The 144179-nt window shown below is 41.8% G+C and overlaps 5 protein-coding genes across 6 annotated transcripts; all 5 read left to right on the forward strand.

Moving 5' to 3' along the window:
* The first annotated feature begins 10288 nt into the window (after window positions 1-10288).
* Window positions 10289-20030, forward strand: LOC146059155 (keratin, type II cytoskeletal cochleal-like). The gene is made up of 9 exons (XM_083171274.1): window positions 10289-10768; window positions 10908-11128; window positions 11336-11396; window positions 12243-12338; window positions 14296-14460; window positions 15643-15768; window positions 16151-16371; window positions 19050-19084; window positions 19632-20030. Exons 1-9 carry the CDS (start codon window positions 10316-10318, stop codon window positions 19805-19807), a joined length of 1554 nt encoding a protein of 517 aa, XP_083027400.1. The 5' UTR covers window positions 10289-10315; the 3' UTR covers window positions 19808-20030.
* Window positions 20031-34212: 14182 nt separating this feature from the next.
* Window positions 34213-43054, forward strand: LOC146058538 (keratin, type II cytoskeletal cochleal-like). The gene is made up of 10 exons (XM_083170824.1): window positions 34213-34542; window positions 35542-35688; window positions 35836-36056; window positions 36244-36304; window positions 37272-37367; window positions 39269-39433; window positions 40627-40752; window positions 41302-41522; window positions 42446-42480; window positions 42876-43054. Exons 1-10 carry the CDS (start codon window positions 34213-34215, stop codon window positions 43052-43054), a joined length of 1581 nt encoding a protein of 526 aa, XP_083026950.1.
* A 15069-nt stretch (window positions 43055-58123) lies between these two features.
* On the forward strand, window positions 58124-71331 carry LOC146058540 (keratin, type II cytoskeletal cochleal-like). The gene is made up of 9 exons (XM_083170825.1): window positions 58124-58576; window positions 58724-58944; window positions 59411-59471; window positions 62748-62843; window positions 65208-65372; window positions 65913-66038; window positions 67900-68120; window positions 68953-68987; window positions 71156-71331. The coding sequence occupies exons 1-9, from the start codon at window positions 58124-58126 to the stop codon at window positions 71329-71331; spliced, it is 1554 nt and encodes a 517-aa protein (XP_083026951.1).
* An 11973-nt stretch (window positions 71332-83304) lies between these two features.
* On the forward strand, window positions 83305-95427 carry LOC146059156 (keratin, type II cytoskeletal cochleal-like). Of its 2 annotated transcripts, XM_083171277.1 has the most exons (10): window positions 83305-83949; window positions 84053-84273; window positions 85309-85369; window positions 85848-85943; window positions 88828-88992; window positions 89682-89807; window positions 91818-92038; window positions 94864-94898; window positions 95009-95161; window positions 95213-95427. In XM_083171277.1, the coding sequence occupies exons 1-10, from the start codon at window positions 83305-83307 to the stop codon at window positions 95425-95427; spliced, it is 1938 nt and encodes a 645-aa protein (XP_083027403.1). The 2 variants fall into 2 exon arrangements, with proteins under 2 accessions (XP_083027403.1, XP_083027401.1); XM_083171275.1 differs by having other exon boundaries at window positions 95009-95427.
* Window positions 95428-117089: 21662 nt separating this feature from the next.
* On the forward strand, window positions 117090-135456 carry LOC146058541 (keratin, type II cytoskeletal 3-like). The gene is made up of 9 exons (XM_083170826.1): window positions 117090-117419; window positions 117936-118147; window positions 122665-122725; window positions 126292-126387; window positions 128358-128519; window positions 130486-130596; window positions 132154-132374; window positions 133949-133989; window positions 135401-135456. Exons 1-9 carry the CDS (start codon window positions 117090-117092, stop codon window positions 135454-135456), a joined length of 1290 nt encoding a protein of 429 aa, XP_083026952.1.
* The last annotated feature ends 8723 nt before the right edge of the window (window positions 135457-144179 follow it).

Raw genomic sequence — 144179 nt, forward strand, 5'->3', positions numbered from 1 at the left:
GAACACAGCAGTAGCCACTGATTTGAGCTTATGGACACAGTACAATGGAGAAGCCATAGACCAGCAGCCTCTAACTGCAATTAATGGACAGTGGACACAGAACAACACAGCAGTGGCCGCTGACTGAAGTGTATGGACACAGTACAATGGAGAAGGCACAGTTTAGCAGTGAGCACAGCAGAGTGGACATCAAGAAATGGTGCCTAGGTCACTACCGTAGGGTCCTAAATAGGATGATTCAATTTTGCCTTGTTTTGGATGTGATACTATGCAAATGGTAGATTCAGCCATACTCCTTTGTGTACTAGCAGGCTCATGAATGTGCATGCTTTAATATACCCACTTTCAGCACCCATGCATGGTGTAACAGTGTGAGTGGTTCTAGACACTGCTCCATCCACATTTGTGTCTGCTGTATAGCAGGTGCAGTATCTCCATCTGAACATGTGGAAGAGGCTATATGAGTGACACACCCCTGCAACATTCCAATAGCACACCATTGAAATGAATATTTTTGCATTCACTTCATTCTATCTCCCAGTTACTGCCCATGACCATCCTTTGCTTTGTCTGTAGAATTCTGATACCATCTGCCTTGTATGCAATAGCTCCTTTGTGCATACACTAATGGTAACACATGCACCGTAGTAACAATTGTACGTAATAACTATTCAACTGCATGAATGTCAACACCGCGTGTGGTTTGCGTGTGACTCAAAATCAGGCTTCCTAAACAGAAAATTGGTGATTTGCTTTGCGTAGTAGAAGAGTTATGCCCTTTTGAAAACTTCTGGCTTTGCATCTGAAAGTTAAGACAGCCGGAAGGTAAGTAAATCGGTTTATGTGAGGTGACAGTCAAATAGTTGCTTAAAAAGTAATTAAAATTGTTGTGCAACACCCCTATGAAGGGAATTACAAGAGTGTATGCCATTTGTATAAGCACTGATCAAGCTATTGGTAATCCTTCACTGGCTGACTTCTCTTTGCTTTTCACTGCTTGATACAAAATCCAAATTTACTTTACCTGGATTAAGAGTAGTAACTGATTTTAACCGCTTTGGTGGTATGCCCAAAAGTTTTTCTGGGCTGAACTGCGCTGCATTAGCAGACTCTCCTGGAAAATTTCCGGGCATGCCACTGACAAGCAGGTGTGCACCGCTGGTCCACGATTGTACGCCCCCCCCCCCAATGCTAGTCCTCCCCCCAGCCACGATCTTCCCCCCACTGCTCAGGGAAGTTCAGTGCCGCTCAGGAGTGCTCAAACACACGAATGCCCCAATGGCTTAGCATCCTGAGTGCACCTGAGTGCCTGCAGCTTGAGTGGTGAGTTTTTCTGGGGCAGGACAAATTTTGTCCTGCCCTGGTAGGTTTGTCCTGCCCCAGGAAAACTCACCACTCAAGGGGTTAATGCCATTGAACAGGAGCAACATCTTCTGTCAAAGGTAATTCTGTCTAATTCAGTACAGATTGCATATGATAAGCTCATCGTGACCATCAACTGCAGCTTAAGTAAGTTTACCCTACCCAGGCTGCAGTGGTGTAACAATGGCCCTGCAGCCCAAGCAGTGGCTTGGGGGAGCTGGTGCTGTGGGGGTGCATGGACTCTGCAGATTTCAATGGGTCTGGTCATCTGTATAAAAATCTTCTGAAAATGTCCCTCCAAAAATGGCCACTGCCTTGGAAGAGACAGAGGCCTACTGGACAGATGGATTGATGCTAGAGGTCCTACTGGGTAGTGTATATCCCTACCAAGTAGTAGTAAATATATTGCCCCTGGAATAAATAAATATTATATATATTGCCCCTGGCAACAAGTAGGTAACTCCCCAACAATGGGCATGTTACTCCCTTGCAATGAGCTTGTAACCCATTGGTAATGAGCAAAAATACCCTGCCAAAACCCCTGGAAGAGAGCATGAAACCCCTAGAACAAGAATGTAACTCTTGTCAATGAGCATGTATCCCCTGGAAACGAGGTTGTGAGGCCAAGGAAACTGTGCCTCGCGGTGCAGTACTTGGCCTGGCTACACCTGGAAAATGGGGACATCATGCCCCCATTTCCGTAACACCGGCAGCCCCCGCCCCCAGCCCTTCTTGCGAATGCCACCGCCTCTTCCTCACATTCCTCTTTCTTAACAATTCTCAACAAAAAAGTCAGAAACTGTCAACTTCACCAGCATGCAATAGTCCCCAAAGTTATCTTGGAGACTCAAGATGAGTGTATCTCACCGTAAACATGCAGTTGTTCTCAGGCCAATGAACGGGATAGCTATGTATGTGACCAACATAATATCATCATCTTATCATCATCTTTATAGTATACATAAGCAAAGTGGCTGGCAGATAACGGCACATCCGCAGCGGAATGTCTTCCAGCATATTCATAATATATTGCAGTGTATAATTAATGTATACAGGTATGTGCTTAATCAGATACAAACACATTTTGGCAGATTGATATAAATCACTTGTGTTTGCTATGCATACCTAACCTGAATTAATGAAGGGAGAGGCCCATACATGGTTCTCTCATTATCAGCGCTCTCTTGCTCTACCCAATGTACTGTTGTACTCCCTCTAGCTGCAGCTCAGTTATTGCACCACTGGAATGTTTCATCTGTAACATGTCACGCTGACTAGATGTCTGAACAGTACTGTAAAAATTAAAAAAGATTGTGTTTACCAAAACCTTAATGATTATTACTATTATTATATTAAATTCAAATAGAACTTAAATAATGGTGTAACCAGATATTAAATGAAGAAGTAATTGATCTTCAGCACCCTGACCCTACCAAATGGGCCAACCCTCAGGGATCTTCCAGTCAGCAAGGCTATCCGATCGATAGGTCGACAGTGCATTGGTCATGTGGTCAACATCCACATGGTCAACTTGCAAATGGCAGTTGCTCGGCTCCTGGCACATATCAAGGGGACAAGGCACACTAGCCCATGTGATGAAATCTTCAAATTGACATAAAAAAAACATGAAAAACCTATGTTGACCTCTTCATATGTTGACTTTTTGCACATGTTGACCTTTTCTGTATTTCAACCTAGACACTGTTGATACTTTATAACAGGGATTGAGAACCTTTGGCCCTCCAGCTGTTGTTGAACTACATATCCCAGCATGCCCTGCAACAGATTTAGCAAGGCCAAATAGCAAAACTGTAGCAGGGCATGCTGTGATGTGTAGTTCAACAACAGCTGGAGGAAGGTTCCCCGTTTCTGCTTTATACCATAATTGTCAGCAAGTGTGACTAGACTTAAGTTTAATCACAATTTCCACACAATTATTGTTACACTGTTATAATTGGGTTTTGAAACATACCATGGCAGTGATCATTTTGGCCAGGATTTTCAATAAAGTTTTGGTCGCTTGGGTAAGGTGCCCATCCATGCAATCTGCTTTGTCAGGGGTCTGCACACAGGGCCGCCGAGAGGTATGCCGGGTCCAGGTAAATTTTTGGGTGCTTGGGCTAATCGTGGGAGGTGTGGCCACCTCCCGTGATTAGGCCACACCCCAAAAATATTTAGAAGGGGTGAAAAAAAAACACTGTAAAGTTGAAGGGGGTGGGGGTGTTATTGTCCCCCCTCTCCCTCACCAACAGCACACATCTACAGCATGTGCTGTGCTGAAATCATGCTCAACATGAGCTCTCATGCTGTCAGTGAGATGCTCACGCTGAGCCTGCTGTCAGCACAGCACATGCTGTACATGCGTGCTGCTGCTGCCCGTGAGGGATGGAGGTGGAAGGGGGGGGTTGGACCAGAGCCCTCATGGGCCCCTCCAGCAAGCCTGGGCCCAGGTAATTAGTACCTGCCCCCCCTCTCAACGGCCCTGCCTACACATGTACAGTTAGCGCTGACCCCTGGCTAACCACACTGCTTCATTGGCAATGTATATTAAATGTTTGTTAAAATGTTACACTAAATTTAATTTGCCCGTAAAATGTATATTTATTAGTTAAACATACAGCTACCAATACTACCATATTAATAGTGAGGTACAGATGGAACCTTCTTCAACTAGCCTTCTCTGGATAGCCATGGTGTGCCAAGCCTGTACCCCACAAGGCACTTTTGGGTGCATCCATGCTATAGAGTTGCCTCACAGCTGGTTCAGCCTGCTGGTTACAGAAAAACAGCAGGAGCCCCACAACATTTTTACTACCTATCTTCCCACAAAAGCCCAGCATCAAAGGTCTGGTGCCTGTTATTTGGGCAGGTTTCCTATAATTTTAAACCCAACCATAAGTAAACCTGCAGTTTAGTTTAGTATGGTTGGTTATAAAACCATTACAAAAACATCTAAAAATACAAAGCCAATTTTAACTAAATTTACCCCAGAGTATCCCACTGAAAAGACACCCATATTCACGTCCAGACCAGCTTTTGACAGAAGGGGAAGTGAAGATGAGAAAATGTGCTTAAGCTATCTGAGGAGACTGCAGCCTATCCTGCTGGACCCTGTCAAGTGTTTGAGATGAGCCAATACTGCTCCTGTTAATTAGGAAGAATTGTGGTCCATCAGACCCGTACACAGCTGAGTGAGATTTTATTTGGCAGGTCCATCTTAAAGTATAGGCATGACTGGCAGCTGCCCTGGCCCCCACAATTCTTGGGGCCTACGAACATCGATGGATGGTGGTTACACAATCAGAACAGCGAAGCATCTTTCTCTACCTGCCTCCCAGCCTGTAGCCAGAAAATGAATGGCTGTCAGCGTGCTGAATGGTTTCTATCTATAGCTATCTATATATCAGAGTGATAAAATATATTAATTTCTATGGAAGCATGTAGAGAGATGGTGTGGCACAGCAGGCTAGTGGGAGGGATGAGATTTGTTTAATTGGTTCCTGTAAATGTGGATTCAGAAATGAAAAGCCCTAGTGCAGGGGCAGCCAACTCCAGTCCTCGAGAGCTACCAACAGTTAACATTTTCCAGGTCTCCTCACAGAATCATAAGTTAAGTAATTATCTCTACCTGTGATCTTTTGTAATTTGGCAGTGAGTAATGAGTGTGCACTTGCTAGGTGGCCTGGAAAACATGAACTGTTGGTAACTCTCGATGACTGAAGTTGGCTACCCCTGCCCTAATGGATTGCTTTTGCACAGGAGCGACAATAATGTTCAGGGCTAGTAATAATGCTTATGCTGTATAACTGTTATGGCACCTGTTACTCTACCAAGCTTAAGAAATCAGCCGTTGCATCTCTGCAGATATCAATTATAATTGTAAAGAAAATCACCTGCAATGTTACGCATTGTGCCTGCTCATCTGAGTTATAGAGCAGTAAAGAAAGCGATGATGGGGAATGTACAGACATACATTCAATAGCTCCTGTAGGCTATGAGACAATAGAAGGAATGGGATATCTGCACTCTGAGATTGTTTACTACTAATGTCACACTTACTTACTAATACATTTATTACATATTTTCATATAAATAAATAAATATATATATTCCATAAAAAAATCACAGAAAAATATTCTACTTTCCCTCTTTGAGGAGATCCTGTTCCTATATGCACCCATTATAGATACACCACTCTGTGATAGTATGCAAACTTTTCATATTTCATCCCTGTTGGATATTCAAATGGTCAACTGTAAACTAAGCCAGGAAGTGGAAGACCACTTAAAATCACAGAGGGGGTCAAGAACTGCTAAAGGGCACGTGCGTAAAAGTCACCAATGCTTTGCTGAGTCCAAAGCTGAAGAGTTCTGAAATTCCACTGGCATTAATGTAAGCACAAACACCATGCGGATGGAGCATAATGGAATGGTTTTCCATGGCGGAGCAGTTGCATGCAAAAGTCACATCACAAAGACCAATGCAAATCTACAAAAATAGTGGTGCAAAGCACACCAACACTGGACTGTGGAGAAGTTGAAATGTATTCGTTGATCTTGGTCTGGCAGATGCCAGAGCAATGTTACCTGCCTGAATACATTATAAGATCCGCAGTTTGGTGGAGGAAGTACAGGGTATAATGGTACAGTATGTGGCTGTTTTTCAGGGTTTGGGCTTTACCATTTATCTCCATTACAGGGCAATCTTAATGCTTCAGCATACCAAGACATATTAAAAAGTGCTATGCTTCCAACTTTGTGCCAACAGTTTAGGGAAAGCCCTTTTCTATTCCAACATGACTGTGCCCCAGTGCCCAAAGCAAGGACTCTAAAGACATGGTTTCATGAGTTCAGTTTAAAAGAACTGCACAGAGCCCTCACCTCCACCCCATCAAGCACCTTTGCTGGAATGGTGATTGCAAGCCAGGCCTTCTCGTCCAATGTCAGACCTCATAAATGCTCTACAGCACAGGTTCCCAAACTCGGTCCTTGGGACCCCACACAGTGCATATTTTGCAGGTCTCCTCTCAGAATCACAAGTGAAATAATTAGCTCCACCTGTGAATCTTTTAAAATGTGACAATAAGTAATGAATGCACCTGCTGGGTGACCTGGAAAACGTGAACTGTGTGGGGTTCTGAGGACCAAGTTTGAGAACACCTGCTCTACAGCAAAATTCCCACAGAAACAATCCAAAATCTTGTGGAAAGTCTCCCAAGAAGAGTGGAAGCTGTTTTACTGTAGCTGAACAAAGGTGGACCAACTCCATATGAAAGTATATGTATTTGAATACAATGTACTTACAGTCCCTGTTGGTGTAATGGTCAGGCATCCAAATAGTTTTGCCCATATAGTGTCTATAAAGCCTTAGAAAGAGAAATTGGAAAAGTGGAGAAGTTGTCCAAAGTAACCAATCAGCTTCTAATTATTGTTTATCAAGCACAGTCCATGAAATGACATTTAGAAGCTAATTGGTTTCTTTGGGCAACTTCTCTATGTTTCCATCCCTTGATACAGTAGGCCAGGGGTTCCCAAACTTTTTTGAATTACGACGCTCTAGAGCATCAAAATATTTTCAAGGCACCCCTAAGCCAAATTAAAAAAATGGGTATTCCTCTTAAAGGGGGGAAGAAGGGAAGGTAGCACTTTGACGTGGGCTGGATCACTGGCAGCTGCTAAACCAAACAGAAAGAAAGTAGCGCTAACTGATATATAAAGTTGATACATAATTAAAACCAATAAAAACCTTTGATAAAGCCGCTGAGATGGTGAAACGCATCAGGTTCCCTGCCCACTTTGGACTTTACAGACTGATCCGGACCAGCCTCAAACACCACTTGGACCTTACCATTTGCACCAAAGGACTCCAGAACCACTTTGTTTGACCTCAGCTGCAGTGTACTCCCTTATTTCAGGATGGTGACTCAGCCTAGCTCATTTAGGCCTTGAGTCCCTGGGAGAAACAAGATACACCACGGTCTTCAACTAGAGTGGACAGTAACACCAACCCTTACTTATTGCATTTGCACGTTATGTGGTCCTCTGAGTCATACTAGGAACGGAAAGCTACTCCATTTTCCATATGTGAGGCTCTATTTTGCATCGTATTACCAGCATTTCCCCAAAAACGGTCACTCTTAATAAAATGTATTTATTTTAATGTAACATCAGTCCAATCTCCATATTGTTTTTTATTGGTTTTAATTGTGTATCAACTTTATATATCAGTCAGCGCTGCTTTCTTTCTTTTTGGTTGTATCCCTAGGTCAAATGCTTCTTCGAGAAATTCAGAAAAAAAAATATTAAATTAAGTGGATTGTGTTTATATGTCACAGTTATCTGGTGAGGGATATGATTGCTTCAGTTTGTCCACATATATTATGATTGGCAGCCACAAGCACTGGTTTTGCCTGGTACATTGACCATAAATAATATGAATTGATCCTGGTCCACCAACCCAAGGCACCCCTGCAAGTGTCCTGATGCACCCCAGGGTGTCTAGGCACACAGTTTGGGAACCACTGCAGTCTGCTATTTTTAACAGATTTTAAGCAGAGGAAGGAGTAACTCCCCTTGCATGATAACTGGCTATACAATTCTGCAAATTTTCTGCATTTATGCTTTGTGATTAATAAAGTACCTGCACACAGGACTGGTCATAGTTTTTTTTTATAGAATGTTATATATTTGCCAGTTCTGTGAGTTCTTGAGCAAGTACCTCCAGTATTTATGCTGCCCCTGGGAGGGCAGTTCCAAGAGCCGTTCCAATCTTTGTTAAATATTGTCTCCTATTATATAAACAACAAAATGTGACAATCTGTAGAGTACACTAATGAGGAAGCAAGGAAATCATTATGACATATAAACTCCCCACAGGGTAGTTCTTAAGATGGGCGAGGTATAGATTTCAGCTTGTTGTAATTACAGCCTTTAATTTATAGTTTAGTTTCTAATTAAAAATGATCATTTCAATTTTAATTTCCATCACAACAAAGCTAATGGTTTTTGATGCAAACAAAAGTACAATAAATCCCTTGGGCAATGTGATAAGAACGGGATGCAGTTAAAATCCTGGCGGTCGGGATCCCGGCGTTCAGAATCCCGACGCGGGAATCCCGACCGCCGAAATGCCGACACATTCTCCCTCCTGGGGTGTCCACGACACCCCTGGAGGGAGAATAAATTAGCGTGCCGAGCGTAGCGAGGCACCGGGCCCGCTGCGTGGCGAGCGCAGCGCGCCCGCAAGGGGGGGGGGGCGATCCACGTCCCCCCTTGTCGGCATTTCGGCTGTCGGGATTCCGGCGTCGGGATTCTGAACGCCGGGATCCCGACCGCCGGGATTCAATACTGAATCCGATAAGAACAAACACACAGGGATATTAGGGATATATGCCATAGTCCAAAGAACCTATGAAAATGAATAAATAACAAAGTGGAAGCCATTTATGCAGAAGCATAATATCTATCAGGATGGGGGGGGGGGGCATATTTTGTTGAGGGGGGTTAGAATAGAATGTAAGTTGACCCGGCCTTTTTGGCCGTATATGAGACATCGTCATAATTTTACAGATGTTGGATATAGCAGAACAATTAAACCCAATAGACTATCCATCAAGGCAATTTTTATTGGATGTGGGTGTTTTATGTTATGGGAAAAAATCATAATAACTTATTTTAAAGGACTTTTTGATTATAAAGTAAAGGTACCCATACATGGTGCAAGGGTGCTGCGCAATGCGTACACACGTGGGCATCCCATCGCACAGCACATAAAGTCTCTGCAGCCCGTGCTTTTTGAACTAGGTCCCCATCGCATCGTAAGCAAATCGCTTGCGATGGGATCTAGCGCAAAACGCACAGGAATATTGTACCGTGCATTGGCACCTTAAGTTATTGAAATGGTTAATTTGCACTTTTTATATATCTGCTGAATCATATCAAATACTGTATTGGACAGCTTATTGGGTTATTTATCTAATTATAACTTTTATCAAATAAATATACAAAAAATTCAGCCCTAATAGAGGAACATTTAATCATAGTAAAATTGAAGACATAGGTCCTGATTTAAACCTGATCGCTGCTGTGCAAATTTGAAGAGCCGTGCAATCAGATAGTTGCCAACCAGAGTAAAAATCCACTCTGTGCAAGTCTGCGAATGACTTGGACCTGCCAGCTGCAAATCCACATGCAACTCCCTCACCATCTAAGGATTTTCCCGGTCTGTCCAAGTGTGCGTAACTTTGACCTTTCCACATCTCTGTGACAGAAACCGTATGTTCAAGGCCGGAGCTGATGTCACAGACCATCCCTGAAAACACTTGCTCATGACTGAGTTTTTCCGGACAGTCCCAGAAAACGGCAGGTAACCACCTCCAAGCGGGGGCATTCTTTCAGTCAAGTTGCGAGGGGATTGTAAAATAAGTAATCACTGATTTTTTTACATTTTTGACTTCGCACATGCATGCTACAATCCCGATGTATGCGCAGTCATCCCATAATCGATCGGTTTGCAAATTCACACAACAGCAAATAGCTCTGTATAACCCCCATAGATGGCACATTGTAACAAACAGGATGACTGATGGGTTTTACCTTCTGTTGTAGAGATCTCTTAGTTATGAGGACAAACTTGTTCTGTGATAACGCTGCCTATAAAACATTTTTAATTTAAATTGCTTTTAAGTTCATCATGTAAACAGAGTAATTTATATTTTCATAGATGAATTAGGGCAATCTAATTTACGCCTATATTTAGTAAATGCTAAAAGATAGTTAGTGCCTTAGATCTGCCTTGCCCAAGAACAAGCCCATTACTACATTCAAATAATGGTTTTCCCATAAAACCAAGCCCTTATCTCAAAGCATATAAAAGGCTTGCGCCCTCAATGTGGTCAAATCTATCCTTTTATCTGCTTCAGCACTCTGTGTAACCACATCTATAGGAAGCTACAATGAGTAGGCAAGCTGGCAAGTGCAGCGTTGGAGGATCCTGTGGCAAGAACTTTAGCAGTCACTCAACTGGTGGTGGACATGGTGGAAAAGGCCACAGTTTCTCTTCTTCTTCAGTAGTACAACCTGGAGTCTCTGGAGGTCACCATGCCCATCACAGTGGTGGAAATGGTGGATTTGGCTCATCAAGTCTATATTGCTTAGGCGGGAACAAAAGGATTTCCATCAGTCCAAGCAGTCATCGCGGTTTCAGCATGGGTGGCAATAAAAGCTTGGGCAAAAGCAGTGAAAGTTTCCCTGTATGTCCTCCAGGAGGTATACAAAATGTCACTGTCAACCATATGCTTCTCCAACCAGTCAAAAGTGATATTGATCCAAATCTCCAGAAGGTCAGGAGTGAAGAACGGGAGAAGATTAAGTCTCTTAACAACAAGTTTGCATGCTTCATAGACAAGGTACAACATGACTCCTTCAACCGTTTTCCAAATGTTCTATTCCTTTATGTACCAGGCAATACTGTATATCATGAATTATTTATTTGTTCAAACATCTAACCATGCTGCATTGTGTTTCTTTTTCTATCTGTGGATTTAGGTCAGATTCCTGGAGCAACAAAATCAAATTCTGGAAACAAAATGGTGCTTTTTGCAAGAGCAAAGTCAAAAGAATGCCTCTAAGAAAGACAATATCAAGCCACTGTTTGAAGCATATATTAGCAGTCTTCATAGACAGTTGGATACCACCAAAAATGAAAAAAGCCGCCTAGATGGGGAACTAAAAAATATGCAAGATGTGGTGGAGGAGCTTAAAGCCAAGTACGTACAAAACATATTTTAGACTTTGTGTTGTTACTGTATGTGTCCTTTTTTTTTAAAAGGTCTTTATTAAAATTTCCTGATTTGTTTACACAGTGGGATGTTCTGTAAACGTTCACAGTTCAATCACTATGAGTTTCGTACTGTATAACATTTTTTATATAAAGTAGTGGTCAACTACATGGTTCTAATTATATTTGTTTCTAGATATGAAGAAGAGATTAATAAGCGTACATGTGCTGAAAATGAGTTTGTATCCCTGAAAAAGGTAAGCATCAGTGCGGAAGTCCAATTAGAGTCATTTATTGTGAGTCTTCATATCCTGTGCATTAATGAAGCGCACACTAACATGCAATATATTTCTTCCAGGTGAACATAAAATATATTCATTTTGAAATACCGTATGGAGCAAATGTTAAAACATTCTATAGCATTTTTAATGTATCTTAGGTGTATATTACCACAGTGTTTCAGAAAATGTGTAGTGGCTACGTTATACCTATCATAGTTTCTCTAGTAAAATACATGTTTACTGTGACCATGGCCGCCAAGAGGAGCAGTAATAATGCACTTTGGTCCAGGCCTCCCTGGGGCCCAGGCTTGCTGGCTAGTTTTTTCGATGCTTAGCAAGATGGTGTGGTACTGTATGTATCCTTCAGCATTTACTGTATTGCTTATTCAGCTGGGCATGGTCATGTGGGTTTCTGTTGCATTTATACTGTTCATGTGATTTAAATATACATCAGCATCATATATTTTTTTAATTCTAATTCTTCTTATTATTATTATTATTTGTAATAAGAAGGTGCCAACTCCAGGCTTTGATTTTGAAGTTGATGACGTCTTTACCAAGCTTTTGTCTGGTCAATCCCATATGGTTCATTCAATACAAATTGAATTCTGATTTATTGACTGTGATGCATTGTTGTTGAATCCTATGATACCAATCCAGAAATAATGCAATCATTTTAGATCTATATTTCTTTTTATAGGTTTTTTTTATATAAAATACTGATTCAAGTGACCAAATGTGTATGTAGTGGCTAGAAACTTGCGAGATATACTCCACAAAAACTTCTATGTGACCTCTCTGACAGGCTTTTATCTTTTTAAGGAAGTGGATGTTTTGTATATGCAAAAGGCTGAGTTGGAGACCAAGGAAGAGGCCTTAACTGATGAGATCCACTTCCTGAAGACCCTCTATGATGCGGTACTGATAATATTATTTCTTATCAATGTCTAGGCTGGAGTTATCTAAGATATGAGATCAAAGCATTATATAATTAACAATTGCAGAGCAATTGTCATGCAAAGATTATGTTGTCTAACACATTTTATGATATAAGTTAATTGCAGGGTGGATAAAACTTTGAAATGTAATCCTACAACTGATTTACTTTAATCACATCACAGATACAACATCTAGGTATGCATTTGTGCAATAATAATTTTTTTCATTTTAATATCAACTTCATGAGAAATCTTTTATTTGTTTATCTAGACTATCATTGATGGGAAGAATACAGAGCAACATCTTAAATAACTTCCGCTCTTGCACTTACAATGTAGTTTGGTTAGGGACTAGGGGGGTGTATCAAACCTTGGAATTAGATAAAGAGGAGCGTGGGAAAGTACCAACAAAGCAGCTCAGATGCATTTGAAAAATAAGTTGTTGTTGTTATTATTATTATTATAATTTTATTTATAAGTTAGTAAATGACTGGGTGGTACTTTTCTCCACTTTATCTCTCGTTAACTTTCACCACGATTTGACAAATCTCCCCCCTTGCTCTCTTCTTATGTACAACAGAGTCCTACAATGCCATGCTCTCTATATTATATATGTTTCCATGTTCTCTGTGGTTTCTTTATGCCACAATCCACATACCTACACTATTTAGGAGTTACCTAAATACCATGTGGCTTATGCATGATGAAATCATGTGAGGGTTATAAGTGGTGACATTTGTCATCTGACTCAGCACCTTATCCAGTTCCTTATCTTGATGTTTTTGTAAAGGTGGATTTGCAATATGGCTGATTGTTGTGATTAGCTTTTTCTCTAAGTTTGCAATAAGTAAGTAGCCTTAACCAATAAATAAGTTTCCTTAACCATGAAAAGGGAATTGTGCAACATTCACAGTTGCTTATGCTATAGTACAAATACAATGATCCAGTATCGTCTTCTCCCAGCTGGACTACTGCAAAATTCCCATAAATGGCATTGCCCTTACTCTTGTTTCATCACTTCTGGCTTTAATGCAGCAACAATGCTGTTTCCTCTATTTAAGATTATGTAACAACATTTCTCTGCATATCCCTACACTGGCTGCCAATATGTCCGTTCAGCAACACTATCCCCTAATATACCTCAAATCTCTCTAAGATCCACTACTGACCTTACCCATAACCGGCACTAGAGCAGTGCCCCCAGCAGAAGTATTGAAGAAGAGCTGCCTGGTGAATCTACACAATGTAGGGGGTGTACTTTGGATGCTTCGAGTACAACTGAAGCAGCACCACTGGCCAAAGGGTACTATTAGAGACACCCTACTAGCAATATGCTGGTTCTTTGGGGCAGCAACAATGATGAACACAATGGCACCACTCGCACACCCCTCCCTACAGCCCAATCTATAACTCAGTTATATCCCGCAGTCTTCAAGTCTTTAAATGCTCTTGAAAAAGTCATATGAAAATATTACAATACTACCATTTATACCATTCAAGCTATTGTACCCTCACAACTGCGCCAATCTTCACTCTGAACCACTCTTCTTGTCTTACATGTGGCAATTTCCCATTATAATATATATAATCTCATAAATCATATTTTGTCTACCTTATATGACCCTGTTTTTAAAATGCCATATTTCCCCATTATCAATAGAGCACTGCAGTATCTTCTGAATCACAAATTATAACAGTAATATTTATTATTTGCCTAATGCACCCTACACACAGAGTGAGACAGGAGATGAGTGTTCTGAGCGATTCTAGATCATGCAGGATGCTCCAATCGCTCAGCCCACAGCGATCTGTCAGAGTTCTCCAGTGTTCACTGGTCCTGACCAATTAATAACCAGTGTCCTGGATATTTATTGGCGGCATGAAAGCATGCAGGTATTGTTATTCTGGCTAATAGAGACAACATTGCTATGTTACAGGAAATGGCGGACATGCAAGCACAAAGTTCTGACACTAATGTTGTCTTGACAATGAACAACAACCGAGACCTGGATCTGGACGGGATTATTGCTGAAGTTAAGGCTCAGTATGAGGACATTGCAGCCAGAAGCAGAGCTGAGGCTAAAGCCGTTTATGATAAAAAAGTAAGTGGTATTGTCTGCTTAGATTAGTGCTTTAAGGTATAACATGTTGTTACATCTCCTAACTGTCCAAACCTTCATGTTTAAAATCCAATGAAGTACTTCTTGCCCTATTTTTCTTGGCTCTGTCGACAGCTGGTCTTGCAATAGACCAATCAGATTATGAAATCACACATGAACTTTTATTAGCTCTAAGTCCAACTGTTATGGACATAGACATTCTAATTGTAGAACAAAGCGTCACTGCATATGCGTGTGAACAATGCCTGAGACCAGAGCTGTACATAGGAATTCAAGCCCACCTGGCAAAGTGGATGACTTGATACCCCCAACATTTAAATAATAATTATAGCTCATAAATTCTCCAACAGTATTATTGATGACCCTGAAGTTATAGGCTTCTAAATATTCATGGCTGGTGCCACTGCCATATATATCAACAGTGTCTGAACTCTATGGGATGTACTGTGTAGCCACCAGTCCTGCCCACTAAAATGCTGGGGCTGCAGCCTAGTACTAAGCATTGGATTCTGCATTCACTCTGAAGCACCCCATCCTCTAGTGTGAGGTATCGCATCCGAACCTTGCATGCAATAACCCGCCAAACTCCCCGGACAGCTCCCGGTCGGCAGGATCGCATATGATACACCAGAAGTGGTACTTTTGCATACACCGTATCACATGCAATCCCAGGCATAGTTGTAAGATCTGAAAAATCCTTGTGGCAGCCATGATGATTTCTGGATCTGATCCAATGCGCACAGGACCGTGCATTGGATCAGATACAGAGAAAAAACAAATACGATGCAACTCTAACATGATTAATCAGACAGATTGGTCAACATCTTGTGAAAAAGTGCTATATCACACTAATGGATGGGCACTTTGAGTAATTGCCAAGAATCTGGCTATCGCTGGACAGAGCAAATGAAGCTCATTTTAATGAATAATAATAAAGGTTTAGAATGTGTCATGTGGGTACCAGATGGGACCACTAACAGTTAGCAGATGCAGTCAGGTGGTCCTTTCTGCAGTTGACACTGGTAAGTGCCATCTTGGCCAACCCCTAGTTACAGATTACAGATTACAGAGATGCAATTTGATTTCTTTTAAAATCCTACAGTATTTATTATTGATCTTAAGCTACCTTCATGAATATGTGTTTTTCCATTCTGGTCTTATTAGTATCAGCAGCTGAAGGATACAGCCGGCCAACATGGGGACCACCTACGGAACAGCAAGAATGAGATTATGGACCTAAAAAGCATGATCAAGAGACTGCAGGGAGAAATTGAATGTGTAAAGAAACAGGTACAGTAGGGCATAGTTCTTTGTCCTTCTCTTCTCTGGGAGATCTGAGCATGTCCAGGTGGGACGGGAAAATTACATCATTGTAGTAATGATCGGAAGAAACAAGGCAGACTGGTGGCAATGGCGATGTACCTCATATGCTGCTGGAGGGTTAGACAAAGGCACTCTGCGATCAGCATCATCGCTCATTTTACCTCACCCCCTAGAGTTACACAGGAAAATGACTGTTAATTGCCTCAGCAACACACGCAGTAGGACATACAGTAGCGGCAATCACCAACACACATTGTTCAGAATTTTTACGGAGGATGTAATTAATAGATTTGTTTATTTTTAAAACTTGACTGAGTATCCGTGTATTAATGTAAGAGATGTCTTAAAGGTCGCTGCTTTAGAGAAAGCCATTGCTGATGCCGAAGGTCGCGGGGAGCATACAGTGAAAGATGCCAAATCCAAATTATGTGAACTGGAGGCTGCACTGCAGAAAGTTAAAGAGGATTTAGCTTCACAGCTTCGTGACTACCAGGCTCTACTCAACGTGAAGCTGGCCCTGGATATTGAAATTGCCACATACAGGACTCTCTTGGAGGGAGAGGAAAGCAGGTGGGTGATCCTCTGTGTGCTAATCATAGAGACTTTAGGTGACATTAAAATCGTTTAACGATCCTGTGCTGTGAGATATAAATAACCAATTATAAAGATACATAGCCACTAAAAGGGCCTTGGTTTGAGCAGGTAAGTATGCAATGAAAATCAAGCAAAACTTGTATTCAAGGATGCTAGATGGTGAGATGTACTAAGCCTTGAAACGTGATAAAATGGAGAGTGATATACCACCAACCAATCAGCTCCTAACTCTCCCTTTTATTATTCAAACTCAGCCTAGTCACGAGCTGATTGGCTGGTACTTTATCACTCTTCATTTTATCACTTAATTTGATCACATCTGGCCATCAATCCATAAGAATACCTCTATCCACTCAGGACAACAGGCATCACTTTAAGGAATATGTTTCATTCAAGATTAAGGGGGTAATTCTGACCTCTTCACTGCTGTCTGAATTCGAAAATTGTGCATGGGTCTGGGCCGGAGCCCACCTGGACTGCAGCCCACCTGCAACAAAAATCATTATATTTTTTATTTGCAATCTGCCCACAGTTTAACTGACAGGAAATAGTAATTTGTTGGTGGTAACCGGCCATTATCGGGGAGTAACAGAAAAAACACAGTTGTGCCCATGCGTTTTCGGGAAGTGTGTGTAATTTAAGCTTCGGCCTCGATCAAAAATCCATTGATGGTAAGTTGCAATAGGATTCGCAGCTGTGCAATGAACAGAGATATTTTCGCAAGTCATTTGCATACTCGTACGGGTTGGGATTTCACTCTTTGGAGGTAGCGGCAACCTGATCCCAGGACTCTGCAGTGTTGCACAGCAGTGATCATTGGCATAACCATTGCCAATGGGCTCCTCAGTACATGCTAACTATTAAGGTGCATACACACAGAGAGATATGTCTGTCCAGTCTCTCCGGTGGGATCACAAATCTGGCAATGTATGGGAGAAAAGGACAGTCAACCATTTGCTCCCAAATGCTGAAAATGGATAAAAACGATTGTTTGGAAACATTTGTTAAATCAAAAGTATCATTAATTGTAACATAGATGGTGTTAATTTGCCTTTCAGTGACACCATAAAGTTGATAATGGCACCCAAACACCTTTTATTCATGCCCTGAAATATCTATATGCCAAAATCTTCCTAATGTACAATGATAAGACACCATGACATCGCTCACCTGAAAGGAAATAAGTTGCTAGTATTTATATATTTAATTAGCTTTATGTAATGATACATATTATACAGTAAATATATTTTCTAAAAATTTGGAATTTATTATATATTGTTTTGCATTTTATAGTTTGATTCATTTTAAATGCTTTTTGCATTAGTTTCAAATTTGAAATTTATCAATATGTTTTTGCGACGGAGAAATAGGCACAATGTGGCACCTCATATGGGAATGTGTGGCTCTGAGATCGTTTTGGAGTAAAGTGGTCAGGGCGATTAACAATACTGGGATAGCTATAAGTCTCCTGGGACCAAAGTGCTGTGTACTGGGAATATGTAATGGGGGTAGCTATAATAAATTTGACAAAGTCTATATTAATAATGTTTGTGCACTTGCCAAGGTTCAAATAGCTAGACAATGGATGGCAAAGGAAGGCCCAGAGTACGGTGCGTGGGTAAAATTAGTTAATTACACAATGGCACAAGAGAAATTTATTTACACAAATAGAGGCAATATAAGCACTTTTTTTAAAATTTGGCACAGATGGATTAACTCTCGCTATGCGAGTCTAAACACGTAGCACACAAAACGGAAATGACAGATTATGTTGTAACAACACAAGACAAAGTAAAACTGTAGTATAGAATTAATAATAAAAACCACAAAGGAGGGGAAAAAAAAAAAAAAAAAAAAAAAAAAAAAATTTACATAAAGGTTCACAATCCACTGGTTAAAATGGTGATAATATAACAAAATGGTGATAACACAACAAAATAAATGGGGGAAAGAGAAAAGGGGGTGGACCTAGACATCTTAGTACCTAAGAACCATGCTTAAAGTATATCTGGAACATATGTTGTAAAGCCAAAAATTTTTTTTTTTTTCTATCAGTATATGTATGCAACAAAAATTTTAATGAAATGGACAAAGGTCACCGTATCAACCGCTTATTGTATTGTTTTGTATTGTCTAGTGATGTAATGTTTATTAAATGTACAATAGGCAATATTGAGTACAGAAAAGCCCCAAGCAATATTGGCACGGTATGACAGCAGCAGAATAGTAACACATAACAATCTCGCTGTTATAAAACTGCGTAGTACGCAGACAAGCTAGCTAGCTAAGGTAAAATCAGTAAGACTGTGCGGGGGATGTCCCATAGATGCTAAAGTAAACCAATAATGTCTATTGTCTGTCTGTATGTCAACTGTTATATAAATGGTATGTATATGTTTTTTTTGAATAAAAAAAAAAAAAAAAAAAAAAAAAAAAAAAAATATGTTTTTGCGACCAAAGATGATATTTTAGTAAGTAACGTAGTTCACTAAACCTTTTGTAATACTTAGTTTTTCTGCGGGGATATGTAGCTCACAGGACAATGTAACTATGATGGAGGATGACATTTGCTTTTCAAAGTGTTCAAATTCCTTTTGTTTCCCTTAATTTTCTTAAACATTTAATTTATTTCATCAAACATCATTATTTTACAGGATGCATGGAGAAGTTGACAACCATGTTAAAATATGTAAGTATGCCTTTTATTAGTACTGATATATACACAGGAGTAGGCTGTAAGGGTACAATTGGTGAAGAGTATGTTACATGTAGACTCTATACGGAACACATGTCTTTTAATAATTAAGGACACACTTTACTATAGTGTACTTTATTTGATTGATTTATTGATAATGTGCTGGCCATACACTAGACCAACTTTCATCCAACCATCCAACTAGATGGTTGGTTGGACTGAAAATCTGGTACTGTATGGGGGCAAATGCCAAAAAGCAATTTGCTCACAAACTCAGGACAATGGACAAAAACATTCAGTGAAATCAAATAGGTCCAACTACAGTACATTGTCTGAGTGACAGTTGTTGTCCATTTTCCGATTTGGGAAACAAATGACTTAATTACAAATTACATTTGCTTCTATCCAGTACCAGATTTTATTCCATCTAACCAACTAGTTGGATGGTAGAAGGAAAGTTGGTCTGATGTATGGGCCAGCAGCTGTATAGGCTCAATAATTTGGGTTGAGCATCCTAATTACTATCTGTATATCTTTACAGCTGTGCACAGCAGTGCTGGGAAGACCCCTAGCCATGGTGCAGCTGACTGCGGAACAGGCTCCTGCAACACCCGGAGTACCGCGGGCAGTACTGCAGGACAACATAGCAGGAGTGGGACAGCATCACATCGCGCTGCGGCCTCTACCACTAGCAGTAGTTGCAGGAAGTGCAACTAATGAAAAACTGTCAACTCAAATTAATTTTACAATTATATCCAACTTCTGACTAGGTGGTCAAGTATGCCAATATATATATGGATGTGATCATTTATAATTATTCACAAATATAAATATTGCTTGTTAGTCTGCATACAGCTTTGTCACTACTCATAGTTTCTTTGTATTGTAGTCTTTGCTTTGGTATTTAGCAGGCCTTGCCCTGTCTTTTCTGCTACTTCTGTACTCGTGCACATTATTCTAAAATAAACTGCATTTTAAATCTACGGCACCATTGCATTTTATTTATACAGAGCAGCTGCCAATGTATTTAATCCCAACTCCAATTATTGAGGAACTCAGATAAATGGGGTTGGTCTGGAAATGGGGAATCTTATTTCATCAGTATGTAGTGGTAACACAAATGTGCGGTACCATGAATTATTGATCATTTGAATATGGTATCCAGTTCAGTGGTGACATATCCTAATGGACCTGGGTGCCCTCCCAGACTGCTAGAGTTTCCAATACACTCCCACGATGGTGGCACTCCCTGGGTTGCAAATAAATTAATGAAACAATTGAACTAGATGTGCCTGTGTTAGGCTGTTCATTATTTACAATCGTGGGAGTGTATATATATACATATATATAGAAAGAGATGGTCCGGCACTCCAAATAACAATATACAATACGGTCGGTGCCTCCGCAGCTCAGAAAAGGCAGTATAGCAGGCTGGATGGTGCGGCACTCACGACTCTCAGAAGAACTTCACAAGTTGCCTTATCATCAACGTTTCTAAATTTAATTTGTCATCAGGATAAGAAACATTAGACAATACTGACCTTAAATAGATGCCACCATGTGCAGGTAGAAGCGGGGGGGACGGGACCAAACACACACCCCCCTGTTCTGAATGGCTGACGTCATTAACACAGGACGTGCCAGACCGTGACAGAGAACCATCACCAAGACAACAAGAATGCTAAAACCAGGAAGTGGCATCAATATGGTTGTAGATAGTAACTAGCAAAAAAGCCATATAAACAATACAATGTAAGCAATGCACATGAGGAATATACGCTAGGCGGGTGGGCAAGAACAATACATATGATGCCAATTTTTTGCGAAAAACAGATAATGAAAACTGTTCGTTCAGGCCCCGTGGTGAGATGCAATCCAACTGGTGGATCCACCACATCTCTTTCTGAAGTAGTAAACGAGACCTGTCCCCACCCATTTTGGATGGTGGGATACAGTCAATGATACGGTATCTTAAACTGGAGAGGGAATGTTTGTGTATGATGAAATGTCTAGCAACCGGTTGGTCGCTCCTACCACTTTCTAGGGCATTGCATATGGAGCTCCTATGCATAGCCATTCTCTCTTTCAGTTTCCGCTCCGTCTTGCCCACATAGACTAGACTGCACGGACAAATGATGGTGTATATCACAAAACTAGAGTAAAATGATAACGGATGTTGTAGGATTTGCCAGTATGGGGGTGGTTGAACGAGTCCGAAGGCAGCAAAAACTGGCAAGTGACACAGGTACAGCGGAAGTTCCCTAGTGGCTTGTTAGGTAACCAAGATGTAATCACTTTTTCTGGCTTGTATACAATATCCGTTTTGACCAACAGTTGTTTTAGATTGGGGCATTGCACGTGTCTCTCTGAACGGGAGAGATTTATCTGATTGCAAGATGGGCCACTTTGATTTAACACTTGACATCATAGCCTCGTAGGCTACATTAAATCTGGAAACAATAGGAAGTACATTGGCTGGATTATCTTTGGATTTCACAGGATTCAGCAATTTGTTCCAAAAGTTCCAAAACATCGCTATTATGCAGAGCTATATATTATAGTAATTTAATATAGCTAGTATTCGCATGCTTCCTATGCAGGAGAAAATAGCTCAATCAGTATGGTATCTGCTTCTAGTGGAACAGGTCATGGGTGTAGTACATGGTGTAGTACTTGCAAAAATTATATTTAGAATAAAGAGAGTGTGACGTCTGTTGCCCTACTGGGAGGGGGGAGACATCCACAGAAGCAATATCGATGGCTTTCAATTCACTGATTCAAAAAGGAGTAGCGGTGCCCCCTTGATAGAAGGAGCCAGGCTCCAGATGACTCCATTGCCTTCCCGAGTTACACCTCTGATCCATTTACAAATCCAATGTCTAGGATGTAAACACATTGGGTTCTTTTGGAATAGAGGGACTGTCAAACGCAAGTCCTTTTAATTGCTCCAATTGGAATAGAACATTGTGCAGCCGCTACTGTATGTCCTTCTTTTCTCAGCATTCCCTTGATTCCCATTTTCCTATTTTAGTAATGGTTTAAAGAAGGTTGATGACAGATGCAGCAGTTCTAGAAAGAATGTTGTTTACTGTCGTGAGACAAACAGTGTGGTTCATCCCAGTTTTTTATGAGAGAGATTAACAAATTATATGGAGACTCATGTAAAATTCAGGGTTAATTCCTCACATATCCCCACACACTCAGGTCCGCTCCACAGTGGGATCACGTGGCTACGACTGGTTAGCTAGTTAGTGCCTGGGTAAGGGGTAGCAGGGACTCTCCTAACTTATTTGTTTTGGTAAGCAAATAAAGATTTTGGCACCCCTTGATGGGATAAAGATTTAAATGCCTACAGTAGTACCCTTATACACAATGTCTACAGTAGTGCCCCTTTACACAATGTCTACAGTAGTGCCCTTATACACAATGTCTACAGTAGTGCCCTTATACACAATGTCTACAGTAGTGCCCTTATACACAATGTCTACAGTAGTGCCCTTATACACAATGTCTACAGTAGTGCCCTTATACACAATGTCTACAGTAGTGCCCTTATACACAATGTCTACAGTAGTGCCCTTATACACAATGTCTACACTAGTGCCCTTATACACAATGTCTACAGTAGTGCCCTTGTACACAATGTCTACAGTAGTGCCCTTATACACAATGTCTACAGTAGTGCCCTTATACACAATGTCTACAGTAGTGCCCTTATACACAATGTCTACAGTAGTACCCTTATACACAATGTATACAGTAAGTGCCCTTATACACAATGTCTAAAGTAGTGCCCTTATACACAATGCCTACAGTAGTGTCCTTATACACAATGCCTACAGTAATGCCTTTATACACAATGTCTACAGTAGTGCCCTTATACACAGTGCCTACAGTAATGCCCTTGTACACAATGTATACAGTAGTGGCCTTATACACAATGCCTACAGTAGTGCCCTTATACACAATGTCTACAGTAGTGCCCTTATACACAATGTCTACAGTAGTACCCTTATACACAATGTCTACAGTAGTGCCCTTATACACAATGCCTACAGTAGTGCCCTTATATATAGTCTACAGTAGTGCCCTTATACACAATGTCTACAGTAGTACCCTTATACACAATGTCTACAGTAGTGCCCTTATACACAATGCCTACAGTAGTGCCCTTATATACAGTCTACAGTAGTACCCTTATACACAATTCCCAAACATAAACACAAAATTAATATAATATAAAGGAATAATTCCTGATTGACCTGGATTAAGATAGTTGATCAATACTCAGTAGAACAGTGATTTTCAACTCGCAGCACACTGAACAAGACATTCACATTGCCAAGGCACCACGAAAATGAAACAAACACATTGGATCCTACAGTAACACAATCACATTGGCCCCCATAGTCAGGGCCGGAATAAGTGCCTTATGGGCCTGGAGCTAAAAATGTTTAAGGGCCTATAATGAGACATAGAGGAAGTGAGGCTTATGACATGTAGGTATGTAGAACCTATACTCTATAAGCCCCAATGTCTCCCTAAAGATATATCAGTAGAAACATGTACTAATTGTGTGTAAAATAGAAACACAATTTTATTGCTAATGATATATAGCTAACCTTGTGGCCAGCTGGTGTCTGGTGATTATCATGATGTCATGATGAGGGGCCTATTTTCTGTTAAGACCTAGAACTGCAGCTTCATCTGCTCCATTGTTAATCTGGCCCTGCCCAAAGTTATCAAACAAATTGACTCCCATATCAATACAAATACATTGGCCCTCACTTTAATTAATCAATGCCATTAGCACCCATAGTAAGCAAACAAATACATTGGATAGGGCAATCTGTTATCAGGACAGTCTGTTGTCTCCCGGGTGCTCGTGTACATCATATTCCGAACCGGGTGGACAGATTATTAGGAGGGGCAGGGGAAGATCCAGTGGGCTTTGTGCATGTTGGCACCAACAACAAAGTCTGTGGTAGATGAGATTTCATTAAAATTGACTTTCGGGATCTAAGCAATAAATTTAGGGTGAGGACATCTAAGGTAATAATCTCAGAACTATCGCCTGTGCCACGAGCTAGCTCAGGGAGACAGAGGGAGATAAGAAAGGGTAACGTGTGGCACAAAGATTGGTGCAGAAGGAAGGGATTTTAGTTCCTAGAAAACTGGGTGGACTTATCAGTCAGGGGCCATCTCTTTTGCTGTGATGGATTGCACCTTAATGAGAAGAGGGCAGCGGTGCTCAGAGGTAGAGTGGTGTGAAGGCTGGTGGAGATTTAAAACTAGGGGAAGGAAATAGTAAGAAACCATTGAGCAATAAATTAGTGCAGGGTAGAGGGCAAAGACTGTTACATTGTGGAGAAAGCAAGGGGAAGGGAGGAAGAAGGGAAGAAGGTATACGAAAAGTGTATGAGAGACACACAGCCAAATACAAATATTGATACAGATACTGATTTATCATTTCAGGAACCTTCTGCAACTGTAACAGGTAACACAACAAGTGCGAAGGAAAAAATAGATCTGAAATGCCTTTATCTGAATTATGAGATTCCCTAGATTTGGAAGAAGATTTGGTACTTGTGTATTTTGGCGGCGCCCCATCTCCATCGCGCAATGTTTTAATCGCATTGCATCGCATGCCATGCAACCGATGGCATGCGATGCAATGCGACGCGATTTTTGCCCCCTAGGCGATGAAAGATTGTATAAGCACCCTAAAGGGTGCTTTTAAGCACCCTAATGGGTGCTTACAATGTTAAATGCACCCCTACGCCACCCCCCCACTATAAACGTGAACCCGAAGCGTGGCAAGCGCAGCGAGCCCGCGAGGGTCAGCGGTACGCGTCCTCCGACCTTTTCATACCCCCACTATCCACGTCGGCGTGGAGTTGAGAATAGAAAGTGTGGCGAGCGCAGCGAGCCACCGAGCCCGAAGCGTGGCGAGGGGACGCGGATACCTTCACAGGTATCGGAGTCCCCTCGCGGCCTTCACAGGTATCTGCGTCCCCTCACGGGGCTCGCTGCGCTCGCCACGCTTCGGGCTCGGTGGCTCGCAGCACTCGCCACACTTTCTATTCTCAACTCCACGCCGACGTGGATAGTGGGGGTATGAAAAGGTCGGAGGACGCGTACCGCCGCCCCTCGCCACGCTTCGGGTTCACGTTTATAGTGGGGGGGTGGCAGGGGGGTGCATTTAACATTGTAAGCACCCATTAGGGTGCTTATACAATGTTTAATCGCATCGCATCGCATTGTATGGCATTGTATGCCATATACAATGTCATACAATTTTAAAATTGTATGGCATTGTACAATATCGCCTTATGGTATGCGATGGGCGCCGCCAAACTACACAAGTACCGAAGATTTTAATCTCATAGGTATTACCAAAATTTGGTAAGAAGAATAACATGAGTGGGAGGCTAACATAGAAGGTCATATTCTGTTTAGAAAAATAGATTAGGTGGAAGGGGATGGGGGTATGTTTATATGTTAAACCATTCTTAAAAACTTACATAAGGCAAGACATAAATGAGAGCATAATGGAGTCACTAGAATCTGTATTGGTAGAAACCACAAGTAATATTAAAGGGGCTAACAAACTTATAGTAGGAATGTGTTATAAACCATCCAACATTTTATGGGGGAACAGTTTTATTGGATGCCCGGAATGACCACTATTTGTACCAATTTATTAAAAATCCAACCAGAAATAATAATTTCCTACATCTCTTGATAAGCAACAATGGGGACATTCTTACTAACATAACCATAAGGGAAACATTGAAGAACAGTGATCACAATATGATCACGTTTGATTTAAATTTAAACAAAAATAATTATATTTGAGCAACTACTGTAGGTTCTTACATTTCAGAAAAGCAAACTTTGGTAAGTGTGAGGAGTCCTGAAAGGATATTAACTGGAAATAATTTTTTAGAGGTATGGATACTACTAAAAGGTGGCAAACGTAATAAAAAAAATACTGCAGGAGTGCACTGATATAGTTATTCCTAGGGTAAATAAAATAAACATGTCAAAAGGAAACTGATTTAGATTAACAGCAAAGTTAAATTTGAAATGGCTAAAAAAAGGAGGGCATTCAAAGTTTGAAAAAAAAGATGGGACACTCGAATCATTTGCCGCATATAAAGAATGTAATAAGAAATGTAAAAATACAATCAAGATGGCTAATTAGAGACTGAATGAAAATTAGCCGCAGATAGCAAATCTAATCCCAAAAAAATCTAGTTACTGTATATAAATGGGAAACGGTTAAGGAAGGAAAAAATTGGCCCACTAAAACATAAGCAGGGTATCCTTGTAATAGAAGAAAAGCAAAAGCGAAATTATTCAATTCATTTTTTGCTTCAGTATTTACAAGGGAGGAATCTTCAGAGAATCTCCCACACCCATTACTCGCTCCCACTTACACTTGCAGGATTTTTGTCGGGCAGCACCCACCTTATGGAATGCCCTTCCACGCACACTAAGACTCTCCTCTAGCCTCCAACATTTCAAGCCTTCCCTGAAAACTCACCTCTTCAGGCAGCTTATCATATTCAGCAACCTCCACACAGCCTCCAGTAGCAGTCATATCTAATTGCATCCCATCAGGACTGTCCTGTAATCTTGTGGGACTGCCATGCTATGGAATTCTGTCTTTATGTATCCCTCCTATTATCCCTATAGATTGTAAGATTGCGAGCAGGGCACTCCTACCTCCATGTCGGTTTGTATCTACCCAGTTTGTTTAATCACTGTTGTTTCCAATTGTAAAGCACAATGGAATATGCTGCGCTATATAATACCCCTTTCACATCGCACTTTTAAAACGGTATATTGCCGTTTTTTTTCCATTTTAAAACGTTTAAGGCTGCAATGTGAAAGTGCTAGAGTTGATTTACTGGTTAAAGTTAACCGGTATTTAAACACGGTTAAAAAGCAGAGTCCTACACGTTTTAAAGCAGTTTTTTGGCAGTTTGAACAGCTCTATTTCAATGGCTTGAAACGTGTCCCTTGGGGGTTAAACGGGTTGAATGTTTGAATGGTATTAAATGATTTTTAAAACGGTTTTCACCTGCAATGTAAAAGGTCTCAAGGCTCAGACCCGTTTTAAAGTCCCATTTAAGAATACCGTGTCATTACCCAATTCTGCAATGTGAAAGCAGTATAAGAAACTGTAAATAAATAATAAATAATAAATATTGAATGCTCGGCTTTTGAGTGCTTGCAAACTGTATGTTTGAGTGAGAAAACAGTATAAAATACCTAAATAGTAACAAATCTCCTGGCCTGGAGGAAATAAACCCTAGGATACAAAAATAATTGAGTTCTGTCATAGCACCAACATTATAACTGATATTCGATTAACCAATAATCTCGGGACGGTACATAGCTGGCGTATAGCTAATGTAGTACCAATATGGAAGAAAGGTAGCAAAACTAACCCTAAAAATTATAGGCCGGTCAGCCTTACATCCATTGTGGGCAAAATATTAGAAGGAATAATAAGAAATAAATATTAAAAATTTCTTAGAACAGAAGATGATAAGTATGGCTCGGCATTGGTTCGTCAAAAATAGATCATGTCAGATTTTATGAGGGAGTCAGTAGGGGGTGGACTTAGGGAAACCTGTTGATGTCATACTTTTTGATTTCGCTAAAGCTTTTGACATGGTTTAGGGTTAGGAGATAAAATTTGTAATTGGATTAAAAACTGGTTGTACAATTGGGGACAGAGAGTCGTGGTAAATGGCATACATTCCAGCTGGGACAAGGTCCAAAGTGGAGTCCCGCAAGGTTCAATATTGGGACACACCTTTCTTAATATATTCATTAAGGATATAGGTACTGACATAGTGAGTAAGATTGCAATATTTGCAGAGAACACAAAATTGAGTAAGGAAATTAACTCAGGAAAGGATGAGGATACACTACAAAGTGGCTTAATTAAACTGAAAAGGTGGGCGGAAATGTGGAAAATGGGGTTTAACATTGATAAATGTAAAGTAATTCATTATGGAAACAAAAATGAACAAGCTACTTATAGGCTAAATGGAGTTATTATAGGAAATGCTGCTGTAGAGAAGGACTTTGGGTAATAGTGCACACTACTCAAGTGCAGCACCAAAACAATCAGGACACTGGCATGCATTAAAAGGGGAATGATGAGACAACACTCTGAACACTGTGTTCAGTTCTGGGCACCACACCTTAAAAGGGCATAAATTAATTGGAACAGGTACAGAGAAGTGCGACTAAGCTAGTAAAAGATCTTGAATCACTAGAATACAAAGATAGGGTTACCCGGGGTGAATATGTTTCACTGGAGAAACAGAGGTTGAGAGGAGAGAGGAGATATGATTAGTATGTTCAAATACAGAATTGGAAATCATATGGACCTACAGTAGGAGATGATTTGTTCACTAACAGGCCTATACTTTGGACATGCAGACATGTACTGAGGATGGAGGAAAATAAATTCCCTACTGAATTAAGAAGAGGATTCTTCACCATTAGAGCAGTACAATTCTGGAACTCATTGGGGGCGGTTACAGCAACTACTGTTATTGAATTTAAATAAATACTGGATACATTTTTGGGCACTAAGGAAATCATTAAAATATGACTTACTCAGCCAGTAGTTGAAAGACAAATATATTGAACTCGATGGACTAACGTTTTTTTTCAGCCTTAATTACTATGTTACTATATACATTGGTCCCCACTTTAATACAAACACACTGGCCCCCACAGTAATAAGAATACACTAGCCCCCGCAGTAATACAAATTCACTGACCAAAACAGTATTAAAACAAACACATTATTCCCCCACTATAACTAAAGACAGTGCCCACCTCCCTTACACGGGAAAAAATAAATAAAACACACTAGTTCCCATTGCCTCAAACACAGGTATGGGAGAAGCCTGTCACTAATGGTGAAAGGGAAGCAGCATGGAGCAGGCGGCTGGTTGGCAAACAGGCTGGCAGACTGCTGGTCTAGTGGGGATAAAGGGATGGCAAAATCTGAGCCACCAGGATCCGAAATTATAAGTTAATTAATTAGTAAAAATAATGTTAGTAAATTGGGCCCTAATGAGGCGTATGTATGTGCAGCATATTATATGTGTCTTTTAGGTAAAATATATAATTTGCTGCAAAAAAATAGCACCTCAGCAAAATGCATTTAGCTCTACACCAGTCTCGGCTGTGCCAATTGTTCAGTAGTGTTCAGTTTAATTAGTCTCATGATAGGGACTAATAATTATTATAATTAATATTTATTTAAAAGCTCTGATAATCTCAGGCCTTTAGAATTGTTTATTGTAATACTAAATAATGACTGTACCTTACTATGTATCAATGTGGTGTAGCGGACACAGCTCTTTTTAAAAACTAGCTGCCTCCATGAAGAAGTCAATTGTTGTTGTTGTTTTGTGTGTGTGTGGGTGGTTGGGGGTAAGCTATGGTTACTCACCAAAATACTGATATAGTACAGATACAGTATGTCCTCATTTACTACTGTCACACCAAAGAGCCCCTCTTTTCATGCAATGGGGAAGGGCATAACCAGCCCCAGGATCAAAGAACCTGTCCTGGTTTTAGAAATTCAGGAAACAAAAACAGCACCAGGCTCAAGGGCCGTTCCTGGTTCCCAAAATACGGGGGACAAAATTCAGGAAACAAAAACAGCACCAGGCTCAAGGGCCGTTCCTGGTTCCCAAAATACGGGGGACAAAATGAGTAGGGGTCCCCCGCTCCCGAGTTAAACCTGCCCAGGCTGAAGTCCGATGCTGTCCCTGGTGCCCTGGGACAGTGGGCACTGGGCTGATGATGACATAGTTAATATAAGAATAAAACTATTGTGTAATGTTGTGGGACTACAAGTCCCAGCAAGCCACACTGCAGGGACTTGGAGAATCATGGGGGGCATTAAAGGGCCCGCTGGTACTTGTAGTTCCACTTGACAAATAGTGAAATATACAAGTATATTATCTATCTATCTATCTATCTATCTATCTATCTATCTATCTATCTATCTATCTATCTATCTATCGCCAGACAGATCGTAAGGCACTCCATAGCATTATAAAACAAGACTTTCATCAATGTTTCAATGCTGCCTATGGCATTCTCATCAGGTGCTGTCCCTCCATGGAACATCCATGCAATGTCTTCAATTACCACATTGCAGATGAGGGTGGGTTTATCAGCTCATACCTGTATCTGGCTGGGCATTGACATCTGTGTCTCACAATAAATAGTGAGATTGTTTTACCATCACCTGGTCATTCATTGAGGTACATTTACCAAGATGGGAAATCTATCTGAAGATGGGATGTTGCCCATAGCAACCAATCAGATTATATCTATTATCTTCTAGAAGGGACTAAATAAATAAGAAGTAGATGTGATTGGTTGCTATAGGTAACTCCCCATCTTCAATAGAACTTCCGTCTTACATTTTTTTACCCCAATGGAGAGATATATTAATGATTGGAGTGGGTTACAGTGGAAATATTTCCCAAATTAGCCAATCAGCTTCTAAGTATTGTTAATCATGCACAGTCTATGAAATGGCAGAAACCTGCCTCTCTTCAAGCTTTCATAAATTTCTCCTTAAAGGATTCAGCCACAAAATACTGTTTTATTCAATCATAAATACAAAAATATTAATTTTTTTTACACAAGATTCTGCAAATTTTCTGCATTTCTGCATTGGAGCAACAGTGTACAACCCCACATGACGCACTGCACTGGTCACCCCAATATTACTTTTTACAATAAGCCCTTTATAATTTTCAGCACCAGGAAGTGATATCACAAGGTGATTGTGGGAGGTGCAGGCCACACCCAGGTGTCATCCTCTGAGGGATGACAACAAAGCGCCGGCTCCTGCTCAGTGGCAGGAGCTGGTTGTTTCTATTAGGAGCTGGATGTTTCACTGTGCAGCACCTGGCTTTTTTCATAGGCCCTTATTCTGGTTCACTCACAAAGACAAATTCCTTCTCAAATGGACAAAACCATGTCCACTGCAGGGGGGGGGGGGGGGGGGGTGTAACACGTGTAGAGAGATTTAGATTTGGGTGTTATTTTGTTTCTGTGCAGGGTAAATAATAACTGATTTATTTTTACACTGCAAATAGATCTCACTTTGAAGTAAATCCTCACCCATATCTAAATCTCTCTGCACAAGTTACATCTGCCCCACCTGCAGTGCACATGGTTTTGTCCATTTGAGAAGGAATTTGCCTTTGTGAGTGAACCAGAATAAGGGCCATAATGTAGAAGCTGACAGTCGACATCTCCTGGACCCCCAAATTCACAGAAATGAGGGTTGAGATAGTTGGCCACGCCCCTTCGGGTAAAGCCACACCCACATCATAAAGTCATGCCTCCTTTTCAGTGATGATCACAGTGGATGTGGACACTGGCATTGGGCCCATGTGACCCATAATCTAGCCGGGCCTTGTGATATGGTACTGTTCTATTAAGAATAGACTGTAATGCATCTGTGGGTGCTTGAGCAATATTTCTGCTATGGTCTCCATATTATTATTTTTTCATTCATACGGGAAGGGTGGTAACAATCCTTGTTAAAATTCATCTCCTATAATTTATATGACAAAACCTGCAGAGTATACTAATGAGGAATTCATTACAATATAAACTCCCCACGAGGTATTTATGAAAATAAGCAAGGTCTAGATTGCCGCTTGTGTATTTATAGCCTCTAATTTATACTTTAGTTTCTAATAAAAAAATTCTAATTCCAACTTTAATTAACTCTAGAGAGCTAACGTTTTATTAAAACAAAAATACAGTATGAGGGGTGTTCAGCAAGGTTATGGAAGAATAATCAGAACGTATTACATTTACAAAGAAGAAGGGAACATTACTTTTTTTCATACTATTCGACAGAAGTATTTGTGAAAAGTTGCATGAAATCAAGCCACTTGGGGAAACTGCTGGTCCGGTTTCCTAGGCAGGCCCAGGGGTGTGCAGGAGTGCAAGTTTTGGTAGGCCTAGGCCACCTAGAAGATGTCGTTGGATGAATGTCTCCACGACATCTTCCAGATTCTCAAACTGTACAGTATCTCATTTTGCGCTTGATTTGTGGGAACACAAAGAAGTTGCAGGGGGCAAGGTCTGGGCTTGCCAGAAAATGCACCACATGTGGGCATTGCATTACAGCTATTGAGAAGGGCACCATGACCGCAAGTTCTTTTACGCAAACATTGGTTGGTATACCAGTCTACAGTGATGGGGTGTTTCTGCACGAGTGGTATGATATTTACATGATCGATTTTGACCACTAAAACAGCCACCATGTGCGTGGATATGCTGTGCTCACATTGGAACTCTTGTGGTGGCACACCTCCTTTTGGGGTCCACTGGACTGACTGACTGTAGATCAAATATTTATCACCACAGATGTACTTACAGACAGAGGTAGGGTGACTGCCAGAGGCGTAACTAGATATTCGTGGGCCCCATAGCAAAAGTTTGTAAGGGCCCTCTATTTTCCAACTGATGGGATAAATGTATGCAAAATATATTACTTAGACAGGAAAGATGGGCCCCCTTCAGCTCTGGGCCCCATAGCAGCTGCACCCCCTGCACCTATGGTAGTTACGCCTTTGGTAACTACCATCAAACCTGACCAGCATGTTCCCCAGCATATAGAAACCTTCCTCAGTGATGGATGTTAGTTGATAACCTAAATTTTGAAATCTGGCATGACCTCTTTCGGTCATGAATGAGACAAAGGGGCAGATGTATGAAGTGTTGTTATAGGGGAGAAAGGGTATCGGTTCACTTTATGTGTGCAGATACCACATCTCCCCCATCTATGAAGGGGCCAATGAGTGGTAAATGTCCATACGCGTGCTGCTATCTAAAAGAAAGCTGAACCAATTTGCAGGTGAAATGTAGGAATGGTCAGCAGCATGACCGTTCTGCCTCCTGCAGCTATCAACTTCAACAGCTGTGGGGTGGCGAGTCCCTATCCCCACTGCAGGAACAGGGCAGCACAGGAAATCTTGTGCATGCATGGGAGAACTGGGTAGAGGTGAAGAGGCAGAGTGTCAGTGCCTACTGATGCACTCAAGGGGACATCGGCGAGGGGGGAGTTATTGCTCCACCACTTTGGTGGATAAGATGCCAATACATATTGTATGTGTCCCTTCCTACTTTGCCTCATTAATGAGGTGAAGCAGGAAGTGTTATATCGGCGCGGTAAACACCGTTTTCATTTATCCGCCCCATAATTACAATTCTACAGATATTAGATATTGCAGCACAAATAAAGCCAATATACGTCAAATTTAATTTGTTAGCTGTGGGTGCTTCATGTTGTGAGAATAAATCATGTTATTGTTTTTTATGATGAATTAAGTTAATAAATCAGTTAATGTATACTGCTGTATAATACTGTACTGCACATGCTCTTGTAGGTTTATTGACAAAATAGCCCTATTAGCGGGATATTTATTCAATATTCATTGTAAAAGTGAAGACATAGAGGTAAATTTACTAAAAGTTCTAAAAACGAAAAGAGGTGGAAGCAACCAATCAGATTTTGTCCATCATTTCTCCACTGCATACTAAAAAATTATAGACAGAATCGGATTGGTTGAATGGGCAACATAACCACTTTTCATTATTAGAACCTTAAGTAAATTTACCCCATAGATGGCACACTCTAAGAAATAAACAGGATGTACAGATTGACAAATGGGCTTCGCATTCTGTTGTAGAGATCTCTTAGTTATGAAGACAAACTTGTTCTGTGATAACGCTGCCTATAAAACATTTTTAATTTAAAATGCATTTACGTTCCCCATATAAACAGAGTAATTTATATTTTCATAGATGAATTAGGGCAATCTAATTTGCACCTATATTTAGTAGGTGAGGAAAGATAGCTTTGTGCCTTAGATCTGCCTTGCCCAAGAACAAGCCCTTTGCTGCATGAAAATTATGGTTTTCCCATAAAACCAAGCCCTTATCTCAAAGCATATAAAAGGTGTGCTCCCTCAATGTGGTCAAATCTATCCTTTTATCTGCTTCTGCGCTTTGTGTAAGCTCATATATAGGAAGCTACAATGAGTAGGCAAGTTGGCAAGTGCAGCGTTGGAGGATCCTGTGGCAAGAGCTTTAGCAGTCACTCAACTGGTGGTGGACATAGTGGGAAAGGCCACAGTTTCTCTTCCTCTTCAAAAGTACGATCTGGAGTCTCTGGAGGCAACCATGCCCATCACAGTGGTAGAAGTGTTGGATTTGGCACAGCGAGTCTACATTGCTTAGGAGGGAACAAAAGGATTTCCATCAGTCCAAGCAGTCATAGTGGATTCAGCATGGGTGGCAATAAAAGTTTGGGCAGAAGCAGTGAAAGTTTCCCTGTATGTCCTCCAGGAGGTATACAAAATGTCACTGTCAGCAGTGGCAAACGCAGGATTTTCAGAAGGGGGTTTCCAGAGGGGCGGAGCAAAGCACGGAGATGGACACTTAGGTGACCCAGTATATGCCGGGACAGTTAAAGTATTATAGATAGACCAAATGTATATAAATAATAATAAAATAAATATATATATATATATATACACACTTACAGGGGCAGCAACAGCAGTGTAGACCCCTGGGCATAGCAATGTATTGGGGCCCCTACCGATCCTCCAGCGTTAGGGGTGGGGGAAGCTTTGATGTCCCGCGGGTGGTAGGGGGTATTATATCAACCGCTCAGCATGTAGGGCCTGGATCAGTAATTTCCACTAATTACCCTTTTGCTGCACAGATGGTGGGAGATGAGGTGGGAGAAGGGGGCATTGGGCTGAATGAAGGGGCCCTGATACATAACTTCCAGGGTGGTAGAGGATGTTTAATACACAGAGGGGGGTGTATACTGGAGTGGGCTTATTATTCATAATTTTCTGGTGGGAGGACAGCTTGCTTGACTGCAGATATCTCCAGTTCCCGGAAATAGATTTCTTAGATTTTAATGGAATTAAAAACTAGAGGATCCCACCTACCAAATGGTATTAGGGACTATGGGATCAGAGTTCAGGAGGCAGAGCAATCTGCCAACGAGAATATACAACTACATACCAGGTGTGTGGAGCTGGAGCAGCAGCCAGCTGCTTGCAGGCTGATATCTCTGGTTCTGGGAGAAGTAGAGACAAGCTACTAGTGTCCATCAAAGGGGGAGAGTCCCAGCTTTTGGAATATACCCTCAGAAAAACTCTAAATCCGACAGAACTTGAAATATCTGACTGGGAAAAGCAATTAACAGGCTTGGATGGGGACCACTGCTTTGAAGTCTGATATCTCTGGTTCCCAAGGGCCGATTTTTAAAATTCTTGTACCCCTGGAAAGAGGGGACCCTCAGCTTTCAGCATAGGGTACTTAGGCTCCTGGGGGAGTTTCTGGGTACCCAGAAACCCCCCCTGCGTGCGCTACTGGTCAACCATATGCTTCTCCAACCAGTCAAAAGTGATATTGATCCAAATCTCCAGAAGGTCAAAACTGAAGAACGGGAGCAGATTAAGTCTCTTAACAACAAGTTTGCATGCTTCATAGACAAGGTAAGATGTGTTTCTTACACCAACAGTTTTCCAAATGTTCTATTCTTTTTATACAAGACAATATCTCATGGTTTATTTATCTGGGAGGTTCTCGTTCAAACATCTATCCATGCTAAATTGTGTTTTTTATTCTCTCTGTGGATTTAGGTCAGATTCCTTGAGCAACAAAATCAAATTCTGGAAACAAAATGGTGCTTTTTGCAAGAGAATAGTCAGAAGATGGCCTCTAGGAGAGACAATATCAAGCCATTGTTTGAAGCATATATTAGCAATCTTCATAGACAGCTGGATACAACCAAAAATGAAAAATGCCGCCTAGATGGGGAACTAAAAAACATGCAAGATGTTGTAGAGGAGTTTAGGGCCAAGTAAGTCCTAAACAAACTCATATCTGTGTGTTGTTGTGTGCTCAAAATATAATATATTTTCTTTCTAAAAATTTCTAAGTAGGACATTCTGTACAATTGCACATTTTAAATCTCTATTAGTCTAGCACTGTATAAACTTTTCTATTTGGTTGTCTATTATACGGTTCAACTTTATATTTGTTTCTAGATATGAAGAAGAAATTAATAAGCGTACATGTGCTGAAAATGAGTTTGTAGCCCAGAAAAAGGTAAATGTTGGTGTGTACAAAGCTAAATAGAAGTAATTGATTGTGAGTCTTTCATATCCTATGAATGAAAGTATATAATGCACTGCATACTACCATGCAATGTATTAATTCCAGATAAAATGAAAAGATATACAGTACCTTTTAAAAAATGGGGCAAATTTTATGTTAATATGTTAACACTGGTTCTCAAACTCGGTCCAGAGAATCGAAAGTGAAATTATTAGCTGCACCAGTAGCTTATTTAACTATGTTTTCATATTTATTAGATACTACAAATATGATTTTCTTTAGTTGATGCAAATGTTGTGATATTACTATGCCAAAATATAGCTGAACAGCATAATTTAAGCTTAACAGCACTAAGAGCTTGTTTAGAAGAAGGTTTAAATGGATGCCCCAAAAGCATCAGGAACAAGGAAAAAAAGTACCTGGTTCCAGGACACCCTGGGAAATCAGGCCTGCTGTGCAGGTGTAGTCATGTCTCTCAAGATAACATGGCATATAACCTAGCATTTTCCGTTGCTTTTTCAAGGATAACCCAACAGGTCATTGTCATGTGGGTAATTGTCACTTTTATACTTATCATGTACTCATGATTCAAGCATGCATCAGCCTCATATTATTATTTTGTATTAATTATTATTGATCGTGCTAGGAATGTGCCAACTTTAGGCTTTGATTTTGAAGTTGATGGGGGCTTTAGCAAGCTTGGGTTTGGTCAATCCCAATTTGGTTATTCAATGTAAACTGAATTTTGATTTACTGATCATGAAATATTTTCATTGCTTCCAGTAGATACAGTTACAGAGAACAAAATAATTTAGGCCCATATTTCTTTTCACAGGTTTAAAATGTAATATGAAAACAATGGTTCAGGGCTGTCATTTGTATGTAGTGTAGAAGACTGGAGAGATACCCTTCACAAAGTCTTCCATGTACCCTTCTAACAGGCTTTTATCTTTTTAAGGAAGTGGATGTTTTGTATATGCAAAAGGCTGAGTTGGAGACCAAAGAAGAGGCCTTGGTTGATAAGATCAACTTCCTGAAGACCCTCTTTGATGCGGTACTGATAATATTTCTTATCGATGTCTAGGGTCCAGTTATCTAAGAAATTAGATAAAAGGCCCATTCATATCAATGGCAACTGGAGTCCCATTCTGAGCAATGTGCACACCTGCTATGCAACAGTGATGTGTGTTGAGCAATCTGTATGGACCATGTTCTTTGATGAGAACAGTGGTGATATGACTAGATTTTGACTGTATCGCTATTGCTATGGGGTATACACATAGGGCGATGTGTGCTCTAGTCAGATTACTTAGAAACAGAACTGAAATGGCCCCATGTGTACGGGGCTTATGGGTGCATACACACTGTGAGATTTTGGCTATGTATGATTGAGATTTCCCTTGATCTCCCCAGAAACCACCAACATTGATTATACACTTTGTGCAATTTTGATTTTATAACAGTTTTACTATGTAAGATATTAACTATAATAAAACAATAGTTGTACACAATATATAAAAAAATGACCTACCTGCACAGTCTATTTTTTCTTGCAATGCCGATCCCTTGGGGCATGCATCGGCATCACAAGTTGTGTGATATGTGCTACGTTTTCTTCCCCTTTTAACTATAGCTCATATCGCACCGTGTGTATGCCCCTTAAGGCATTATAAAAATACAGAGTAAATTGAAGAGTATTTGTCATGTAGAGAATGTGTTGTCTACAAAATGTTATGATATAAGTTAATTGCAGGGTGTAAAAAAAATACTTTGAGATGTAAACCTACAACTTATTTAGTTTAAGCACATCAAAGATACATCATTCACAGTTGCATATAATATAGTACTAATACAATGATACAATTTGATACTTTATACAAACTGGTATTGTAAATTTGTATACATCCTCTTATCTTCTCCCAGGTTGACTACTGTAAAATTCCAGTAACTGGCATTGCCATTACCCATGTATCACCTTATCTGGCCTCAATGCAGCAGCAATACTGAGATTCCTCCTTTAAGGATTATTTACCACAACATTTCTCTGCAAATCTCTACAATAGCTCTCAAAATGTTCCAGCACACAATATACATATATGAATCATGTTCAACATCACCACCCCCTATTCAGGGGTGTTTTAAGAGAGGAGGAGGCTCATGTGCAGCCTCCTCTGACTGAGCCGCTGGGAGTAGCGCAGGAGTAGTAGGGTCTGAGCAGGAGAGCATTCATATCCTACTGCCCATGCAAGGCAGCCATTTTTTCCACCAATTGCCACTCCAGCAGCATTGTTGCTTAGCATTGCTCAGGCTCCACTATGCATGTGCAGATTGCAGGAAACATTGTGCGGCTGCTATTTTCTGGTTATTGCTGCCATCACTGGACTCCAGAAGGTACATATTTCAAAAATGAAAGCAGTGTGTGCAGTGTGGGCCCCCCAGGGTCTCAGGGGCCCATATGCACTGCATACACTGCACTAATTATAAATATGCCACTACACCTAATATATTTCAAATCTCTCTTATGCCCTTTAAGATCAGCCACACTCACCCATGACCTCACCCATAACCAGGTGGCCCTACACCCTGGGAAATGGTACCACTTGTACACCCCTCCATACAGCGCAGTCTATAAATCATAAGCCAACCAAGTCCACATATTCCTATACCCAATTAGACTTTCACACAACCTATATATGCAGTTTAAAAACTCATATGGAATGATTACCCTACTCCCAGTTATACTATTCCATCTATTGCTCCTTCACAACTGCCCCAACCATCACTCTAAGCCACACCTCTTGTCTCAGATGTGCCTATTTCCCATTAAAATTTAAGCTATCTCATGAGTACATTTTGTCTAAATTGTATGACCCTGTTTTTAAAATGCCTTTTAAAGACTTTTCCTATGCAGTTATTGTTATTCTGGCTAATAGAGACACCATTGCTGTGTTACAGGAAGTGGAGGACATGCAAGCACGAATTTCTGACACAAATGTTGTCTTGGCCATGGACAACAACCGTCACCTGGATCTGGATGGAATTATTGCTGAAGTCAAGGCTCAATATGATGACATTGCAGCCAAAAGCAGAGCTGAGGCTAAAGCCGTCTATGATAAAAAAGTAAGTGGTATTGTCTGTTTAGATTGGTGCTTTAATTTTTGTTGTTGTGACATCTCTGCAATGACTGTTCTGGTTGTCCAAACCTATGATAGACATTGCATGTTTAAAATCCACTGGAGTACACTGTCCTAGTTGCTCTACAATATTCTTCCTGGATCTATGGGCCATTGGTCCTGCAATGAACCAATCAAAGTATTACTTCACATGAGAGCATTTATTAGCTATAAGTCCAAGTGATATGGACATATATATTCTAAGTATAGACAAAGGTGACACTGCACATGTGTGTGAACAATACAAAAGACAAGGGCCATACCTAGGAGTCTAGAATAGTGAAGGACTTGATGACCAACAATATCTATATAATAATTTTAGCTTATAAATTGACCAAAAGTGCTGTAGGGGAACATCTTATTGATAACCTTGCCCATAAATCCCTAATATGTATAATGAGGGGTAAGATATATTATTTGGTGGTGGTGCAATGAACATAGTGTTCCATTCTAGTGGTTATAAGGGGCATGGGTACTTATATGTTAGTTGGGTGCCCACTAAGCTATTTGCTTAGTTTTACGTGCCCCCTCGTGGGACTCGCTACCCTCGCCACACTATATAAAATCAACTATATGCCGACATGGATAGTGGGGGTATGAGCGTACTTACTATAGTGGGCGCCCAACTAACATATAAGTACCGGGGCATGATTCAGACCTGCTCGCTCATCTGCAAATTTGCAGTTGTAGGCTTCTATTTTTGAAATATTTAGGGCTGATGCCACTTCCATCATCATTGGCAGAGTTGGACCTCCCTATGATGTGCTGTATAGACCTGCCTACTAAGATGCCGAGACTGCAGCCTAGTACTAGGCATTAGTTCCCTCACTGATTGTCAAGAATCTGGATAACAATGAACAGAGCATATGAAGCTTGATGTCATGAATAATAATAGATGGTTAAATTAAGTCATGTGGGTAGCAGATGGGCACCCTAATGTTTGGCAGATGCAGCCAGGTAGTGTCTCTACCCTCTATGACCAGAACTCATGGTGAGCGCCATCCTGGTCAAACCCTAGTTACAGCCCTGCATGAAAATGCAATTTGTACTGTTGTACTTAAGAACTAAATTACCATTGATCGTAAACTACAAAAATCCTCATGAATATGTGTGTGACTATTTACACTCTGGTCTTATCAGTATCAGCAGCTGAAGGAGACAGCAGGCCAACATGGGGACAACCTACGGCACAGCAAGAATGAGATTCTGGATCTCAACAGCATGATCAAAAGAGTCCACGCAGAAACTGATTGTGCAAAGAAACAGGTATAGTAGGGCATACTTCTTACTCCTTCACTACTCTGGAGACCCAGGTGGGACGGGAAGGAGAGCAGCTTAGAACATCACATCATTATGGGCATGACAGAAAAAAGTAATGCCGTCTGGTGGCAATGATAATGTACCTCAGAGGCGGAACTACCATTGGTGCGGTAGGAGAATTGCACCTGAGCCCCCGAGGACTAGGGGGCCTACTGCTGCCACCCGCTGCTGTGCGGCATATGGGGATCTAAGGTTGAGGAGGAGGGGGGCCCAAATTATATTTTTGCACCTGTGCGAACCACTCATAAGTCCTACCACTAATGTACCTCGCATGCTTCTGGAGGGTTAGATGAAGGCATGTTTCTATAAGCATCATCACTATTTTCTTTACTTCATGGAGGTGCACATAACTAAAAATTGCCTCAGCAACGCTTGCAGTAGGACATACAGTAGTGACAAAATGTCTGACATACATTGTTCAGAATTATGAAAGAATATGAACTTAATAGATTTGTTTCTTTGTATCCATGTATTAATGTACACAATGTCTTGAAGGTCGCTGCTCTAGAGAAAGCCATTTGTGATGCTGAAGGTCGCGGGGAGCATACAGTGAAAGATGCCAAATCCAAATTATGTGAACTGGAGGCTGCACTGCAGAAAGCCAAAGAGGATTTAGCTTCACAGCTTCGTGACTACCAGGCCCTACTCAATGTGAAGCTGGCTCTGGATATTGAAATTGCCACATACAGGACTCTCTTGGAGGGAGAGGAAAGCAGGTGGGTGATCCTCTGTGTGCTAATCACAGATACTTTGGATGCACATTACAATAATTTATACCCCTTTCAGACTGCAAATGCTGGGTCAACCCAGGAGAGGGACACAGGTCCATCTCAGGAGCATTTCTGGTCTGAAAGCTCCACGTCCGGCCCGGCTTATTTCTGGGTCTGTGACGTCACACGTGGTTTGGGCTCAGTGGCAGCATGTCATCGGGAGGCAAGGGAGGAGGCAGCACTTGGGGCTGACAGCACTGCCTCCTCCATACTGTGAACAGGACCCGGATCGCTCGACCTGGGTTACACGTCACACTGCACCTTGACCCGGGTCAGACCATGACCAGGGTTGAACTCCTGGGTTGCTCGACCCGGAGTTTATACCTTGACCCAGGTTGATGACTTAACGACCCGGCAGTAGCCCTGGTTGAAAATGCAGTCTGAAAGGGATATTAATGATCCTCAGTGCTGTGAGATATCTATAAAATAACCAGTTGCAAAGGTACATAGTCACTAAAAGTGCCTTGATTTAAGCAGGTGAGAATATGATGAAAATCAAGAAAACCTGTATTTAAGGAATGCTTCTATCCTTAAATAAATGGTTATTTTAAGTGCTATTTGCATTAGTTTCATATGAAATATGAAATGTGACAATAATTTGTTATATATATTTGTTTGCAAATAAAGATTGTATTTTACTTAGTAAGTAACATAGTTCACTGAACCTTTTGCGATACTTAGTTATACTTTCTGAGAGGATATGTAGATATCAGCTCACTGGACAGTGTAATTAAGATGGAGGTTGAAATTCTCTTTTCGAAGAGAATATTGTGTGGCAAAATCCTATGTTGGGCAAATCCCTTTTGTTTCCCTTAATTTTTTTGTAAAAACGGATTAATTTATTTTCTTCAAACATTATTATTTTACAGAATGCATGGAGAAATTGACAACCATATTAAAATATGTAAGTATGTTTTTAATTATAATGAGTACTAATACAGTATATTCCCAGGAGTAGTCTGTAAGGGTACAATTGCTGAAGAGTATGTTACATATATATTCTCTATACAGAGCACATGTACAATATTTTACCATTAAGCCCCACGCTACTATAATGTCCTTTATTTGACTTTGAGTTATTGACGATGTGCCCTACATGCTGTCCATGCTCTATAATTTGGACTTGAACATCCTAATTCATATTTTCTTTATTTGCATTATATTTTGAATGAGCTCGCTTTACTACAGCATAATGCCCATTATTTTCCTTTGAGGTGATGAAGATGTGCCTCATTTTGTGGATCTACATGCTCTATAATTTAGGCTGAATATTCTTATACTATCTGTATATTTTTACAGCTGTGCACAGCAGTGCTGGGAAGATCCCTAGCCATGGTGCATCTGACTGCAGAACAGGCTCCTGCCACATCGGGAGTACTGCGGGCAGTACTGCAGGACAACATAACAGGAGTGGGACAGCATCACACCACGCTGTGGCCTTTTCCTCTAGCAGTAGTAGCTGCAGGCAGTGCAACTAATGCAGAGCGTTCAACTCCAAATCATTTTAAAGCGATATCAAACTTCAGTCTGATTACAAGTTCAAATATGCCAATATATATCTGTAGTGATGTGATCAATCAGAATTATACACAAATGCAAATATAAATCTTGCTTTTGCTCATAAGTACTTTTTCTTTTAGTCTTTGCTTCGGTGTTTAGCAGGTCTTGACCTATATTTTTTACTACTTCTACTACTGTACTTGTGCACATTATTCTTAAATAAACTGCATTTTAAATCAACAACACCATTGCATTTTATTTATACAGAGCTGCTGCCAATATCTTTAATCCCAATTCTAATTATTCAGGAACCCAGATAATTGGGGTTGGACTAGAACCGAACTTTTGGGAAGAATTATTTTAGCAATATGTAGTCTGTGCAGAGGTAACACAGTTTTGGTGTCACCATGAATTATTGAACATATGAACATGGTATCCAGTTAGAAATTGGTCAAGCATGGAAACACAATGGGGTAAATTTACTGAGATGAAAGTACTATTGAAGATGGAATGTGTATAAGAATAGAATCTTATGGGTTACTATGGACAACCCATTTCAATAGAACTCCATTTTTAGTGAATTTACCCCAATGGGTTATTTTGAGAATAGATGGACAATCACCAGCCAGTGCTTTTGATTGTACCGGCAATTGGAACAGGACATTGTACAGCCAGTTCCTTCATTTCTTAGCATTCCTTATATTAACATTTTTTCCATTTTAAGAAATTACCTCAAATGTTCAACAGATGTAGAAACTCTAGAAAAAAATGTTGCTAACTGTACAGTAAATAGGGGATATTTACTAAGATGGGAGTTCTATTTTACATGGGGTGTAAGAGGTAGATTCTGATTGGTTGCTCATAGCAATATCCCATGTGAAATATAACTCCCGTCTTAGTACATTTCCCCCTCCTAGTTTATTCTCACATTTACTTGAAGGTCAGCTCCACAGGTGGATCACATGGGTATGACTTATTAACTAGTTTGTGCTTGGGTGGGGCAGGTCCAGTCTAAGGTAATGGCCAGTGTGTGTGTATGTGTGCGCCCTGTCTGGTCCTGCGTCTCATGTACACAGCAGAGGTCTGGTTCCCAGCGGGTAGCAAAAGTGTGGCCTGGGGAGAAGTGGCAGGTGACAGAGCAGAAGCAACAGTGTGTTTATAGAAGGGTAGCGGTGACCAGGGGGCCCAACAGCCAGCAGTCCTGGGCAGTTTGTTAATGTAACTCTGCATAGCCTCTTAATGCTCAGAGGGACGGGTATTCCTTCAGCCATGGGTCCCCCGAAGTTTCCCCCACAGGGGTTTTTTCCTCTTGTGAGTGCTGAAGGATGACTGTGAGTCAGGAGGCTACTACGAGCTTGGTCCTTTTACAGGACAGGCTTGAAAGACCAGTCTTGGCCAATCATTTTCTAATTTACAGTTGTGCTCATAAGTTTACATACCCTAGCAGAATTTGTGATTTTCTGGCCATTTGTCAGAGAATTGTCAGAGAATATGAATGATAACTCACAAACTTTTCTTTAACTCATGGGTAGTGGTTGGGTGAAGCCATTTATTGTCAAACAACTGTGTTCACTCTTTTAAATCATAATGACAACAGAAACTACCCAAATGACCCTGATCAAAAGTGTACATACCCCAGTTCTTAATACCTTGTATTGCCCCTTTACCATCAATGACAGCTTGAAGTCTTTTGTGGTAGTTGTAGATGAGGCTCTTTATTTTCTCAGATGGTAAAGCTGACCATTCTTCTTTGCAAAAAGCCTCCAGTTCCTGTAAATTCTTGGTCTATCTTGCATGAACTGCACGTTTGAGATCTCCCCAGAGTGGCTCAATGATATTGAGGTCAGTAGACTGAGATGGCCACTACAGAACCTTCACTTTATTCTGCTGTAGCCAATGACACGTCGACCTGGTCTTGTGTTTTGGATCATTGTCATGTTGGAACTTCCAAGTACGTCCCATTTGCAGCTTCCGAGCTGATGAGTGCAAATTTTCCTCCAGCATTTTCTGATAACATGCTGCATTTATCTTGCCATCAATTTCGACCAAGTTTCCAGTGCTTTTGTAGCTCAAACATCCCCAAAACATTAGCGATCCACCTCCATGTTTCACAGTAGGAATGGTGAACCTTTCATCATAGGCCTTGCTGACTCCTCTCCAAATGTAACGTTTATGGTTGTGACCAACAAGTTAAATTTTGGTCTCATCACTCCAAATTACTTTGTTCCAGAAGTTTTGAGGCATTTGCGTAGTAATGACTTTCTTCTGGCGACTCAACCATGCAGCCCATTTTTCTTCAACTGCCTCCTTATTGTGCATCTTAAAACAATCACACCACTTTTGTTCACAGAGTCCTGTATTTCAGTTGAAGTTATTTGTGGATTTTTCAGTACTTATGTAATATCTGGACTCCGGTTTTTCTTATGAGACCGCGTCCCCTCGCGGGGCTCGCTGCGCTCACCACGCTTCGGGCACGGTGGCTCGCTCACACTATATAAAATCAACTCTATGCGTAGTCGGATAGTAGGGGTATGAAAAAATGGGGTGCATTTAACATGGGAGTCCAGATAATACATAAGTACCGATTTTTCTTTGCATCTCAAACAATTTTCCTGGCAGTTGTGGCTGAAATATTTGATTGAGTAATATATATTTGAGTTTGAACACTGCTGATTGCTTGGATATCTTTTTATATCCCTTTACTATTTTATACAGTTACCTTTTTCCGCAGATCCTTTGACAATTCTTTTGCTTTCCCATGACTCAGAATCCAGGCACGTCAGTGCAGCACTCAATGAAAGATGTAAGGGTCTTTCAGGAGTCCAGAAACACACTGACCTTTTATACACACTCACTGATTACAAGCAAACAGATCACAGGTGAGGATGGTTACGTTTAGTAGTCATCTTATGTGCATGTTATCAGGTCAAAACTTTTGAACAGGGTCATTTGGGTAGTTTCTGTTGTCATTATGCTTTAAAAAGAGTAAAAACAGTTGTTTGACAATAAATGGCTTCACCCAACCACTAACCATGAGCGAAGAAAAGTTTGTGAGTTATCATTCGTATTCTCTGACAAATGGGCAGAAAATCACAAATTCTGCTAGGGTATGTAAACTTATGAGCACAACTGTATAATGCAGAGCAAAAAAGTTGAATTATATTTTGAAACATTTAATATTCAATACATTTCTACTAAAATGGATTTTGCTTGATTGTGTCTTTGTTATATAAATGTATACTCTCAGAAGGTGAAGAGGCTGTCACGTCTAGCCTGGCCAATGAGACTAGAATGGATTATACAAAATAATACTGTAGCTGAGGAGCCGAGGAAGCTATTGTATATATACAGTACACTATAGAGCAGTGGTTTCCAAACCTGGTCCTCAAGTACCCCCAACAGTGCATGTTTTCCAGGTCACCCAGCAGGTGCACTCATTATTCAGACACATTTTAAAAGATCCACAGGTGGAGCTAATTATGTCACTATGTCACTTGTGATTCTGTGAGGAGACCTGGAAAACGTGCACTGTTGGGGGTACTTGAGGACCAGGGTTGGGAACCACTGCTATAGAGCATTTTCAACCTTTTTACCTTGCGGCACACTAAATAAGATTTTAAAATTGCCAAGGCACACCATGAGATCCCCACAGGGCAAAACACATTGGCCCCCACAGGAAAAAAAACAAACCTATTGCCCCCCCCCATATAAAAAACAATCACACTGGTCCCCACAGGTAACACAAATAAAATACATTGGCCCTTTAAATGAAAAGAAGAGACCAGTAAATAACATTTGAACTGGTGGTGGCTGTAAACTAGTTTGGGCATCTCTAGATCTGGAGGCACACTTGAGAACAGCTCAAGGCACACTAGTGTGCCACGGCACAGTGGTTGCTATAGAGCATGGAGAAAACAAATGAGGATGTTAAAGGAAACATTATGACAATGGATGGAGGCTGCTGATAGATGGTCAAGAATTAGGTTGAGAAACATTTTATTTGTATGTAAGTAGGAGATACATGAAAGGTAATAATAATTACTTTAAAACTGGGTGATAAAGGCTTAAGCACATCTGCTGCAACCTCATCAAGAAGAGGATCCAGTGATATTTTGCACATGAAGAAAAACAAAGAAGGGAGAAAAACTACAAAAGAAAGAAACCAAATCTGACCAAAAAATGACAACAAAATTAAATACTGTAAAACCAAAAATATTATATGAATTCAGTAATATCTATCTATCTATCTATCTATCTATCTATCTATCTATCTATCTATCTATCTATCTATCTATCTATCTATCTATCTATCTATCGTAATGGTCAAAATCCTGAAATAAAATGTACCAAGACCATTCTATTGAGTAAGAGTTGAATAATTTTACAAATTTAGGTCTTATTACCTTATTTATTGAACCACCCTTGTACACAACTGTAATATTGTTAATATACAATGAACTGCACTCCCACTGGCAAACCTAAACTATTGTGCAAAATATATCATATTAAAGAAGGTAAATAGGTGATGTAAACATGCAATAAGACATTCCCCAAGCCCTATATAGACTTAGGACATAGGGGCTAGATATTCATAGGCCCCATAGCAAAAGTTTGTTAGGGCCCCCATTTAGCGACTGATGGAGATAAATGTATTTAAAACATTACTTAGATATTAAAGATGGGCCCCATTCAGCTCTGGGACCCATAGCAGCTGCACGCCTTGCACCTATGGTAGTCACGCCCTTGTTAGGACATACTGAACAGTTCCTAATAAACACAAATAAGGTTCTGACCTTATTTGCCATAGAAGAGAATGAAAGCAAACTAGGTCTAGTGTATGCAAAGGTTCTTCTCCAGTTGTATATAGATAACAGCTATTGCCAGACACCCATACTTTCTGCTTGTCACCAACTAATTTTTGTGTCTGGAACCTGCAGTCTCAATTTACTGCCAATGGAGCAGTGCTGAGTATGGCAGGTTGGACACCTTCTTGGAGGCTTCGTAGAACCTGGCTGTTGGAACATAACAAATTAGGGGCCATATGCACTGCGCTTCAAAATCAGCTCCTACCTGACATTTTTCAAACATGGCAGGTAGGAGCTGATTGTTGGTTGTTTATCACTCTCCATTTTATCACTTTTGAAGCTTAGTGCATCTGGCAGGTGCCTGAGCAATAGGACAGATGTAGCTTTGTAATAAACTGCCAGGCAGTATTTAAGGACATCTCATCAAGACTTTGGACAGAAAGGAACAATGTTTCAGTGGTTCCTCATGGGGCAAAGGGGAGTTTTGGTTTGCATGTACACTGTCTACTTCCTATTATATTATTTTTGAATGCCAGGAATTTAGAAATGTCTGTCTACCAGTGGCAGTTTTTACCTATGGGCTAAAGGGCTGCATCCCTCCCAGGCAAAGTCCGCCACGGTTTGAAGCCAGATGCAGTCTATGAGACTGCACTGGCTTCATTGTGATTGGCAGTGGTTTCTTATTGCAAGTCTGACCTGCCAGTCACCCAAGGTAGTCCCACTGGGAGTGTTCCCTCCCTCTGGGATGCCTCTATGGGCTGCTGCGGCGGCGGCAGCCCATAAAAACAGGTTATGCACATGCTCAGTACTATGGACGAAACTGTGCATGCTTCTATGGACTGCTGCCAAAGCAGCCCATAGAGGCTGTGGGCCAGTGCATGCGCAGTACCGAAGGAGCTACTGCACATGCGCTGGTCACGCTTCAGGGGTCAGGACAAGCAGCAGGGACCAGCAGGCACTGGCTGGGACCAGCGGGCACCAGTGATGGGGTCCAGCAGCAGCAGTAGCCGAGGGCGGTGCCCTGCATTGTAGCAGTCTCCCTTCTCCACAGAGGTACAAGCCGCCACTGCTCACACTGCATGTTTTGCAGATCTTCTTACGGAATCACAACTGAAATAATTAGCTCTATATATGGGCGAAGGAAAATCTTGAACACCCTAATTAGACATGCATCATGAGGTGCTATCAGAATCAGCTTTATTTGGCTAGGTATACTTACGTATACTAGGAATTAGTTTTACTCAGAGTGTAGAACTTGGGTATCAGAGGTGGCGATGCTCAGAGAAAGGAGAATAAAACTGTCAGCCATGGGAAGAGAAAAAGTAATCAAACATGGCAAATAATTGTACAGCGAATCTGCCATGTAGTTGAGATGACATGAGAGCCTTATTGTACCTACAGGAGGAGTGCAAAGGAAGCAAATAAGCCAATGCGGAACAGGATCTGGTGAGCTGGTGTCTGTTTAGTCCATGGAGGAAGAATGCTGATGATCCCTGCTGAGGGCCATGAAATAGAATTCATCTGGGGAAAGACACCACGGATTATGATGGAAACTGCTACTGCCATTTGAAAGGATCCACATATGTAGAAGGCAGCTGCTGAATTGCTGCTGGACTGTCACTAAACTGGAGGAGAGAGAAGAAGCACGGCATAGCAGACCCTGGAATAAGCTGTGAAGATGATCTTGAGGAAGGACCAACTACCAGATTGGAAAAGACTGGGATCCAAAGAGTTGTGGACCCAGATCCACTGAGCAGAGTACAAAAGGTCATGCAGAGTGGAGTAAGAACCTGTTCCAAGGAGGGATCAGTACAGGGACACAGCACAGTAGTGGGCAGCACAGGCAGTAAAAAGGAGAGCCTGCTGAAAGACCCTGTGGGGGGGGGGGGGGCCTGAGAAGAGCTTGAAGAGAGGACCAGAAGATGGATCTAGGTATGTATTTTTAGTGAGCATCATGGAAGGGAAAATTGCCATTTTGAAGACCTCATACTTGACCATATCTCCCAACATGATCCTCTCCAGGAGGGACAGAATGCTCTATTTCTGGACTTTCCTCTTTATTTATGATTACCATCACCTTTGTAGAAACACCTTTCTTAGCTGGAAGCTGGGAGGCTGAATAAGAATCTGTTCCATGAAGGGATCAATGCTGAGGACACAGTAGTGGGCAGCACAGGCACTAAAAATGAGACCCTGCTGAAAGACCGTGCCGAGGGGACCTGAGAAGAGCTTCTGGTCCTGAGGGTGGACCAGAAGAGGGATCTAGGTATGTATTGTGAATGAGCATCATGGAAGGGAAAATTGCCATCTTGAAGACTTCCTCCCTGACTAGAAGGTACTCGCACAAGGCAAGTTTAGGCAGCGCTAATATCAATGAAATGGAAACAAAATTTGTTTATAAATGTATAAATCTGTTTTACTGATTAAAAATGCATACATACACAATATATATTATATAATAGTACAATCATGAACATAAAACAGTAATGTAACTGAATAAAAATTGAGAAGGTGGGGAATAAAAGTAAACTGGAATTAACGGAAATAAAGTTAATAAAAAATATCCCGCCTCAAAGGACATATATTGGTGAGCATATGGTGTGATCACTTGATTGTGGAAATAAGACAGGTAAGTGCACTTTACCAATGGGAAGTTCCGGATGTTTGTGGAACAATGATGGTGAAAGCTGGATGGGTCCTCACAATAAATGCGGCTGTTTGTCGTGCCGCTGGAGGGGTCAGGGATCGCTAGATGGATTCAGTCCTCTGTGTTGCGGTGTGAGACAGGATGGAATGTCTCCAACACCGGAGGGATGTTACTGTGGCGATGTGACCAATCGAATTCCAGCAATAGAAAATGATGGCTTCCGTGACCCAGGGATGGCCTCACCGGTGTAGATGTTGGTACCAGTGGTGTCCGGGAGCACGGTGTCCGCCTTGTAATGTGATATCCAAATGAGCAGTAATAAATGAATGTCCACAATAGGATAGATCTCACAGTTGAGTCCTGAGGCTGGGATAGGCTGGGAAGTCACCTAACGCGTTTCACTGCGTCCTGCAGCTTTATCAAAGGTGTTTTTTTTTATTAACTTTATTTCCGTTAATTCCAGTTTACTTTTATTCCCCACCTTCTCAATTTTTATTCAGTTACATTACTGTTTTATGTTCATGATTGTACTATTATATAATATATATTGTGTATGTATGCATTTTTAATCAGTAAAACAGATTTATACATTTATAAACAAATTTTGTTTCCATTTCATTGATATTAGCGCTGCCTAAACTCGCCTTGTGCGAGTACCTTCTTCTTTTTTACACCAGTGAGGAGTGACTACCCTCACACCCCGGCAGCAGCTTACCTTGTAGGATCAGCTCATTGTCAAAGCGCCTGAATATTCCCAGTGAATATTTCTTTTCCTCCCTGACTATATCTCCTGACATGATCCTCTCCAGGAGGGACAGAATGCTCTATTCCTGGACTTTCCTGTTTATTTATGATTACCATCACCTGTGTGGAAACACCTTTTTTATCCATTAACCAGTGATGGTAATCATAAATTAAGAGGGAAGTTCAAAACAGAGCATTCTGTGAATGGGCCATGTTGGGAAGTATGGTTGACTAAGGAATCCGTGCCAGGTACGCAGCTGGAGCAGAATGGGCAGTGTGAGAGTAGATGAAGAGCCCTAAAGCAGGCCAGGGAAAGCAAAGGCTTGTCTGAAGAGAACTATAGTGGAATTGAACAACTGTCAAGTGTTTGAGTTCAGCCAGTATTTATTTACTTCTGTTTATTGCTAAAGTATTGTGGTAAATTTCAAAAGGTGAAAATTATTTTTGGTAAAAATTTGCATTGTAAGATACTGAGGGTCAGTTTTTTTTTTTTACATTATTTTAAATTGTGAAAAGTGGAGCTTTCACACCTTTCTACATTATTTTAGAATCTTTTAAATGTATTAAAGGGCTTTTGGGGACGTTTTCATGAAAAACTTCTCCAAACCTTTTAATTCATTATTTTTTAGTAATCTGATTACATTTCCCATACTTTTACAGGTTGAGCATCCTTTACCCTTACATCCAAAAACCTATGGTCTTCAGATTATGCAGTGCACATGGTTTTGTCCATCTATGAAGGAATTTGCCAGAAGGAACCAAAATAACCCCCATACTCAGGATATTTTTCATGAAAAATACCTAATAAAGGCTGCAGAGTACATTTACAGAGACAGGGCTTAATCCCAAGCACTAACCCTGCATGTGATAATTGCTATATCCATGCAATGTAATAAATAATCGCATTGCGGATTGGGGCGATTTTAGCATCACATGCATCTGGAATGCAGATTGTAATAAAATTGTCCCCAAATAGTTTTTCCTGCTGTGCATTGATACCTTTGTCTCACACTAAATAGTGACTTTGTTTTAAAATCACCTAGTCATTCATTGGTAAGAAAAAAAGTTGATCTCAAAAGTAGACATAAATCTGTAATCCCCTGCTTAATTATTTGATATAATATAATTATCCGTTTGCCAGCGTACCTGTTTTTTCGCATTTTCAGTTTCAGATTTCAGCCTCTGGAGCTTACGGCTCAGCACAGAGATCTCATTCTTGGTGTTACGCAGGACATCACCTTGTTGGCCAGCAGATGCCTGCAGCTCTTTCACCTGTCATTAAAAATATAATGCTTTGTTTAACTTTAGAAGACTCTACGGTTTATTTACTAAGATGGGAGTTGTATTGATGATGGGATGTTGCCCGTAGTAACCAATCACAATCTACTTCTTTGTTATTTAGCACCTTCTAGAATATAATATATATATATATATATATATATATATATATATATATATATATATATATATATATAGGGGTTATTCTGGTTGCCGCCACCCATTCGCAAGAGCAATTCACACACAGGGCATGCGAATGGATGTTACACAGTAACATCCATTCGCAGGCCAGGGAGATCCAAACACATCTTCTGATGGTCGCCAACCATCGAAAGATATGGAAGGTGCACACATATGTAAGGTAGCTCTGAGCAACCTTACATACAGTATGCGTGCACGCTGGGAAGGAATTGGGCGGGTAGCTGACATCTGGTGATGTCAGCTGCCCGCCCCCCGCACCCTCGTCATGGCCTCATTAGCATGAGAACGCCCAGCGTTCTAATGGGAACGCCCATGAAATGTTGAGCGTTCCCATATGCTAATGGAACCACCCGCCACCCCATGCCCCTCTCCGCCCCCCACCCACTGTCCTGGGTGCAGGCACCCAGTGAAGTCTGTTCACTGTGGGTACACACACCCTCGGTATGCACATGCGCAGAAGATCACATGCACAGTAAAACGTCACTCCCCGTGCCCTGCTACAAACAGACCACAATAAGGTCTTTAATCTGATTGGTTGCCCATAGTAACATCCCATACTCAATAGAACTCACATTTTAGTAAATAGACCCTATTGTGTCTGCAACCAGGTAGAATAAATTCAACTAGGATTCCACTTTGTCATGATGAGTTAAAACAGCCCAAAAAAGGAGGAGAACATTTATGTGGGGATAGCCACCAACCCACATCTAAACCTGATCTCTGGTGGAGCAACCCTTCACAATCAATGCACTACACATGTCTCCCAGAGTCACTTACCTGTAGATTATCTCTTCATCTTGAGGCACCTACATAGCATAGAGGTGGCTCCACTGCTTCCTTAAAGGAGGAGGGGCCATCATGGAGTAAAGTAAAGTAAACGTAAACGTGCACTGGCATTGCCCATTCATGCTTAGGTCAGTGCTATAATGTTGCACAGTCTGCCTGTCCATCTAAAGCCCCATAGACACTAAGGAGGTTATTCTGGTTGGTGCGTAAATTTCCGAATTCTTTCGGAGCGGACCGCACGCCACGCTGTGCGGACATCGTACGAAGAAACGCCCACCGGTCCTCCACATTCGGACGGACTCGCTCTTTAAGAAGAGGGCGTGTTTACGGACAACATCCAAACCTTGCGTGTGCGGTGGACACACACATATTCTGCACGGTCTTACAGCGTCTGCACGGTCTTACAGCGTCAGAACGGACGGGAACCTGTCCGTACGCACCGATGCGGTGTATTTCTGCAAAACATACTACTATCATCGGAACTCATACATCACACACATGACATACTTATGCAATTAGGCTAGCTCATTAAAAAGGGATTGTTTTTAATGGTCATCTATTATTTTTCGAATTGATCATTAAACACATTACTACCACTTTAGATTAACCCTTACATCATGCAAAGTTCCAAACATTCTTTCTTGCCCCTTTACGCCCATGTGTTATGTATGCATGTATCATAAATTATTCTTCAAATGCAAACACACACATACACACCAACACACTATCTACATCTTTACATTACCCTTCACCCAGCCGTGCTTTCAGCATATATTTGTGTGTTTAGTAATGGTCCATTTAGGCTGCAATGGTTCCAATTGAAGCAATGAAAAGAGTGTAATTAATGAGTAATGAGTAGAGGAGTGGATTGTATTGTGTTCAGCTTAACTCTGGTTCAGGTGCGGCTGTACTAATTGGGCGATCAGAATGCCTAGCGCATGACCGAGTGGTGTCCACAAAGTGAAACTTGCTTATGAAGACCGCATATTTCCTGGCTGTTGGTTCGTTTGCAGTCAGTGTTCTGTCCGAATGCACGCCTACCAGAATTAGTGCACTCCCTCGTGTACGCCCATGTTTACGCCCAGTTTAGCCCACTTTGAAACTACGCCCCTGTGTAGTTCCGAATGACGCCCATATTACGCCCATATTTCACGAGTGAATGCGGTGCACATTTCTGTACGGTATTAGTGAGAACGAGTACGGAGACCGTGCGTGGCACATGCGCATAGCGTTGCCCACGCATGCGCAGACGGCTAAAAAACGCCAACTGAAAGAATTCGGAAATTAACGCATCGACCAGAATAAGGCCCTAATTCTTGTTATTTTAAATAATATCACAAATGTATGCTTTTCTGAGCAATACTGTTTCAAATAATTCTTAGCGTATATGCTAAATTTCGTCAACTATGCGCGCTCCCATGGGTCGTGAATGATGCCCTCCATCATCCTGCATGTACAAACAATGGAACACATCGTTAACGAGGGGCATACCCATCCATCTCTCCACCAGCTGGCAACGGAAAGTGTGTATGCACTTGCCAATGCTGGCACCCTGCCGGGTCCCTGCTGCCAACGATATCACTAGGTATACACATTGCATAGTGTGCACACAGCTTAAGTTCTGGAACAGACAGAAAGCATTGAGCAGGAAATAAAAGGATGATGGGTGAGTATTACCTTGTCCATGTGTTAAACAATGTATAAGGTTCCTGTAGGCTACCAGAGCCCTGGGCACAACCACTTCCTTATTAATAGTAAAATAAGATGGGGGTGCCGCTACCACCACCACTGGCACCCACCTCCCCATCGCTATGACCCCCCACAGCTTGTATACTCATCAACCCCTGGGGATCAGCTCCTGCAGTGCTGCCAGTTTTCGGGGCTTCCTTCTCCTGTAACCCCTGGTACTGTGAATTGAGCTGCCACTTTTGCAGCATCACTTTGCTCCACCGGTGGTCACAGTTAAGCAGGAGGCCCGGAGACCAGCAGCCCTCACCGGAGCAAAGACCCCTTGACCCTGGGGAGGTGAGTATAATTTTTTTTATTAAAAGCCACATTCCACACAATGAAGCCATGCCCCATTTTTATAGGCTACTGCCCCAGATGTGGAAGGAGTAAGTGACTCCACTGGCACTGGGTTCATGTAGTCATTTGACCCTGACTAGTGATGTAGTAGTGTTCTAATAAGAATATAATGTTAATCTTTAGCAAGCTCTGTGGGTACTTGAGCAAGCACTTCCAATATTTCTGTTGCCATTGTCTCCGTATGACTTATTAAGTCATATGTGAAGGGAGGTAAGAAGAGCCACCCCAATTCTTGTTAAACATTCTCTCCTATAATTTATATAACACAATGTGACAATCTGTAGAGTACACTAATGTGGAAGCAAGAAAATCATTATGAGATAAAACTCCCTACAGGGTAATTCTTAAAATGGGCAAGGTATGGATTGCAGCTTCTTGTAATTAAAGAATCTAATAAAAGTTTAGTTTGTAATTAAAAATTGTAATTTCAAATTACGTTTTCATCACAGCAAAGCTAATTGTTTTGATGCAAACAAAAGTACAATACATGAGGTGCACAATAAGTTTCAATATGCACAAAAAGTATTATATTTACAAAAGTGAATATTACATTTTTACAAGATATTCACCAGAAGAGTCTGTGCAAAGGTGCACGTAATCAAAGATCTTAGTGTTTCATCTGGACCAGTCCAGAGTAGTTGCTGTGTCTTATTTATCTGTGGGAACACAAAGATGTTGCATGGTGCTAGGTCTGGACCTTACTATGGATGACCAAGCTTCTGATGATGAATAGGCCAGAAAATATACCACATATGGGCAGTTGCAATAGTTCTTGGATGGTGTCTGGAAATGTCCTCCAGCATTTGTGGCAGACATTGGTTGGCATACCAGTCACCAGTGATGTTGTGCTGCTGCACGAATGGTATGGTATCTACAGAATCAGTCTAGGCCACATAAGAAGCTACTATATACTGTGCCATGCTACACTTTGGACCTTATTCACACAGGGGCCGATGTTTTTGCATTGCGCATGTGCATGCGCTTGGTATGTGAGTCTACAGTGAACAAACTGGTCGCTGGGTGCACGCACCCATGCTTGCGAATGGATGGCGGGGGCATTGTGCTGATCCATTAGCATATAGGAACGCCCGGCATTTCATATGCCAATGAAGCCGTGATGGACATGCGGGGGGCAGGCAGCTGACATCCCCAGATGTGAGCTGCCCCCCCCACTTCCCTCCGAGTGTGCACGCATATGTATATGTGTGCACCTTCCACATCTTTCACTGGTTGGTGACCATCAAAAGATGTGGGACAGTCCCAGTGGCATGCGAATGGATGTTTATGTAAAACATCCATTCGCAGCAAGTGCGAATGTACACTCCTTGTAAATGGTGGGCCGGTGTACCACCATTTGCAAGGCAGGATCTGGGTCACTTGCACGGATGCAAATTCGTATACAAGCGAATAAACCAAAATACCCCCCCGAAAATCACAAATTTGGCAGCAGTACACCTCCAATTGGGGTCCACTGGGCTGACTGTTGTTTGTTCTCAAGGTCAAAACAGATGGATGTGGAGAGACCATCATAAAACCTAGGCATCATGTTTTGGCACCAAGTCTTCCACCATGCACAAACCTTGCTCAAGCCAGATGGATCCTAATGAGATGTCTCCCTCTTTCTCTAATTTGCCACAGCCACCCTGACGTTCACCTCAACTATGGCGTGCAGAGCAGCAATATTGAATGTGGTAGCCTAATTGATAACCTAACTTTGAAATCTGGAATGACATCTTGGACATATATGATACATCATTGCAGTTTTTACAGATATGGGAAATAGCAGAAAATAAATCCCCAAAAGTATACATCAAAGCAATTTTAGCCGTGGATGCTTTATGTTGGGTGAATAGGTCATAATAAATTATTCTATAGTACTTTTGATGAGGAATTACGTTAATAAATTGGTTCATTTGCACTACTTAGGCATTAACTTTTTCATATCAGCAAATACTGTATTGCACATCCCCTTGGTAAGTTAGTTCACAAACAGATTGTTGGCATACCAACATATATACGTCTGGGAAATATGAAGAAATTCAGCCCCAATAGAGCAATATTTAATCATTGTAAAAGTGAAGACATAGATGGCACATTGTAAGAAATAAACAGGATGTACAGATTAACAGATGGGCTTCACATTCTGTTGTAGTGATCTCTTAGTTATGAGGACAAACTTGTTCTGTGATAACGCTGCCTATAAAACATTTTTAATTTAAATTTCATTTACGTTCCACATATAAACAGTAATTTATATTTTCACAGAGGAATTAGGGCACCCTAATTTACACCTATATTTAGTACAGTAAGTGAGGAAAGATAGCTTAGTGCCAGGTCTGCCATGCCCAAGAACAAGCCCTTTACTGCATGAAATTTATGGTTTTCCAATAAAACCAAGCCCTTATCTCAAAGCATATAAAAGGCTTGCTCCCTCAATGTGGTCAAATCTATCCTTTTATCTGCTTCTTCACTTTGTGCAAGCACATCTATAGGAAGCTACAATGAGTAGGCAAGCTGGCAAGTGCAGCGTTGGAGGATCCTGTGGCAAGAGCTTTAGCAGTTACTCAACTGGTGGTGGGCATGGTGGAACAAGCCACAGTTTCTCTTCCTCTTCGCTAGTACGATCTGGAGTCTCTGGAGGTCACCATGCCCATCACAGTGGTAGAAGTGGTGGGTTCGGCACATCGAGTCTACATTGCTTAGGAGGAAACAAAAGGATTTCTATCAGTCCTAGCAGTCATCGGGGATTCAGCATGGGTGGCAATAAAAGCTCAGGCAGAAGCAGTGAAAGTTTCCCTGTATGTCCTCCAGGAGGTATACAAAATGTCACTGTCAACCATATGCTTCTCCAACCAATCAAAAGTGATATTGACCCAGCTCTCCAGAAGGTCAAAACTGAAGAACGGGAGCAGATTAAGTCTCTTAACAACAAGTTTGCATGCTTCATAGACAAGGTAAGACGTTTCCATCCACCAACAGTTTTCCAAATGTTCAATTCCTTCAAATACTAGAGAATGTGTGATTATTTATTCATCTGGGAACTTTTAGTTCAAACATTTATCCATGCTGAATTGTGTTTTTTATTCTCTCTGTGGATTTAGGTCAGATTCCTTGAGCAACAAAACCAAATTCTGGAAACAAAATGGTGCTTTTTGCAAGAGAATAGTCAGAAAATGGCCTCTAGGAGAGACAATATCAAGCCATTGTTCGAAGCATATATTAGCAATCTTCAAAGACAGTTGGATACCACCAAAAATGAAAAATGCCGCCTAGATGGGGAACTAAAAAACATGCAAGATGTTGTAGAGGAGTTTAAGGCCAAGTACGTACAAATCATATCTTAGACTGTGTTTTGTTGTGTGCTCAAAATATACTATGTCTTCTTTCGTCAAATTTCTAAGTAGGACATTCTGTACAATTGCACATTTCAAATCTCTATAAAGACCTATACACACTGGATGACTTTGAGCTGAAAGTCGCTCAAAACAGCATGTTTGAGCGGCTTTCAGCTCAAATCCACCCATTGTGTATGCCCCGGCGATGAGCGCTGCTGCGCGCTCCCGCATCATTGCCAGGAAAGCCACTCATCTGCTGGTAATAGCAGCAGATGAGCGGCTTTGTGGACCGCTTTCCATAGCACTGCGCTGATGGTGCCGGGCAGGGGGAAAGTCGCTCAGTGTGTATACACTAAGCGGTTTTCCCCCAGTGATGAATACTTAAATCTAGTACTGTATAACATTTTCTATTAGGTTGTCTATGATATGGTTCAACTTTATATTTGTTTCTAGATATGAAGAAGAGATTAATAAGCGTACATGTGCTGAAAATGAATTTGTAACCCAGAAAAAGGTAAATGTTTGTGTGTACAAAGCTAAATGGAAAAGTAATTTATTGTATTTAATGCAGTGCCCACTATTACATGCAATACACAGATGTGTCCACATAAACCTTTACGCATCTAAGCCCTATGACCAAATTCTGGATTTGTGGATTCTGTGATGTAGCAACGTCTTGTGATTTTTCTATTACTTTAATATTTTACTTTAAATTAATTATTTTGCTGCAAATAAAATTGAGAATCTATCCAAATTCTACTTGTGATGCAGCGTCTCAGCCATGTATTATTTTCAGACAAGAATAAATATTTTCATTTAAAAATGGGGTACATTTTAGTTGAATACATCAGAGCATGCTACGATGCTGGATTGAAAAGTAATGCTCTCATGGCTATGTTTTTTTTATTTTTGAACACATTTGAACACTTTTTTTTTTGTACTTGATAACTCACTGTATCCTCTATGTAATGCACTATTCACTTTTTAATGTAATTCCCTTTCCGTGCATGTGCGCCACATTTTACAAGTCAGCAAACCAGTCGGAGAAGGAAGCTGGTGATTGTTGACACCAGGACCGACGCTTTCCTCGTCACTTCAGAGTTGAATTTTTGACCCTTAATCTCTTTCATCTTTGGGAAGAGGGTTGTAGTACCAGCAGTTCAAGTAGGTTCTGCCGTCGTACAGCCCTGACCTTGCGCCCTGCGACATTCACCTCTTCCCAAAGATGAAAAAGCACCTTAAGGTTCAACACTTCAACTCTGATCATGAGGTGAAAGCTGCAGTTCGGTCCTGGTGTCGACAACAACCACCTGCTTTCATCTCCGATGGGTTTGTCCCAACTCATCAAGCATTGGCGCACATGCGTGGAAAGGGATGGGGACTACGTTGGACTACGTTGAAAAGTGAAGAGTGCATTACATAGAGGATAAACTGAATTAGTGGGTACGATTTAATAGGATGAGAGATTCAGAAAGTGAGAGATTTGAGAAGAAACCTCCAGTTTTTTTTAAAGCGGCAAACATTTACACTGCAAAATCATACTTGTTTGGCAGTGTAAATGATTGCCGCTTTAAAAAAAACTGGAGGTTTCTTCTCAAATCTCTCACTTTCTGAATCTCTCATCCTATTAAATCTCACCCACACCCACACTATTCTTTTAATAATGCAAATATTTTCTTTACTTGTTGCCAATAGTGATATCCATCCATTATTTATATATATATATATATATATATATATATATATATATATATATATTACTATACCAAAATGTAGCTTCAAAACAGAATTTAATCTTAACAGCACTAAGAGCTTTTTCTGATGAAGGTTTTTAAAAGGATATTACTACAGTGTTTCAGGATGTACATTGCATTCACTTTATAGGGATTTTGAGTAAAGTACATGTTTAATGTGGCCAGGGGTGCCAGGAGGGGCAGAACAATAGCGGTTTATTTTCTAAGATGAAAGTTCTATTTCAGAGGGGATGTTCCTATGGGCGACCAATCAGGTTCTATTTTTTTCATCTTCTAGAAGGTGCTAAATAAATAAGTAGATTCTGATTGGCTGTTCATAGCAACATCCCATCTGAAATTGAACTCCCATCTTAGGCCCTTATTCTGATTGACGCGTACTTTACCGCATACTTTCGGATCGCGTCTTTACGGCGTCTGCGCATGCGTGGAGAACGCTACGCGCATGTGCCACGCCTTGACTCCGTACCTGTTCGGGCAAATCCCGTACAAAACTGGTCACCGCAATCATTCGGGAAATATGGGCGTATTATGGGCGTCATGCGGAATGACACATGGGCGTAGTTTCAAAGTGGGCAAAACGGGGCGGAAACATGGGCGGACACGGGGGAGTACACTGATGTTGGGGGGCGTGCATTCGGATACCACTCCGAATGCACGCGAACAAAAAGGGAAGAAATGTGCGGTGTCCAAAAGGCCACTATTGCTTTGCGGACACCACTCGTTTCTGCGGGAGGCGAACGGACCGCCTAATGACTACAAGCATTAACACCTGAACCCAATAAAATCGACTCCTTTACTCATTACTCACTAATAGGACGCTTGTCAGTGCTTTAATTGAAACCATTGCTGCTTCAAGGAAACCTTACTAATCACCCACATATGCTGTACTTCTGACACACTTTAAACCTGCTAACAATGGACATGACTGAATATTAATACTAGCAATACACATGTGTATGCGACATGTACTAATTAAACCACACAATTGTTGTAAAGTAAAGAAATTTATTTATATACATTTCACAGTCAATGCCACTGTGATGCAATGACAAAAAAATGAAGATACCAAAAAATACAAACCATGGCACTTCAATTGCTGTAAGGGTTAATGTGTGCAATGCATGTGTTAGGCATGCTTGTAAGGATACATTGGAATCTAATTGATTCCAATTCCAAATAAGCATTTTTTTATGAGGATAGGTAATTGAATAAGTGGGTCATGTGATGTATTGCAGAATTGACATAATAGTGGGTTGTTTGGCGTAAATACACCGCTTACGGGCGGTAGCACCGCTTGGCTCCCGTTCGGATGCGGTATTCCCGAGCATACTCTGTAATACTCTGTAATACCGTGCAGAATCGGAGTGTTTCTCCCGCACACGCATGGTTTGTATGTCGTCCGTAAACACGCCCTGTTCTTAAAGAGTGAGTCCGTCCGAATGCGGAGGACACGTGGGCGTTTCTACGGACGATGGCCGCACGCGGCAGAACACCGTGGCGTGCGGACCGCTCCGTAAGAATGCGGGAATATCCGCACCGATCAGAATAAGGGCCTTAGTAAGTAAACCCCATAGTACTTGGTACCAGGCCTCCCTGGGGCCCAGACTTATTGGGCAGATGTACACATGCAACCAGCATGGCGTGGCATGTATACTTCAGTGTTTTCTGGTATGGTGTCTTCAAAGATAACAAAATGGGTTATGGTCCTGTGGGTTTCTGTTGCATTTTTGCTGTTCATGTTTCTTTTAAGCAGTGTACACCAGTTTTAATTCTGTCTTAGCTTTTTTTTAATCAATTATTATTAATAATTGTACTAGGAATGTGCCAACTCCAGGCTTTGACAGGATCTATGAAAAGCTTTGGTTTGGTCCATCCCATAGGGTTTATTCAATGCAACTGAATTTGGATTTTGGTTGCTTCCAGTAGATTAAACTATAGAAATAATGCAAACATTTAGGCTCATATTTCTGGAGAGCTACACTTCAGAAAGTCTTCTACTGTATGTGACCTTTCTAACAGGCTTTCATCTTTTTAAGGACGTGGATGTTTTGTATATGCAAAAGACTGAGTTGGAGACCAAAGAAGAGGCCTTAACTGATGAGATCAACTTCCTGAAGACCCTCTTTGATGCGGTACTCATAATATTATTTCCAATATGACTTTTTAATCCAGTCCATATCAATGTCTAGGCTGGAGCCATCTGAGATACAAGATCAAAGCATTATATTATTAACAATTGCATAGCAGATATTGTGTTGTCTACCACATTTTATGATACCGGTTAATTGCAGGGTGTATAAGACTGTTTGAAATGTAATCCTTCATTATTTCTTTTATGCATTTACATTTAGGTAAGCATTTATGCAATAACATGTTTTGTCATTTTAATACTGACTTGAAATTAAATCTTTGAATTGTTTATCTAGACTGCCATTAAGCAGCTGAAGTTATTTCACAGAGAACATCATGTGAAATAACTTCAGCTGTCACGCACATAATGTAGTTTGCTTGAAGACAGAAAAAGTGGAGAGAGATGCCAGCTTCTAACTGTCATTTTACAGACAGTGTTTAAAGATGACAGTGAAGGACCTTCTTGGTTATTACTTAAACTTTATCAACTTTATCATTCTCCAAGTTTTGATAAATATTACCCTAGCTCTTTTAGTTACAGCCTTGCTCTTAGCTCTGTACTGTAGATCAGGGGTGTCCAAACCAGTCCTCGAGATCTACCAACGGTCCACATTTTCCACAACAGCTAGCTGGTGCACAGCTGTAGTCATTACGAACTGTCACATTTTCAAACATGCTGCATTCATTTCTACTATAGATCCACAGGTTGCCTGAGATACATAAACTGATGGTAGATCTCGAGGACAGGTTTGGTCAACTCTGCTGTAGATGATTGTGCAAATTTCCATCTTTCCCACGATCTTTGTGGTTCTTTTCTGTCAGTGAGCACATCCCTATAATCCTGGGGATTTATATAAATACCATGTGGCATATGCATGCTGAAATCATGTAAGGATTGAAGAGTTGTACAGTACATGGTAGCATTTAGATTATTTGCTTCGTTGTTATTATGGTGTTTCTAAAATGAGTGATTGTTGTGATTAGCTTTCCAAGTTTGCAGTAAATAAGTAGCCATGATCATGTTACTTGTCTTGTTACTTTTGCAGTTGCATATATTATAGGCCTGATTTATATTTTTAAGTAAAGAAAATATTGCTAAAGCAATGCTGATCTTCCTCTTTTAACTATTATGTACTGCAACATTTGTCTGCAAATACCTACACTTGCTCCCCATTTCTCCTAAGATATAAGATATGTTAATCACCCACAATAATACCACACCTTAATACATCTCAAGTCTCTCTAACGCTCTCGGAATTATGTATCTGACCTTGCCTTTAACCAACACCAGAGCAGTGCAACCTGGCAGAGAAAGTGTGGAAGAACTGCCTGGCCAGGGGCAGATGAAGGTCTGTGAGGGGCCCTGGACAACAAAATTGTAGGGGCCCCCACAGACAACCCCCCCCCTGGGAGGTTGGTACCTAGGCAGGGCTGGCGGGCAGGGGGTCCCTGCAGTTGTCTCAGCAGTCAGCGATGAGAAGCGTATGAGAAGTCAGCGGCGGGGTCCCTGCAGCAGATGGGAACTAGTAGCGGTATTGGCTACTAGTTCCCATTGCCCAAGCACAGGGTGACAGGAGCCCCACACCCGCAGCAGTTCGGGTGTGGGATGCCCCTTATGTGTGGGGGCCCCGGGGCGACCGCCCCTGTTGCAACGTGCTTAATCCGCCACTGTGCCTGGCAAATCTCCGCACTGCAGGGTAGCAAAGCAGCGCCCTTGACTACATTATATGGCCTTGGTTTTAAAATACCATATTTTCCCCACTCTGATAATAATGGTTTTAGGTTCTGCGTGGTTCCTTGTGGAGTTCTGTAGAAACAATTGCCTATATAGAGAAGCAAAATGTATAGAAACCTAGAAACTTAGACTTTGACAGCAGATAAGAATCATTTAACCCATCTCTTCTGCCTCTTTTTTAACCATATTGTTACCTCAAACCCTAATTGATACTTATTTCTTTATAAGAATAACCTTATGTCTATCCTATGCATGTTTAAAATTGCTGTACTGTGTCCTAGCCTCTACCAATTCTGATGGGAGGCTAGACCGCTACCCTTTCTGTGAAATAATTTTCCCTCCGATTTTCCTTGAACCCATCTCCCTCAGTTTCAGTACATGCCCTTATGTTCCAATACTTCTTTCCACTTGAAGAATGACACATTTATTTCATATTTCTACTATTTTACTAAATGTTATATACACACATATATATATATATATATATATATATATATATATATATATATATATATATATATATATATATATATATATTTGTTAATGTTACAAGTCTAGGTGCACCTCTAAGAGATTTTCATATGAAATTATTGTTATTCTGGCTAATAGAGACACCGTTGCTGTGTTACAGGAAGTGGAGGACATGCAAGCACGAATTTCTGACACTAGTGTTGTCTTGACTATGAACAACAACCGAGACCTGGATCTGGATTCGATTATTGCAGAAGCCAAAGCTCAATATGAGGACATTGCAGCCAAAAGCAGAGCTGAGGCTAAAGCCGTTTATGATAAGAAAGTAAGTGATACAGTATTGTGTGCTTAGATTTGTGCATTCAGTTCTAAAGGTGCCCATACACTGTGCATTTTCCAGGTGCGATGCGCGCTCCCGCGCACACCACATCGCATAACACAAAAAGTATGTGCAGCCCATACTTTTTGTGCTAGATCGCATCTAGTACAAAAAGAACACTGCTGTAGCACATCACATGCTTTTTGTCCTAGATGCTCGCTCTGTGTATGGGCACCTTAACATGTTGTGACATCTCTGCAATGACTGCCCTATCTGTCCAAAACTAGTCATGTTTTAAACATCCATTGAAGTTCAACTTGCTAAATTTGTCTTGGATCTATGTGCAACTGGTCCTGCAACAGAGTCCAAAGTCCAACTGATATGGTCAAATACATTCTAAGTGTAGACCAAGGTGCCACTGCACATGTGTGTGTACAATTAATGAGAGTTGTATTTAATTCTATTTTAATATTTCATTTATTATTGATCTTATGCTACAAGATTCCTTAATGAATATGTGTGACAATTACACTTTGGTCTGAATAGTACCAGCAGCTGAAGGAGACAGCAGGCCAACATGGGGACAACCTACGACACACCAAGAATGAGATTCTGGAGCTGAACAGCATGATCAAGAGAGTCCACGCAGAAACTGATTGTGCAAAGAAACAGGTACAGTGGAGCATTCTTTGTACCTTTTTAGTTCTCTGCCCCATGAGATCTAAGCAGTTCCAGGTGGGAGAGGAAGGTGTACGGCATCACTGTGGCCATGAAATGCCTGCATTTTCCCTGGCACTCCCAGTAAACAGCTGTATGACACACACACATGCCGACTTCCTGTCAATGAACTTGCATATAGCCTGCAATTAAAAAAGACCCTGGATTTTATCGTAGGATGGCCATTTTTAGATGTTGTTACCCAATAGTCTATGTGCCTCTTTCTGCATTTCCCTCTGACAGGGCTCCAATCAGATCCACTTAGCACACTGCCGTGCCACCATTATTCTGTACATGGGCAAATGTACTCCCTGTTCCTAATCCCAGAAGTCCTGTGAAAGTAAAATACAGCTCTAGGCACATATTGTCAATACTACTATTGCTATACATACCTGATCCAGTAACGGTGGAATGAATCGCATTGGAGATGCAATAACTCTTACATCTCACACATCGAAACACAACTGCTTTTGGCTAAATATGTTTTATGAATAACTGATTTGTATTCCAAAAGAAATAATGTTTAACTTCTGCAACAGTTGGAAGACGACAAATGGAAAGTCTGTAATTTTAGATTTACAAGTTAATTTTATACTTTTGCATTATCTCCCCGAAGAAGGCTAATACTAGCATTGGAGCTTTAAAATACGACACATTTTTATAAAGCATAGTAATGACATTTACAGTATAATGGACACTTTCAGGTTCTTATCTGCCATTTAGAGCTAACATATTTGAAACAAACACCCTTGTGGACTCAAATATTGTCCACAAAAGTTATCATAGACAGTGTAAATGTTAACAATATTGCCTCACAGTTCTCCATTTTCCTACCACATGCCCCCCCCCCCCCCACACACACACAAAAAAAAGAACAGGTACTTCCCATGCTAGTACGGCTGTGACGCGGGTGCGGGGGGGGGCAGGCAGTTGACATCACTTCCCGTACAAGTCGCCGCAGATATAAGGTCAGCAGAGGCTGACTTAGATCTGCAAGCACTTGCAAAATCATTCGATGGTCGGATTGGGAAAGAATACTATTAAATTAGGTCTGGTAAAGGTTAAAGCCCCATACACACTTGACTAAAAAATAATTTAATAGTGTAGCCCTAGTGCGTACGCAGAAGAGTCATTAGCGATGCGTGCTCCCATGCATCGTTATTGACCACCTCGACTACTCAACATGCAGGTCAACTTTGGCTATATAGCCAATGACCCGCATGTTCAGTGGGTCACAGTGATGTCACTAAACGATATTGTGTACCAAACCCAGTCAGTGTGTACAATCACTATGAATTGACTATATATATTTAGGACTATAACCCTATGGGGTCCTTGTACCCTTCAGCCATTTTGTTTGTTGAAAAAGAATAGACACAAAAAGAAAAGGTTGGACTAATCCAGGCAACTCGGTGATGATGACTGTAGATACGATACAGTGTCGCAATTTGCTCTGTGTAGACAATGCCCCCTAGTTACGGCCCTGATTACCCTTGTACCTTGGAGGAAAACTAGATTGACTAATGTATAACCTGTCTCTGATCTCCATGTGATATTATATTGGTATGTGTATCATTGCGGGGCATACTTACGCTGAGCAGAGAGCTGATGGATTGGTCAGACGAAGTATTCTGTGACAAACGTCTTCACACCCCATAGAGCAAGTAATTGACTGAAGTTTGCCTTACCAATGTGCACAGTAGGACTTATCGCTGATGTATGGCAAACATTGTTCACAATTGAGAAAGATGCTAAACTTTTTGTACTTTCATTTTAAATCCTGACCAAGTATCCATGTATTAATGATATCTTGAAGGTCGCCGCTTTAGAAAAAGCCATTGCTGATGCCGAAGGTCGCGGGGAGCATACAGTGAAAGATGCCAAATCCAAATTATGTGAACTGGAGGCTGCACTGCAGAAAGCCAAAGAGGATTTAGCTTCACAGCTTCGTGACTACCAGGCTCTACTCAACGTGAAGCTGGCTCTGGATATTGAAATTGCCACATACAGGACTCTCCTGGAGGGAGAGGAGAGCAGGTTGGTGCTCCTATGTGTGCTAATCACAGAGACCTTATATATATATATATATATATATATATATATATATATATATATATATATATATATATAAAACATAATTTAATGATCTTTAATGCTTCTCAGTGTGAGTAGAGAGGTGCGGGTTAAGTTTTCTGAAAACCATATCCATCTGAACTTGCCATGTCCGAGTCCATCTGGGTGAGGCTCAGACTTCCCACCACTTGAACCGATCGTCCGCTCTCTTCCGTCAGTCCGAGTCCAGTGACGTCACCAGCAGGCAATATGCACCCGCCGGTGCGCTCGAACTCCCTAGCCAGGAGGTCGAACTCACCGACAGGTGCATGTCACTGGCTGGTGATGTCACTGGACTCGGACCGACGGGAGGGAGCAGATGACCAGTTCACGTGGTGGGTGAATGAGATTTAGGTAAGGTGTAACTCTATGTGCTTTGGGCTTGACAAAGGTCATTAAAGACCGAAACGTTGCTTCAGACTTTTTTGTCTCCGCCATCCCTGCCTGCTATACATCTATGTTGATCGCACATTAGAGGGCACCTTTTGGATACATATATTTCATGGAGTGCCGACTGTGATATACAGTGCTCACATTGGCCAGTTTGTAACTCTAATCTTATTGCGCTCCATTTTTCCTACACTGTAGACCCACACCGAAAAATTAGTAAATAGATAAGTACAAATTAGTGGGTGATTGATACTTTTTGCCAAAAGAGGGTGATTGAATATTTCTATGTAGGGCAAATTTCCTAATGTTTCCCTTAATTTTTATGTAGATTCATTAAATTTCCTCAAACATTATTATTATTTTACAGGATGCATGGAGAAGTTGACAACCATATTAAAATATGTAAGTATGCCTTTTACTATCTTGAGTACATTTAAGATGATATATTCCCTGGAGTAGGCTATAAGGGCACTATCGCTGAAGAGTACATTATACATGTTATTGAATGTCACATCTTCTAACATCCTTATCAAGATACTCCAGAACAAATTAGGAAATGATGGCGCTTGACTTGTATGTCCAAGTCCAATATCCTTATCAAGAGCCTAACTATTATAGGTGCAGGGACTGCAGCTGCTGTGGATCCCAAATCTGAGAGGTGCCCATCTTTCTTGTCAAAATAACAAGTTTTATATACATTTTTCACAACTGAGTGATACAAAGGGGCACTTATTTTTGTGCTAGCCATACAGTAGAACAACCTCCATCCATCCATCCATCCATCCATCCATCCATCCATCCATCCATCCAACTAGTTAGTTGAATTGAATAAATATCTGGTACTGGATGGGAGCAAATGTGATTTGCAATTTAGTAAGTTTCTGGAAACAAAGTCATTCAAACAAGGGGCCTGATTCAGACCTGATTGCTGGGTTGAAAGTCTTCACATCCCAGTGATCAGATAAATGCTGCCACTACCGCACTGCACATGCTAATTCCTGCACCCGTGCACAACTGTGAATTTGTTTGCAGCTATGCACACAGGGAGAAAGCCATTCACCATCCAATGGATTTCCCCCTGTTCGGATGGCCAAGTAAGCCAAGACTTACTCAGCAGTGCGATGGCCATGGTGAGAAGGAGACCGCTGATGATGTCAGTGGCCATTCCCTCCTACGGAATGCCTGCATTTCGGGTGAACACTCAGAAAACGCTGTTGGCATGTTCCCAAATGACCACCTGCTTTTAATCACACAGTGAGCGGACAGTGGTCACAGGTGTTGGTGCCTGCGATCACACAGAGGGCTCATGCATGTGCACAGCGGACATAGCACATGTGCAGTCTTACGATGCTCATCAGGGCCGAATTGGGCCCAAGGTACTGCGATCAGGGCCGAATTGGGCCCAAGGTACTGTAGTTTAATCAGTTTGATTTAAAAAAAAAAATGTCAATTTTGAGCAAATTTCTGATTGTCATTTGCTCTTATACAGTATCAGATTTTCAGTTTAACCAACCAACTAGATGGACGGTTGGGTGAAAGTTGGTATAATGTACAACATTACACTCCATATGAAACTTATTTTTATAATAAATGCATTATATATGTGTTCCATATATTGGAATCTGAGCCAATTATTTGATATCTCACAATTTTTTTTCCAGTAACGTCCCAATTCATATAATAAACAGCGTTTTTCAAAAATCCCTAAACTGACTTTTGATAAAATACAGAGATGTGAAGGCGAGATTTACCAAACCTTTAAAAGAGTGCAACCAACCAAATTTGAGCTATTAGTTTACTGAATGTACTAGATAAATTATATCTTGAATCTGATTGGTTGCAGGGGACAACACCTTCACTTTAGGAGGTCTGATATATCTCCTTCCAGCCTTACGTGTAATGCTGTGTTTCTCCCCCTTTCTGGGCATCCGCACATCATTCCTCTATGCTGCTAAGGTGGTCTTGGTTTCAAATATAAAGCAGTCTTGCCTAGGACAGTTGCAGTGAGAGCTTTCTTTTCCAATGACAGAACTTTTTAAAGTGCATGGTGACTAACATGGCACCTGTAATTGTGTACAGTGCATCAATAGATAAAGATTGAGCCACCCTCTTCCAGCCCACCAGCGCAACATATCCATAGCTCTGACACCGGCTGGCGGGGGTGTGGCCGGTGGATGGGGACCTGTATGCGGCTCACTTACTCACACGTCCCACTCTGAAAGGCAGCGGGGAGCAGGGACCGAGTGCTTCCCTGCCTGTCTCCACTTCAGGGAGACAGGCAGGGAGCAGGGGAGAGCAGGCAGCCGGCTGCACGGCTTCCGACAGAATGGGGCACGTGATCGTCTCGTGTGTGCACGCCCCTTTCTGTCGGACTCCAGAAGTCTCTGTATCCATTAACAATAACTCAACCAATTTGTTGCATCTACTGTATTTGCATTATATCGTGAATTACCTTGATTTACTATAATGTCCTTTATTTAACCTTGAGTTATTGATGATGTGTCTTACATGCTGGATATGTGCTAGAATTTGGGCTGAGGATCCTAATAACTATTTGTATTTCTTTACAGCTGTGCACAGCAGTGCTGGGAAAACCACTAGCCATGGAGCATCTGACTCTGGATCAGGCTCCTACCACACCCGGAGTACCGCGGGCAGTACTGCAGGACAACATAGCAGGAGTGGGACAGCATCACACCACGCTGCGGCCTCTTCCTCTAGCAGTAGCGGCAGGCAGTGCAACTAAGCAGTCAACTCAAATGAATTTTACAGTGATATCAAACTTCTGATTAGATGTTGAAATATGCTAATCTATCGTTAAATATATGTATTGATGTGATCAAACACAATTATTCACAAAGGCACATATAAATATTGCACTTTGGTTTGCATGCAGCTTTGGGGAATCACTATTCATAGGTTCTTTGTTTTTAATCTTTGCTTCGATATTTAGAAAGTCTTGAACTGTCTTTACTACTTCTGTACTTGTGCACATTATTCTTAAATAAACTGCATTTTAAATCTACAGCACCATTGCATTTTATGCAGAGCATCTGCCAATGTCTCCAATATCACCTCAAATTATTCAGGAACTCAGATAAGTGGGGTTGGGTCTTTGCAGATGTAAAGGTGCCCATAGACAGTCCATTCATCGGATCCGTTTGGCACTTATATAGTACACATCACATCGCATTGCATGCATTGTGCATGCAAAGCAAAGCGATGCGATGAACAGCTAGTACAAAAAGTATGTGCAGCACATACTTTGTGTACCGTATGATGAGATGCACGGGAGCACGCATCTCATAGTACAGAACGGACGTTCCGGGAACGGACCGTCTATGGGCACCTTAACACAATTTCGGGTTCACTGTAAATTTGTAAACATTTAAATATGGTTTCCAGTTACAATTTTCTCTCTAGGATAGACACACATTAGGGCTCCTTTTCTGGATGGCTCGCTCCCCTGCATGTTCGTGCAGGGGAGCGATTTTGAGTGTCTGCGAGCTACTATGGTAGGGGGTGGGGGCTGTGTCGCTGGACGTTCCCAAGGTAATTGTCCGATGACCTGGGGCGGGCAACTGACGTCAGTGGATGTCAGCTGCCTGCCCGCTACCCGAACAGGGCGCTCGTGGTTCTAAGACACCACATAGATGTCTTAGATCTGTGAGCGTTGTAGAACTCATTCGATGGTCAGCGACATTCGAGTGATTTCCTCCCTGCACCCAAACTGGGAATGGATGCTTATGCAAAACATTTCATAGCCTCTTCCACTTATTACTTAGCCTCTACCACTTCCAAAGGGAGGCTGTTCCACTTATTTACTACCCTTTCTGTAAAGAATACTTACCTACTCTCCTGGAAGTTGTATGTACTCCTTTTTTGGGGTAGTCCCATGTAACCCCCTGAAGAGTATTTATCCAGCATTCCACCTGCTTCATCGGAAGCTGGCAGGATATATATGTAAAGCAGATCCTCGCAAAAGGGTCAGGCTAAAATGACACGAATTACCATCATTTTAGCCCTATCCCCTCCTTGAGGCAATTGTGCTGTGAAGTAACTTTCCTTTAAATTTCCCTAGAAGATACCTCTAGTCATCCTTACCTACTTTTCAGTCCTCTTCTCAATGAGAATCCTGGAGAGAAGATGCAGTGCTTCCCTTTGACGGGTGAGGGTGGGATCAGACTGTTATGTCATCAAACCATGCCCCCAAGATGCAGAAATGCCTGTGATTCCCAGGCTAAATAATAGGGCTAAATGGTGTCATTCCGGTCCTGTTATCCCGTCCCCTTAACAATGTTGCAGTTTTTCTTCCTTTTGTCATCATCATCCTGCACATTTTATAAGTGACTGGGCAGGATGTGGGAGTGACAACTACACTTCCGGGGCTGCGTGGGACTATTGTAAAAATTGAGAGCCTCCCACAACTTGCAGTAGGGGAGCCAAGTGTGTATGGTGCTAATAATTTTTTTCCTTTGAACAACGTTTCTGTTCTTGTAGCTGTGTAACTTAATCCTAAGAGGCAAGATACATTTTGGTGCCCCCCTCTCCCATGTTTTTTGCATGACATTCCTATAAAAATTAGTTGTATTGTTCAGGTTAATGCCTCCTTAGTCTTGCATTGGTGACTAATAATTATTATAATAATCATTATTTCTTAAAAAATCTCTAATAATCTCTTGCAATTATCACTGCTTATCGTAACAAGAATTCACTCTGAATCCTTTTTATTAACGTAGCTGGCACATCTCTTTCTCCGATAACCAGCGGTCTCATTGAAGAAGTCTTCCAGTGTCCAATGAACAGTGCGTTGACCTTGATGGATCAGCCCAAATGAATAATGGCAGGAGCATCCCTCCATCCTTTTAATGTCAAACAAACTTCAATTGCTTTTACCAAAATACCAATGACCTCAAATACGTTATTAAAAATAATAAACACACCTATAGTATGAATAGCTCTTGATAAAATACACCAGCGGCTCTACACTGATCCTATCCTTGTCCCTATAATACCTTACTGATCTGTCCAAATTTTAAATATGACATATCCATGGTGACAGTCATCCATGTAGAAGACACATTTCTGTAGGATTATGTTTCTGTTGTTAGTGTAAGTGAAGTCATAGATATGGAAGAGAATTTTGATGAATCGCTTCACAAGAATGGACTGTCACACATCAATAGATATATTACTATCTGCCTGCGCATCCTGACAGCTGTGCGAGTTATTATTTTTTCTCCGGTGATGGACAATTACATTATTTTATGCATTCTTGGTATTCTTTCATGTCGGTTTCTCCCATCCTGTGAAGTACTTGACATGTTTGTGGAGTAAGACATGAACAGAGAAAGTTCTCAGGTGTAATAATGTGCATTTAGCAGGGTTGCACAGAGACAATGGAGGTCATTATCAATGCAGAAAATATGTCATAGACACAGTGTGCTGCTGCTTTTTGTGTTGCAGCATCATGCATTCTATTTATTCCAACTTCGTTTCATTGTGTATATTAGTAGTATGAGCAGGTAAGATCCAATGAGCATGCAACTGGGCAATACCATACTCAGGGGTGGGCTGGGCACAGGGAAGATTCCCGGTGGGCCAACCTATGCCCGATGCCCTTTTACAGACATGGCTCCACCTCCCATAGACAACCCACTGTACTCATTACACTGTTATTCAATCTTTGCATTACAGTAACTCTGCCATCCAGTGATACTATCATGGCAACACAGGACATAATACCTCTGGTGCTGCCCTCTTCTACAAAAAATTTCAGGGCCACTGTAGAGTTCCCAATCCACCCCTGACCATGCTGCCCTGCAGGTGGCACTGATGTAACATGCACAGAGTTGGTATACACAAAAAGGGTAAGGATATATTCAAGCGCTGTCTGTATGTATTCTCTTGACTTCTCCCGTTCTCATGGGTCGATATGTGAAAATAAAGAGAAAGAACACAATGGCCCTTATTCTGATCGGTGCGGATATTCCCGCATTCTTACGGAGCGGTCCGTACGCCACGGTGTTTTGCCGCGTGCGGCCATCGTCCGTAGAAACGCCCACGTGTCCTCCGCATTCGGACGGACTCACTCTTTAAGAACAGGGCGTGTTTACGGACGACATACAAACCATGCGTGTGCGGGGGAAACACTCCGATTCTGCACGGTATTACAGAGTATTACAGAGTATGCTCGGGAATACCGCATCCGAACGGGAGCCAAGCGGTGCTACCGCACGTAAGCGGAGTATTTACGCCAAACAACCCACTATTATGTATCTTCTGCAATACATCCCATGACCCACTTATTCAATTACCTATCCTCATAAAAAACTTCTTATTTGGAATTGGAATCAATTAGATGCCAATATATCCTTACAAGCATGCCTAACACATGCATTGCACACATTAACCCTTACAGCAATTGAAGCAGCAATGGTTTCAATTAAAGCACTGACAAGCGTCCTATTAGTGAGTAATGAGTAAAGGAGTCGATTCTATTGGGTTCAGGTGTTAATGCTTGTAGTCATTAGGCGGTACGTTCGCCTACCGCATGAACGAGTGGTGTCCGCAAAGCAATAGTACACTTGTGGACACCGCACATTTCTGCCCTTTTTGGTCGCGTGCATTCGGAGTGCGATCCGAATGTACGCCCACCAACATAAGTGTACTCCCCCGTGTCCGCCCATGTTTCCGCCCCGTTTTGCCCACTTTGAAACTACGCCCATGTGTCATTCCGCATGACGCCCATAATACGCCCATATTTCCCGACTGATTGCGGTGCACAGTTTTGTACGGGATTTGCCCGAACAGGTACGGAGTCAATGCGTGGCACATGCGCGTTGCGTTCTCCACGCATGCGCAGACGCCGTAAAGACGCGATCCGAAAGTATGCGGTAAAGTACGCGTCAATCAGAATAAGGGCCAATGTGTGGAACTGTATTTTTAGTTTTCAAACATACAGAGGGAATGGAAGTGGGACGTACCACACTCACAGAAGGAGTGTGTTTTTCAAATTCGTAAAGGTATCTTTTTTTGGTGATAGTATAGCCTTCACCAAATCCACCCTGGTGTCCAATAGAATTAGGTTAGGCGTACGTTTTCACTCACACAATCAAGGTGTTGCAATACATGTAATGGTTTCTTTTTAAAAGCAAGCGTACCGATAACTCATAATTGGCAGGAATTTTCAAAACACATCTGGGTTTCTTTATCTTGAAAAAATTATTTTATTGCCAAAACACACAAAAAATTGTTAAAAAAACAATCTGACCATGGGTACACTGGAGATAAAATCCAAAGGTGGGTGATAGATGTTGCATGGGACTCACACTAAATGTACACCAAAAACTCTCCGGATAAGTTTAGAGATGTCGGTGAGTAAACACCCAGTACCTTTGTTTCAATGTCCAGCGTAAACACAGGATGGTCCAAAGTTTCAAAAAGAAATTGTGCAAATCCAGAAAGCCAGCCAACGCGTTTCGATTTCAAATCTTTTTCAAGCCTTGAAAAAGATTTGATATTTTCAGATATTCTCTTTATTTTCACATATCGACCCATGAGAACGGGAGAAGTGAAGAGAATACATACAGACAGCGCTTGAATATATCCTCACCCTTTTTGTGTATATCATTGTCTTACTTGTTTTGGTAGAACAAGTTTTTTGGTTATATTGAGCTGCTCTTCTGTTTTTCCAGCGCCTTGGAAACCTCCAGTATTATATACTATATATGCGCAGAGTTGGAGTTGGGTAGGGACTGTTCAAACTGAAATCTACATTGCAGTGTGAAAATAAAGTATTTAACATTTGTGGGCTACATTCAAAAGCACAGAAAAAAATATATAACTGTATTTGCTCTCTGCATGTATATTCCAGATACAAAATTATGGTGTACGTCCAAATGACTGTAATTAGTACTGTAAGTAGAAAGTACATCATAGTCCATGCTTTATTTATTTATTTGTTTATTTATTTACTTATTAAGTTTGTTATATAACGCAGATAGAGAATATTTCAGTCCCTGCTCCAGTTACTGTAAGCTTACAATCTATATTCCCATCGCATGGTCACAAACATATGCAATGTGATTCATTTTTGTTAGAGGGTTATTTTGTTTTGTCTGAAGTCAATTAACGTACTAGTGTTTTTTCAAGTGTGGGAGGAAACCAGAACACTCAAGGAAACGCATGCAAATACAGGAAGATAGTACAAACTTACATAGTTGGGCCGTGCCTGGGACTCAATGACCTCATTCCTATGAGGCAATAACACTAACTGCTACCATATATGCTGCCCCAAACTACTTGGGTGGCTGACTTTCAACTTTCACATTTTTCTTATATTAATCAGCTTAGTTTAACATTATTTATTAATATTTTCCGAGTTAATTAGTAGAGCCAGGAGACACCAGGGCTCATTAATGCATTTTTACCTTCTTATTCATCGCTCATTTATCTAAGTTAATAATCTAATTCTGCAAAAAGGAATCTTGTTATTCACTCATACAGATGGAGTGCCTCTCGCTATTGCTCCGCCAGCGCCAGAATCTGTCAGCGGAGAGGCGCTCCATCTGACTGAGACGCGCGTGCGTCTTACACGCACGCGCGTCTCAGTTTCCCGTTGGCGGGGGGGTATGGGAACCCTGTCCATTTCCGCTTCAGGGAGGGTTAAGGGGGGGGGGGGGCGGCAAGGTGGCAGGGACCCCGGGGGTGCCCCGTTGTAAGGCGACACGCGCGCATCTCGTGCGCGGGCATCCCCTACGGTGGCTGGCGGGGGATGGCGGCTGGCGAATCTTCCGCCATCCCCTGCAATAGCGATAGGCCAGTGGCGTAACTATAAGGCCGCAGCCCCCGCGGTGGCGGGGAGGTGCTGGGGGTCTGCGGGTGCTATTTTTTCTCCGCCAGCTCCCCACTGCTTGTGGGTGCAGCGGGGAACTGGCAGGGGGGTCCTTGCGGCGCGGAGGTACCTGTATTCAGGGAGAGCCTGGAGGTCCCTGCGGCGCTGAGTATGATGTTGCCGGCCGGGGTCCCTGCAGTGAAGTGGAAATAACGCGCTATCTCCGATAGCGCGTTATTTCCACTTCACTGCAGGGACCCCGGCCGGCAACATCATACTCAGCGCCGCAGGCGCAGGGACCTCCAGGCTGTTCCTTAATACAGGTACCTCCACGCCGCACGGACCCCCCTGCCAGCTCCCCAGGGGGGTCTTTTAACGGGGGGCAGCGGCAAAATTGTCCCAGGGGGGGGGGGGGGGGGGCGGCGAAATTGTCCCGGCGGGGGGGGAGCAAAAGTTTTCGTTAAGCCACTGCGAGAGGCGCTCCATCTGTAAATTTGTGCTCTTGGGGAGTTATACTGATTCAATCGCAAAGGCCAATTCCTTCTCAAACGGACAAAACCATGTGCACTGCAGGGAGGCAGATGTAACAAAGGTGTAAAGAGAATTAGATTTGGGTGAGTTATTTTGTTTCTGTGCAGGAAAAAATTATTTGCCTTTGCGAGTGAACCAGAATAAGGGCCTTAATCCTTTTTAAGCAAGAAATGCCTCAATCCATCACAGGTGCTATTTTTGTATCATGACAGGGGAACACCAAAAAGAAACATTAAAATAGAGGGTCTGAGTTTTTACCAAAAATTCCCCCTCTTTTCCTGATTCGGAATGGCAGGCATGTGGCAGAGTGTCCGATTCCTTGTTATATCTCACAATGATTCCCTGACTATCACTCACTTTGTGAATACATCTATACTGCAGCTGGCAGCCCAAGACCATCGCAGCACGTGCACAGTGCAACACATGCGCAGTGGTGAAATGATCCCTATACTCTATCTGACATCAATATCGCGTCCATCTCTTAATAGAGACTCAAACCACATACATTTTCATTTTCTCAAAAATAAGCATGGAGTTTTTGCAGAATTATTAGTTTTTGGCAATAGATCAGTTAGTCATAATATTAATTATATGTTTCTTCTGAAGCGTTGTGCCTGAAGGTGTAACTGTGCCATTGTATTATGAGTACTGGAGGGATGGTTATTGTTTTTAGAAAATGATTCATGGTGGCTAATAGTAAAAGTTCCCCGATATTGCTGATCCATGCGTCCATTTCAGCATATTACATACACAACACAAGTTCTGTTCCCACAGGTCGGTTCTTTGCTCAGATAATCTATTCGTACAATGTCCTAGAATTTTACCCTTACACCAGTGGTTCCCAACCCTGGTCCTTAAGTACCCCCAACAGTGCACATTTTCCAGGTCACCCGGCAGGTGCACTCATTATTCAGGCACATTTGAAAAGATCCACAGGAGCAGCTAATTATAGCACTTGTGATTCTGTGTGGAGACCTGCAAAACATGCACTGTTAGGGGTACTTGAGGACCAGGGTTGGGAACCACTGCCTTACACTGAGCTATGGTCTAACTTTTTTTTTCTGTGTAAGACGCTGGTCCCATCTCAGATCCTTTTGTGAATACAATGATCAAATGTCAAATGATGTGAGCCAGGTAACATTTCTTTAGCATATACTAGTACAGTACATATTCACGGGGCGACTATGCCTCTGTGCTGAGTGATCTAGCTAAGCACAGATCGCCCAGCACACAGCGCTGCACCAGCAATATGTGCTGAGCGATCTGTCACTTGCGCGGGTTCTCAATAGGGAGAACACGGCCGATGACTAGATTTTGACTGCATGCAGTCACGTTGCTGGCATGTGGGCCATAGTTGAGTTGGATACCAAGGAGACCATAGCCCAGTTAAAGAAGGAGATAGGCATCTTATTGAATTCCATCCACTTGATACTGCACAAAAAGCTTGGCATGAGCAAGGTCTCTGCATGGTGAGTGTCCCATCGGTTGAGAACAGAATGAGAATGATGGGAAAAAAACTAAATATGTGTATCAGTGACACAGAATACGTGTTATACGTTTTTAAAGGGGTAGGATGTGTCCCAAAGACAAATGTCGTACCAGAACTCACAATATGGTGAGGTGCTTGACATGTATAACGGTATCTTTTAGGGGTGCACCAAGAGTGATCGATTGAAGGTGTGTACCAAAATGGGTGAAAAAGTGCTCCAGTGCGTACCGTACTCACTAGTGAGATAGGAGACTGTAAGCATATATTTTGTTTTTTTTCCCATCATTCTGAGAAATTTCACATCATTGGACACACAAGTCAAGTGCCTACAATTCCTTGGTTTGTTCCGGAATACCTGCAGTGGGGATTACGAAGTGGTCCTTCTTTAGGAATTGAGGCTGCATGGACTAATAGCGCCTTGGGACTTTTCCATATTTGTTATTTGAGAACAGAATGAGGTTTGGGTAACTTAAAGTCATAAATTACTGTCCAAGGTTTATGGTGGTTGATCAAATGCAGCCTGGGATATCATCAGCAGGATTTGTCCAGAAAAAAGTTCTCCCAGTAGAAGCCTGTTGGAGGTGTTTCGCCACACCACAGAAGGTCAGTGTAGCCAAGCAGATGATGGCTGTTTTTTTTTTTAAGGGATTCATATATGTATTATATAACCATTAACTCCACATGAACTCAATGGCCATTATATAAATCAATATGTGTGCATAGTACAACATTAAAATGTGTTTAAAAAACAAAACTTTTTCAGGAAAACTGGATTGTTGTGTCCAAAATGGCTTAATTACATCTAGGGACCAATCCCAGCAGAATCATAATAACATCACATAACTCTCGCAGCCAATCATATTTTTTTTATTCCTGGGCGCTATATTTGTTAGTACCTCCTCTTGCAGCAACTCATTACCACCTGTAAATAAATTATTATGATAATGTAACTCCTCCAGTTCAATAATTTGAATGGATGCACTATTTACTCTAATAACGTGGAGAATTGTAATAAAATCATAGTGATGTCGATATGGATGCTGTAGTCTGACTGGGGATACACCTAGCTCCTGGCTCACTGAATTATATCATTGAGAATTGGCCTGGAAGTTATCCACTCTATATCGATTGTTCACACTCACCAAAAAGTGTCTGCTTCTCCGCCCAACATTGATTGTGATTCCTGGTTGCTATGGAGCCTATTTGATACATCGGCCTAAGACCAGAGTTCTAATACTATCAGTCCGTTCACAAATGGCATTTCTAATTGATTTTATGCAAAAAAAATCTCGGCTTTTTGATTTATAAGACCTAATTGGATCCAGATCACCCCTGAGGAAGTCCTAATGGACGAAACGCGTAGGGTCGTATCTGTACAAGCTTCATTCTGGTGTTGGATCATCTTGTTGGATCTACTGATCAAATTTTATGTGAAGTCGTATTATTGAATTGAAAGTTTTTATGTATTAATAACTGTAATAAATACAGATTTTTAACAGTGTGCAATTTCTGTGGTGAAAAAACTGTATTGGGCGCACTCCTATTCCTTTTCTTGTTTCTATCTGTATCTGTATCTGTTGTGCCTTTATTAACAGCGAGGCACTGCCCCCACACTAGCGCAGAAAAAAGGCCACAAACCCTCCTTTGTTTTATATATATATATAGATAGATATCTATCTATATATATATATATCTATATATAGATATATATATCTATATATAGATATATATATCCAGTAGGCGCAGACACAAAAGCATCTGCATAAAAGAGCATGCACCAACATCCATAGGAAAAGTCCAGAAAAAGGTTTAATACATCATCAGACCATAAGTTGACGTTTTGGAATTAAAAACACGGTCCTTTGTCAAGACAGCGTAAGTGACATCTTTACAGCACTACTCCGGATTGGAGTGCGGATTTATTCTCTGTTTATATATATATATATATATATATATATATATATATATATATATATATATATATATATATATAGACCTATGTTATCCTTACACAAAGTTAATCTGAATTGATATATACAATACACAATACATACATATAGGCATTTCATTGTGGACAATTACAAATACTATTTATTTATATATAAGGTACTTGTTTAGTTTCACGGTGGCAGATATCGGATGCGATATCGCATGCGATTTGCATACAATTTGATGTGCCATACGATTTACTACCTGTTCATAACCCCACTATCCACTATGGCATAGAGTTGATTTTATATAGTGTGGCGAGCGCAGCAAGACACCGAGCCCGAAGCGTGGTGAGTCTAGCGAGCCGTGTGAGGGTACGCGGATTACTTTACATGTATCCCATGTCCCGTCAAGGGACTCGCTGCGCTCACCACAGAATACAGTACATGTAAAGTAATCCGTGTCCCCTTGTTGGGCTCGCTACGCTCACCATGCTTCGGGCTTGCCACACTATATAAGATCAACTCTCTGCCGTAGTGGATAGTGAGTTTCTGAACAGGTACTAAATCGCATTGCACATCAAATCTTATACGATATCGCATGCAAATGGCATGCAATTTATCTGCCACCGTGAAACTAAACAAGTACCATATATAATAAAACCAAATATAAATAGAATATATCCAACACAGACCGATATAATATCATACATAAAATATTACATAAATAAGATAGACCTTAATACTTTCATATCAAATTAAGGCAAATATCATTGGTATAAATAGCCACAAAGTGAAAAAGGCAATGAATAATACAAGTGAAAGTTAGCTAGCATCGATGTGTGGTGACGGAGGCCCCCCGCGATACCTGTGATGTGGTGTCCATCACCTCCTGGGCTCTGCGACTGTGACATGCCGCTGGGGAGGAGGAGCAGCACGGAGGACGGGGGTGATAGAACCCCATATGCTTTTAAAGGGAACGCCACACACAGGTGGTGATACCATGCCCTGCGATGATGTGGCGGCTGGCGATTAGTACATTTGAAAATGTGGTAATACAGGGTTTTACCACATTTTTGTCTCAGTACATCCCGCCATAAGAGTCCCTTTAAAATATAGTTTACTATTTTGATTTTTTGGCCCCAGGTTGCCTCATATTTACAGTATATACAAAATATATTTACATATTATACTACTCGAGTCCATTTCTGTCACTTACATGTCCCTGATGAGTTTTGAATTAATGTTATTTCACTGAGTTCTGAAATGATTATTATTTCAGTACAGCTAAGTTAATGTCTCCTAATTCATAGTGCATAGTTTTTTTTTTCAGAGTACAGTTTTGTTTTTTAAGTTTTGCATGTACTGTACCTGTAGTTTTGTTACATAGTAGTATAGATGATAACATGCCAAGCACTTAGGTCAGATACATTCCTCTTGTTATTTAATTAAAGTGTAATTTCCATATTAATGTGTTGGCACAGAAAATACGATGACATGAAGAGGCGGAACATAGCCTTAAAATATGCTTGCTCTGCACATTGATTGCGGAGATAAAAAAAAAACAGTAGCCTGGAGATCTCTACGATGTTCACTAATTTAGCAGACAAAAGGATTTCATAACCCCCAAAGCCATAAAGTGAAGTAATATCTCACACTATTTTTTCTTGATTTAGAGGTGTGTCCCAATTTATCAATCCAATAAGCAGCTAAAATAAAAGATGTGCTGCCAGGCATGGCAAACTTGCCAAGCCTATGATTACAGTAAATTGATCTTCTAATTCCAAAGTCAGCCAAGCCCACTTATAAGATTATATAAAAGGTGAGAGAACATCTCTCCGTACAGAGGGGCTCAGACTCCTTCCCTCTGACATCTATTTCTCTGGATCATCTTATTCATTTCTTATCTATATTTGTAACTCTACATTTGCAACAATGAGTAGGAATCAATCATTTGGCAGTAGATCTGTATCTGGTAGCAGGAGCTTCACTACTGCCTCGGTTGGAGGTGGTGGAGGTGGTGGTGGTGGTGGTGGGGTTAGAACTAGTTTCAGTTCAGCCTCTATGTCTAGAGGTAGTGGTGGTGGTGGTGGTGGTGGTGGTGGTGGTGGTAGTGGTGGAGGAGGTGGTGGCAGTGGTGGAAGTTATGCCCGTTCTGGAGGATTTGGATCCAGAAGCCTTTATAACCTTGGAGGTAACAAGAAACTTTCAATCCCTACTGGTGCCCGAATGAGCAGTGGTGGTGGTGGCTTTGGATATGGTGGGGGAGCAGGTGGTGGAGGCTTTGGTGGAGGGGCAGGAGGTGGAGGATTTGGTGGTGGAGCAGGTGGAGGTGGAGGATTTGGTGGTGGGGGATTTGGTGGTGGGGGATTTGGTGGACCGGGAGGCTTTTCTGATGGAGATATGGGTGGTCCCAATTTTCCTGTATGCCCACCTGGTGGAATTCAACAAGTGACCATTAACCAGAGCTTACTAGCACCACTTAATCTGCAAATTGATCCAACTATTCAAAAAGTTAGAACAGAAGAAAGGGAGCAAATCAAGACCCTTAACAACAAATTTGCATCATTCATTGACAAGGTAAAAAGTCAATTCTTGTACACATTTTTTTTTTTTTACTGTTTTGCTCATATTAATGCATGCCTTTATACTTTGTGACCATTGTTTGCTTTATGCCTACTAGGTCAGATTTTTGGAGCAACAGAATCAGGTCCTTAAGACAAAATGGAGCTTCTTGCAGGAACAAGGAACAAAAGGGGGATCAAAAAGAAACAACATTGAGCCTCTTTTTGAGGCTTATATCAGTAACCTCAGACGACAGCTAGATTCACTGATTAATGACAAAAGTCGTCTGGATGGAGAACTTAGAAACATGCAAGAGCTTGTCGAAGATTACAAGAACAAGTAAGCTTCATTTGATTTTAACATTCATATAATCTGATATATCATTAGTAAACGTACTACTATTCTGTATAGCGTATTATTGTATTACTCATTATCTACAAATGGCTGATATATTACTTGTGACCTTGGGGAGATTTAACAAGCCTCATAAACAGTGGAGAAGTGGAATAATGAGGTAGCTGCCCATAGCAACCAATTAGCTTCTGCTTATCATTTGTCAAGTACATTCTTTGAAATTGTAGGTAGAGGCTGATTGGTTAGTATGGACAACCCCTTCACTCTTATTAGGCTTGATAAATCTACCTTAAGGAAAGTATTCATATGTACAGTATCTAGACTTATTCCTCACTCCGAGAATTCCTTATGCAGACACATCTTATCTTCTAAACATAGAATAAATGGATAATGACAATTCTCTTTGTGATATTTTGAAATGTTATCATGGAGAAAAAAATTATTTGGCAAAATATTATTTTGGTGGCTAAATGTTTTTATTCTTATGGCCATACATTGCTTTATATTAATGTTTGGCTTTATGTAACAGCTATTTGTGCCTTTTGCTATTGAGCACTAGTGTGCTAGACATTTGTTTACTATATCACTGAGGGACAGTGTACTGTATATGCACATTAGAAGTAGAGATGGGCAGGTTCTGATTTAATCTGATTTACTCTGATTTCAAAGCAGGATCTTATTAGCTATCAACTGTCAACAACTGTCATGTGATTTGGGATAGCCAATAAGATCCTGCTTTGAAATCAGAGTAAATCAGAGCCTGCACATCTCTAATTAGAAGGGCAGACATTGTTTAAGTGGTAGTTCCAGACAAATCGTGATGCTTTCTGTATAAATTAATGCATTTGACAGTCCTAACACAAGCACTTTATTCAATGCATAATACAGTGTAAAATACTGTAATAATATATGTTAAAGAAGGATATTATAATTTAAAAGTGATATTTTGACCATTTCAATGTATCATAGCTATTGCAAACTATAATGTTTAATCATTTTTAAAAATATCCTTTCTGGTAGATATGAGGATGAAATAAACAAGCGTACAGCTGCAGAGAACGAATTTGTGGTACTGAAAAAGGTGAGAAATGTAAAGGGTGCCTCGCATAAACTTATTAATGAAGTGTGCTAATTATATGAATGAATACTACTGACAGACTTAAAGGGTGAAATGTAGTAGGGTGAGAGAATCAGAAAGGGAGAGATTTGATAAGAAATTTCCAGTTTGATTTTGCAGTGTAAATGATTGCCGCTTTAAAAAAAACCCTGGAGATTTCTCACCAAATCTCTCACTTTCTGAATCTCTCACCCTATTACAGTTCACCCAAAATGTCTAGCAGGTGTATTTCTTACATATAATGCCATGTGTACAAAAGGAATTTGTCACTGACCGTTATGTTTCTATAGTTTTGAAGTTTTAGCATTTTTAATAGCAATATTATCAATACGACTGTTTTTATTTAGGAGTGTATGATTTATTGATATCAAAGGATCATGATGGATATTGATCTGATCATTGTGCATGGAGTGTCTGAAGAATATGTTGATTTTTTCTCCAGGATGTGGATGCTGCATACATGAACAAAGTGGAGCTGGAGAGTAAAGCTGAGTCATTGTCTGATGAGATAAACTTCTTGAGAACACTGTATGATGCGGTAAGATTATACCATCTAGCAACCTTTCAATGCAATATCTGTGCACTAAGCAATCACAGCAGGTACTATACTTCCCATAGTGCTTTACAAAACTTCAATCTAGCTTTCCCATTGGCTACTACAGAGGGCTGACAGACCTCATTAATAAATCCTACACCTGCGCTTTGCTAGACAGGACCCCAATGCTTCCTGCAATATGATTACTCACTGACCTCTGACGTTAATGTGCATGCTTATGCCAACAAAGAACATTTGTGCATACACAAAGCCTGCTAGGAACATGATCAGTCAGTTCAGGTTGTGTTCATGTACTATGAGCAGTCTACACCTCCTGACCTGCCCACTCAGTAGCTTAAGCAAAATTAGCATATGGTCAACAACACACTAATAGAATGGGAAAGCCCATGATCCCAGAATCCTTTACTCATGTTCCAACCTCACAGAAAAAGAGAAAAGCTCACTCATAGGGGTATATTTACTAAGCCTTGGAGAGAGAAAAAGTACCAGCTGACCAGCTCCTAACTGATATTTTTTAAGCAAACCGGTAACAGAGCAGTTAGGAAGTTATTGGGTGGTACTTTACCCTATCCACTTCATCTCGCTCCAAGGATTCATAAATAAACCCTTGAGTTTAAAAGATGTAGTAGGATTATTATTTAGCCATTTCTGATCCATTGCAGCTTGGTAGTGTCATTGGAAGATAACCGCTATTGGCCTCTGGGTGTGGTTGTCTTCAGATTGCATAAACCTGGAATTTTTTGCAGATCTACGCATACATGCACACGCTAGGGTACATGTATGGGGACGTAAACTGCATTTTCATTGTGAAAAATGCAACTGCAGTCTAAAAGACAAGGTGGGCGGTACCGGGCGCTGTGGAGGTGGCAACCAAGTGTTTTCGGGGCACAGTCCAGATCCTATGGGATAGGGTGGTGACTGCTTGAGTAACATCACATGCAGCCACTGCAACCCCAAAATGCCAACCCAGCGACTGGCTTTGTAGCTACAGTAAGCTCTGCATTCAGGGGGCTACTGATAGGATGTAAGCACTTAATAGCATAGAAAAGTACTTACACAATAGCAAGGCAAACACCAAATTTCGCATTTGCATCATGGGGTGGGACCCCGCCATCAATGGGGAAAGCATTTCCTTTGTAACGGGAACATCGTTTTCTTATTTCCATCCCAAGAACAACATAAGACAGCTAGGGTTTAATGGAAGAACTTTGTGTTTGTGAAGCATATAATGCAGATTTTGCACTGCGCATGCTCCTGAAACAAGTACATGCATTTATGGGCAATGAAAAATAATGTGCAAGTAAATTGTGTTTCCACTTTATACTGAGTAGGAGTAACTGTGCTGTAACTGGGCTTGGTCACTTCGGTAAGGTCATACATTATGGAAACAGTTATGTCTTTCTGGGAAACAGTGCAAATGCATGGAACCTGCCTTATTTGTGGGAGTGTCATGGGAGAGTCCAGGGGCAAATGCAGGATTTTCAGAAGGGGGTTTCCAGAGAGGGGCGGAGCAAAGCACGGAGATGGACACTTAGGTGACCCAGTATATGCCGGGTCAGTTAAAGTATTATAGATAGACCAAATGTATATAAATATAATATATATATATATATATATATATATATATATATATATATATATATATATATATATATATATGTATTTAACAGCAGTGTAGACCCCTGGGCATAGCAATGTATTGGGGGCCCAACCGATCCTCCAGCGGTAGGGGTAGGGGGTGCTATGAGCGGAAGCTTTGATGTCCCGCAGGTGGTAGGGGGTATTATATCAACCGCTCAGCATGTAGGTCATGGATCAGTAATTTCCACTAATTACCCCTTTACTGCACAGATGGTGGGAGATGAGGTGGGAGAAGGGAGCATTGGGCTGAATGAAGGGGCCCTGATACATAACTTCCAGGGTGGTAGAGGATGTTTAATACACAGAGGAGGGGTGTATAGTGGAGTGAGCTTATTATTCATAATTTTCTGGTGGGAGGATAGCTTGCTTGACTGCAGATATCTACAGTTCCTGGAACTAGATATCTTTGCTTTTAATGGAATTAAAAACTAGAGAATCCCACCTACCAAATGGTATTGGGGACTAGGGGATCGGAGTTCAGAAGGGAGAGCAATCTGCCAACGAGTATATAAAACTACATACCAGGTGTCTGGAGCTAGAACAGTAACCAGCTGCTGGAAGGCTGATATCTCTGGCCTTGTATATCTCTGGCCTTGTAGAGACAAGCTACTAGTGTCCATCAAAGGGGGAGAGTCCCAGCTTTTGGAATATACCCTTTAGAAAAACTCTAAGTCAGACAGAACCTGAAATATCTGACTGGGAAGAGCAATTAACAGGCTTGGATGAGGACCACTCGTTTGAAGTCAGATATCTCCGTTTCCTCAGGGCCGAGATCTAAAATTCTTATACCCATGGAAAGAGGGGACCCTCAGCTTTCAGAGTAGTACCCTTAGATTCCTGGTGGTTTATGGGTACTCAGAACCCCCCCCCTGCATGCGCTACTTGAGTCATGCAAATGGTGAAGAGAACGAAAGTCTACGCTGATGGATCTCTTGCACCTAGCAAGTGGCAAGTGCCAATATTAATAATGAAGGTTGCAGTGGATTGCTTGAAATCAATGCACAACATGGTACCCCGCTTGCAAACACATGAACCCTGGCATAAGCCCTAGTGATTCTCACATTAGTAAATGGCAGTAAATTATACTACAGCCACTTTAGCTGGGACTCATCCACTTAATTGGTATCATTTTAGTTTCTGTTAGCAGGATATTGATGTATATTTTCCAAAAACGTGGCCATGTTTTCTCTATTTCCCATTTCCTAATATATATCTTCTCTTGTAGGAAATGAGTGAAATTCAAGGACAGGCCTCCGACACTTCAGTCATTCTGTCCATGGACAACAACAGAATGCTGGATCTCAATGGTATCATTGCTGAGGTTAAGGCTTCATATGAGGATATTGCACAGAGAAGCAGAGCTGAGGCGGAAGCAGCCTATGCCATGAAGGTACAGTACATAGACAAAAGGCAGCACATTTTTCTAATGCCAAATAAGATGTTAAGACCATTTTCCATAGATAAAGATTGTAGAGTCAAAGTTCAGAAAGTTGGGGAGAATCATAGATAGGGTTTGGGGCTATTGTCGATTCTGGTTATAGTAAAGGTTTACTGTTATTGTAGAATGATGCAGGTGACTCTGGGGCAGATTTATTAAGCCCGGTGAAGTGATAATGTGGCTGGTACTTTATCACCGGTCGATTGGCTCCTAACTGTAATTTTCTAAATCCAGCCTACAACTGCACAGTTAGGAGCTGATTGGCCGGTGATAAAGTTCAAGCCACTTTATCACTTCCCTGAGCTTAATATATGTGCCCCACATCAAGATGAAGATGGCAAATTTAGTTGTTTTCAGTAAAATTGACCAGTATCAGTAATACCTCTTTTGTACAAAAACTAGTCTTTGCAAAGACATAACCTATTTGATGGATATCTGATTAAAACAACATTTTTTTTAATGTTTTTTTTTAAACTACATTATAAAATAGCTGGTTTGGGCCATCAATGGGATGAATCCATCCATAGTGTATAAAGAATATAGTAGGTCAACGATTAAGAATGGTTTAAGAATTTGTAATATTAGTGCCTATATTGTTGCAATGGAACAACCAATGATTTTCCTCTATTATAAAACTACAGTTCCAGCAGCTACAAGAAACAGCAGGTCAGCAAGGCAGCAATCTAAAGAGCACCAAGAGTGAGATAGCTGACCTGAACCGAATGATCCAGAGACTGAAGGCTGAAATAGAAAACGTGAAGAAACAGGTGAGCTACAAAATGCACGCATCACATTAAATGTTGCCAGAAATCTTTTAACCTGTCGTCGCAGTGTGACATATTCACATGTATTAATCTATGCCAGTGGTTCCCAACCCTGGTCCTCAAGTACCCCCCCCCCCCCCCTCCCAACAGTTTTCATTTTCCAGTTCTCCACTCAAAATCACAAGGGAACTAATTAGCTCCACCTGTGGATCTTTTAAAAAGTGTCAGTGAATAACGAGTGCACCTGTGCATGAGGACCTGGGTTGGTAACCACCAGGGCAGGTGTAAGGCTTCTCAGCACCCTAGGCAAAACTTCAACCTATCCCCCCCCCCCCCCCCCAAAAAAAAAAAAAAAAAAGAAAAAAGGTGGGCAAGTCCCCTGCTTTCCCTGGAGGTCCTGTGCACCCTCTCCTTTGCCACCCATAACAGAGTACAGAGAGGAGGGAGCAGCAATATAGGGAAGTATGTCTCAAGAGAAAGTATGGATGTGAGGTCTTAGAAGTTCCACAGCCGCCACCTGCATTAAGTACAACAAGGTTCCTCACAGACATCCTTGGTTTTCTGATTTGCAGTCTTAGTGGCACCCCCCCCCAGATCCTGGCGCCCTAGGCAGCTGCCTAAAGCTGCCTAATGGTAGAGCCGGCCCTGGTAACCACTGATCTATGCTCTAAGACTATGACCTGGGGCCACCACTGCTTAAAAAGAACTTGGCAAATATAGTGTACACACCTCTGCTTCAGTGTTCATACACAAAAAGGAACAATATTGGGTTGAGATCCAGAATCATCCAGAATATATTTTAATAGTGGGTTCAGTAGGTGAGAAGATCATGGTAAAGCATTATGGGCCGTATTCAGATCTGATCGCTAAAGATGCAGATGACTTTGCGTTTAGGATCCATATGCAATTTCTGTCGCTTTTTCCAATGATCATGGTACGCATATACAGTCATTTGATAATCGCTTGATTTGCAAATGTGCTGATGATCTATCAACTCAACGTTTGAAGTTGTAAAGCCGACATTATAATGCTTTAAATTGAATTATTAATATTGTTGGCATGTTGGGTTCCACATGATATGTCCACCTGATACTGTCCTTCTTGTCATTGTGGTCATTTTACATGTCATACTCACCATTACATCCCTTAATAGCGTGAAAATATTTCAGTACTAAAGAATGAACCAACTTCCCAAGGAGACACTTGGCAGTTAGTGAGGTTCTGAGTGGTGCCCCAGTTCAACCTAACTTACTTTTATCTTTGGTCTAACTGAGGCACTCATGTAACAAGTTTGCAAATGTTGATGATTTTTCTTTACTTATTACCTGCTACCATTCACCAGCATAAACTGCAACAAAAGTACAGATTCTATTGAAATGCCAAATGTAGTGGATTAAAGCTGCTGTAGTTTATTCAGATTAGTGAGAGATTGCTTTGGAGCATTGCTTGATGTGTGTCAGCACAGCAGGATATGCTCAAAACATCAGGTCAGTGGCATATTAACAATGGATCCTGGGTGTGCACTGTGCACAGGCTCCGAAGTCAGATGTGGCCCCTTCCACCCAAACTCCACCAATGTTGCCCGTAATAAACAATTGTGGTTGTTGTCCGGGGCAGCACGGACAGTGTAATGGTTAGAATTACTGTCTCACAGTACACCATTACACTGTTCAATCGGCCATGACTGTGTGGAGTTTGTATATTCTCCCCGTGCTTGAGTGGGTACCTCCGAGTACTCTGTATCTTAATTGGCTCCTACAAATTAATCCTAGAATGAAATGTGTGTGTGGCAGGGACTGATGTGAATGTTCAAATATTTTCTGTACAGTGCTGCGGAATATGTGTGCGCTATGTAAGAAACTGGTAATAAATAAATAAATGAGATTCCATCTATCATTTCCCAATTGTATCCTAGAAAATGATACATACAATCTCATTGGTAGCTATGGGCAACATCAACACTTTATTCATACATTGTGCTTGGGAGTTAAAATATCTTTTTGGTTTTGTTAGTGTGCTAATCTGCAGACAGCTATAGCAGAAGCTGAAGAACGTGGTGAGCTTGCTCTTAAGGATGCCCAGAAGAAGCTTGATGAACTTCAGGCTGCCCTTAAAAAGGCGAAGGAAGACCTGGCCAAGCAGCTGCGTGATTACCAGGAGCTGATGAATGTGAAGTTGGCGCTGGATGTTGAGATTGCCACCTACAGAGCATTGCTGGAAGGAGAAGAAAGCAGGTATGTTGTGGGTAACATTAATACCATGGAACTCCACGGTAGTCTTCTTTATAGTCCACAGACTAATCAAGGTACTTGTTTCCTATCTGGGCACCCAGGTTTTCTACGTACGGCACCGTAATGAAATCGGATCGCATCGCATCGGATTCGGTACTCGATGATGTACGATGGCATACGATGCTATCCGATCCGATTTCATTTTAAATCGGATCGCATCGCATGCGGTGCACAATGCTGTACGATGGCGTCCGATCCGATCCGACTACATTTTGTATCGGATCGGAGTGGATGGAAGGGTGGCACTTGGGAATCAAGGGAAGACACTTTGGTACCCAAGGGAAAATTCACAATTTTATCCCGAAGCGTGGCGAGCGCAGCGAGCCCCGCGAGGGGCGGCGGTACGCGTCCTCCGACTTTTTCATACCCCCACTATCCACGTCGGCATGGAGTTGAGAATAGAAAGTGTGGCGAGCGCAGCGAGCCACCGAGCCCGAAGCGTGGCGAGCGCAGCGAGCCCCGCGAGGGGACGCGGATACCTGTGAAGCCTGCGAGGGGACACGGATACCTTCGGGCTGCGCTCGCCACGCTTCGGGCTCGGTGGCTCGCTGCGCTCGCCACACTTTCTATTCTCAACTCCACGCCGACGTGGATAGTGGGGGTATGAAAAAGTCGGAGGACGCGTACCGCCGCCCCTCGCGGGGCTCGCTGCGCTTGCCACGCTTCGGGATCACGTGGATAGTGGTGGTGTCGTTGGTAATGGGGCGGTAAATTGCCATTATCAGTCCACTAAAAATTGCAAACAACTTTTTTGGTCCTTATACCAGACTTAGGTCTACATTTATTAAGTCGACACCGTAAGGTCGACAGGGTTGAAGGTCGACATGACTTAAGGCCAACATAGGCCAAGGTCGACATGGGTTTAGGTCAACAGGCATTAGGTCGACAGGAGTTTTTCACTGTTTTTTGGGGCAAATGTTGAAATCGGATCGCATCGCATCGCATCGTTCAATATCGTGTATGTGCATTTGTGGTATCCGATGCGATGCGATCCGATTTTTATACGGAGAATAGCATGGTGCGCAATTAACGTAGCGGGCGCCCAGATAGGAAACAAGTACCCTAATCAATTATATTCTGTATGTCATTCCTATCGCAAAAGAATTCTTTTCGCAAAAGACAGCTCAAATCAAGAGAGCTGTCCTTAAGAATTTTATTGCATTTTGCATTTCTAAAGTACATACTGCCATTATTAACACCGGTATGTACCTGATAAGTGGTGCATTGATTATGGGGCCTACACACCAGGCGATTTCAGACCATTTTTTAAGCGATCTGACTTAATTTGACTAGATCGCTTAGAAAATGACCCTACATCAGGGTTTAGATCCTGCATGCTGGACAAATCTAGTCAGATCGTCAGTCAGGGCCAGTGTTCTCTGGTGACAGATCGCTCAACACACATCGCTGACACATCGCTGAGTGCTGAGTCATCTTGCTGAGCAAACTGAGCGATCTAGCATTGCTCAGATCGCTCAACACAGCCACCCCATGTGTAGGCCCCATTAGTTAATAACCCCCAAAGGAATCCCAATTAGAAGTAGATTTAACACAAAGAAGACCCAAGGGAAATACATAGTAAAACATTTAATATTGGTTCTCATATAATATATGGGGTCCATAACTTGTTGGCGTTGCATCTATGGATATACAAACAACTGTTACTATGATAGAGCACATAGATTGCATGTACATTTTGGAGATCATTTACAAGCAAATCTGTATGAGTCCTTTAGTGTCTGAAGATCCAACCAGAACCATAGTACATCAAACAAATCTACCTCCTACAAAAGTGCTCCCGCATTACTAAAGGAACGTTTGGTTCATGTACGCATTGCCATATCTCACTACAGAACATGCCGTCTTAATTCTACTGCCTCCTAAGTTCTTTGCTTCCTTTCCTCCACTTCATGGAGGACCTCCAGTCCACCTCTCCAACCTTGCTCTCTCCACTGCATATTTCCATCATTCTTTAAAGAGACTCTCACCCTAATAACAGATGGAGCCATCCTCATCTATCCGTCCCTGGATAGCCATGGTGAGCTGGCTATCCAAGGCCTATTGTTCTCAGCTGCAATACAATACATAGAACAATACAGTAAAGGGATTATCAGAGTAATCCTATTACTCACTTTATCCTATTAAAGGGCTAGATGAGGGTGGCTCCATCTGTATACTGTATAAATCATCTATGTACCCAACATGTATCTGTGATTGCTGTCTATTTCACACCCTTTGCTTCCAATCTACGTGAGTTATCTGTCTAGTACTACAACTCTCATTTTCTCTCTTCTCACTACATTTGCAACTCCCAGCAATCAGTCTTACACCAATCCACTTGTACCATATTTCAAATGTAAGCTCTTTTATGATCAAGGTCTTCCCTACAATTTTGTTTTCAGGTCTTCAATTATTTGGTCTTTCTTATATATCCTAGTTTATGTATGGCCTGTTTTCCTCATTCACCAATGCGGTGTAGCACGTTGGCGCCTTACAATAATAATTATAATAATAAAATATATTATTATTATTATTATTATTATTAATAATAACAATAATAATAATAATAAAAATAATAATAATAATAATATATTTATGGACATTGAACTACTTTATAAATAATGGACTTAAACCAATTAAAATTGCTCTGGTTGTCCATAGATGTGAGTGTGCCCTTTCCTGTCTTGTCTATTTAAATATTAAACTGAGTACTTCATAACAAGATGTGTTTACATGACCTTAACTTGTTTCCATTTTTTAATTTACAGAATGTCAGGTGAAATCACAAATGCTGTGAACATCTGTAAGTATATAGTATTGGTTTGTGTATGTTTTGATAATATAGGGAAATGTCTACCATATCAACTAATTTATTAATCAATTAATTTATAACATGTTTGCCTCTTTTTGCAGCTGTGGTCAGTGGTTCTACTTCCTACAATATGGCAGGAGGAGGAGGCGGAGGAGGAGGATTTGGAGCAGGAGGTGGAGGATTTGGTGGCGGAGGAGGTGGATTTGGTGCCGGAGGAGGAGGATACGGTGCTGGGGGTGGTGGATATGGATCAGGTGGTGGAGGATATGGAGGAGGTGGTGGAGATTTTGGATCTGGAGGAGGAGGAGGGGGTTATGGAGGTGGTGGATTTGGAGGATCTGTTGGATATGGAGGAGGCGGAGCTGATTTTGGAGGAGGCGGTAGTGGAGGATATTATGGAGGTGGTGGTGGCGGAGGAGATTATGGTTCTGGAGGTGGTAGCTTTAGCTCTTCTAGCAGGCAAGGAATGAAAATTATCTCCAAAACATCTTCTTCCTCTTCAATCAAAAAGATACATTAAGCACAATTAGGTCCATTTCTATCAGTTAGGATCATTTCACCACCTCTTTCCTAACTCGCCAGATAAAAAACAAAATGCCAAGCATTTGAAAGTATGTTAAACTATAGTATGGTAAATGTGCCTGGTACCAAATTTTTAGCATGGTTTACTTAATTGGTTGCTCTCCAAATCTACCAGTTCCATTTTACCATACAGGCTGATTACATTCATCTGTCATATTTTCCCATCATCTTGTATTTGCTCCCAATTCTTTAACGAGCAGGTGTTACATTTTTGTTGTTGTAATTTCAGCCCCACTAACTGGTCCTGTAGCGCACAAACTACTCAGGGTTCATCCTAATCAAAGTGAATGTGCAAATATTGCTATCACACAGGGTAAATCTCTGTAGTGCACATTCTTAAATCTTATATAAACAGAAGTCTTAGAAATATGTCACCATACTACAGGCTTGCTGAAAGAATGTCAGCCGTTATTACATCCTTGCAATATTTTCTAAGAAATGTAAGAGGTGTAAAAAATACTCCTGTCACAAAGGACATTTTTCCATTTTCAGACCGGTTTCATAAAAATTGGGTAGTAGAGCTTAGTGTAATAACTCCTAATACTTAAACAAATCTTCCCCCAATCTCCTGCTGAAATCTCTGAAACACACTGGAGCTGCTATTTGGCACAATGTTTGTGAATAACACACCTTTTTGAATCATAAAAGCTACTTATACAATATATAGTTTTCATGGTTGGTGATTATGGTAAAAAAGATCAGTTATTCAAGACATGGCTGAGTATTTTTGAGATTTCAACGAGTTATTTCGGGTTTGGTAGGTTCTATTTCACGTCTTTCATTTGAGGGACATGGCTTAGTACCTTTAAATAGATATCATCTTTTTTGAAGAGCTACCCTTTATATAGATATAATTTCTAGTTAGACACTTATATCTGAGGAACAAAAATGGATCCCTTTTTCTTGACAGTAACTACATTGTCTTGTTTAATATACTGTTTACATCCTACCAATGCTGTAACTTTCTGTTGTGTGTCCAGAAAGCTGAAATGTGGCTCAATGTAAAGCAACACTGCAACACTAAAACTTTATGTTCATTAAATACTTGATTTCTTGTTCTAAGCAACAATGACAATATATAAACAGCGGCAGTTTTCATGTATTGTATATTGCACCTTATGCTTTGTCACTGTACTTTTTTTTTCCCAAACAGATGCCTCTTGAGTCATTCTGTTGTGTAAACCTTTTGAACTGTCTATTTTGTTTGTCTAATAAACTGCATGTAAGATCAAACACGGGATATAAATTTCTTACGTTACAATACAATTCGCACAACAATGAATTCATGTATTAAAAATGAAATGTTAATTAAGGACAATGAGAAAAACATAAATAAGGAACAGATAAGGTGACCTAGCAGACTAGTCACATGTTGGCTAATTACTATCCATATTATTATTATGGAAGAGACCTATCCTCTTGTGATCCACAGTAATTGCTTGCAGTGACCAAATATGATTACGGAAATAACCCTTGGTTTGTACATTGGATGATGAGACCAAAACATTGGGAGTTAGTGACTACACTGCACCTTCCCTTTAACCCTTTCAAGTCCAATGTCTAGTCAGGCTCAACAGGCCTAGCGCTAGTAGCAGATCCAACGGCGAGACACTTTAAAATAAGAATATTAACATTGTTCAGCATTCAATGTAGACCATTTCTGAATGTAAAAAAACAACAAAAACATTTAAACCCGACAGTTTGACTTGCAAAAACAAAAAAAAATTGGTCTGCAAAAGGTTAATGAAGGTTCAATGTTAATCTTAACTTACAGTATGCTCATAGCAGGCATTAGAGACATTATGAGTTACCCCAATGTGTACCTAATGATATAATCTTATCCTGATGATTCTTATTTTATAAAGGAAATATAGTTTTTCAGTAGATTAACAGATGGTTCAATTTACTGTGGGGATTTAGAACTATGTTTGGGATAACTAGTAGTTAGTAGATATTTTGGTATAAGGTACCTGCTTACGTTCCTGTCTGAAGACAACTCATCCTTATAATCTGTGAGTCGAAAATCAAACAATGGCTTTACTAGGAAATTTTGCATTTAGAATCTTCTTCTTAGAGTAACAATTAACAATGGGTGTTTCCTAGGAAGCATTTCCATAGAGCAGTGGTTTCATAAACTGGATGCTGGGTATGTTCTGCACATATACAAAATCACACACAATATAAAAGTGTCATATATCAAATCAATCAGCGCAGTCTCCTCTCCTAAATGCATTGTCTTGTGGCTAAGATGCATTTTCAGCAAGATGAAGTAAAACTACCATTGGTGCAGCAGGTGTAGTGCACTGGGCCCCTGAAGACTATGGGCACACTGCTGCCCATCACCCTCTTCCTGTCACCCACAGTTTTTTCCTGTCACCACTCTTCCTCTTCCTGTCACCAACCGCCGTGTTGCATATTGTAAACTTGGGTTGGGGTGGAAGAGGGGGTCCCAAATGATATTATTGCACCTAGTCTCACCACCCACAAGTTCAACCACTGCTCCCAACAGAGTTGCTCACGACTTGGTGGCTCACTCATGACGGGTATCTCACACTACAAGGTGTATTGAGGTTAGATGTATGAGGACACATCATTTTACTATGCAGTCTGCTTACATCCATCGTTCATTTGCTCCCAATCAGTGGCGTAGCTACGTTTTGGGCGCCCCCCCCGCCGTTAGGGGGGGGCGCCCCCCACCCCCGTCGCCGCCCCGCCGAGCACCCCTACCCCGCTGCCCCGCCGAGCACCCCTACCCCGCCGCCCATGCAAACCCCCCCTCAATCCCCCACAGCCTTACTTATCGCGCTGGTCCCGGCGGCTCCGTTCTTCTGCTGAGGACCACCAGAAAATGGCCACCCCCATACAGCAGAACTGTGTGCTATATGGGGGCGGCCATTTTGAGGGGGGTTTAACTATAGCACTGCAGCCCCCGGCGCCCCCACATGCACAGCGCCCCCCCGCGGTGGCGGGGGCTGCAGTGATATAGTTAAGCCCCTGCTCCCAATGTTGTTCACAAGTAGATGCTATTAATATAATTCTAATTTGAACCCCACTACCTGATACTGCAGTTCACACATTACTCAGGATTCATCCCAAGCAAAGCGAACGTGCAAATATTACTATCACACAGGAAAATCTCTGCTTGGCAGACAAGGAAATATCAGAACTATGTCACCATGCTACATGCTTGCTGAAAGAATGTTTAGCCGTTATTGCATCTTTGCAAAATTTCCATCCATTCTGAGAAATGTAGAGCTGTTAGAAATAACTGTGCCAAAAGGACATTCTCCATTTTTAGAATGTTTTCATAATCATTGGATACTAAACTTTAGTGGAAAAACTGCTAAGACTACATGGATAGGAGTAACACTGTTGCCACAAAGAGGGGGCTATTCAGTAAGGTTTTCAAAAGCAAAATCTAATGTGCAAAACCATGTGCTTTGCTGGTGCTACCCGATTAACCAATAGGCTGATTAAACTACAGCTTGGAGTGTTGGAGTCCGGGGGGGGGGGGGGGGGGGGACCGTGCTGGGACCAGAGCAGTTCCTGGAATTGGGGCCGAACAAGGTCTCCCTTGAGAACTGTGGAAGCAGGGGTGCCTGCTGGGATTGCCAACGGGGACGCCAGGAAGAGGAGATCCCGTGAGAGCCGTGCCTGGCTTCGCTCTGAAGCTTTGATTGATGTCACTGCCGCTGTTGCCATCACTGTTAGGATGGTAAGTGGTAAATATACTATAAATATGCGGATTGTTTCCAGTCTGCTGCCAACTGGCAAGTTGTGGCAGTAGCTATATGGTGCATTAGTTTCTTTTGAGTTCTAGTCAATTTAAGGAAACATAAAGGGTAGAGAAAATATTTAGGGTCATAGAGAATAAAGATGTTAAGTAAGCAGGATATGAGACCAATTACTTCCTTCCAAAGCTGTACTACAGTATGTTTGGAGAGGACCACCATACGTGAAGAAAGTTGTCCTCATAGGAACACCATCTACAGCATCTATCTGATGTTCCAGGAGATATTCTTCTCAATCGAAAAGGCACATACTGTAGTACCATCCATATAGTAAATAAAAGGTATTCTCCTTAATCCATATGCAATTAGAACTAGCTTCCCCATTAGCCTATATCTCCGCCTAATCCTCATAGTCCAAAGCAGTACCTAGATCAGCCTCTCAGGTCATTTTGTGAGAATCATGTAAAGAGGTTTTCATAGTAAGCAAGGTATATGGAACCACAAGAAGAAAAAAAGACAGTTGTCGGCGGATGCACTCCTATTCGGAGAATTTGTAATGAAGTGCTTTTATACACAATTTTCTTTTAAAAAATGGGAGCTCCAGTTATCTTTATTATTATATTTTTGATAAGGAGGTACCCATTGGTATGCGAAATTGGAAGAGTTTAAAATTTATAAACAAACAATGACATAAATTGTGCTGGAAAATAAAGAGAGTGTTGATAGAATATAAAACGTGTTGGCAGATTTTATTAAAGGAAGACGTAGCTTATAATTTCAGGAGTAATTTCCTTTATTGTAAATGTCAATATGTGGATGGAGCACACCACTGTGCTGTTCATGGAATTGATGAATTGAATATGGCCTTAATAGGCTCAATGCTATTCTGGTAATAGCTATTACATCAATTACACTCCTGGGGGTTTGCTTTACACATGGTTTAGACCCATTTTTAATACACAGTATAAATTTTTCACAGTATAAATTTTTTGTGCAAGATTGAGTATGGAGCGTCAGCTGTCCAGCTCAATGTACAAGTTCCCTTATCACACCAGCTTCTCTGCTGGTAGACAGTGTCAAATTGAATGGATACAGTCCTACAGTATCAGATACTTGTGGCAATCACACACTCTGCATAAGTTGCTACTTTGTATTGTGTGGAATTTATCTGCTGTTTTACATGGACTGGTTAAGCCCTTAGTTGGTCAGGCTTATGGGGACCTCTGCTGGATGCAGGTGGTATGTGGCTAATTTCTAGCATACATGTTATATGGGTTTAATACACCATCCATATATACCCTGTGGAGTGACCACAATTTATTTGCACAGGAACCTATTCTGTGCTGGACAGTATTCTTCCCACACCTGTGTGTCGGGAGGTCAGACTGCTCCGGGTGCAATGACCCTATCTAGTGCACGTGGTGGACCAAACACATTAAAATCACATTAAATCACATTAGCTAACATCAATGTATCCTATAATCTGCCAAACACGGGGTTGTGACACGTGTTTCGCATCAGAGCTTTCTCAAACAAGCCAAACGAATGACACCCATGTTCTGGGCTATATTCATATGTCCAGCCTATCGCTGGCTCCGTTGGTGGTCAGGTGGAGTTTTCAGCCAGTCATCTGGCTGATTGTACGGCCTCGCTCACTGAGCGCTTCCGCCCGTCTCCTGGCGGGTACTGGCGGCGTCTGCTGTGACGTCAGGACGCGGCCGCGTTAGTACTTGGTCAAGACGCGCACTGAGTCACATGAGTGATTCAAGCCTATCACGGCGGTGATGTTATTACCGCCCGTGCGTCTGCTTATTCTATACTGCGCCCTGGACTCTGTGTGTCTCATAACATTCCTAATTTATGTACTTATATTGCCGTTCACGTATTTCACTGGGCTCATTTTTATACTGGTATATGTGCCCCGATTGGCGTGTGCCACTTGGGTTCATCCTATGTACTGTTAGGATGCGAGGTGATTACGTAGTTGTACTGTATTTATGTTTTTGAGCCTGATGCAGGGTCTGCCCTGTACTCTGTATGCATAGAGTTTATTATGATCTGGCTGGATGCTGGTACCTAACATCTATGTCTAGTTGGTGATGCTGACTATGTGGTACCCTGTTCTCTATACATGGCCCTTTAGGCAGTTGCTGTGATGGTAATAATAGTGGAACAAGGGAGGGTGAACTTGGTATTTTGCATTGTACTACATAGAAACTAGTCTGCTGTGCAGGGGATAATTTTGTATAATAATATTTGCACAGTGGGATTTATATGTTTTCTTCATATGACCATTATTGTGGGTCAGAGATTTGTGTAAAAAAGTGTGAAAAAGGTGAGATTCATGCTAGAACTGAACACTTGGTGACACATGCAGCGTGAAAAAATGTGTAAAAATGTGATATTTGTTTATTTTTTATTTTTTATTTTTTATTTATTTTTTATTTTTTATTTTATATTTTCATATTTATTATTTGTGTTGCTTTAAAGTCTGTGCATAAGTGTTGTACTTTTCAACTGGTGAGTAGTGTGTGGAGGATGTTAATCCTACTGGTGTTACAGATGAAACTTTATACTTGTGAGTATTAAGTGGGGGTAAGTATTGGTAGAGTGGGGGTGAGTACTGTGGTTTTGGTGTTGATGTGACCAATGATATTATAAGTTCACTCGTTGGAATCTATTGTTCTGTGTCCTTCACTGAGGATTTTGTTTAACAGTTTTGGTTGGTGGAAAGATGGTTGCATGGAAGAACTAAAGGAAAGGTAAGTAGCTGTTAAATTCGTTAAGTCCTTTTGGTTGAAGACAGTCCATCAGAAAGATGAGTTTGGTTTCATTTTTCAAGAGTTCAGCATCAAGGTCTCCCCCTCTGATGCCGAGCTGTATGTGCCGCATGCCAAACACTCGTAGGCCACTGGGATCACTCTCATGTTGGCGCATGAAATGTCTGGCTATGGGGGTCAATTTTTTAAAATTGTCTGTATCTTTCTTCGCGTTGCGTACTGAGCCAATGTGTTCCAGTACTCGCACTTTTAAAGGCCTTTTAGTTTTGCCCACATAGGCTTTGCCACATGGACACTTAATTTGATAGATCACCCCTATTGTGGTGCACGTGATCAGTCCTTTTATGGTCCATACTTTACCATATCTGTCTTGATATGTTTTGGTGGGTACCATGTACCGGCACGCTTTGCAGCGACCACATTTTTCTGAACCTTGTCTGGAGGCATTAATGGTCATTGGTAGATCAGCCAGATGGCTGCGTACTAGGTGATCACCTATATTTTTGGCTCTTCGCCAGCTGACTTGGACTTGTGGCTGTAGGATCTTTTTCAAGTCTTCGTCAGTATGCAGTATGGACCAATGCTTTTGCAGAATATTCCGTATATCCTTCCAATGGTTACTAAATGTACCGATGAAGCGTACAGGTTCTTCTTGTTTGGGGTTTCGTTTTTTGGGGGCCAGTAGAGAGTCTCGGGGTATTTGTTTTACTGTTTTGCACGCCTTTTTGATCAGTTTTTTACTGTACCCTCTTTCAAGTAGCCGTTGTGAGAGTTCTTGTTCTCTGTTTGCAAATACTTCTGGGTTTGAGCAATTCCGTTTAGTTCTAATCAGTTCCCCTTTTGGGATTGCTTTAATTGTGCTTGGTAAATGAGCACTGGATGCGTGTAAAACGCTGTTGGTAGCGGTCTTCTTTCGATATATGTCCGTACATATATTGCCCATTTCATCAACACTGATGGTAAGATCAAGAAAATGAATTTGCTCCTGGCTGGCTTCCATTGTGAGTTTAAGATTTAACTCATTACAGTTAAGTATCTGAATGAATTCCTCTAATTCTTTTTTGTCCCCTTCCCAAAGGAGTAGGATATCGTCTATGAAACGTAGGTATAGTGGAATTTTTTCTGTAAACTTGGTATGTGCATCCTTGAACACCTCTTCCTTTTCCCACCACCCCAGGTACAGGTTAGCATATGTCGGCGCACACGCCGTCCCCATAGCAGTCCCCTGTACCTGGAGGTAGTGGGAGCCCTGGCATGTAAAGTAGTTGTACATTGAGCTGGACAGCTGACGCTCCATACTCAATCTTGCACAAAAAATTTATACTGTGAAAAATTTATACTGTGTATTAAAAATGGGTCTAAACCATGTGTAAAGCAAACCCCCAGGAGTGTAATTGATGTAATAGCTATTACCAGAATAGCATTGAGCCTATTAAGGCCATATTCAATTCATCAATTCCATGAACAGCACAGTGGTGTGCTCCATCCACATATTGACATTTACAATAAAGGAAATTACTCCTGAAATTATAAGCTACGTCTTCCTTTAATAAAATCTGCCAACACGTTTTATATTCTATCAACACTCTCTTTATTTTCCAGCACAATTTATGTCATTGTTTGTTTATAAATTTTAAACTCTTCCAATTTCGCATACCAATGGGTACCTCCTTATCAAAAATATAATAATAAAGATAACTGGAGCTCCCATTTTTTAAAAGAAAATTGTGTATAAAAGCACTTCATTACAAATTCTCCGAATAGGAGTGCATCCGCCGACAACTGTCTTTTTTTCTTCTTGTGGTTCCATTGACTTCCAGTTGATTAGGATAGCACCCCCGCCCCGAATATAAATGGTGATAGCGGTACACAGGCCTAAATTATTAGAGGCATAATTCTTCTGTAGTGTGCAGACTCCAAAAAACCCCTGCTCCCCATAAGCAAGGTATATAAAAGAGAAATTGGTCCTTTAGTTGAGGGATGTCTCTAACACAAAGCATTAAAGGTAGAAAAGGGTCTACCTGATTAGATATGTTTCACTTTAGCATGAAAGTGTCTGAGCTATAGGCATTGAAAGAAGTTCCTAGCGGGAAGACCTGTGTCTACATGAATGTGGAAGAATTGTTGGAAACTTGCATATCATTTAGGAAAAGAATACTCTTTCTTTTCATGCAGAAAAATAGGTGTTATTCTTGCCTGGAGGGAACTCTGGGTTATGGAGATTTGGGATAACAGATGAAGGGCTAGGTGATAAGTTAAAATTCCTATTAGCGGAAATCCCATGGACAACTAACTGGAGACTATGGGATGGGAAGTGACATTTGTGGGATGGCGAGATGACATTTTTTCTTATTTGCGAAATGGAATAACTCCTAATACTTAAGACAAAACTTCTTCCTAAAATCTCTTTTTGAAAGTTTTCTGAAACAAAAGGTTACGGCTATTTTGCAAAATAGTTTGTGTATAATGCAACTTTTTTTGAATCATAGAAGCAACTTATACAATCTACAATGGTTAAAGGTGGTGTCAAGAAAGATCAATTATTCATGGCCTAAAGATGGAGCCCTTCGTTCGGCTCTGCTGGCATGCCAGGTGTCCGTATCTGGTGGTTAGCACACGTGAATGCACGTCTTTGATGCACAAGCGCTACATTCTGCAGCGTGGGGTAGAGGCTGGCGCGCCTGGAACAGGTTCAATGAGCCTGGCTCCATCTGTAGCTGTCACATGTTTTGGATATCCAATAGGATCACGCTTTGAGATCCGAGTAAAACCAAATCCGCACATCTCTAATTTTAATAGATATCATTTTTTTTTAAAGAGCTGGTACAGAGCCATGCCCCATTTTCGTGCAAGGGTTGTCACAAGCCATATCAACATAAATACACTGTAAGAGTCAGATCCACACAAAATACATTTTAGAAGCCAGATCCACATAAAATACTTTTTTGAAATCTAGAACCACATAAAGGGGGTTATTCAGGCCTGATCACTGCAGTTTGACTTCGCACAGTGGCCGATTATCAAATGGCTGCGTTGAATGGTGCACAAGGCCATTCAGCAAATGAAATGAGGCATCTTTTCTTATGGCTGGCCATTTGCAAGAAGAGGGCATTTGTGGGTGTCACCCAGCAATTTTTTGGGAGTGTCGGGGAATACGCAGACGTGCCCAAGAGTATTTCAGAAGGGTTCTGTGATGTCAGCTCCGGCCTCAATCAGTCTGATTTCATCGCACAGGCAGAGTAGGTTCTGGGTTACGCATAGACGGAGAAAATCATTCGATAGTGAGAAAGTTGCAAATGGATTTGCAGCTAGACCATGTAATTTTTGTAAGCCATTCGCATGCTTGCACAGGGTGGTATTTGACTCTGTCTGGGTGGTGACTATCTGATTGAAGGGCTCTGCTAAATCACTCAGCAGTGATCATGGCCGCAATAACTCCCACAATACATTGAAAAAGCCAGATTTACATAATACACTACAGCTACTTCATGTGTCATGCCCCAGTTCTGTAGGCAGCTCCAACCTGCTGCTACCACCACACATTTCTCACCATGAGACTGTATCCACGACTGCATCATCCATGTGGACTCCATGATCTCCGACTCCCATCATGCGTTTTTGTGTTCCAACTTTATATACAGTAATTGCCTGAGCTAGAATAGCCCTTCCTTGAAATCTCCAATAATCCTCTATATCAGTAAATGTACAGTTTCATTTTCAAGCTCCAAAGGTAAAATCTTGACGTGGGGTATTGATGTCAAAAAGACCTACATGTGGCTGCCTTATCACATGTTCACCTCCTAGACTCAGGTATCTCTGATGCTAACTTGGATGTCATGCAGATTGATATCCTCTTATCCAGGTTACATGGAGGAGATCCATTATGTGACGCTCAGGGATGACCTTAGCTCGTAGTTGGCTGCATAGCCTGCCTTGTTCTTTCAAGCAAATGTCTTGTGAACCCAAATCATTCTACGCCTTCTGTGATGAAGTAACCATAGTCCTGCATGGTGCCCTTCAAGGTTTCTATACTCAGTGGGCCCACCAGGGGTACCCCAGATTTGAGGCCACCATACACCAGGCTAAGGATGCTGTTTTGGCACGCTGTGGATGCTGACTCTAGCTGGTTTAATTAGAGTGCTGCTGGAGTCCCTATCTATATTGTGTCCTCATTGGGGACTGTTTTATGGTTAGATTATAAAGCTTGGTTTATGGACTGGAAACACCATGCAAAAGGGAATAAAATATGTATGTTTTATGGTGATTATACCCTTCAACAGGATTAGTTTTTTTTTCTGGATCTTCAAAACAATAATGGGTTAATAGTAATTTACCCATGAGTAATACTCATTTATTATACCTCTGAGGGGCTGTGACTAATAAGAAGAACTGAAGACATAGGACAAAGATGCCTTTATATGAATGACTTTATCTGGTCCCAGGTGAGTCGTGACCTTTGGGAATCAGGTATTGAATGTGTCTGTCCTGTAATGATGGGAAGGTCAAATTGTGGTGTTTAAAGATACCTTTATGTGCATGAATATCATTAGAGTTATTTGCGGCCATCAAAGAACCTGGTCATTGAACACAGTCATTTTAGATGTTTATGTAACAATACAATAACAATTTTGCGCTTTTGGACCGCTCATTTGTATTATATTGGGACCATAGCTGTGCCCCCTGCTATAGTTATGGGCTTAATATGCCAAGGACCTGTTCAAACTCCATACGGTTCCTGACCTACCTTGGTCCATCTTGTGGTAGCAGATTCATATTCCAGTTGATTTGAGACAGATTATTTTCCCAAACTGACAAGTGCCAAAGTCATGAATAAGGAACTGCTTCTGGCTCCCTAGCCCTGCCCTCCAGCTGATTTATGGTGTAAGGGAGTCAGAGCTTAAGTCTGCTGTTAAATGGGTGGGAGGGGGAGGTTTAAGCCTGTAGTTTGGCTTAAAACAGCACTGCTAAAAAACGGCCTTGCTTCTACGGACCCATAGGAGCCAGTGGCCTCCCATGATCTATCTGCTATTGCAATCCAGATCCACCTGAGACTTCTTGTATGGCCAGTAATTAGTAGTCTGGCCAGTAATTGGCAGAGAGTGATTTTTATGGGAAGTCGCTGCCACTTCTAGGATGCACTGCAGGTGGCAGTTTGTAAGGTAAAATATATAACTGAGGAACACAAAGCTACAGATTTGAAGGCATCAGTGCTGATGAAGTTGGTGGAATAGGGATAAGCCAGAGCAGAGCAGCTGATGGAATAGGGTCAAGCATGAGAGGGATTAAATAAGTACAATGGGAACAAGCATGTATAAACAGAGTATAAGGAATAAGGAGTCAGATTAGATAACAATGAAAATGCTGCAGGATATTTTGTAGAGGTTTAATTTTTGGGAAAGCAATAATTTCCGCTTTAGCACTACCACCCTATAGTATGCCATGATGCAATGTGCTTGGTTTATAACCAATGAATTCTTAGTCTGTATATACTGTAGAGATGCAACAATGATAGGCAATTCATTCAGGGCAGTGTGTTTGGGTATTACTTAGAACACTTTAGGCTAAATTCCCCCAGCAAAACGTATATGCATATTTGTCTGCTAACTCCACATTGTGACAAATTCTTCACATTAGTCTAAAACAGTTTACTTTATCCTTTAAATTGACCTAAGTAAATAAAAGAGCTGTCAAATAGATATATGTTACAGTATGAAAAAATATGGACAGAGATACGGGGACGTGGAGAGCCAATATGTCTGAGCAAACACTGAAACAGAAGACAAAGTGGCTGCAGATGGGGGCTGCCATGGAAGCCTGATTAACTATCTTATGCTAATGCAGGAATAAATACTACCTCTCTATTACCCTCTACCTTTCACTGTCACCGACTGCCTATCCACCTTCCACTGCTTTTCCATCTCCTTCTATCTCTTCATGTTACCTTCGACATAACCTTGCCATGAATTGTCTTTTCATGTCACCCACTGCCTTCACCCTGCCATCCATTGCCTACCCAGCCACCCATTACATCTCCCGGCCACCCACTGCATTTCCCTCTAACTTTCCCTGTCGCTCTCAGTGTCTCCCCATCACCCACTGCCTCTCCACATCACCCACTGCTTCTGCATCATCATCTACCACTTAATTTCATCCTCTACCTCCTCTTGTCATGCATTGCCTTTACCCAGTCACCCACTGCCTCTACCTGCCACACAATATGTCTCACTGTAATCCACTGCCTATCTATCACTATCTCCCTGTCATACAGTGCCTTCCCCAGTCACCCACTTCCTCCACATCACCCACTGTCTCTCCCTGTCACCCACTGCCTGTCACTGACTGCCTGTCCTTGTTACTCTCTGCTTCCCCCTGACATGGTCTGCCTCTCCATGTCGCCCTCTAACTCTCCCTGTCACCCACTGCCTCTACAGTCACCCACCACTTTTGTTAGCTAATGCCTCCCCCTATCTTCCTGTCTCCTTTTCACCTGTTGTCCCTTTGTCACCCACAGCCTCTAAATTTCATTTCCTTCCTCAACAGTCACCCACTTCCTCTCAATGTCATATACTGCACCTCCCTGCCACCCACTGCTCCCCAGTCACCTACTATATTTCCAGTGGTGAAGACAAGAGGGGTCAAGACTATATATATATATATATATATATATATATTTCACATGGGCCCGCCACTGGGTGACATTGTGGTGCACTGTGGATGCATGCAGGATCTACATCTGATGGACCATGTAACAAGAAGAGAAGGTTAAGTAACATGTGTCAGTCCAATGTTGTTATGTAGCTCTGTGCCCATTTGTATTAATAATTAGAGATGTGCAGATTCGGATTCCAGAGATCCGAGCCCCCCACGGACGTCATCATTCCGAGCCCGGTTCCGAGCAGCGCTTGGAGATTCCCGCCTGACTCGGGTCCGTCCGCGTTTTCAGAACGTCATCTCCCGGCGCCGGATTTCTCGAGGCTTTAAAAGCGGCTGCTGCGCCCGCCATCTTCACTCCAGTCTAGTAGTGGGTTGGGAGAGGGTGTGTTGGTGCTGCTGCTGGGGCTTAAATTTGAGCTTGACCTTGAGCTTGAACACAATATTTTTCAATCGCTGGGGCTGTCTCTCAGTGCTGCTGTGTAGTCTAACTGTGTACTTGTAGTACTACTGTCTCCTCTGTGCGGTCTACCTCTGGTGTGCTGTGCTGTAATTAATTATTTTATTCGCTGGGGCAGTCTCCCTCATTGCTGTTGTGTACTCTGTTCTCCTCTCTGCTTAGGAGAACAGTCTAACTGTGTACCTGTAGTACTACTGTCTCCTCTGTGCTGGGGCCTACCTCTGGTACTGTGCTGTGCTTGTAATATTATATTATATATTAATAATTAATTAATTATATTATATATATAGTCCACTGGTGCTGCCTGCACTGAATCTGCCAATATTGTTTAGTTACTCAGTCCACTGTTGCCACTGGCAGTGCTACTGCCTACCTAGTGTACCTACCTAGTACATACTAGGCTGCTATATCTAATTTAATAAAAAAAATAATACTTGTGCTGTGTCGGACTGTAAAAAATAATTCCATGCTGCTGGTGCACTGACGTGTGCCACTGAGTGCCACTGCCAAGCAGTACCTAATATAAAATTAATTATTATATAAATTCTGCTGGTGCACTGCATAAAGCTACTGGTGGTGTGTAATATAAAAACTACCTTTTGTGGTGACCACTGGCAGTGCTACTGCCTGCCTGCCTGCCTACCCACCTAGTATAGTAGTTTATTTTCTCTACCTACTAGGCTGCTATATTATTAATAATTAATTGAATTATATATAGTCCACTGGTGCTGCCTGCCTGCACTGAATACTGTGAATAGAGGTTGCCAGTATTATTTACTCAGTCCACTGTTGCCACTGGCAGTGTTACTGCCTAAATGTACCTACCTAGTAGTACAAGTACATACTAGGCTGCTATATCTAATTTAATTTAAAAAAAAAAAAATACTTGTGCTGTGTGGGACTGTAAAAAATAATTCCATGCTGCTTGTGCACTGACGTGTGCCACTGAGTGCCACTGCCAAGCAGTACCTAATAATAAAATTAATTATTATAAATTCTGCTGGTGCACAATACTAGTATTGCTGACGTATCTACCTGTCTTATGCCTAGTACTGTCTTATCTACCTGTCTAGTGCCTAGTACTGCCATATCTACTGTCTGGTCTGGGGCTCACTGCCTAATACTGGCGTATTTACCTGTCTGGTCTGGGGCTCACTGCCTAATACTGCCGTATCTACCGTCTGGTCTGGGGCTCACTGCCTTATACTGCCGTATCTACCATCTGGTCTGTGGCCCACTGCCTAATACTGCCATATCTACCGTCTGTTTTAGGGTGCACTGCCTAATACTGCCATATCTACCGTCTGTTTTGGGGCTCACTGCCTAATACTGCCGTATCTAAATGTCTGGTCTGGGGCCCACTGCCATCCTGTCTGCTGCTGCAGTGCCACTCTTACATGAGCCACGTTTTTGTGCCGCACACTTGTGTGGCTTAGCATAGTTATCCAGCTACCTCGGTGCAACCTTTTGCCCTAAAAACAATATTGTGAGGTGTGAGGTGTTCAGAATAGACTGGAAATGAGTGGAAATGAATGTTATTGAGGTTAATATGGCGTAGGAGCAAAAAAAAAAAACCCAAATTCTGCGATTTTAGCAGTTTTTATGCTTTTTTTAACAAAAAAATCAGAACCCAAAACCCCAAAAATCCAAACTCTTAGGAGGTATTTTGCCAAAACCCATTAGAACCCAAAACCTCAAGGTAATCAGAACCCAAAACCCGAAAAGTGGCCGGTGCACATCCCTATTAATAATACATGGTGCCTAGATCCCTATTTATTTTCTGTGTTCAATGTTTCTTGAAGCTCATGCATAGAGATACAACCTGTTTATAAATTGCAGGTTCTGTTGTGCTGTAAATAGCCCGATTGGTGTCAAACTGTCTTTGCATTATTTGTTTTTTATGTTTATACATATATTGTGCCAGTAATAAGGGATCGGAAGGGGTTTCCTACATGGTCCATCTAACAAAATAGGTAACTAAAGCATAAGGTAACTAAAGCATAAGATATAGTACATGTCCCTCAGCAATGTGAGAGCAAATACACCAAAATTGTCTTCAACTTCGCATCAAGCCTGATGAATGTATGTCAGATTTTGCAGGGTTTTGGATTAGATTATTCAGATGATATTTCTTAGACAAAGAAATAGAGTATTATGCTGATGTGGAATGCACATGAGCATAAAGAGCAGCACTTGACCAATATATTCCCAAAAAAGTTTATTACTATGCAACATCAGTAATACATATTAAAAACAATTTAAATGAATATAAAAGACACACAATGGAGGTCAAGTGTAGACCGGGGTATAAATTAAACCGCTTGTTCCTATTAGGCTTGGTAATAAATAACCATCTAGTGGTCACTGGTGGTGAAACCCTGGAAGGAGGAATTTATTTCTAGGAGGTTTATTCTCCATTAAAGAGGGACTGCTCACCTACATTAACTGGATGCTGAATATCCCAACTGGAATAAGTGACTCGGGACCCGCTGCATTAAGTGATTGCCGGATAACACTTACCTTGAGTCGGACAGATTTGGTAACTATTCCTCCAGAGAACACCTTGTACCTTCATTTCACCACCAGTGACCACTGCAGGGTTATATTATTTATTTCCAATTGTTTTTTTATACCCCAGTCTTCTACACTTGACCTCCATTGTGTGTCTTTTATATTTATTTATATTGTTTGTAATATGTATTACTGATGTTTTATAGTAATAAACTTTTTGGGGAATATATTGGTCAAGTGCTGTTTTTTATTCTCATGTGCATTCCGCATCAGCATAATACTCTATTTCTTTGTCTCTTGTGAGGACTGACTACCTTAACTGTTAAGCAGCGGCTATTGGAGCACCACTAACACCAAGCGCCCAGTCGTAACCTATGTTATACCTCCTTTTTTCGATATTTCTTAGACGTCTGCAACAAGATTGTAATACAGACAGAGGGGGAGATATATCAAGCTTGGAGAAATATACAGAACCAACCAATCAGCTCCTAACGATCAATTTTCAAACATAGCATGTAAAATGGCAGATGTTGATTGGCTGGTGCTTTATCATTCTCCACTTTATGTCTTTCCAAGCTCATATACATTTACCATGTGAATGTGTTGACAATTAATAGTTGAGTCAAGTATAAAACCTGGCAATGACTTTGACTGGTGGGTTTACAGTGATGTCATCCAAAGAAATATAAATGTCCGGCATATTGCTTCTGTAGAGTGGGTGGAAGATTATTAGCTCTGTTTTTGAAATATTGGGTGACATTTAATAGGATGCGAGTTTTAATAACTTTTCAAAATAGCCCATTATCGCACTTTTTAAAATCATATTTTTTGCAGTGAATTCGCATATTTAATCAGTTGCGTATTCCGGGGTAAAAGTGCGACTAAGTCTGATAATGGGCGATTTTTAGTCATGAAAATGTGCGAATTTGTGGAAATGTGCAAATTTGTGTTAAAAAAAAAAAATGGCGTGAGGTCCCCCCTCCTGAGCATAAACAGCCCCGGGCTCATTGAGCCGGACCTGGTTCCAAAAATACGGGGGACAAAAAGCGTAGGGGTCCCCTGTATTTCTGAAACCATCCCCGTACTCTTGGACCGGTCCTGGTTCCAAAAATACGGGGGACAAAAATCTGGGGGTCTCCCGTATTTTGAAACCAGCACCGGGCTCCAACAGCCCGCGGTGTCATGCCAAAGCCGGGGGACACTTTTCACATAAGGTCCTCCGGCCGAACCATGAGCACTGTGGCTGGTCAGCCTTGGACGGGGTACCTGGGGGAGTGGGGCCCCCCCAATAAAGGGCTCCCCCAAGGCTTCACCCATCCAGAGCTGAAGCCCGGGTCTGTCACCGGTATCCCAGGGCTTTGGACACCGGCCTGATAGAGTTAAAACACTCATTCATATAATTGCTTTATACAGGTGAACTATAAGTGCCAGCAGGCCTCCCCCGCTATAGAAGCTGTTAGCAGCGCCGGAGAAAGCCGTCTCATCCTGCTGTCAGTGCGGGGTAGCTGGTTCTGGAGGAGGGAGGGCAGCGCTGGACCCTTGGTTGGTAAGTATATTGGTGTAAAAGAGAGGTGTGCATTTGTGTGTGTAATAAAGTTCTACTTTTCTGTGTGTGTGTCTTTCATTTTAACATTCTATTTACAGGTGGACTACAAGTCCCAGCAGGCCCATTAATGCCCTGCATGCTGGGACTTGTAGTGATTCACGTGATTCACCAAGTCCCAGCATGCGGGGGAGGCCTGCTGGCACTTGTAGTTCACCTGTATAAAGCAATGTTATGAATGAGTGTTTTAACCCTATCAGACCGGCGTCCAAATCCCTGGGACACCGGTGACAGCCCCAGGCTTCAGCCCTGGACGGGTGAAGCCTGGGGGGGGACCCCTTTATTGGGGGGGCCCCACTCCCCCAGGTACCCCGTCCAAGGCTGACCAGCCACGGTGCTCATGGTTTGGCCGGGGGACCTTATGTAAAAAGTGTCCCCCGGCTTTGGCATGACACCGCGGGCTGTTGGAGTCCAGTACTGTTTTCAAAATACGGGGGACCCACAGATTTTTTTTGTCCCCTGTATTTTTGGAACCAGGACCGGTCCAAGAGTCCGGGGCTGGTTTCAGAAATTCGGGGGACCCCTACGCTTTTTGTCCCCCGTATTTTTGGAACCAGGTCCGGCTCAATGAGCCCATGGCTGGTTATGCTCAGGAGGGGGGACCCCACGCCATTTAAAAAAAATAAAACTTTTACACATTTTTTAAGACAAGACCATGCACAGATCTCAATGATCTGTGCAGGGTTCTGGCCAATTCGCCAGTTATAACCTGGTCTGCATGTTGGCGATTTTTACACACATTTTCCAGAATTTGCATCTCAATAAATATGCGATTTGTATACCGGGAAAACAACTGGATGCGAGTTCCGGCGTTACTAAAACCAATTGAGCCAGGTTCTTCTTAACTACGTTTCTGCACCCAGGCGCAGAAAATGCTTCCTTTCAGCTATTGTTCGCAGCTGCACTACAATAGAGAGAACAATACAGCAAGGTGATTAAGAGGGGATTAGTGTGATTGGTCTTTCTCAATTAATCCTATTAAAGGCCAAGAAGAAAGAGGCTGGATCTGTACTTCCTATTTAGTTTCCCAATAGTAATTGACCCTCTTTCGGAGGCCAAAAATTTGTGTTATTTTTTCATTGCACAATTCTGTAAATAAATACCCAGACAGTAGATTGCATGTTATGTCTGCTTTTATACTTTTTAAAAACCCTAACTGCCACAAAGCTTGTTTCTACAGATGTGTTATAAGGTTACTATTACACCCCAATAACAAATGCAGGATTTCTAGAGGGGGGTTTCCAAATGCAGCACACAATCCCCCACTATGTAGTAACATTGGAGCAAGGGTGTAAGTCACTGGGGGAGAGGTCGAAGAACCTAGTGTGTTGACATTGGCCTTTTTATACACTGAATACTGTATGGAATACAGTTATAATATTTATCACTAAATTTCCTATAGTATAGGCTGTATCAATAATTTCAATAATAATTCAAATAATAATAATAATAATAATAATAATAAATAATTGGTCAGGAAAAGATTGGACATACCATAATAAATAAATACACAAACATAATAGAACCGGTAATGCATTTTTTGAGCTCACATTCTCCCACCCCATGGTAAGGCTTCTGTCTCTTCTTCCTGGTAGCTACTTTCTGGTACAGTGCACTGATTGAGGACTCAATCTCCACACGCAGAAAACTTGGTAGAGTTTACTACCACTGGGCATGTGCAGCAGTTCTGCTTTGTCCCATACACTGTACCAGGATTTTCAACACTTCACTAGAAATGTGCAAGGTCCCCACCTGCTTCAAAGCCTCAATTATCGTCCCGGTTCCCAAGAGCTCAACTGCGAAAGACCTCAATGACTACAGGCCGATTGCACTAACATCAGTGGTCATGAAAGTGCTTGAACGTATGGTGCTGAACCACCTGAGAGTTGTTACAAATGCTCACCTCGACCCCCTGCAGTTTGCCTACCGAGCAAACAGAAGTATCGAGGATGCAGTCAACCTAGGGCTGCACCACATTCTACAGCACCTGGACAGTCCAGGCACCTATGCAAGGATACTATTTGTTGATTTCAGCTCGGCATACAACACTATCATCCCTCACATCCTGGAGACAAAATTCCATTCATTAGGAGTCCCAGAACATACATGCTCCTGGATCACTGACTTCCTGACTGAAAGAAAACAGGCGGTGAAAGCAGGCGCATTCATGTCAAACACATGCACAATTAGCAACGGTGCCCCTCAAGGATGTGTCCTCTCCCCCCTGCTCTTCTCTCTCTACACAAACGACTGCACCTCAGCAGAACAGTCAGTAAAAATTATAAAATTTGCAGACGACACAACGGTTATCGGCCTAATCATGGATGGAAACGAGTCGGCATACAGACGGGAGGTGGATCGGCTAACTAAATGGTGTAGCGGAAACAACCTTGACCTCAACCCCCTCAAAACGGTGGAGATGGTGGTGGACTTCAGAAGGAAACCAAATGCCATGCACCCACTCATAATATCTGACAGAGTAGTGTCGAGGGTCGACTCCTTCAAATTCCTAGGAACAAAGATTTCCTGCGACCTCAAATGGGGTCCCAACATCATTACAACTGTCAAGAAGGCTCGGCAGCGGTTGTTCTTCCTGAGGCAACTCAAGAAATTCAACATCCCGCAGGAGCTGCTGCTCATCTTCTACACTGCCATAGTAGAGTCTGTCCTTTGCTCCTCGATCACAATCTGGTTCGGAGGAGCAAATGAGAATGACAGACGAAGGTTGCAAAGAGTGGTGAGGATGGCAGAAAAGATCATTGGGGCGGAGCTCCCCACTGTCCAAGAACTATACCTAGCCAGGGTCAATAAGCGTGCAGGAAAGATCTTGGCGGACAAGCTACACCCTGGCCACAACCTGTTTGAACCCCTTCCGTCAGGCAGACGTTTTAGGTCCATCCCAGCAAAGACGACAAGAACTACAAAAGGCTTCTTCCCAATAGCTGTCCACCAACTAAACCGTATTGAACATACCAAATACTAACTCAAACTTTTCTAGATACATGTGAAATGTATGTGATGTATGTTTATGCCTCTCTTCCCACCCCCTTTGTGTTCCCTGATTGATGCTGCACTGTTACCACAAAAAATTCCAAGCATACGCAAGTATACCTGGCCAATAAAGATGATTCTGATTCTGATTCTGATTATGTTGCTGCAGCTTAAGTAATCCTATTCTATACCATTGCTATTGTTGTTGTTACAATTTGAGCAACTTGCCAATTGGAGGAGGGTTCGCAGGCAACTGTAACCTCCCCTCCCCGAGTTTGCCTATGCATGCAGGTCCCTTATTCACTACTATTGTAGCATGGAACATGCATATGCATGCAGGGAGCATAGCTTTCACTAGCCCCCACTAAGTAACCCCTAACCTTTTGGTTATATGTGTAGCTGGAGGAGCATCGCTCCCCTCTACCTAATCTGGCTTTAGAGGGCTGTGCTGAACAAGTAGCACCAAACACTATGTCGCACCAAACAGCCTAGACTGCAAACACATTGCGGGCAACAAACTAAAAGTCACATTTGTATGTCTCTTCTCCAACTGTCCTTAGCGCTATATACATATACTTTTGTTTTTCTTTCCAATATGCTGGCTGGTGCAAACAATCCTGTTTAACGATGAACTTTAAATAATGTACTACTGTTTGCCTGCAAGCAATGCAAAATATTTTCCTAAAGCATATTTAACAGATTACCAACGACTTATGCTTCAAGGCATGACAAAAAGGACACGTGTAAACTGATCTGCTAAAAACAATGGCCAAGCCCATTGTCTTGTGCAGATAAAAGTATAAGAGCAATATACAGAGTGCACTTGTTCAACTACTCAACCCGTCCCCATCTTTCTCTGAACCTGTAGGAACAATGAACTATGATCAACTTGTTAGATACAACGGGGGAGCATCACATAGAGGCTTGAGCTCATCTTCAGTAGGAGGCATGAACGGATCCCAAATCTGGTCCAAAGCAGGGAGCAGAGGTGTCAACATGCCACTGATTTTACCACCACGAGTAGGGTATGGTGGGTTCCATGACTTAGAAGCATTAATCTTTCAAGGACCATATGGGAGAAATTTCAACAACATGCCACCATTTAATTTCTGGGCACCCTCTCCAATTGTTTCAGATATTGCAATAGCACAATATGAGTTACTCTGTTCTCTATATAACCCTATTGCTTCACACATTTACCAGGTATGATATAATGTACTTGTAGTTTCTTCATTATAATATCATTGCATCATTTGTATTTAATACAAAAAACAATATATTGAATTTTTGTTGATTGTTGTTATTACAGTATTTTAATTATTGAAATCTATAGAGAATGCCAAGCCCACATTTGGTACTTATGTAATATCTGGGCTCCTGCTTTTCTTATGAGACCACGTCCCCTCGGGGGGCTCACTGCGCTCGTCACGCTTCGGGCACGGAGGCGCGCTGCGCTCGCCACACTATATAAATTCAACTCCATGCGTAGTTGGATAGTAGGGGTATGAAAATATGGGGTGCATTTAACATGGGAGCCCAGATAATACATAAGTACCCCACATTTTATATAGAATTGTTGGTCTATATCAACTGTACTGCAATATACAGTATTTTACACTGTAAATGTCACGGGTTTAATTGATTTTTCTGGTTTGAAAAAATCTTAAATAGTTTGTATTCTATTATGCCTGTTGTTATTGTCGTTATATCTTATGTCAGGTTCAGTTACTTGAGCAAAAAAATAGAGAACTTCAGATGGAATGGCAGCGGTTGCAGCAACAAACACCTCCTCCAGAAAAGGACTTGACACCTTTATTCGAAAAGGAGATTAAGAAACTGAGGGAGAAGCTGGACGAGAAAGCGCAAGAAAAGCGTCACTTGAATAGAGAGTTACAAAATAAACAAAATAGTGTTGAAGAGCTTAAATACAGGTATGTAAGAATAAAATTTTCAGAGGGCTATAAATGCTGTAATCCAGAAGTTTCCAAACCCGGTCCTCAAGGCACCCCAACGGTATTGTTTTAATAATTCATTTTATTTAAATATGCATTTTTCACAGTCACTTTATATAAATGAAAGCATGGTATATTGTACAGTACATAGGCATTAGAATTACATTAAAATGAAATATATATATAGAAATAATTAACACCAATTAAACATAAAGAGCACAGTAGGGTTGGTAAAGACATCCATAGCTCAGCACAGGTGGTTAAATAAAATCAATTGAAGTAATAATTAAGCCACTTGTGTCAGGAAGGGAATTGGCGACCCTCCTATACCAAAAATAGGGACAGTGCGTGCCGAAGTTGGATGCTATAAAACTAGGGGCGTGGCTTCATAAGTAAAGGGCATGGCCACATAAGAGTACCGATTTATATTACACCACATATTAGTGCCACTTGCACACATGATGTCAGAAAGAGCATTTCTACACATTGCGGCAGGTAGAGCCCCTTATACATATTACAATTGGCAGAGGCCCCTTTACACATTACACCAGACAGAGCACCAGTTACGCACTAACAAGGTAGAGCCCCCATCCACGCAACGCTAGACAAACGCCCTGTTACACATTACACCAGGCAGAGATGGGGGGAGGGGGGAGTACTACCTGACTCTTACAGCTCTAGCAGCTCCAGAGGACTAGGGGTGGGGCAGACACTTCTCGACTTTAAGCCCCACCCCTAAATAGCTTCAAATTGTGGAATTCTGCACTACTGGCACACAGCAAGTTATGGCTGGCCCTGGATATACTATTCTTAAAGACAGGACCATATGGGGTGCCTTGAGGTCTCTATTTGGGAACCTCTGCTCTAATCAGTTCTTGAACAAAGTGATCAATATTGGCTGAAGTTTCAGAATTGGCAGTGCACATACAGTACACTCACTGTATATGTGACAGGGCCGGATTATAATGGAGGCACAAGGGGTCAGTGCCCCTGGGCCCCCCACTAGCTAGGGGCCCCCTGTGGTTGGCATGTATTTTTCAAAAAGGTTTTGTGCATGGGAAAGGGGTAGTGCTGCAGCTTCACCTATCTGCCAATGTGACAATGATTAATGGTGCTGAGCATCGGGAGCCAAGGCACACTGATTGCACAAGTGTGCAGTTCATTACTGGGAGTTGACTAAATCCCATGACACTTTAAACCAGAGGGCAGAGGCTGAGAGGTTTGTGCTGAGCTCTAATTGGTGGAGCTCATTACATGCCCATGGTGAACAGCAGCAGCAGCAGCTTAGTCATGGGAGGGTTTTTAATCAAAGGCAGCACTAGGACTGTGAGGTATCCTACAGAGTAAGGTGCAGAGGGACAAACACAGACTTTTCATATGGTATGTATGTGTGTGTGTGTGTCATATATATATATATATATATATATATATATATATATATATATCTATATCCCCTGCAGTTAACCATTGACCAAGTTTATACTGCCTTTACTCTGTGTTTTGACAGTGTAATATTCTCCCGTGCAGTTTGCGGCCAGTAATGACAAGTGCAAGGGGGCCCCCCTGGCTAAAGTACCCCGGGCCCCGCCGAAGGCTTAATCTGGCACTGATATGTGACTATACAGAAATTAATTGGTCCAACCATAGGGTAAATTTACCAAAGATTCTAAAAATTAAAAGAGGTGAAGTTGCCCATAACTGAGATTCTATTTATCATTTTCTAGGATGCAATGGAGAAATAAGCATAATCTGATTGTTTGCTATTGCTTCGGTACATTTAACCCCTTGTCTCTAAGCGCTTCCAGTAACATTAATTAATTAACAACATTGAACAGTCTACACACAAATGTAACACTCATTCTGACATTTTTCTAGTACTGTTATAAAACTTGACTGTTTGTTTTGTTAGTTGGAAAATATTTTATGGTTGTACAAGGAAGCCCAATTGTGATACTGAAAAATATGGCCTTCATTTCGAGATAGAGATAAATGCAAAACACTGCTCACAATTTTTTTATATGGGAGCAAAGCAACAAGTTCAAGTAACAGAGCACCTTGGCCAAACCATGGGCCTTATTCTAGTTCACTCTTTCTGTCAAAATCCTTCTTAGATGGACAAAACCATGTGCACTGCAGGTGGGGCAGATGTTACTTGTGCAGAGAGAATTAGATTTGGGTGGGGTTTTACTTCAAAGTGAGATCTATATTGCAGTGTAAAAATGAAGCAGCCAGTATCTACCCTGCACAGAAACAAAATAACTCACCCAAATCTAACTCTCTCTGCACATGTTACATCTTCTGCCCCCCCCCCCCTGCAGTGCACATGGTTTTGTCCATCTAAGAAGGATTTTGTCAGAAAGAGTGAACTAGAATAAGGCCCCATGTAACATGTGATGGATCAGATTTAATACAATGTGCAGGGAGACTTGGCTTTTTTCTTGGAGGGGGGGGGGCATGTCCACAAGCAATTCTAAATTGCTGTGTAGTAATAAAGCTGCCCAGCATTACACTGTATGGCTACATGCACAAGCAGCCTATATTTGCATGAAAAAAGACATAAGTATTGGAACAAAGTTACTTGCTTTTTTTATGCTTTGCTCTCAACTCAGAATCCTCGCCTGAAGCTAGAGATCAAATAATTGATGCCCAGTTTAGCAGGATTGCAGTGACCCTGTGCCATCCTTGCCACCTGATTACTTGCTGATTGCTCAGAACATCCTGTGGATGCCACGACTGGCTGCACAGGTCTGACAGCTCCTTGCACGGCACGATGGGAGACACCAGTCTGTCTTTCAGTGTGGGAGCTGTAGTAATGTCAGAGTGGAGAGAGGGATCCAAGCACACATGAATCACAGTGGGCACCCAGCTACAGGGATTGCGGGTCAGCAGGGCAGGCCACCACATCCACCTTCTTATGGCCCTTGTAACAGTCTTCTTACAATGATTTAGCATGTAAGAACCCCCCCCCCCCTGTCTAACGTTAGCATACTGTGATACATTGGGACAGTCCTAAAGAAACAAGACTGTCCCATTAAAATTGGGACAGCTGGAAAGTATAAAGGTGCATACACACATGACCATCCCCGATGACGATGGCAGAGTACCAGCATTGGCAGGGGTATACACACTTGCCGACGCTGATGTCAACAGCAGGGGGGGGGGTGTAAGCGACAGCAGGGGGTGGCGGTGGGGGTATTCTGTAGCATGCGCATATATGCTTATGCGCATGTGCAGGCCATCTGTGAGAGTGAACGTGGCAACTTGTATAGTCCCCGGCCTGTTCACGGCATCAGGGCGGGCAGAGGGCGTGTAGGCTCAGACTGGAGTCGCGCCCATGGGAACACCCAGCATTTCATGGGCTTCCCCATGAAAACGCTGGGCGTTCCCATGTTAATTAGCCCATGATGCCTATGCTGGGGGTGGGCAGCTGACGTCACCAGATCATAGTTGCCGACTTTTGAGCTGCCCTCTCCGGGAGAGGGCAGCCAGCTCTGTCAGGCAGGGGGGCGGGGCCATTTCCAGGACTGGAAAAAGAGGCGGTCTGGGGGCGTGGCCACACAGATGATGCCCTGTTGGGGGCATGTCTACAACGTCACAGCATTTTAGCCCCGCCCCCCGCCGTGCAATGCCGGTATTTCAGTCATTGCACTGCGGGGGGCGGGGCTAAAATGCCGCGATCGCGGCATTTTACCTGCGGACCCCCCCGCCGAGGGACACATCGCAGGAGCTGGGGGGGATATGCGGGAGGATTGCCACCCTTTCCGGGGGACCGTGAGGGGGACCCGATTTCCGGGACCCTCCTGGCCATTCCGGGAGGGTAGGCAACCCTGCACCAGATGTCACCAGAAAGTGACAGATTTGCAAACGAATTAGTAATCATTTGATGGTCTCCGACCATCGTACCCGCACGGAAGCTGCAAATGGATGCAAAACATCCATTCGCATATGTGCGGTTGAAATCTCCGTGTGTGCAACGGGCGGGCGTTTGTGCGGATGGTGTTTAGTCGAATTTCGCAGCATCGCGAGTCAGTCAGAAGTACTATTTCTCTGTGTATTGGCTTAAGTAGGGAAACTTGCACTTGTAATGGGAACTGCCTTAATACTGATGTCTATTTGTTTATGTAATTGGTGAGTACAGCATTGGTAAAGTATAAACAAATGTGCATTATGTTGGAGCAGTAAGTGCATAGTAGGCCCAGGGTAACTGACTTTAGATTAGAGTGTTTGATGTAAGGACATCAAATTGATTTTAAAGACTTGAAGACTTGTGATACTGTATCTCAATATGATAAACATAATAACCAAATCTAGAATCACGTTAAAGTAGTTCATATAAAATGTGCAAAGTACATAAAATATATATTTTCTAACTGTCTATAATGTAGTGCCCAGATTTTACACTGTATCACCCCAATTTAAATGGGGAAATACTGTTAAGTGAATGAATCATATAAATCACATTGCATTTGATGTATCTAACATGTATATCCCAACAGGTATAAGAACGAATGTGACCGGGGGGATTTAGCACAGAAACATTATCTTGATGTCAAAAAGGTAAGAGCACAACGGCTATACTGTACATTCACATGTAAGGAAAGGAACAAAGTCATGGCATATCCACTCAGATGTTAGTCATGTACTAGCATAAGGCATACACAGGGAGAGATTTATCAAACCTTGTAAGGGGGAGAAGTGAAGAGACATTTAATCAGATTCTGGCTATTAGTTACCTTATTACGTATTTGTCAATGATAGTCGGAATCAGTGGCAGAGTTTGTGGGTTGTTGGCCCAGGTGCAAAAATATAATTTAGACACCCCACCTCTGTCCCAACCCAAGTTCACAATATACAACACGGCAGTGGGTGACAGGGAGAGAAAGAGGTTGACAGACTAAGGCAGGGGGAGGCAGAGTGTGTCAAGGAGAAAGAATGGTTGATAGGTAAAGGCAGTGGGTGACGGGTATAAACGCAATGTCCTGGGCCCAGGGCCGGTAATAGGGTGTCCGGCGCCCTCCTGCAAACTATGTATTGGCGCCCTCCGATATTCAATAAAGGGACAGTGCACACAAATACAGGGTGTGTTAACATAAGGAAAGAGCAGAGCTACACTATAGTACCACCAATTCGATTACACCAAACAGTAGGGCAATCTTATTTAAATTGACATGGTGACCCTGATTCACAATACACCACATAGTAGTGTCCCTTATACATAATGCACACAGTGCTGCCACTTAAAACACCCACAGTAGTATATCCTCTTATAGTATATTTCCTTTTTCATAAGTATACCCAGTAGTGTTACTTAAAAACATAATGCCCACAAAGGTAGTGGCCCTTATACATAATGCCCACAGTAATGCCCATTGCACAGAAAATCCACAGTATTAATGCAACTTATACACATAATGCCCACAGTAGTAGAGAATTGGTTATTATGTTTATCATATTGAGATACAGTATCATACAGTAAGTCTTCAAGTCTTTAAAATCAATTTGATGTCCTTACATCAAACAATCTAATCTAAAGTCAGTTACTCTGAGCCTACTATGCACTTACTTCTCCAACATAATGCACATTTATTTTTACTTTACCAATGCTGTACTTACCAATTACATAAACAAATAGACATCAGTATTAAGGCAGTTCCCATTACAATTGCAAGTTCCCCTACTTAAGCCAATACACAGAAAAATAGTAGTTCTGATTGAGTGAAGAGAGCAGAAAATAGAAGCACGGGAAGGGGAATGTGAGAGAAACAGTGAGTTGCGAGAGGGAAAAAAATGAAAAGTGGGTGTTGCTGTAAAATGGTGGAATATGGTGGAGTGTAGATATGATAGATGGGGTTCAAGGAAAAAAGGTATGAGGGAGACAGACAGATGCCAGGCAGATAGAGGAGGGTACACATGCTTGGCAAATAAAGGGTGGGGCAACCATATGCTGGGCAGAAAGAGGGGAGACAAATGTGGAAATAGAGGAGCAGATACTGAGGAGAGGGGGGGATAGATGCTGGGGAGAGGTGGAAAGTTGCTGAGCAGATGGTGGGGAGACGGGGACAGATGCTGGGCAGAGAGGGATAGGGGAGAAAGATGATGGACAGGAAGAGGGGATAAATGATGGGCAGAGAGAGGGACAGGTGCTGGGCAGGGAGAGGGGGCAGATACTGGACAGGGAGAGTAGGCAGATACTGGGCAGGAGGAGGGGACAGATGCTGGGCAGGGAAAGGGGGCAGATACTGGACAGGAGGGGGGACAGGTGCTGGCCAGGGAGAGGGGGGCAGATACTGGGCAGGAGGGTGGACAGGTGCTGGCCAGGGAGAGGAGGGCAGATACTGGGCAGGGAGGGGATAGGATGAACAGAAAGAGAGAGAAGCTGCAGAGAGGCAGAAGTTACAGAGACAGAGGTAGTAGGCTACAAACTCACAGAGGAAGTCATGCTGTGGGGTGATCCTCCGTGTTCCAGGGGTCAGAGGAGCATATGATAGGCTCCTCCAATCAGGGGCTCTCTTCAAATCAATATGTGCTGAGCTCATCCAATCACAGCTCGGCACATGCTGATACTGAAATCAGGGGGAAGGGCTGGGCACCGCAGTGAGGGAGGTGCAGGGAATTCCCCTGCTGCTGCTGCCCTCCGATGTTAGCCCTAATGCTGCTGCTGGTCTCATCCCTCCCTCCCCTGCACCACACATACCTGCCTGCGCACAGACTCACAGTGGCAGAGTCACAGAGCAGGGAGAGTGCCTATACAGCCCAGCTCCTCCCTGCTTTGCAGGCTCTGCTGAGCGGGTAGTGCCGGCCCTGGTCCTGGCGTTCCTCAGTTTGACACTTGGTCAGACATACTGAGTTCCAAATACACCGGTTGTGAGCTGCCTTTAATTTGCAGACAGAAGTGAATCAGAAAAATGTATATCCGTCTAATAATTAGAGGCAGCATGTGTCTCTGATCATCAGAGGCAGGACTCTGTTATCAGTCTAGAACACAAGTTCATCCCTGCCTCTCTAAGGTAATGGCCAGGTCTCTAAGGCAGCGGGGACCACCCTACTCCTTGCACTCATTCATCCAACATTGCTCAAATTGGTCCAGTGGATAACTCATTGCTGGTTTGGGCAGCAGTAGGCCCCTTAGTCCTCATGGGTCCCAGTGCACTGCACCTGCTGAGCCAATGGTATTTCTCCCTTTAGTTGGAATCTGACTGGTTTCTATTTTATGGATAACACCTCTACATTTCTGTTTTTAAAAGATGCAGATGTTGAGTGGTTCACTATTCAGAGTAAACCATCCTATATAATAGATAATGCTGCTCCTCACTTCTATGGTACGCTGGCGGCCGCTAGATGGCTCTGTTTATGGGTGCACATACACACACCCACACACAAACACATGCACCCTTCATGAAAGAAACTCTAAAATCAAACAGCCAGTTCCGTACAGTGGAGTGAGATAGGTGAGGCAGAGCCTTTCCTGTCATACTAATGTATACGCCGGAGTATGTCAAAAATACAAAGAGTATATAAAAAAATCTTATTTTTATTATTCTAATCATTTTTATAGTAAAAACTGTGGCGTAAAAAGTCTATGGCAGGTGAGGCAGTGCCTCACCTGGCTCCCTTTTCTGTGCATCTCTTATCAAAACTCAGTGAATCTCCAGCAGTTTATACTGCTGCACATGTGTATAATGCCGGCATGTACCCCTGGTCTCATATATTGTGTGCAAATCTGGCTCTGGTACTTACCAGGGACTCCTCAGTCATTTACCTCACTGCATGTCCCTGCAAACAGCTCCATTATTTTCACGGACTGGTGACTGGTATATGATAAATGGCTAAAAACTTGAGTAAGTTCATAACAGGAGTTCGGTCACACAAGTGGTTCTGCATGGATTGTACACAGTATATACATTTCAAACTTTACATTACTGAGATTATAATACTTTATACCTAAATCATAGGAGCTGCTAGTTACTCAGTATATGAATTTTGTTGCTAAACTTTTCTAATTTGTTAGGTCAGATTATTGATTGTTTCTGGGTTTAGTGGCCCTCCAAGGACCATAGCATCAAATTAAATAAAATCACTGTCCAATCTCACTGAATACCTAACTATGATTACTTAATTTACAGGAGGTTTATGCAAATGGTCCACTCAAGGCAAAATTGCAAGGGAAAGTGAATATTCTCAAGGGTGAGATTGACTTCTTGAAAGGTCTATTTAAACAGGTAATAATTACTCTCCTCAAAGAACTGTTGCTGTATGAAAAATGATGTACTGTATAGATGTGTCCTACTGCAGTGTTGCTGCGCACACTGATCGCTGCAAGTGTACACATTGGGCCCGGTGACTTGCTCGCTGGGCTGCAAATGTTCGGAGCCAGCAAGTAGGTAACCTCCACCACGTGCCCTGTGAAATCCCCTCTTACTAATGCATTTGCGGGGCTGCAAACGGATGTGTACATCCGTTTGCATGCGGCCGCTTTGAGGAAAAATCATTCGATTTTCACTTACCATCGAAAGATTTTTCCTCTTCTCCCTGGAGCTCGCAGCCACCGCGTGGCCCAGGACTTATTCGGCAGCTGCAAGCAAAACAGCCGCTTCCGGGCCTTATGCGTCCACCCCCAGCAGGCATACACACGCCTTCATTTGGCCGGACACTCCCACTCACATGACCGCTCCCTATCAATCATGTTGGGAGAGCCTTGCAAATAGAAAAATATTTGCCAAAGGCGCTTGCAGCCGGGCCTAGCGCATGCACATTGCGATTAGGTCTGAATTAGTTGACTTGATAGCTCACGAGTCTTTGTGATGCCTCCCTGGCAGATGCACAGCCACCTCAGCTGCTGTTTCCCCTTGCAACCATGTGAGGGGATGTGTCACAAAGACACACCTCCTCGCATGTGCCCACAGAAAAAAAAATCATTCCTTGGTCGCCCTCCAATTGAACGATTTCTCCAGCCTTTGCAAATATAAGTCAGCGGAGACTGCATATTTGCAGATAGTTTCACGAAGACAGGGTGAGTGCCAGGTCATGTGCCGCCAGCCACCTGCCCCCACCCCCCCCCAGGACACCTCGTCCCACCCACCAACCCATGGGAACGCCCAGCGTTTTCATGGGGATGCCCATGAAACGCCCGGAGTTCCCATGGGCGGCACCTGAGCCAGCCACCACGCACTCCCGGCCCGTGCGAATGGCCCTGCGATAATGTAAATCGCCGCGGCTGCACACAGTCTGGGTTTGCGCATGCGCAGAAATGCACGGGTGCAAACACAACCATTGGGGTAGGGGCCAAATTCGGTTCACTCCGAGTGAACCAGAATAGGCCGCTAGGCCCATTCTCCCAATACACATACACTTCAATGACAGACACATGAACCTGTCACCTACTGTCTTATGGGTGCCGACTATGATGCCACGTGGCAGGCCACAATGCCTTCACATAACGTTACAGCAAGCTCCTAAATGCAGATGTTCACATCTGTATATCTATCCATTTATGTAATATCTATCTACGGATCTATCTATCTATTTATTTTATTAGTTGGATTACAGCAATTTATTAGAGCTAACTAGATTCTTGGATGACAGATATAATGCACAGAAATGTTTATTGTTGAAATGTTTTATTAAGAAATGGAATCTAACCAGTGGCGTTTTTTACCTATGGGCTGCAGCCCCCCCCCCCCCCCCCCCCCCCCAGGTAAAATCTGCCTTTGTAGTGAAGCCAGATGCAGTCTGTGAGACTGCACTGGCTTCACTGTGACTGGCAGTGACTTCCTATTGGAAGTTAGACCTGCCAGTTACAAAAGGCAGTCCCATTGGGATGTGTTTTCTCCCTCCGGCATGCCCTTTTGCGGGCTGCCCTGCGGATTCACCATTTGCGTATGCGCAGTACCTATATCGGTACTGCACACATGCTGGTCCCAGTGCCTTTCATTTGTATAGTACAGGCACCAGGACCATGATTACTTCGGCAGCAGCCCATATGCGCAGTACAGAGGTTTGTACTGTGCAAGCGCCAGTCCTGTCGCCTGTCATCAGAGCACAGGCGCCGGGAACTCACTGCAGGGAACGGCGGCAGCGACGATGTGGGGGCGGGTGTGTGTGTGTGCTTGCGTCAAGGTCAGAGGCAGCCGTCCTCCCCACAAAAGGTACGGGCCACCACTGAATCTAACCAAATATTGTAAATTTGCAGGAGCTTGAGGAGATCAGACGACCAAAAAATCCCATCTTGATTATTATTATACGCATGGACAACAGCAGATCTCTGGACATATGTTTGAATGATGTAAAGGATTCGTTTGTGGAACTTGCCAAATTGAACAAAGCAGAGGCAGAAGAATTCCTCAAGAGTAAGGTTAGGAATGCATTTCCCACTGCATTAGCAAACCCAAATGTCTTCTGTTTCTAGAACACAGTTAATATTCTTGTAATGTACTGTGTACATGGGGTTATTGTCGTGGTATAGTATAATATTTTAAATTATGCAAAGAAACAAATAATGAGTCATAATCTGCTAATGTCTATTATTTAGACACTGGCATTGGTGCCCATATGCAGGTAGAAAAGTCCACAGAAACTTAGATGCATTTAGCCCACAAACAGTGTCATATGTACCAGGAATACATCAGGCACACAAGTACATTATGTATATACATTTGCTGATGCCGGCAGCCTGAAGGGTATCCTCGGTGTTGGAGGGTATCGGGAAATGTATATGGAGGTTCAGCCTTATAAGCCACATTAGCCTATTTGTATATAATATAATAATGGGTAAAAGGGTTCTTTAAAGTTATTGACAAAAATAAAAACCCATGTTCAATATAAAATGGGATAAAGTACACACACAATATACAAATGAAAATAAATGATATGTTCATACCAGAGGTAGTCCAAACGGAGTAATGAGAATAGTCATTGACGTGTAATAATTTACAATTAATCTACTATTTTCAGTTGGTAGTGACAATAGGCAATCAGCAAATCACCAGAGCTACCCAGCTATGCTATAGCCTCCATCTCTGTATGGCTTAGCCAATCCCATAATGACTAACTGTGCAGCAATTATTATTTATTTTATTTATTTTTTATTTATTTATTAACAGTTTTTTTATATAGCGCACATATATTCCGCATCGCTTCACAGAGAATATTTCAATATTCACATCATTCCCTGCCCCAGTGGAGCTTACAATGTATATTCCCTACCACATGTACCCGCAGACAAATTTATTCTAGGGTTAATTTTTGTTAGAAGCCAAATAACCTACCGGTATACTTTAGGATTGTGGGAGGAAACCGGAGTACCCGTAGTAAACCCATGCAAGTAGGGGAGAATATACAAACTCCGCACAGTTAGGGCCATGGTGGTAGTTGAACCCATGACCTCAGTGCTGTGAGGAAGTAATGCTAACCATCACACCATCCGTACTGCCAAATATGGGAACATACTTACTGTAGCGTCCTGCGATCAGTTAGCCACCGCACAGCCAGAGTATAAATATCGCAGATCGTTGCACAGCTGCAAATCCATTGGCAACTCAATCATCATCTAATAGTTTCCCCACTGTGTGCAGTCTGTGCATTACCCTGACCCTTCTACACCTCTGAGACAGACACAAACTGATCGAGGCTGGAGCTGACTTCACACACCCTCCCTGAAAACGCCTCGGCATGCATATACGTTTTTCCTGACACTTCCAGAAAATGGACGATTACCTCCCACACACTGTCACTTCCTGTGAATCAAACTGCATCGAGTTATAAATAAAAATGTTGCTGATTTCTGTCGCTGGGTGATGTTATGAAAGCACGCTGCAGCCCAGACACATGCTCAGTTGTTCAATAATCAGTCGTCGTGCGAATTCGCACAACAGAGGTCAGGTCTGAATAACCTCCTCATGCAAATCAACAATAAGTCTACATACAGATGTATGCGTGTACATTTGTGCTGCTCATGGAGTGTAGAGAAATTCAAGTCTTGCAAAAAAAGAAAACGTATAACAGCCTCTTAGTGTATTGGTTGTTTGATGAATGCACACAGCCAGGTTACAACATTCGCCCAACCCATTTTTACTCAAGCACCAATCAACATTGCGATCCCATATAATGGTCTGGATCAATGATTGTTTTTCACTCATACAGAAGGCTTTCTGGATGGTTACTATAGTTCCAGAATTCCATAAATGTCTAATAGAATCATGGAGTGTAGGGACATTTTCTGAATTTCAATGCAGAATGTTTATATCCAGTACAGTATTCTTAGTATAGTTTTTCCTAAGCTTTTCCAACTCTGTTGATCTATAACTGTATTCTATCAACAGTACGGGCAGCTGCTGGATTATGCCAGAGATCAGGAAAAATATCATCCAGAAAAGTACATCTTTCAGGAGATCCTGTTCAAAAAAGATGAAATTGAGAAAGCAAAGAAAGAGGTAAATTTCCATGTAATTTAATCTATGGTGGACACGTTGATTAATTATTTTAAATGTATGATTACATTGTCATATTGAAGTCTATTCCTTGATACCATTCCCCAATCATGGGCGCTTCATGGGTCCGCTATTGTACTGGAACCACAGCTCTAGATGCATTATTTAGGTGTTTAAGAAAGGATTTTTTTTTATACTTAGCTATAGGGATGGTAGAGTGGGAGAACAACCAGAAGTCCAGTACAGTTGGCACCAGGATGCTCAAGATTTTAGTTGAGAGCTTGATTATTTCATCCCAGAATGGGGTAATTAATGGGCAATTCCACCCAGGGCCGGCTCTACCATTAGGCAGCTTTAGGCAGCTACCTAGGACGCCAGGCTCTGGAGGGGCACCACCAAGTCTGCCTATTAAATGATCAAGGATGTCTATGAGGATCCTTGTTGTACCTAATGCAGGTGGCTGCTGTGGAAATTCTAAGACCTCACCTCCATACTTTCCCTTGAGGCATACTTCCCTACTTTGCTGCCCCTCCTTCTTGTACTCTATTGTGGGTGGCAAAGAGGGGTCTCCAGGGAAATGACGGGACTTGCCCACCTTCCTGAATTTTTTGGGTGCCATCCTGCCATTCCAGAATGTTTGTCAAGTATGCCTTAAGGGGTTGGAAAGTGGGTATTGGTGGCAGTATGGGGGAGGGGGGGGGGGGGTGTGTGCAGTAAGTTTTGCCTAGGGTGCTGTGAAGCCTTAAACCGGCCATGATTCCACCATATGTGCATAAGAGGGTCTATCTGTACCACTTCGCCAGCATATAGCCAGAGGTGAAACATTTGTGCAAAAGTGAGGGGTATCTATACCACCTTGATAACAATTCATACTGTGTTTCTAGTATCTCCGGACTAGTGGGACAATGAGACATAATCTCACAGTGCTTATACCATTTAACATGACTCCCTCTGTGAAGAAAGTCTGTATTCCAAACATCCCAAAATGAAGGGTTGTCAGGGATATATCCATGTAACAAAATCCTATATTTGCCTGAGACAACATATGTGAGGCCTATGGATTGGGAACATATTTTTTCAAACCATCTCTTGGGGAGATTTATATATTCTCACATTGCTCCAAGAAAGGTTTAATCGTACTATTAGAAATCAAATGGACTTCCCTAGTCACACCAGCTTTTCTCTGCAATGCCGATCATTTTTTTTTACAAAGTACAGGTAGCTTCATATTGTAAGAAATCCCATAGTTGTTAGGCAAAATTAAATAGCTCAGTGAGTAGTGCATTTATCTGGAATGGTTATTATTTTACATTATATTGGGTGGAAACCTGGGTAGGCCGTATATTTAAATATGTTATTTGCCAAAGAATATAAAAAATAACTTTCAAGTTCTTTAATGCTTCTTATTATTGTTAGAAAGTTAAACTGTCATGAACATCTAAATGTTCGATGTGGACTTGAAGCAACAACATCATTATAACACCTCCATCTATTTTATATCTACCCTTTTGATAACTAGATATCTATCTTAATATTTATTTTTATGGCATGTATTTCCAGATTGCCGAGCTTCATTGGAAGATTACACATTGCATGGATAAAGGGAAAAATGATTATGAAAATGAATGCATCCGGGAAATGGAAACAAAGGCTGAACTGATGGATGAGATAGCTGAGCTGGCTCATGAGCTGCAAAAATGCCATAAGTTGGAGAGTGTGATATTGTGCCTAGAAACGGCAATCGACGTTTACCGCGAAATGATAGAGGAAGAACAGAGAAGGCAAGTCTCCTCAATTGGCTTTGGTTTATAGATCTACAGTGTCTAGCTAAACAGTCAATAGGTCACCCCCAATAGGTCAACAGGGTCACAAGTTTGACATAATAAAAGTTCACCATGAAATAGGTTGACATGGTCAAAAGAGAGAAACAGTAGAGCAAAGCAAACAGTAGAAAAGTAGTGCTGAAGAAATAATGAAATATTGTATACAATATGTTCCTTATGCTGCTAAATATTTTTCGATATTCTGTGATTTTGTCTGCTGTTTTTTTTCCAATAGTCATTGTAGTTTTCATCAGACATACAAAGCAAAAATAATTAAATTGTCAATACAGTATGTAGAACAGTTTTGAATTCAATGAATTCAAAGTCCAAGAAAATGGTGCTCTTGCAGATAGTATAGGTGAGAAAGGCCTACCCCACTCACAGTAAGTGATGTGATAATAGATACATAAAGGTTTCTTTAGCTTCTTTGCTTCTGAGAGGTATGCCCATCACCAAGGGGGATTAAGAACAGAGTCGTACCCTGACTCACATGAATTTTATCTGTGCTAAGTTTATAAAGGTATCTTTAATACTTGAAGCAGAACTCAACGGCAGCGTCATTACCAACCTCGATTCATGCGTTTGATGCAAATTGGCGTGGTAACTGGAGTGGTGACCAGCAACTGCGGAGATAGGGGGGGAAAGATTCCCACTGCAGTGAGGGGAGTGGGCGACCAAATCGCTGAGAGGTCCAGAAAGTTTAGAGGTCCAATAAAAATCAACTGGTCCGGTCCAGAATGTACTACTAACGCATTTTACTGCTTAGAAGGATGCAGCTTTTTTTTAAAAGCTGCTTCCTTCTAAGCAGTGAAATGCGTTAGAGGTACATTCTGGACCAGACCAGTTGATTTTTATTGGACCTCTAAACTTTCTGGACCTCTCAGCGATTTGGTCGCCCACTCCCCTCACTGCAGTGGGAATCTCCCCCCCCCCCTATCTCCGCAGTTGCTGGTCACCACTCCAGTTACCTCCGGTCCAGATTTATCACACTTATTCACCATTTTTTATTTCTTTTCATATTGCTGAACAATTGTATGACATGGTTTTTTAATTTTTATTAAATATTTGTATGACCTTTCAGCAAACCAGCGCCACTTTCTTTTCTTTCTTTTTGCTTTGGTATATTGGGGCCGACAACCCCATTGTTAAGTGGCAGCTCTTAGAAAGGCAACCTTGGTAGCGCCTGTCTGTGCACCCGAGGGAGCACGCTGCACCCTTTTTTGTCCTAAGGTGAGCCCCTTAAAACACACAGCGGAGTGTCTGAAGACAGGAGTTTGTTCTGAAAAGCCATAGATTTACAAAAATGATTTTGCTACACCTTATACTGAGTCGTAGGCACACACCATAATAAACATAGTACACAATGAAGTTTTGGGTCACGATTTGATCGATGCACTAAAGCTTGCAGCCTCCTTCAAGGGACCCCATTTCACTGCAAACCTAAACTCACACTCAGTTCTACAGCTATGCCTTAATGGATTTTCTAGTTGTCATTTCAATCCCTCATTACTTTTCTTCTCTTGTTCCTACAGAGAATTTGGAAAAGGAAATTACCGTTACCCTACCAGGTTCAGTAAGTAATGCAATATTCTTTCCTGATTATGTTAAATCACTTTTAAAAGGTGGTTAAATTTACTAAAGCTTAAAAAAATGCTGATGTTACCCATAGCAACCAACCAATCATAGTCTGCCTATCATCTCTCTATGCATTTTAGAAACTAGTAGAAAGAATCTCATTTTTAGAAGCTTTAGTAAATTTACCCCTGTGCGGTATACTCTGTAGACCAGTGATTCAACAAATGAGTTTAATTACTAAGATGGGAGTTTTATTGAATATGGGATGTTGCTATGGGCAACCATTCAGCTTCTATCTATTATCTTCTAGAAGGTGGTAAATAAATAAAAAGTAGATCTTGATTGGTTGCCCCTAGCAACATCCAATCTTCAATAGCACTCCCATAGAAATAAATACCCACTAAGTCTTTCTTGACCCAGGAACATTGTACATCATGCATTCAAACCATCAATGTTTGCAGTAGTATACAGCAGATCTAGGAATGAAACAGCAAGTCAGGATTAATAATCATTGGACAGGTAGCACGTGACCTGGCACCTCTAGGGTTTGGGCAAATGCAGGGGCTGTTTGCGGTTGCCCAGAAACCCCCCCTTCCCTTTCCTATTGGCAAGCGGCTCAAATAATGGCAATAATACCAATGGTACTGTATGTAATACCGTGTTTCCCCGATAATAAGACACTGTCTTATTTTTTCCCAACCAAAAAAAAACACCATAGGCCTTATTTTCAGGGGAGGTCTTATTTTAAACATGCCCCTGTCCTCCTTTAAAACATGCCCCAGTGCTCCTTGTAAACATGCCCCCAGTCCTCCGTTAAATAGAGGGAATGTACCGTAACAGCCTCCTTTAAACACAACTCCTTTCTCTCTCAGTCTCAGCAACGCCAGCGCTCCGTGCTCTGCTGCAGCCGCTCTGCTGCAGCCGCGTGATGTGCGCGGCGACGTCACGCCGCCTCCCGCAATGCATCCCTGGGACCGGGAGCAGAAGCGGCTTCTGTAGAAGCCTGTGGTCTCTAAATACCTCACCGGTGAGCAGAGGTCACCGGAGGTTAGTGGGGGTTAGCGGGGGCTAGAATTTATTGTTTGGAACCCAGTGCATTGAAAATTGAATCAGCCTTATTTTGGGGGGAGGTCTTATTTTGGACACATGTCCAAAATCTGGGGTGGATCTTATTTTCGGGGGAGGTCTAATTATCGGGGAAACACGGTACGAATAAAAAAGTGCCTCATACCCCACTGGCATCTATTTGCTAGTGACATAGTAGCTTCACCATGAATACAGTATTGGTTTTGTTAAGTCTTCAAAATGGCTGCATTTGTCTGTTGTATGTGTTGACTGCATGTTACAGTTTAGGTAATATGCAATACAAATAATGATATGCATGTAATCCTTGAATTTCCCTCTTGCAGCTATTGTACGTGAATATGACTCTCTTAATGGTCTTGACCACATTCCTTTCTTTTGAGGGGCAGGAAGGCCAGAGAAAATATGAAAATCATATCAACAACTGACAACCTGAACTGCATTTACGCTTCCTTACAAAAATATATTGCTCAAAAATGTGCTAGATAACCTATATTCTGTAATGGAGAAGTAAGCTAAGAATGACTTTAATTCACGGCAATTTAGTGGGAGTTCAAAGTACATATTCGGTTAAAGAAATTACTCTTTATTTCCTGGTTTTGCACCCTAAATGATTTCATAAGAAATTAGGTAGATTCAACCTCTAGGATGGGGTCTGGCATGAAGGTGGATCACTTGATTTAGCCTGCCTATGGTGTTGGATAAGAGTTTCTGGGTGAAATGTAATAGGATGAGAGATTCAGAAAGTGAGAGATTTGGTAAGAAATCTCCAGGTTTTTTTTTAAAGTGGCAATCGTTTACACTGCAAAATCAAACTGGTTTTGCAGTGTAAATGATTTCTGCTTTAAAAAACTGGAGATTTCTTACCAAATCTCTCACTTTCTGAGTCTCTCATCCTATAAAATTTTACCCTATGTGTTAAACTTTATGTAAAGGCTTGGGCTGTTGGCCAAAGCCTCTTTATTTCGCTCTTTTCACTCTCCATTCATAATAGTTTTTGTTGGGTGGAGATTTATCATTGGCTAATCTGTGGCGGGAAAGAATGATAGGTGCGCTCCCTTTGTTGACTAGTAGTTGGTCAAATGGATCGGTAGTAAAGTTAAAGGTTCAAGTAAAAACCCTTTGTGGTGTGAAGTTGTGCACCTTGGGTGGCATCCACCTACAATGCATGTTGTTTGATGTTATGGTGAATTGTGGATTGTGCGGATTTTGGACATGCTTCCTGTGCACCATATTTTTCCTTAAATATATATGCAAAATAAATAAACTAATAAATAAATTAATAGTTTAACAGTTTTATGTCAAATTAATGTCTCTGTGTCTTTATTCTTTACTGTTCGTATGATTAGTATATTGTTGTTACGTGATCTGCATTCATGACACACCTCATCTGGTTTAAAATCACATTCAAATTAGCAAAAGCGGGCGTCATTTAAATGTATAAACATATGTATAGATAGAATTTATCTTAAGAAAATCAAAAATGAGAAATTGAAGACAAAAAAACAATTTTCTAAATATCAATTTTAATCAGCTGTTTTGAATTTAAAGAAAAAATAATTCTCATGCTGATGTTTACTTATACCCCATTCTCATTGCCAAGCAAATGCCAGGGTCAATCATGTCGACCAGGTCATTTGCCTTTAAACAAAGTTTTTCTTTCAGTGTGAACAGTTCGAAATTCCCGTGTCTCCAGCCCTTCTTTTTTTACCCAGGTTGGAGACCAGGGTTGACCCATTCACACTGGGAAAAAAAACGGTGTTGAAAGGCATTTCTAGAACTGCTTCTAGAAGGTAGAACTGCTTCACCAGGGAATTTGCCTAGTAGTGTGAACGGGGGTAAAAGCTGTATTGTTCACACTGGCAATATGAACATGTTATTACTAACAACTTTTATTTGACTTTTACACTATTTTCATATTAATCTTATATTAGCCATGTTCAGCTTACTTAACCTTCAGCTTACTTACTTAGCCATGTTCAGCTTACTTAATTCACCACCCGCTAGATCAGTAGATCCAAACTCAGTCCTCAAGGACCTCCATCAGTTTATGTTTTCCAGGTCCCCTGAGTCACAAGTGTGCGCATTAAACACTAACCCCTTTTATTGAAGCTAATTATTTTATTGGTACTTGTGTATTATCACGGCGCCCACTATATTAAGTCGTACGATATATAATCGCATGCCATACACCCGATGCACAGCGATTCGATGCGATGCGATTTTAAATTGTATAAGCCTCCTATACGAGTTTTAATTGTATAAGCACCCTAATGGGTGCGTACAATGTTAAATGCACCCCCACGCAACCCCCACTATGAACGCCAACCCGAAGCGTGGCGAGCGTAGCACGCCCGCAAGGGGCGGCGGTACGCGTCCTCCGACCTTTTCATACCCCCACTATCCACGTCGGCGTGGAGTTGATTTTATATAGTGTAGCGAGTGCAGCGAGCCCCGGGAGGGGACGCGGATTACTTTACATGTATTCCGCGTCCGCTCACCACGCTTCGTGCTCGGTGGCTCGCTGCGCTCGCCACACTATATAAATTCAACTCCACGCCGACGTGGATAGTGGGGGTATGAAAAGGTTGGAGGACGTGTACCGCTGCCCCTCGCGGGCTCGCTGCGCTCGCCACGCTTCAGGTTGGCGTTGATAGTGGGGGTGACGTGGGGGTGTTTTTAACATAATAAGCACCCATCACGTTTAATTATGTTGTAGGGGGCACTTTTAACATTGAAAAACCCATTAGGGTGCTTATAAAATTTTTAATCGCATACCATTGTATATGCGATACAATGGCATACAATGGCATACAATGCCATACAATGCGATGGTATACAATTTAAAATTGTATAACATCGCCTGCCATCGCGTAACATCGCATCGCATACCATCGCATGCCTTATGGTCTGCGATGCGATGGGTGCCGTGCTAGTACACAAGTACCATTTTATTAGTGATTTCACAAGGAGATCTTGAAAACTCACTGTTGGAGTCCTTGCCGACCGTGTTTGGCAAAAGATGCACCTGGGTCTGGGCAGTTACTTTCACCATACCTCCCAACTGTCCCGATTTTCAAGAGACTATCCTATTTTTTGGGGACTGTTTCGTGATCCACCCATAAACAAACTATAGCAATAAGCACAGTCTCTGTATGCCATAGAGCTTGCAGCAGATATAGACTGTGAAGTATAAACAGCACGAAGCACCAGTATATTTACATATTGCATTTGCTGCATACCAGCGGATACAGGGTGGTATGCAATGTGCCGCCGCTATTTCCGACGTGGGAAATATCGGTGGATCCCTATTCAATGCTGTCATTAACGACAGCATTGATGAGGGATCACGGTAGATCGGGGCCGACTTCAGAAGCGGTCGGGCCCATTCTGCCGATAATGGGCGTGGAATTGTCATTATCCGGGCCGCAGATCGACCATCCACGGCCGTTTTCATGGCCACGCCCCCTTTCCACCCATCGGCAGGCGGGTCAATGAATCCCGTCTGTCGTTATGCGGTCGAACTGACCGCAAACGTGCCAGGATCACGGCTGTCGGCGTGGATCGACAGCCGTGATCCCAGATTGTGGCCAGACTGATATGTGTTACAAATAAACTAGCTGAATACTGGATGATATGTGCTGTAAAAACATATACAATAATAATAAAGGTATTTCTTAATCGCCATGGGGGACATGATTACATGGAGGTCCAGCTGATCCTTCATCTGTGACGGCATAGGAGAAGAAGAGCATCTCTACCTACACTAATGCCCCTTTCCCACTGCAGTTAAAAAACGGTAAATTGACGATTTTCAGCGCAATTTACCATTTTAAGGCTGCAGTGGGAAAGTGCCAGAGTTGAAATACCGTTTAAAGTTAAATGGTATTTCAACCCGTTTTTAAAGCAGAGTCCTACACGTTAATATAACGTTTAAGAGGCAGTGGGAATGCCTCTTAAACGTTATTTAGCCTCCAGGCAGTCCCAGTGCCTGATGAGAACTAGTAGTTCTCACTTTGTGCATGTGTAATGTGTGCACGTGCATACTAATGAGCTGCTCATTACATATGTGCATGCATTCATTACATATGCGCAAAGTGAGAACTACTAGTTCTCATCAGGCACTGGGACTGCCTGTACCCCGCATGGACCCCCGCTGCCTCGCCACTGCCCTGCATCCCCGTGCAGGTTAGTACAAGGGGAGGGGAGGTGGGGGAACAGGGCAGGTACGTGGGGGTTAGGCACTCTTTACACTTGGGGGGGGGAGGGATTAGGCACTCTTTACACTGGGGGGGGGGGGTTAGGCACTCTACATTTTACATGGTTCACTGCAATGGGAATGGTACTTAAATGGTATTTAAAACGGTAATCTGCTGCAGTGGGAATGCTAATACCGTTTTAAATACCATTTAAGATTACCAGTACTTTAAACTGGTCTGCAGTGGGAAAGCAGCATAACTGTGGCATTATTTGTAATAACAAAGTTGATTACCAAATGATGAATAATAAAATGAATACGGGAATCTGCCCGCACCCCCCCCCCCATAATCCTAAATTATGAGGAAAGTCCGGAAACAGAGCATTTTGTCCCTCCTGGAGAGGGTCATGTTGGGAGGTATTATGCAATAATCTAATACAACTGGGGATCATTTTTTTCTATAACCACGGCCTAGCGGTCCCGCAGCCGCAGACTAATATGGACACATTTCCCCCCCCAAAAATCATAATATTATAACATGTATGAACTATATAACAAATAGACATGTAAATTAAAAGCAATGACTGCTTATACAAATATAGATACATTGCTGAGGTGTTATGTGATAAATAATCATTGATCCATGAATGGACTATAGACCACATATATTGACTATCATAGTTTTACTGTTCCTTATTTGCTCCAATAGACAGCTTTGATAACAATAAGACGTCTGAAGAAAACACAACTTCATAACACTGGCATAGTCACTTTTAGCCTGGCATAGTCACTTTTTCTTGCTAGAGTAACAAGTAAACAATAACAAATGTAACAAATTCGGGCAGACTGAAGGATTTAGCTACATTTATTCCATTGGCAACATTTTTTTCTTTTTTATCTCGAACTAATATCAAGATTGGCTTCCTGGTATAAAGGTCCATACACATACATACGTGTATGGACAGTGATGATTGTTATCATTGCTGGGGGGAAAGCCACTCAGTGCATACACACTGAGCGGCTTTCCCCCTGCCCGTTGCGGTCAGCGGGGAGGCGGACGGCTTTGCATTGTGCAGCGATATGCAAAGCTGTCCTCGAAGCCACTCATCTGCTAGTAATATTAGCAGATCAACGGCTTTCCTGGTGATAATATAGGAGAGCGCATCACTGCTCACCGATCATCACCGGGTGGCTTTGAGCTGAAAGACGCCCAGTGTGTATGGGCCTTAAGAACCACAGCTAACATACAATTAAATGTAAGTGCACTGAAAGTCTAATAATAACTCATAAAATGTAACTTTTAATAACTTTTAATCATTTTCAATAAAAATGGTGAAATATTAAAACATAGTAGAAAGAAATAAAGGTACTTGTATACTTTCACGGCTCCCACGATGTGCATCGTACAGGGAAAAATCGCATCGCATCGCATGCGATTGCATGCGATCTAATGCGATGCGATGTCATTTTTCACAAAAATTATAGACATGAGTTGAAATCATGTAAAATGCACCCCAAATGTCATTTTCCACACTGTACCACCCCCACTATCAACGCCAACCCGAAGCATGGCGAGCGCAGCGAGCCCGCGAGGGGCGGTGGTACGCGTCCTACGACCTTTTCATACCCCCACTATCCACGTGGGCGTGGAGTTGAGAATAGAAAGTGTGGCGAGCGCAGCGAGGCACCGAGCCCGAAGCATGGCGAGTGCAGCGAGCCCCGCGAGGGGACACGGATACCTGTGAAGCACGCGAGGGGACACGGATACCTGTGAAGGTATCCGCGTCCCCTTGCGGGGCTCGCTGCGCTCGCCACGCTTCGGGCTCGGTGGCTCGCTGCGCTCGCCACACTTTCTATTCTCAACTCCACGCCCATGTGGATAGTGGGGGTATGAAAAGGTCGTAGGACGCGTACCGCCGCCCCTCGCGGGCTCGCTGCGCTCGCCATGCTTCGGGTTGGCGTTGATAGTGGGGGTGGTACAGTGTGAAAAATGACATTTGGGGTGCATTTTACATGATGTCAACTCATGTCCATTATTTCTGTGAAAAATGACATCGCTTCGCTTCAGATCGCATGCGATTTTATCAAAAATGCATAAACACACGGGAAAATCGCATCCCATCGCATGCCATCGCATGCCACTACATATGGCATGCGATGGGAGCCGTGAAAGTACACAAGTACCAAAATAAACAACAGAAGATATACCGTGTATATACTCGAGTATAAGCCGACCCGAATATAAGCCGAGGCACCTAATTTTACAACAAAAAACTGGGAAAACTTATTGACTCAAGCGGGACCCTCACTCGTGTATAAGCCGAGGGGGGCTTTTTCAGCATAAAAAATGTTCTGAAAAAGTAGGCTTATACTATAGTATATATGGTAAGATTTAAAATATAAATGGCCACAGCTCAACCACGTCCCCTGTATGTTTTTAATCTGTTGTAATAAGATACTTTCTCTCTGAGTATTGTTCCAAATAGAATTGTTACTTTTTTGTATTGTTTTTGTTACAAAAAGAGATTTTATCTCTTTGTTAAAGATCACTATTACTCAGGTTAAGGTCATAGGCAGCAATGACCGCAGCTCCCATGTCTATGTTTTAAATATGTGTGTTAAGAAATGTCATGAGCAATAATATGATGTGTGTTAAGAAATGTCATGAGCAATAATATGTGTTTTAATATCAACAGTAATAGTGGCAGACAGGCAGTTAGCAAAAGAGACGGCGCGAGTGTCATTCAGGCTTCTCAAAGCCGACTTACAACCTTGTCACACCCGTGATACACAGACAGTGTAAGCGGACACCCGACCAGCGGCATTCTCACATAGCCGCCTGGTAGTAGTCGGAGCGGCTCATAGCAGCCGTGAGATACACGGTTGTCAGTCTTAAGCTGGTTTCACATTGAAAAAACCTGCTTTCAACCCGTTTTTGTAAACGTGTCTTAAAACAGGTCAAAAGCCAGTTAAACCCCTTTCATATTGCATGTTGTAAAGGTATATTGCAGTTTCAGTACCATTTTTGTACCTTCAGATTCAACCCGTTTCACCCATAGAAAGCCATACAATGTCATTTTAAATGTTTTTTTCCTGCTTGTGGTCGGGGATCATTCAGGGAGATAACCTATCACCCTTGTGTGGTTATCATTTGTAACAAATACCGTTTCTGAGCTGTTCAGACTGCAGGGAAAACGGCTCAGGAACGTGTAGGATCCTGCTTTTAACACGTTTCAAAATACCGGTATTCTGTAACCGGTAAATTGACAATGGAGCTTTCACACTGCAGCTGTTCCCGTTTTAATCTGGTAAAAAAAAAAGCGCAATACAGTATGTCCAACTTAACGGGCTGTAATACGGTTATAAAGGACAGTATCCAGTAATATTAACCAGTTATGTGATACAGCTCAGTAATCAGTTAAGGGAATAGACACTCTGCTGCACTACTGACCTAATTGTTACATCAATCCTGCAACTGCACGATTGGGGTATTATAACAGCATATGCTGTAGATCTAAGAGATTTATAAGCATATACAGGGTGAATCTATTCCTGAATATCAGCATTTCTCTACTGTTCAAGACACACCATTACAATTGAAAAAATTGAGCATATCAAAAAGACATGAGCATATCTGTGAACCAATGTGTGTATCTGTTATAAGCGTGGACATACATACAGATAGTGATACAATAAACACGTTTAATCAGCAAAGAACAACAACAATTTAACAAATGTTTGAACACAGACAGTACTTATAAAACACATAAAGCTCTGATTTTTTAAAGATGTATTAAACATAGAAGAGTTACTTAACCTGAGTGATAGTGATCTTTAACAAAGAGATACAATCTCTTTTTGTAACAAAAATAATACAAAAAATTAACAATTCTATTTGACACAATACTCAGAGAGAAAGATCTTATTACAACCCATTAAAAACATACACGGGACAATTTAACCCTGCAAATTGAGGAGGTGGTTGAGCTGTGGCCATTTATATTTTAAATCTAATTTATTCTGTTCTTTATTTCTTTCTAATATGTTTTAATATTTCACCATTTTTATTGAAAATTATTAAAAGTTAAATTTTATGAGTTATTATTAGACTTTTAGTGCACCTACATTATACTTACCTTTTCTTGTTTATGATGCGTGTCCATAATTAAGTAGTAGGTAGCACCTCCATTTTTAAAATTGTGGGACACTATACCCTGAAAGTATCGTATTAGAGGAGACAAGAAAGTCCATTTTCTAATATAAAACTTGAAGACTGGTGCGGGAATTACTTCTAATTTTTAACATATTAAACATGATTGTCTCAAACATATAAAATTATTGTGTACTTGTGTAGTTTCACGGCGCCGCCGCGCGCACAGTCTGTGTTAGAAACTTGGCAGCTTGCCAGACTCTGTGTTTAACTGTACACATGCCGCTCTAGCTGTTCTCAGCGCAGCGCGTGGCTGCTTTCCATATGTAATGTACGTTATCAGCGTAGCGCTGGCAGCAGCAGCGCGCGCTGCCCAGCGCTAACAGGTCATTGTGGTACTTGTAGTTCCACAGTGAAATAGACAGTCCTGCACACCGCTGACAACGGGGGCATGTAAACTGGACACCCCAGCACACCGCTAACGTACGGGGCTTCTAAACTAGACACCCCGGCATACGCTAAAATTTAGACGGGATTTATGGGAAATATAATAAAAGTTACTTATTATTTACTAAAATAATATGCTTACTAAGTGGAGCCTTACAATAAAATACTAACTTGCACCATAAACGCTGTACTTTAGTAAATAAGCTCCAATGTTGCATCATCTGGCTGTTGGCTAATTATAAGAAATGCACATGCCCAGAATTCTGCATGTGCACATTCCACTGAGGTTGAGAAAATAAATGGTTTTACT

Source organism: Crinia signifera, chromosome 2 (assembly GCF_055691185.1).
Source record: "Crinia signifera chromosome 2, ASM5569118v1, whole genome shotgun sequence".
Classification (NCBI taxonomy): domain Eukaryota; kingdom Metazoa; phylum Chordata; class Amphibia; order Anura; family Myobatrachidae; genus Crinia; species Crinia signifera.

Coding starts and splice junctions, on each gene's coding strand:
- LOC146059155 (XM_083171274.1), top strand. CDS start 10,316: ATGAGTAGGCAAGCTGGCAAGTGCAGCGTTGGAGGATCCTGTGGCAAG. Junction 11,129..11,335: donor GTGGAGGAGCTTAAAGCCAA/GTACGTACAAAA, acceptor ATTTGTTTCTAG/ATATGAAGAAGAGATTAATA. Junction 14,461..15,642: donor AAGCCGTTTATGATAAAAAA/GTAAGTGGTATT, acceptor TGGTCTTATTAG/TATCAGCAGCTGAAGGATAC.
- LOC146058538 (XM_083170824.1), top strand. CDS start 34,213: ATGAGTAGGCAAGTTGGCAAGTGCAGCGTTGGAGGATCCTGTGGCAAG. Junction 35,689..35,835: donor TTGCATGCTTCATAGACAAG/GTAAGATGTGTT, acceptor CTGTGGATTTAG/GTCAGATTCCTTGAGCAACA. Junction 39,434..40,626: donor AAGCCGTCTATGATAAAAAA/GTAAGTGGTATT, acceptor TGGTCTTATCAG/TATCAGCAGCTGAAGGAGAC.
- LOC146058540 (XM_083170825.1), top strand. CDS start 58,124: ATGAGTAGGCAAGCTGGCAAGTGCAGCGTTGGAGGATCCTGTGGCAAG. Junction 65,373..65,912: donor AAGCCGTTTATGATAAGAAA/GTAAGTGATACA, acceptor TGGTCTGAATAG/TACCAGCAGCTGAAGGAGAC. Junction 68,121..68,952: donor CTGGAGGGAGAGGAGAGCAG/GTTGGTGCTCCT, acceptor ATTATTTTACAG/GATGCATGGAGAAGTTGACA.
- LOC146059156 (XM_083171275.1), top strand. CDS start 83,305: ATGAGTAGGAATCAATCATTTGGCAGTAGATCTGTATCTGGTAGCAGG. Junction 84,274..85,308: donor GTCGAAGATTACAAGAACAA/GTAAGCTTCATT, acceptor CCTTTCTGGTAG/ATATGAGGATGAAATAAACA. Junction 92,039..94,863: donor CTGGAAGGAGAAGAAAGCAG/GTATGTTGTGGG, acceptor TTTAATTTACAG/AATGTCAGGTGAAATCACAA.
- LOC146058541 (XM_083170826.1), top strand. CDS start 117,090: ATGAACTATGATCAACTTGTTAGATACAACGGGGGAGCATCACATAGA. Junction 117,420..117,935: donor TTGCTTCACACATTTACCAG/GTATGATATAAT, acceptor ATCTTATGTCAG/GTTCAGTTACTTGAGCAAAA. Junction 132,375..133,948: donor ATAGAGGAAGAACAGAGAAG/GCAAGTCTCCTC, acceptor TTGTTCCTACAG/AGAATTTGGAAAAGGAAATT.